This window comes from Eubalaena glacialis, chromosome 19 (assembly GCF_028564815.1).
Source record: "Eubalaena glacialis isolate mEubGla1 chromosome 19, mEubGla1.1.hap2.+ XY, whole genome shotgun sequence".
In the NCBI taxonomy this organism is placed as follows: Eukaryota; Metazoa; Chordata; class Mammalia; order Artiodactyla; family Balaenidae; genus Eubalaena; species Eubalaena glacialis.
This window is the reverse complement of record NC_083734.1, coordinates 55,345,732-55,471,829: the sequence shown is the minus strand read 5'-3', so window position 1 is coordinate 55,471,829 and position 126,098 is coordinate 55,345,732. Positions and strand designations below refer to the sequence as shown.

The 126,098-nt window shown below is 51.4% G+C and overlaps 1 protein-coding gene across 2 annotated transcripts; it reads left to right on the top strand.

Moving 5' to 3' along the window:
* The first annotated feature begins 4,830 nt into the window (after nucleotides 1-4,830).
* Nucleotides 4,831-70,935, top strand: MGAT5B (alpha-1,6-mannosylglycoprotein 6-beta-N-acetylglucosaminyltransferase B). Of its 2 annotated transcripts, XM_061175612.1 has the most exons (18): nucleotides 4,831-4,898; nucleotides 8,720-8,832; nucleotides 17,651-17,798; nucleotides 29,223-29,338; nucleotides 29,870-29,943; nucleotides 30,969-31,139; nucleotides 32,002-32,166; nucleotides 32,874-33,043; nucleotides 49,149-49,280; nucleotides 50,661-50,794; nucleotides 55,100-55,230; nucleotides 55,699-55,704; nucleotides 62,677-62,832; nucleotides 63,903-64,049; nucleotides 64,237-64,353; nucleotides 69,454-69,528; nucleotides 69,925-70,181; nucleotides 70,712-70,935. In XM_061175612.1, the coding sequence occupies exons 1-18, from the start codon at nucleotides 4,831-4,833 to the stop codon at nucleotides 70,908-70,910; spliced, it is 2,379 nt and encodes a 792-aa protein (XP_061031595.1). In that variant the 3' UTR covers nucleotides 70,911-70,935. The 2 variants fall into 2 exon arrangements, with proteins under 2 accessions (XP_061031595.1, XP_061031594.1); XM_061175611.1 differs by lacking the exon at nucleotides 55,699-55,704.
* Nucleotides 70,936-126,098: the final 55,163 nt, after the last annotated feature.

Sequence of the window (126,098 nt, the reverse complement as noted above, 5' to 3'; positions counted from 1 at the left end):
TGGGCAGGTGGGTGTGTACTCAAAGCTGTGATGCCCCAGGAGACTCCAGGGGGGCCCTCGAGGGGGCAGGGAGGTCCCCAGGGAGCCCCTAGAACCACTAGGAGTCTTGACCTTCCTGGGGGCAGCACTGTGTCTTTGCTGCGGGGAGGGGGATCTGGCCTCAGGGAAGCTGGACTTGCTGCGTGGGCAGGGCTGGTGGGCTCCCTGCTCTGCCCTTGGGTGACATCTGCAGGAGGACCCAGATGGCAGACCTCCAACGGATTTTATCGGTCTTGCACAATGTTCTAAAAATATTGTCTGCATTTTAAAATTGTGTGGCCACACGTGAGAAGCCCAGTTTTCTGACTCCCTTGAAATAACTGGGCCCAGAGTCATACAAAGCAATGGCGGCACGTCCCCTCAGGGACCTCCAGTCTTTGGCGTTCTCTGATCACTCCAGCCCCTTTCTACCAGGTCCCTGAAGTAGGTTGAACAGTGCCTGCCCCCCCCCCAATTCATGTCCATCTGGAACCTGAGAACATAACCTTATTTGGAAACAAAGTCTTTGTGGATGTAATTAGTTAAGATGAGGTCATTCGGGATTAGTGTGAACCCGAATCCAATGACTGGGGTCCTTATAAGAAGAGGAGAGGACACAGAGAGACACACACAGAGAAGGTCACACGGAGACGGGGGCAGAGACTGGAGAGATGCAGTTACAGGCCGAGGATGCCAAGGAGTGCTGGGCCCCGCCCGAAGCCAGCAGAGGAGCACGTGACAGTCTCCCTCAGGGCTTCTAGAAGGAACTGACTCTACCAGCACCTTGATTTAGGACTTCTGGCTTCCAGAACTGTGAGAGAAAAAATTTCTTTTTCTTTTTTTGCCACATTGCACGGCATGCCGGATCTTAGCTCCCCAACCAGTGATCGAACCCAGGCCCCCTGCAGTGGAAGCGCTGAGTCCTAAACACTGGACCGCCAGGGAAGTCCTGATAATACATTTCTATGGTTTGAAGCCCCCCCAGTCTGTGGTCGCTTGTGACAGCATCCCTAGGAGACTACTATAGCTCCCCTCCCTTCTTTGCATGGCCCACCATCTAGGTATTTTGAGTACGACACCCCTGAGCAGTAGTACATCACCCACTTTCCCCAAATTCCTTCCCTGGGGTCCTGCTCCCCTTTCGGACAGAGGCCCTCCCCTGCCTGGCCAGGGCCTCCTGCTGGTGCTGAGCTTCTCCTGACCCCTCTAGCCAGACCATCAGGTCATGCAGAGGGCAGTGGGGGAGAGCCAGGAAGTGCCACATTTAGAGCACCCAGGCTGATGCAGGGTCTGCACCCGACCCCCACGTTGGGCTAGCTTGTGGTTCTGTTTATAGCCTCAAAAGACAAAAACAGTAGAAAGGGGAGGGTTTGGGAATCTGGTGTGACCCGGCATCCTGGGTCCTTGGATGTGCCCCCCAGCAGAAGTGGCCCCTATTCTCCTCTCATTTGTTTAGGGTCACTCTGCTTCTTATCTGAAGGCTGTGGGTACGTATCTAGAACACGGGTGTTTCTCCAATGGTTCTCCACCCTGGCCAGCTATGTGGGCATAACCTGTGGCCTTAAAAAACAAATGTGACATTGTAAAGCAATTATACTCCAATAAAGATGTTAAAAAACAAAACAAAACAAAACAACCCAGAAAAACCCCCCCAAATGTGCCAGGAATTCCCTGGCGGTCCAGTGGTTAGGACTCTGTGCTTTCACTGCCGAGGGCCCGGGTTCAATCCCTGGTCGGGGAACTAAGATTCTATAAGCCGCACAACATGGCCAAAAAAAAAAAATGCCCAGGGCCCATCTTAGGTACCGAATCAAAATAAGGACTGCATTCTGCAGGTGATTCTGCTGTGAGTCAGGGCTGAGAACCACTGGCCTATAGGCCAGGGTCTTGGTTTGGGTTCCCCAGAAATAGATTCTGAGACAAGGGGTCAAGTGCCAGTAGTTTATTTGGGAGGTGGCCTCAGGAACATGGATGGAGGAGTGGGGGATGAGGCAGGGAAGGAAGGAAGCCAACATGGGGTACATGACAGAGCCTGTTCCCACTGTGGGCAGAGGGAGCTCAGGGGACTCTGGGAACCGAGTATCCCACCTGAGGGAGAGGGAGCCCTTGAGGGCTGCTTCCAGGGCATGAACTCCCTGATACTCCTATCTTGCCCCTGCACGTTCGAGCATATTCTCACAGCCAGGAAAAAAAGGCTCAGGCAGCGTTGCATGTATTCTCCGTGGCCTGCCTTCTGGCATGTAGAGGTGAATGCCCGGGGAGTAGGACGAGGCACCAGCAGCGGCTGCTACAGGTGGATGATAACAAGAAAAATCATAACCACCTGCTGGGAGGGCTCCAAGGTGCCAGGCAATTCATGACCGGCAATTCACAAGTTCTCTCCTAATGTCTGCAGCACAGCGGAGAGCAAGCAGGGCCACATACACTGAATTTCGCCCCAGACAAGAGGCTGACAAAGGGGAAATGGACTCTGAAAGGAAGAGGCAGCAGGGTGGTCTGGTTCAGTGTCTTCCACTGTCTGCCCCAAGCCTCCCTGCCTGGCTCGAGCCTGCAATGGGGTACCCTCTCCCACCTTCTGAAATCTGGCTTCTGGCCGAGAGAAGGCCGCCACACCAGACATGGCTGTGCCTTTGGGGAGACCCCCATCTTCTCCCTTCCCTTTTGGCCTAAATGCCAACCAGGAGCAAATGTGACCCCCTGAACTTACGGGAGAGGTGCACACAATGGGAAGGGGCATTTCATGCCCGAGTGTAGATGTGGCTTTTGCCCTGACATCCAAGGCTTCAGTTATTGCCTGAGTGTGTAGCAGATGTAGGTGCCCAGGGACAAGTGGGACCCCAGCAGAGACCCGCCCCGCCCTCAGAGATCTCCTTGGCCAGCCTGCCGTGATGCCCAAATTACCCGTCACCATTTGTCACTCTTCGGCACGAAGGCCTGGTCAGCGTGTCCTTGTTCAATGTAAATTGGCTACCTAGCTGGAGTTAACATATTAATCTGCCAACACCCATTCATCATCGGTTTTCATATCAGCAGAGAGCAAGGCGATGAGGTAATGGAACATGGGACAGGTGAATTTTGATGAGGAACGAGCAGGAAAAGCCGAACAAGAGTCACAGCTGGTGAGAAATGGCTCAGAAGGGGCTGGGAGGTGGGCTAGGTGGGCAGCAAAGGGGCTGGGGGCCGGGGGCCTAGTTGGACCAGGCAAGGACCGGATGGACCAGAAGAAAGCTTTTGTCTTGTGGAAAGACCCTCAGGGTCATCCATGTCATTTTACACGTGGCCTGAGGCCTTGGGCTCTTCCCAGCCTGGGCCTTCCGTCTGTGCCTGGCCAAGCTGGTCTGGCAAGTGCTCTTCCTGACTGAGCAGCATCCTCAGATACAGGCCTGGCTCTGGGAGCTGCCCTGCCTCGGGTGCTCACAGGGGCCGCTGACCCCTCTCTGCAGTGGCAAACACCTCTCCAGAGTCAAGAAGTGGAGGGAGGGTGGGGTGGGGGTGAAGGGGGGACGTGCATGCTTTATAGAGTTGGAAGGAGCATTAGTGAACCTCGGATCACTCTCATTTCATAGCAGAGAGACCGAGGCCCGGGAGTCCCCCTGACTCTCAGGCATCACCCACTGGTCAATGGAGGGTCTGAAACTAGAACCCAGACCCACAGAGCGCGCCACTGCTTCTGGGATCAGTGGAAGAGCCTCAGTGTCACAGGCCGAGTTTGAAATCAGAAAGCAAAGGGGAGCTGCTGCAGTTTCTGTTCAGAGAGGGCCAGAGGATGGGCGAAGGTTGCAAACCGAAATCACTGTGGGTGTGAAGGGGCCATTGCAGAAGCCCACTGCGGCGGCAGAGGCAGCGGCGGCGACCGGAGGGAGGGCCCTGGCACCGGGCGGAAGGGGGGATCTCCTCCCAGGGCCGACCTCCTCTGTGCTCTGCAGGAGCCGAAGCAGCCCTCGGCCCTCAGAGCTGGTGGCACCCGGGATGCTTCCGAAATCCAGCCCGGGGAAGTTGCACAGCTGGAGGGAGGCTCAAGGACCCCCGCCCGCCGCGCCGCCCGCCCACCGCCCCCGGTGCCCCGCCCCGGGCCGGGAGAGCGCGCTGCTGGGCCGCAGCCACGAGGTGGCGCCTGCGCGCCGAGGAAGCGCGGCGGCCGCTCCTGGGCCGCCCCAGCCGCTGCTTGGCCGCTTCCTCCGAGGAAACAATGCGGCGCCTCCGGGCGTAACGCGGCGCGGAGCCGGACGCCGGACACCCGAGCGCGGGCAGAGGAGCGAGCGGGAGGCAGGGCGGGCGCGGGGCGCCTTTGCCCGGAGCCATGGGCGCGGCGCGGCGCGGGGCCCGGGAGCGGCGCGGCCCGGAGGCGCGGGGGGCCGGGGCACGGGCCCGGGTCCGCCTCTAGCCGGCACCGAGGGCGCGGGCCCGGGGATGAGGGCGACCGCGGCGGGGAGCCCGTCTGCGCGCCGCGGCGCCGTCCCGCCCAGAGAGCGAGCCCGAGCAGGCAGACGCGTGGCCGGCGGTCTGGGGGCGCGCCGCCTCCCGGCCCCCAGAATGTGAAGCAGGGAGGGCGGAGACGCAGAGACGGCCCGGCCGGGCGCCCTCGCCACCCTCCGGCAGCCGCGCCGCGCCCCCCTTCCCCTGCCCGCCGAGGCCGCGCCGACCCCGCGGGCCGCGGCCCGGGCAGCGAAGCCGCCAAGCCCCCGCGTCCCCCGCGTCGCTCGGACCCGGCTTCGGCCCGCAGCGGGTTCGTGGCCCGGACGTGGTAGGAGCAGGGCCCGGGACGGTGCGTCCGGCCTCGCCCGCGGCTCCTCGCCCAGACAAGTTTGAACAATGATCACAGTCAACCCCGATGGGAAGATAATGGTCAGAAGATGCCTGGTCACCCTGAGACCCTTTCGGTAAAGTTGTTTCCCGGTTGGCGCGGGGAGGTCTTTTTCTCCAAGGGGGCGTGGGTTGGGCTGGGCGAGGTCAGCCCCGGCCAGAGTGTCTGTCCCAAGGCTGCCTGTCCCGTTAGCAGAGGGGACGGTTTGTGCTTCAACCCTTGGTGGTGGCTAGTGGGGCTGGGAGAGGGATGGAGCTGGGGTTCCGGTTCGGGTGGGGAGGGTGTGTAATTCTGGGACGGGTACCGAGTTTGGTCTAGGTTGGAGAGGACTCGGGGTGCGAAGGTGGGAATGGGGGCAGAAGTCACCTATGTTGTGGTCCTGGGCCCTGAAGTCGCCCCAGCCAGGGTGCCCCTTCCCTGCCCCTCCGGTCCTTCCCCACCTCGCGGACGGCCCAACCCCCGCGGCAAAGTTAGCGCTCTGTGCGGGGCGGTACCCCCACCTGGCGGGCCAGTGGAGCCCTGAGTCGGCCCGCCCACCCCCTCTGCCTGTCCCACCCCCTCTGACCCCGCCTTCTGCGCGCCCTCCTTTCCGGGGGGTGCGGGCCTCTGTCCAACGGGAGGGTCCCCGAGATTGCGGCAAGGACCCCCTCTGATGGGAGTTCGATCCCCGATCGCGGACCTTGGAGAGGCTGGGGCAGGGGCGACGCTGTGGGGCGGAAGGGCGACGAGAGCGTGGAGGCGGGATGGAAGCGAAGACCGACCCCCCCACCCCAACCTCGGCGGTCAAGGCCAGGCAGGGCTACGGCCGTCGGGGTCTGCCTGGGCTCTGCTAGTCCCACCCCAGGGGCCCCCAGAGCCCGGCGGTTCCGGGGCAGCTCGCGCTCCTCCCAAGCGCCGTCGGAGCCGGGCCTGCAGCCGGGGTTGGGGAGGGGCGCTAAGCGATGGGTGCCCAGCGGAGTCAGGATGCCACCTCGCCCAGGGGCTGAGCGGCGGAGGGCGCCGTGGGGGCGGCGGGGCCCGGGGCGGGGGACGGGGGTGGGCCGCACTCGGGATGCGGCCACAGGTGGGGTCCGGGCGCGGGAGGGCAAGAGCTGTACAGGCAGAGGTGCCCGAAGTTTGGGGGGCGGGAGGGGCCAGATTTGAGGCCCTCCCCTCCAGACCTGAGGCGGAGACCCGGCCCCTCCCATGCCCCCCGCTGGTTTTCCTTCTGATGGAAAGACCGTGGCTCACGTGGCTGCCGCCCCGCCATTACTTCCAGCTATTGGATCCTCCTGCGTAGGGTGCAGAGTTGAGGAGACAACCTTTAGGACGGCAGGGGTCAAGCTGGACCACCAATGTCCAGAGGATTCGGGACGACCGTAGAGCTGGGGGTCCCCAGAATAGAGCCTTAGGCAGGTGATTGGGGGTGTCAGGAAGCCCCACGCCCTAAAGTTCCCATGGGAAGCAGGTGGGAAGCTAGCATCTCTGGAAAGGGCCTTGTTCCTCAGGGGAAATCCTCAAATCCCTAGCCAACCCAGACCGTCCTCAGCCCTGTCTCTCCCACCCAGTATTGACCCCTCCCTTCAGGCCGTGGGAAGCCCAGCCTCTGACCCCAGCTTGGCTGGACATTTCCCGGCACAACTGGAGGTAGCAGCTGGCTCCAGCACCATGGACAGCGCCAGCACCCTAGCGCTCCTTCCTTTTGGGTCCTGCCCCTGTGGCTCTTTCAGGCTCTTTTCTGAAAGCAGGATGCAGAGGTGGGGTTGCATAGGTTCCCCTCCCCACCCCCAGGTTATGTAACTTCCTCTCAGGGTATCCCTAGGCTTCCCAGAGACCCACAGCCACCAGTGAAGTCTTCAAGTCTCCTTCAGATTGGAGGGGGGGTGTTTACGACCTCCAACCATATCAGCCCTACTCCCAGCTGCCCTTGTTAATCCTCAAGGGCAGCTGGGAGCCCTATTCCCAATGGTTTTCCCAGAGCCTCTGGCAGGGTCCTTATTCCATAATTGCTTCTGGAATGTTGCTTGAATGGATGCATGGGTGGACGAAACCATTTTAACTTGAATCTACTGTAAATGGCCCCAGGATTGGGTCTGGCAGACAGAGACGCAGATGAGCTGTTTGGGGCTTCAGGTTCTGGGCTAAAGGCCTAGATATCTTTCGCGCAGCAGGTTTTTGGACCCTGGCAGCTCAGGTCCCCAGCTCTAAATACAAATACCCCATAGCTGGGGAAGGGGAGAGGGAGTGGGGACGAGAAACTTGGAGAGACCCATCCTTGTCCTCAGGCTGGGGGGACAAACTGCTGATTTCCCCCAGGATCTTCCTGGATGTGTGACCACCCTCCCCCTACACTGTCCTTCTGGCTACTAGCCTGAGACCAGCCTGACTTCATCTTGGGGATCCCAGGGCTAGAGTCCCACCCCCAGGCTTGGTGGAATTCAGTGAGGGGTCCCTGGGAGGTGAGGGAGCAGTGTTCCTTGTGCCATCTCCTGGGAGAAGCTCCCAGTGCCATCTCTGCTTTTGGGTTCTGCCCCCCTCTCTGATTTAATCTCTAACAGCTTCCTTTAAATATGGGTTGGGAATTTTGTTGTGCTTTTATTTTCTTCTACAATTATGTGTTTTCTTTAATGAATCAAATTTTAATTAAATACTGCTCTGCCAGTTTCAAATAATGAAGATTAAAATGCATAAACAAGTCTTGCATAGAGATACAAACAAATGTGGGGTTTGAGGATGGAGGTGGAGGTGGGAAGGCTGGAGGTCTCTGGCATGATTTGGGGGGCCCCCATGGTGAGCCTGGCTCCACCAGGGATGGGGTTCCTCACCCTGACCTGGGGGGGGGCTCCCCTTTCAGCTCTGCCAGTTCATCAAGTCCTCGGGTAGATTCAGAAGCCCAGAACAGCCGCCACCTCTGCTGCCCTAAGGCTGTGCTGGCCCAGAATCTAGTATGGAAGCAGCAGGAGCCTGGGGCCAGACTTGAGGGTGGGTTCCCTGCTGTCCCCCTGGGGATACCTTAGTTCTTGGCACTTGGGATGTAATCAAAAACTACGTGTTGAAGTATACACAGTCGTGTTTCGGCCAACTCCCCTGACCGCTGTGACGGCACACGCTTGTATGACACCCCACGCACAGGTGTTGGCTCACCCTGAGCCGTGGTGTAATCTACCGTGTGCCTGCCTGGTGAAGATGTGGATCGGGGGAGTCTGGACACAGAAGGCAGCCACAGGACCCTGCCCTTCTAGATCTTACCATCTGGTAGTGATGGGAGCCCTTCCCCACCCCCTGCCCTGAACATGACCAGGATGTGTTCAAGCTGGTTGCTGCAGCAAGGCCTGTGTACACAAGTGCTGATCAGGGCCCAGGTGATTGATGGGCTCCAGGTGGGTCTTGTCTGGACCAATTACTTGCCCTCTGGCTGGCATCAGGTCCTGCTGTTTCCATCTATACCAGTTGTTCTCAAACTTGAGTGTGTATCAGGGTTACCTGGAGAGCTTGTTAAAATGCATTGCTTATCCCACCCCCAGAGTGTGTGATTCTGTAATCCTGGGACTAGGGCCCAAGAATGAGCATTTCTGATATGTCCAAGGTGATGCTGATGCCGCTGGTCTGGGGACCACACGTTGAGGACCTCTGCTGTCAATGAGCCAGCTTCCGTCTGGAGGCTAGAACTTGCCCAACATTATACCTTAAGGATGCCTCACTGCCCTGCATGGTTTTGCGTGTGGCCACTTCCTTGTAGTCCAGCTCTCTTTATCCTGTGTGATGGGAGACGTACTGGTCTGGGAGCTCAACCCCCTGGTCTTTTATTCCTCAATCCATCCATCCATCCCTTCCTCACTCATTCATTCGTAGGGAGCCCTTACAGGATAGGGGTGCATGTGCTGACCTAACCCTGACCTGCCCTATTGCTCTCCGCAGGCTTTTTGTCCTGGGCATCGGCTTCTTCTCACTCTGCTTCCTGATGACGTCTCTGGGAGGCCAGTTCTCAGCCCGGCGCCCGGGGGACTCCCCCTTCACTGTCCGCACAGAAGGTATGTTGGTGGGGAAAGGGGAGTCAGAAAGGGGTGCAGGGGTTTGGGGGTCAGAGGAGAGGGAAGCCTTTGAACCTAACCCTGCAAGAGGCTTTCTGGGGCTCTGTCTTGGGCGTCTGGCCACCTCGTTGGTAGATGTGTGAATGGTGGGGGCCTTGCACACTGCTTTGGCTCTTGTCCTGGCTGTGGTAATCAGGCTTCCTCTGGCCTAGCCTCTCAGGCCAGGAAGGGCCTTTGAGCCAGGGTCTCCCAGGCATCAGAAGAGGCTGCCTGTGTTGCTTCTCTAGTGGGGTGGTTTGAGGTTTCTGGATATGACACCTGTCTCTCTGAGATACACATATTCTGTACCTTCGGCCCAGGCACAGGGGAGAGGGCAGGCCTGCCGTGGGCTCACGTGTCTTATCTCCAAGCTCTCTGGTCCTTCATTCTTGCCCACGTGATACTTACAAGGCAGTGGAATGGAGGTTCAGAGCATGGGCTGTGGGGACCAGATGGACCTGGTTTGTACCCTGGTTCATCATTTACTAGCTGTGTGCCATTGGCCACATCACTCAACTCACCTTCAGAGAAGGAAAGCAGTGACCGTTTTCAGGGGTTGGATTAAATGGGCTCACGTGGCATGGGGTGTGATGGGGTGGTGGCCTGGGAGACCTCCTCCTGAAGGTGGGTCCCGCTCCCCCCTCATCCAACTCAAGGAAGAATGGAGAACAGTTCAGAACTGCTCAGTGTGTCATGGGGGCTCTCCCAGTAACCTTGGGAAGGAGACACATAGTGGGGAAACTGGGGCAAAGGGGGTCTCTGGAACTGTTCAGGGGGCTGCTCTGTGGGCTTTCCTCTGCCCCTCTGGGGAAGTCTCCATTTGAAGTCCGCCTTCTCAGACCCCCAGGCCTCATCCGGCTCCCCTCTTCCCAGCAACGGATAAACCCTCCAGTAGGATGGGTTGTCATCTAGGGTCGGTGCTCCGAGGGGCACTTACTCTGCCATCTGGTGTCTCCTTAGATTCATGCCTTCGGTTTAACACGCACTTCTTTAAATTTGCAACAGCTCCCAGCAGGAATTTCACATTTATTAGACATTCTAGCCTGAATGTAAACGAATCTATTCCCTCTCTGACTCACAGAGATCCCTCGGTCTCTCGGAGCCTCCGTTTTCTCCTCTGGTAAACGGGGCTAACAATACCCTCTTCCCCAGGATTGTCATGAGGGGGTGTGAAGATAACGTATATGAAGGGTCTCGAGCAGCTTCTGGCAAATACTGTGAGCTCTGTAAACATTTACTGGATGTGGTGAGTCTGAGATGGGGGCATTGCCGGAAAGGATGTTTAGGGAAAAGAGGACCAAGGAGGTACCGGCGTCTCTACGTGGGAGACTCCTGAGGATGGGGGGGTGGCGGCTGTGAAGGTGCACTTGAGGGGTAGCTTGCGGAGGTGTGGAGGGAGGTGGAGAGTGGGGGAGGGGGTATAGGGAGCGATGCTCAGGCTACCTGGGTGCCATCCCTGGCAAGGGGGCGTGTCTGTCTGGGTGGGCTGCTGCAGGGGGCTTGGGCAAGCTGACCTTCAGCAAGGTCAGGGCCCCAGGAGGTGGGAATCAGGGACTGGGGGAGGAGGGGGGTATGGCTGGGCTCTGATTCTTCTGCTCATCTGCCTGGTGGGGGGGCGATGGGGGGCACCATCCTGGCAGGGGGTGGGCCCAGTGCCCAGAGGACCGGGGGCTTGTGGGGGTCCTGCCATGCTCTGCGCTGTGCAGTTTTGCCTGGCAGAGGGAGAAAGGGTCCAACTCCAATCTAGATGTTGTGTCTAAGGGGTGGGCAGAGCCACAGAGGGCAGAGGACTTGCCTAGGGTCATGCAGTTAGACTAGAGGCGTGTGTGTGTGTGTGTGTGTGTGTACGCGTGCGTGCACGTGGCTAAGCTTCCTGTCGGAGTATAGTATCCAGAAACTGAACCCATCCATGCACCAGCAACCTGGATCAAGAAACAGAGCGTGATCCATCCCCAGAAGTGCCCTCAGGCCTCCTTGCACTCACTACTTCCCCAAGGACTCCAGGACCCTGACTTCTAATAGCACAGAGGAATGTTGCCTGGTTCTCTGACTTTATGAGAATGGAATCATATGGCAGGTGTTCCATTGCGTGCCCCCCTTTCTCTCGATAGTACATTTGTGAGAGTCATCTGTCTCGTGGTGTGTGATTGCAGACGTTTGTTTTCACTGCTGCACAGCATCCATTGTGTAGATACGTCACAATATATTTATCCACTCTGCCCCAGGCGGACATTGGGCTATTTCCAGTTTGGGGCGTTTGTGAATTGTGCTGCTGTGAACATTCCAGCACATGTCTGTGGTGGACACATGTGGGCGTTTCTGTTGGGTACACCTGGGGATGGAGTTGCCGGGTCTCCTGTGTGTTGTGACATTAGTTCTCAGACCAAGTTTTTTCAAGTCTTTTCACACCTCCCAGGCCCCTGTGCTGGAAGCTTCGTGCCTGGAATATGGAAGTAAAGGCCAGGAGGAGGAGCTAGACAAGGAGGGAGCCTTCTGAGAACCCCTGGGAACTGACCCCAATTCGGTTCACATCCCAGGTCCCATTGTCCCCTTAATTTTTTTCATGCCCTTGGATTAAGTTGATTTGCTTGGACAGACCCAAAGCAGAGACTTGGAAAAGCCCTAAGTTGACTTTGTGGGTTTAGAATCCCGATCCTGTAAGAGATGACCCCTCAAATGAGAACCCCACCCCGGACCTGGGGTGGCCCTGCAGACAACCTAGGAGGTGCCAGCATTTCTACCTAGGAGCCGCCCAGGGAAGGATGGGGTTGGAAGTGGGGGACGGTTGTGAAGGGGTCTGCGGAGCGATACTGGAGGTCACAGTGGGGGTTGGATGTTGGATAATGTTTATTCTGGGGGGTCTGTGAAGCCCCAAGGCAGAACCAGGAGAAGGAAACCCACTAAGGGTTGGAAAAAAGATTTAGAAAGAAAAATCCTCCATTGGTCAATAAAACTGTCTGAGTACAAATAGGGAAATAACCTCTCCTCTCCTTGCCTGTCAAGCCTGTGAGGACGTGGAGGACATGGCTTGGTGGGGGGAGGGGCAGGGTGAAGGGTTTTCTCTAAAAAGCCGAGAGCCTTCCACAGCCTCTTTCGGACTGTGGTCTCCCTGGGGAGGCTCTGGTTTCCCCTGTGGGCCGGTTCCTATTTTGTGATAAAGTTCTCTAGTTTGGGGATAAAAATGTGACAGACATCTCATTCTATATTCTGCACACTCATCTTAAGATTCAGGAGAGCAGGAGGCTGGGCAGAGAATCATAAGTGGGAAGAGGGCTAACCTAATTCCCTCCTGCTGCAGTTGGGCCCAGCTTGGGCCTTGGGGGAGGATTTTTTTTTATTATATGCTCCCTCTCCGGTCCTCCCTCCCCACCCCAGTCCCTCCTCCTTGCCTCCTGCCTCTGCTTTCCTTCTGTTGTCCTAAGAGGAACTTGCTTCCCTCCTAATGAGAGGGGACTTGAACTTACGTCTGAGGCCTCTTTCCTGGGGTCGCCGCAGATCCCCCAGAGCCTGTGTGGCTGTTCCTGGCTCTCTGTCTTGTCTTGAAGTAGAGGTCAGAGGCTGTCTCCGGGGAGAGGGCTGCAGGACACAGGTCCTTGCTTCAGCGGCTTGTGTCCGCCCTGAGGTTCCCCCGTGGACTGGCCCTGCCGGGCATCCCGGACCCTGGCCAGCCTTGGAACCTGGGGAGTATCAGCGAGACGTAGTTCCTTGCTCTGTGGTTGGCTCTGGCCCTGGATCTCGGTGCTCAGGGGGCTTTTCTTCTCAGAGGCTGGCAGGGGATGGGTGAGCCAGGGCCTGGCCTTGTCTCCCACGCTGCCCAGAGCTCCCGTGGCCTCAGCTGGTTCCCGCGTTGGCCGTGTGCAGAGACAAGTGTGCACTCCTCCAGCTGTGCAAACACCGAGTCCCAGCCCCCTCTCAAGTGCCTGGGAGGTCTCTTCTGTCTGGCAAGGTGGGGGCTCCTTCAGTTTCCAGGAACCAGTGGGAACGGGTGGCGGGTGGGGACAAGAAAGGGGACAAGGGCAGACAGGAGAGAGAAACAGAGAGCACGTCTGGGGAGGGGATGGGGCCTCGGTGGGTGATAAAGCACCCCTGTCGATATATGTGAGGACCATTTGTATCTCTCAGCATCCCAGCTTTCCTTATTTATATGGAAATATGGAGGGAACCTGTGTGACTTCTGCGATGTGTCACTGGGGCCTCACGTTAAATACATTTCAGTTTAGCCGCCGCTGAGAGCGGTGCGGTGACTCAGGGCAAGGCACGTCAGGAGACTGCTCTGCTGGTGGTCCTGGCCGGCGGTGGCATCCAGGGAGCTCATCATGCGGCTGAGTGGCTGGTCTGGCTGTGTGCGGCCTGCTTCCCTCCCGGCACCCACCCGCTGCCTCGTCTAGGGCAGAAAATGTGCCTAGTGTCCTGGAGCTCCTCGGGAAGTGATGGGGGCGGGGGGTTGGTGGGGGGCTGTCTCCTGAGGTCTCAGGAGCTCCTGGAGTCCTGCACCATCTGCAGACAATGGGAGTGGCCCCCGAGCCCCAGGTGCTGGGAGGGTATCTTATGGTCTTCGTCCAGTCTGATGGAGGTGGCCTTACAGACCCATGTGAGATCTGTCTCCTTAGCCGCAGTCTATAAACCCTCTGGTCTTCTGGGGTCCCTCTTTCTGTTGACTTTTTTTTTTTCGTTTTGGCCGCACCATGTGGCATGCGGGATCTTAATTCCCTGACCAGAGATCAAACCCGTGCCCCCTGCAGTGGAAGCTCGGGGTCCTAACCACTGGACTGCCAGGGAAGTCCCTCTGTTGACATTCTTAAAGAATTGGCTTCATCCCTTGTATGAAGGGCAATCCAGAACCCCCAGATATCTCCAAATACTCTAAGGGGCTTATGTTTCCCTGGTCACCTCTTGCTCTGATCCCCTGCTTCTATTGAATTATCCTACTGGATGTCTCCCCTCCTGCCTCCTCTGTGTCCCCTACACTGACCTAGTGGGAAGGACACCCCTTCCTCCCTAAACCCTCCACAGGGGTGGGGGCTCGGACCACTGCTCAGCACAGCAAACACATGACAATTCTCTCTTTTACCCCTGCCTTTCACAGCCCACCCCCACCACGCTTCCCCACGGGTCATCCCTATGGCAGCGGAGCTTCCCCCATCCTGCTTAGCCCCTCTGGGTCGTTGTCCTGCCCCCTGCCCATGTCCGCAGGCCTTGTCCTCTCTCCTGGTCTCCCTAGGCTGGGCTGGGAAACTCCAGTCTTCCTAGCTGAATATGCAGCGTCATTTAGGTTTCTCTCTGTCTCATTGCTCCGGGCATCTAGATGATGCTCTGGCCCACCCAGGGGTTTAGCAAAACAAAACAGAGCTCTCTCCCTAAGGAGATTCTGACGGCTTTTATAGGAACACTTTTTTCCTTTTCTATTACCCTGATCTCTGGGGGCAATTAGGGGAAGAGCAGAAACCCGGAGTCCCCGGCTGTAGACCCTTGGGGCTCAGTGAGTCAAACCCTCGCATTTTACCGGATTTTACCGGAGGGGACGGGGGCGCTGAGGCCCAGAGAAGGAAAGTGACATGCCCCTTCCCCCATCTAGTGGGGGCAGAGCAGGTCTGGAGTCGAGGCTTCCTGACTCCCACTCCGGCCTCTCCTGGGCCACAGTGCTGCCCCCAGGCTCTGTCTGGCTCTTGGGGCCGCTGTAGCTCTAGGCCAGATCTTGCAGTTATTGGCTCCATCAGCTCTTTTGCAGTTTTTGAAATGGGGTGGGGGTGGGAGTGGGGGTGGGGTATGGTTGTCAGTGAGATCTTGGGAGGGGCGCGGACAGTGAGCTCAGAGGGGAAAAGGAGGCTTGGGATGAGCCCGGAGAGAACGCAGCCGTGTGTCAGGGCAGGTGCCAGGCCTGAGGCATTGTGGGAACGCAGCGCCGCCCCAGGAGCAGTGGTGTGGCTCAGCACTGCTGGAGTGCTGTGTCTCAAGTTCCAGCTGCCGCCCAGGCTCTGTGGTCCAGCTGGGCTTGAGTGCATGGCTGGGGGGCCTCTCAGGCTCTGGCCTGAGAATGTTCCCAGCCATGGCCTCACTCTCGTTTTTTCATCCCACTCCTTTGGGGAAGGGGCCACCCCAGCCTGAGCTATAAGCGATCAGGGCAGCCCAGTGAGGCCGGCCAGGCTGTGCACTGCACAACTCCAGGACATCCGTCAGGTGGCCCACAACATGAGCGGCTCCCCTGGGGCTGTGCAAAGTGCTGCCAGGCCAAATCATCTGATGGGCTCCTATTTTTCTAGCTGAAATGAAGGGAACTCCCCTCTTGTTTTACTCTGTGCTCCAAGCACTGGTTGAAAGCAAGGTATTGTGTTTGGATGACGGGCTTTGGGGGGTGTCCTCAGGATGAGAGTGATTTGAAAGAGTCAGCTGTTGTCCCCAGCTCTGTGGAGTTGAAAGAGAGAAGGAGCTATTTATATCTTGCTTTTTGATTGACTAACGGATTGAGGCCATGAGTGAGTCGGGAGGGGCCGAGTGGTGGGAGAGACCTCAGTTTTGCTTCATTTAACAGTATGGTGAAATTTCCTGATCCCAACTGAAAAATCCATCCAGTTTTCTGAGGGGAAAGTGGGAAGACCATTAGCTCTTTCAACTACTCGGGTGGGAGGGGTTGGAGACAGTTTCTTTCCTTCCTTCCTTCTGATGCCCAGTTTCTCCAGTACCCAACCCCACCCTGTGTCTCTCCTCCGCTTCCTCTGCTCTCCCCACCCTTGGCCCCTACCCCCACCCCCGCATTCATGCCCATTCTTTTCTTCGGAGCCAGGGATCCAGGCTCTTTGAGGAACCTGCAACTCCTCCCTGCTCTGGATTTGATGCCTGGCTGGGTCCCCGCCCCAGCTCCCCATGGCCTCCCATCTGACCTCAGGTGGGCTCAGCTGGCAGGGGAACCCAGCCGGGAGGTGACTTGGTGTGAGAAAGCGGTGGCAGTCACTGGAACGGGCCTGGTGCCAGGGGATATGGGGGACAAGCAAAGCAGAAAGGTCACAAGCAGCCCTGGTGACGTGCAGCCTCTCTAGGCCCCCCTCCTTGGCTCAGTCTCAAGCATGGAGCAGAGGAGACCGGCCCTCTCCTGCCCCCCTCCCCACTTCTCTCCCCCCCCGTCTCTGCCTCTGGCTCTCAGTGGCCAGCCGTGGTCTCTCCTGCCCCGCTCCTGGCACCTTGACATTGGGTTGCAGACAGGGCCTGGTGTTATTGCCTTGGGTTTGGGACACTGAGGCTGAGAGCAGTATGACGACTCCCTTGGCCATGTGGTCATGCAGGGGGTGCTGGCGGAGGCAGGTGAGAGGCCAGGTGTCCACTGTAGCCCCTCTCAGTCCGCTGGGCCCTGACCCTTTCCTTCCTGAGAAGCAGATGCTGTTGGTGTTCACGTCCTCAGCCCTCACGATTCCTGTCACGTGCTGGAGACGGCTCTGCCACCCCACGGCAGGTGGAAAGTACCAGAACATGGCCGTCCTTGGGAGCAGCCCTTAAGCAGTGACTGGCGGGAGGTGGTGTGCACATGCCTGGCTCCCTCGCCCCCCGGGGGAGAACTCTGAGGCCGGTTCTACACCTGCTGGTTTCCCCAGGTTGATGACATGCCCTCTCTGGGCGGCCTCCCCGTCCCTGGGTCGCCTCCCCACTTCCCTTCACCTCCCAAATAACGACTTGCCCTCAAACCCTTGTCTCAGGGTCTGATTCTGGGGAGCCCCACCCAAGGCACCCCCTGACACCCCCGCCCCTCCAGCAGCCTGGGGAGTCCCTGGGAGCATCTGTGTCCCCATGGATTCAGCTCATTTATTAAGAGTGGCTCAGAGCTTGGCCCCTGGGGTTTGCAGGCAGCCTGGTTGGGGATTGCAGTGCCTGGAACCGAGCACCTATGGATGGTTTGGAGGGGCTGCTTAAAACCTTCACAAAATTTAATTAAAAAGGAAGGCAAGGGCTGCTCTCCCACACTGGCACGTGCGGTGCTAATGATCGGGAGTGATTAGAAAGGAAATTGTGGAAAGTCTCGGGCTGGTTAATGGGATCTTGGTTGAAGCACCTCGTTTTCATTTAATTTTATTCTTCACAAGGTCTCCTGGCCCCTCAACCCTGGAGTTGATCTCTGGGAACCCAAAGACCGGGTTGAGAGTCAGGACAAATTCATAGTGGTTTTTCTAGGGTGGTGTCTGGGGGAGTGGGTGGGGATGGGAGGTGGCTGGGGCCCCAACCCCTTGAACACGGGCTCACAGCCTGTGCATCCGAGCCACGTGAAGAGCAAGCAGAGTGCAGGGTCCTGGGCCCCATGCCCTAGAGATCTGAATTGGCAGATCTAGACAGCAAGGGCCGAGGAATCTGGAGTTTAACAGCCTGGCCAGGAGATTCAGGTGCGGGTGGATGGTTGACCACACTTTTAGAAACCCTGATTTACAGGTTCTGTCTGGAAATTGCTGTTGGGGGGTTTTGGGGTTCCTGTCCCACTACTGGGCCTTCCCTGTCTTCTTACAGACCTGAGATTATGTCTAAAGCCAGATTTTGCTGGTGACAAAAACTGAGGCCCGGAGAGGTTAAAAGGTCATCCCAATGTCACACAGCTGGTAGGGAGCAGGGTGGGCCCAGGCCTCTCTGGATTCCTGTCCTGCAGGGGGGAGGGGTGGGGGGGGCTCACTATCCTGACCCCTCCCCTTCCCGAGAAGATGGGGGTGGGGCTGGGGTCTAAGCCACCCCGCCAGACACCAGGTGGTCTCAGATGGCCTCCGGGCTGCTTGGGCCGTGCCTGACTGCACCCACACTCTTCCTGCAGTGATGGGCGGGCCGGAGTCCCGCGGTGTCCTCCGCAAGATGAGTGACCTGTTGGAGCTGATGGTGAAGCGCATGGACACGCTGGCCAGACTGGAGAACAGCAGTGAGCTGCACCGGGCTGCCGGCGACAGGCACTTCCCTGTGGACAGGTGAGGGGGCCCCGGGAGGGAGAGGGGCACCCCACTGTGTGCTGGGCTGGGGATTCGGCCTCAAAGTGCATTTTATACACACACACACACACACACACACACACACACACAAAACGCATAGTGTGTGGTTTTTATAAATCTTCCCTAAGTGGCTTCCCATTGTACATATGTTGCCCCTGCTTTTTTCACTCACTGTGGTGATTTTGAGCTCTGTCCTTGTCGATGGGCATGTGTGGATATGCACGTGGTTGTGATGGCCATGGTGATCATCTGTCCTCCTCCCATGGACATGGGCCGTCTTTTATTTATTTATTTTTGGCTGCATTGGGTCTTTGTTGCTGCGCGCAGGCTTTTTCTCTAGTTGCAGTGAGCAGGGGCTACTCTTTGTCGTGGTGCGCGGGCTTCTCATTGCAGTGGCTTCTCTTGTCGTGGAGCACGGGCTCTAGGCACGTGGGCTTCAGTAGTTGTGGCACGTGGGCTCAGTAGTTGTGGCTTGCGGGCTCTAGAGCGCAGGCTCAGTAGTTGTGGTGCACGGGCTTAGTGGCTCCGCGGCATGTGAGATCTTCCCGGACCAGGGCTCGAACCCATGTCCCCTGCATTGGCAGGCAGATTCTTAACTACTGTGCCACCAGGGAAGCCCCGACATGGGCCATCTTTGCAAGAAGAATTTCCTGGTTTATTCATTCTAAATATTCCCCCACTGAGGCCAGAATGTGCAAAGTTCCCCAAGGTTTTGTGCTGCAGCCCCACGTGCCTCTGTGCAGCCCCAGGAACCCAGGTGGTGCATCTTAAGTGTCGGGTTCTCCTGAATCCCAGAGAATGAGGGGGCGTGAAGTCAGGGCCGTCCCAGCTGGGAGTCCTGGCCCCCAGACTAGGATGTGGAGGGAGGAGGCTTGGACCCCACCCATCCCAGGGAGGCACTCTGCACCTGACCTTTTAGATGTTGAGGTTCTTGATGAGGTGGAATTGCTCAGTGTGTTCTGTAACTGCTGAAAAATTAGTTTGAAACCCACAATTTGGGAAAAGCTATACCTCGGCCAGTGTGATTTGCTAAAAGTGTTTACTGCTGAAAAATATGTTTGAAACCCACACTTTTAGACAATTTGTGGGAAAGCTATACCTCAGCCAATGTGTGTGATGTAAAAGCCAAAGTTCCAGGCATTTCTGAAGTTCGGTGTTGGGCAAAATCAAAGAAAGTGATGGTGGTGAGTCCTGGTCATTGAGGGGCCCTGGCTGGGTGGAGCCTGAAGCACAGCCCACCTCTTTGGTCTAGTGGGGGATCCTTTGCCCCGTAGGCTGCCTGGGCTGAACTACTGGCCGTGGGTCCCAACTCAAACAGGCCTTGCTGATCGAATGTTCTGGATGCCCAGTCAGGTCAGCCGATGTCAGCATCCCTGTCCTCATAATGGGCGCCATTTACTGAAAGCTCACCTTATTGAGTTACCTCTGTGATCTTGTCAATCCCACAGCCACCTTATGGGGGGCTTTAATCCCCGTTGCGTAGAGGAGGAAACTGAGGCACAGAGATGTTCATGAACCTGCTCAAAGTTGCACAGCTGCTGAGGAGCTGGGGCCCAGGTCAGATGGCCCCAGAGCCCCACCTTTCTAACCAGTGTGCTCTTGATGGCCGTTCATTAAATATGCGGCTACGTAGGGGTTCATTTTTATCCCTTTGCAAGACTTTTCATATCAATTAATTCACAGCTCAGGGGAAACAAATCCTTTGTTAGACCTTTGCTCTGATTTTTTTGTTTTGGAAAATGTAGGCACTAAAATTACAATCCTGGAGCCTGGGATTAAATGCAGTTGTGGGTGTGAGGAGCCCACCTCAGTGCCTGGCTCCAGGTGGGAGCTCTTCACCCGCGGGAAGTCGGGGCCCCTGGGTGGGCTGTGCAGCTGTGTGCTGGGTCCCCGGTTAAATGCTCTCACCCTCCAGGGACTGAGCATCTGACAGAAGAAACTAAAGGGATCTGTCTGCTCATGAAATACGTCTTGGCACCTACTAAGCACCAGGCACTGCTCCCGGTGCTGGGGACACCGTGATGAGCCTTGTCCTCATTCCTGCGGGGAAGACAGACAGTAACTGAGAAAAAGAAAGAAATGAGATAAAGTCAGATACTGAGCCATGTTCTAAGGATGAGGCAGTGGGTGACTGGGAAAGGGGCTATTCAAACAGGGCGGTCTGGCAAGGCCCTTGGGAGTTGGTGATATTTGAGCTCAATTCTGCACGATGGGAAGGAGCCAGCCACGTGAGGAGCTGGGGGGCAGAGAATTTGAGGTAGAGAGAGCAGCAAGTGCAAAGGCCCTGGGGTAGGAGCAAGCTTGGTGTGTTGGAGGAAAGGAACCAGTGTGAAGGCCAACCTGGCGGAGCGTGGTGGGGTCTGGGAGGGGTCAGCTGTGGTGAGTAGCATTGGGACACTATTCTTAGAGCTGTGGGGAGTCTCTGGATTAGCGGGGTGGGAAGAGGGGAAGCAGAGGGGCCAGTGGCAGAGACAGGAGACAGAGGCAAAGCTCCTGGGCTCCCCTGGACGCCCCCACGGAGGCATGAGACTGCTTCTTCTCCATGTGCACAGGGCGATTCTCTCCCATGCTGCTATGTCCCCTCTGATTCAGCCCCTCGCCCCCCTCTCATCCTTTCCACTTTCCCGGCTGCCCCAGCTGTGCTCCCACCTGTCTGGGCTGCGGATCCAGCCTCTGTCCACAGGTCTGTTCATCAGGGTGAGGGCAGAGGGTCCGGGCCTGCCTCCTTGGGCTGGGAGTGCTCCTGCCAGCACATTCAGTGTCTCTGGTTTCTTCCAGTCCTGGCCTTCCCTCCCTCCCATGCTCTGCCCTTCATCTCCACCCCCTCCAGCTCCATCCCAGGAAATAGCAACAATCTATCATGACCAGCAGGGCCCATCAAACCCCAAGGGCAGAGCCATAAATTTCAGGGACACTGTTGCTTCTGGTTTCAGGGCGAGAAGCAGTGGGTGTGTCCAGGGCACGCTGAGGCTGCTTGCTCCCACTTCCCATGTGCACAAACACCGGAGCCCCCTCCCCACCTTATCCCCCTCCGGGCTGTCAACATGGAGCTGGCGGGCGAGAATCCTGCAGACACGTACCCTGCTGTGTTTCTAGCAAACTCTCAGTGACCTGCACTTGGATTTCTCACTTTACAATTATCTGTGGCTTAAAAAAGAACAACCTCCACTGCCCTCCTTCTGCCCTTTGGAAGCTTCTGGGCTGTGCCTCCCACTCATGGCTGGTTTATCCTCAGGGAAAACAAATTTGCCTTTTTTAGCCTAGGAAAACAAAATTTGGGATTATTTGCAGATTTGTTGCAAATGGCATCATATTATGTATCCTAAAACCAAATAGTAGTGATCTCTGAATTTTCCATAAGGCTTCTCTGCAGCGGCAAATACGGCCGGGATTTGAGGCTGTCTGCATTCAAGCCAGTCCGTATTTGTTGAGTGCCTACTGTGTGCGGGGTCTGGGCTGGAGCGTCAGGAATGAGTGGAGAAGACCCAGGAGACAGAAGTCAGAGAGCTCTGTCCTCAAAGAGTGTCCGAGCCTCTTAGGGAGAGGGAGCCAGCACCCTGTCCCCGTGCAGAGGAGACGGCAGGAAGGAAGATACATCAAAATTCCTGTCTGTGGGTAAGGAGTTGAGGTTTTTTTCCCAATTTTTTTTAAGCTTTATTTAAAAACTCAAAAACGCTTCTAGACATTCCTGGCCATCTCTGTGCTGGCGGGGCCAGGTGCCGGGGAACGTAGCTTCCCTGGGGTTCTGTGTGTGAGGGTGGGGAGACGCTACCGGTTAAGATGACTTCGGGCTCAATTTTAAAAGATATGCCTCACTTCTCTCAGGCCCTGTGCTGGGCCCAGCCTCTGGATTTGCCCCTTCCTAACAGGACAGATCTGGGAGCGTGTCTGGCTCCTGGGTTGGGGAGAGGCCAGACTGGTGGGGGTGGGGGGTGGTTGTTGGCTGGGTGAGAAGGTCACTCCAGGGCAGACGCCTATCAAATGTGACATAAGTGTGAAGGGTTAAACATCCCTAACAAAGACAGAGGTTCTCAACATCCAATTATATGCCATTTGTAAGACAGGCCTAAAAACAAATGACTCAGAAACTAAGAATAAAAGGAAATGTATCCAGGACACACAAACGGAAAGAAAGTTTAGATGGCAATGTTTATAGCAAACAAAGCAGAATTTGAGGCAGAAGAACATTCAACAGGACAAAGAATTCAGCCTCACTAATAATGAAAATCCCACCCTTAAGAAATGGTTTAACTTATCAAACTGACAAGTATGTTTTAATTATAAGACTTTTATCCTTGAGGGTACAGCCAAATAGACACATGTACTTTGAAGAGACTTAAAAGTACTACTATTAAGAAGACAAGGTGAAAAGGGCCAGTACAGTAGGGATATCCGTGATGGAATAAAATGTAACCACTAAAAAATATGTTTTAAAAAATATTTACTGACTGGCAATGTATTTATTCATACAGTCTAAGTAAAAGAGGCAAGATACAAGGCGTATGTAGCAGGATCTCAATGTGTCTTAAATAGAATAAACATATGAGATGTTAAAAAGGAAAATCCTCCAGGGGAAGTCTGGGCCCTGGGGTGTGAGTGGGGGACGTAGTCCAGCTTTGCCCCGCCCATGGGGTACCACTACCTTCCCCAAGTGATGAAACCACACGCAGTCCAACTCCAGCTCTCTTCCTATCAATAGTGGGAAGACATCTATCTATCTACATCTATCTATCTAATATAAATATATGTGTGTACACGTAGGTGTATATATATTTCTTGGTGCAGGAGAGAAGGAGTCCTCTCTGCTCTTAACTTGGGGAGGGGCAGGCAGGTCCCTTAGTCATCTCTTGGGAGCATTCACAGCATCAGGACCTCTGACGGGAATGAGGAAGGGGCAGAAGCAGAGGAGGAGAACAGTAAAAATGCAGGGAAGGCTGGACACCAGGCTGGGGGTTTCCTGTATCCTGTGGTGTGCGTGAGAGGTAGACAGATAGACAGACAGACAGACAAACCCAGAAAGAACACATGTCCTGTCTGTGGTGCTTGTGTTTCTGGCTGTAGTGTTTGTGTCTTGGTACGTGTGTCTGCGGGCACCTGTGAGCCCGAGTCTCTGTGTTTTAAAAGGAAAGCGATCAGTTTCATAATAAAATAACAACTCCCAGCAAACATGCTGGTTGGGTGCGCAGAAATCAATATCTCATTAATTGAATGCAACCCTCATAAATCACGGGAGGAACTCGAAATTAAACCTCCTTCCTGCGGCTTCCTGGAGAGTTCGCGCTCAGGGCCAGGGGACTGAGGGCTGGAATCAGCGATGGCCTCGTGGGGCTGGGAGGAGGGGGCCGAGCCTCAAGGGGGCCTTTTGGGGGCCTGGCCTGATGGGAGGTGATGCCTGGAGCTGGTGTCCTGGGGGGAGGTGGCCACTGGCTACCAGCTGGAGCCAGAGCTCCCGGCTTGGCTCTGGCCCCTGGCACCTGGCCCTGGGTGGTGGAGGGAGCAGAGTCTCCTGAGGCCACTGGGTGGCCTGTGGTGTTGGTTGCTTCTTCAGGGGACCCTGGGCCAGTGCTCCGAGGCTGGCTGCACCTTGGAGGCCGGCTGGCTCCAGGAAGCCACTTACGCCCTAGCAGGAGGGGCTGGTGGCCAGTCTGTCAGCGTGAGTGAGGGATGCTCAGGCAGGTGTTTGAGGCTTTAGAGAACCATGAATGCTTCGAATACCCCAGCGGGGCTCCCTGGGGCTGAGGAGTGGGGTGGGCGGGTGACCAAGGGCCTGTCTTGGCCTTATTTTACTTTCCAAGTAAGAATTGATCATTTTGGTAGAATGCCTGGTACTTAGTATGTATGCACAGAGGCCCAGGGCTCACACTCTGAGCATGTTTAGTTATTTTGCAAATACAGTGGGAGGGAGCAGGGCTGGCACAGAGCACCAGTGTCTGAGCCTCCGCCCCATCCCCAGCCTGCAGTGCAACCCTGGGAAATCATTTTACCTTCTCTGGGCCAGTTTCAGAGCTAGCTGAAGTAGCAGTAATAATGATTAATGATGAGAATAATAGAAGCGGCTACCCCCTACTGGGTACATATTATGAACTTTGACCTTGGCCAGCGGTCCAATGAGGAAGATCCTATTCAGGTCTGCATTTGACAGATCTGAGGGAACTGGGCTCAGACAGGAAGAGGACTGGCCCAGGTCTTAGGGCTGGAGGGGTCCGAGCCTGCCTGCCTTGTCTGCACTGCCCGTGGTGCTGAGAGCCGTGCAACCACGTGACTATCACATTGGTAGGGGAGGGGTGCGAAGTGGAATCTTCGCCTGGCTGAGAGGATGGCGGGACCCTTAGGGCTGGCGTGATGATGCAGAATGTCCCCAGCTTTTCTGCCCCTGCCTGGCACCTACAGATTACAGGTTGGGGCCAGAGAACCTCACTTCTCTTGCTGGGGTGCTCGTGGGGCCCCTCCCACACTGGCTCAGGAAGAACCTTTTGCTATGGAGGAAGTGCAAGGCCTGGGCCAAACCCGCCTCAGCCTGGAGCCCAGGCACCTACAGAGTCCCGGGCCTGGCGGGGGACAGCGCAAGGCTGATCCCCTGGGCAAACTTGGGTGGGGCCGGGGGGACACAGTTTAACCAATAGCAAAATAATATTTTATGACTGCATTGGCATAAAGATGCATACAGTAACATTACATATTAAAACCTTTTCTTTGACCTACAATTGTTTCCCGATGTTTAAAGAAATGGAAACACTTTCGCAGACCCCTAAAAGCACTATGGGCCCTGGTACTGAACTGCCTGGGCCTGATGGAGAAGCCACCCCTGCCACCACCCTGACCCCATGGTGACAACACTGTTAGCTGCAGGCAGCTGCACACCATCTCCCCAATCCATCCCCCCTTTTCCTTTTCCACGGAAGCATTTCCCAAGTCATAGATGTGCTGCGGTTTGAGGTCTCGAGACATCTACTTTGATTGTCATTTTAAAAAAAGCTTCCCAGGGAGAGAAGCCTAATCCTATATTATTTGAAAATAGAAAGTGCTGTGCAAATGCTAAGTCCAGTATAATAATAGTGACGCCAAGTAATTCTGTTTTGAACAAGTTGAACTTGTTAAATCAGACAGATGCCATCTGCAGTGTTTTAAAGCCGGGGCTGGTGATATGTTTTATGCAAAAAATGCTTATCAGATGAAAATTGCTGAATCTCCCCAAAAGTAAATTGCTTTGCTCCGTAGTTAGACTTATGAGACTTCCTCTCAGGGATGGGGTGACCACTATAGGTAGGGAGTGAAAGCATCTCAAGCATTTATTGAGCACTTACTGTATGCTGAGCACTTGACAGTCAGCCTCATGTTTAATCCTTGCAATTAATCACTCTGTGAGGTAGTTGAGGTGATTCAGATTTTATATGAGCTAACCGTCATATAAAGGGTTATAAATCAAAGGGGTTCAGAGAGGTTAGATAACTTGCCCAAGGTCACACAGCTCTCCAGTGGAACCAGGATTTGAATCCAGTACCTCAGACTCTGGGGCCCTTTCTTGGTCCAATAAGTCTCCGAATAATGTGGAGAGTCACGGACCTAGAAGTGTGAGGAGTCAAGGGCTCCCCCGCCCCCCGTTGCTCTTCATCTCCCATGAAAGGAACAGCAGGATGGAGGCTGGACTTCTGCAAGAGGAGGATGGGTGGGAGATAAGACGTTCCTGACAGCAGGGTGGCGGGAGAACCTGGGCTCTTTTTCTGTAATGGATTAAAAACCGTTTTCCCTCAATTCTGCAGATGGTGATTGTGTTCGTTTCCTAGGGCTGCCATAAAAACTGACCACAAACCAGGAGTCTTAAAACAACAGAGATTTATTTTCTCTCCATTCTGGAGGCTGGAAGTCCACAATCTAGGTATCAGTAGGGCCTCACTCCTTCTGAAGTCTCCGGGGGAGGATCCTTCCTTGCCTCTTCCAGCTTCTGGTGGCTTCACGTGTCCCTGGCTTGTAGACCCGTCACTCCAGTCTCTGCTTCCATCGTCACGTGGCCTCCTTCTCCCTGGGTGTCTCCACACGGCCTTCTTATAAGGGCACCAGTAACTGAACTTAGGGCCACCCTCCTCCAGTGTGACCTCATCTTAACTAATTACCTCTGCAGTGACCCTGTTTCCAAATAAGGTCACATCCTGCGGTTCCAGGTAGATGTGAATTTCGGGGGGACACTATTCAACCCAGCACAGTGATGGAGCTCTGGGCATGTGGCCCGTGTGGGGCAGTACCAGGCTCCACTTATGAAAGCAAATCCCTGTTCTTGAAGGCGCAGGACTCCTTTGAGGGTTTTAAACCAGCCACTCATAACCACCCCCAGGCATGGGGGTGCTCAGAGAGGTGGATGGAGCAGAGCCTGGACGGAGAGGTGCCTTCAGGAAGGCTTGAAGTGAGGTGGGGTCTCTTGCAAAGTTTCCAGGGACCTGGCAGGAACCCCCTGGTCCCAGACAGGGGTTACTTGTGCCCTAAGGTCTCTGGTTAGAAGCTGGAGGGCACGCAGTCCTTCTCCACCTGGGAGCCCCTCCTGTTGGGCCTCGGCCGCCCGTGCTCTGGGCCAGCCCTGACCCAGCAGCTGTCAGGTCTGGCCTTCTGCCCTGTGGCCGCCTCCCTCCATCACCAAAATGCTCCTTCTGGGCGGTGCCGTGTCCATCCTGTCCCTGGAGGTCAGTGGGGAAAGCATTCCACGACCCTCATTCAGAAATTATTTCAGAGCCCAATGGTCATCGCGGTCATCACGTTCCTTCTCTGCTGTAGCCCAGGCATTGTCAATGGGTGCGTATCACCCCCTAAAGGGTGAAAATTGGCTCTTGTAATTTTAGCTACTACAATGGTTTGTGGCCCTCCACAGGCTATAGTGTGTAAACAGATCTGCAGAATATCCGTGGAGTTGACATTTCAAGGGGGGAGGCTGAGAAGGGGAAACAATGTCTAAAAAGGCTCCTTAAGGGGGTGATAATGAGAAAAGGTTGAGAAACAATGGTCCAGCCCAAATCCCTTCTGCTGCAGCTCCAACCCCACCTCCACAATAATGATCGCTAACACAGACAGGGCTGCTTTCACGCAGGCACTGCTGTTCTGTGTGCCTTACACCTTTCCTCACTGAGTCCCCCAGTGCTATGAGGGAGGTGCCACTACCTCCTCCATTTTATTTGATTTTTTATTTATTTTTAAATTTTTATTTATTTTTTATTTTGGCCGTGTGCACAGCTTGCAGGATCTTAGTTCCCTGACCAGAGATCGAACCCGGGCCCCCAGCAGTGAAAGTGCGGAGTCCTAACCACTGGACCACCAGGGAAGTTCCTTTCTCCTCCATTTTAAAAGATGAGAGCCGGAGGCACAGAGAGGCTAAGTGACTTGCCCAGGGTCACACAGCTCATAAGAGGCAGAGCTTCAGCTCATCTCCTTGTGTGTTACTGTAAATTGGAGATGAGCTGATTGTCCTCTTCCCTACAGTATTCCTTGACTATCTGAAGACCAAGGAGAAATATTGCTACTTCCTGCCCAAGGACTTTCTTGAGCAAAAGAAACATCGTCTTATATGTCTTTGCTCATTCTTATTTGTAATTTCATAGAAGGTTGTTGAAGGTTGAATTGTGTCTTCCAGAGGGATATGTTGACTTTCTGACCCCCAGTACCTATGAATGTGATCTTATTTGGAAATAGGGTCTTGGCAGATGTAATCAAATTAAGAGGAGGTCATACTGGATCAGGGTAGGCCCTGATCCAATGACTGGTGTCCCTATAAGAAGAGGAAATTCGGATACACACAGAGGAAGGCCAAGTGAAGACAGTGAAGACAGAGGCGGAGACTGGAGTAATGCATCTACTAGCCCAGGAACACGGAGGACCGCTGGTCCCGGCCAGAAGCTGGGACAGATGCTCCCTCAGAGCCTCCAGGAGGAACCAACCCTGTCGACACCTTGATTTCAGACTTCTGGCATCCAGAAGTGTGAGAGAAGACATTTGTGTTGCTTTAAGCCCCCCCAGTATGTGGTCATTTGTTACAGCAGGAAGTGAATAAAAGGCAAGGCCATTTTCCATTAGAGTTTGGAGAGGGTGGACTGGACTGTGTGTGCACATGTGTGTGCACATGTGTGTATATGTGTGTGCACATGTGTATATGTGTGCACAGGTGTGTGCATGTGTGTATGTACATGTGTGTGCATGTGTGTATATGCACGTGCACGTGTGTATATGTGTGTGCACATGTGTGTATATGTGTGTGGAGGGCTCGTCTGTCACCCCCTTCCTGTCACCTCTGCCTTCTGTCCCCACCCCCACCTCCCATACCAGTTGCCTTTCTCTGTGGCTGGGGCCACGCCCTTCCTCTCCTTAACAGAAAGTAGAGGTTGGGGGGGGGCGGAGGGCGGCCCGAGGGGCCAGGTGGCCAAGGAGGGGCACCACTGTGCCTCCTCTGGTGAGAGGTGGGGTTTACAGACCCCAGAGGAGCCCAGGTTGGAAAAATCCTCCTTCGTATAATTCTCATTATGTGCGGCAATAAAGACCTTACAATAAAGTCCTTGTAAAGGGATAAATGGAGCTTAAACGGGGCCTGCGAAGCCAGAGGAGGTGGTGAAAATCAAAGGAAATGGAATTATTGTCTTCATAAAAAGTAAGCAGCTTCCCGGAGAAGGGCCTCCAGAGCCTTCCTTGCTCTGAGACCCACGTGCCAGCCGAGTGGGATCTGTCTCAACAGAAGTTTTTGCAATGAGATAAATACTGCATCTGATGTCTAATAAACTTCTCTGAGAGGGGAGTAGTAATCAACACCAGGAAATAAATTCTCCAAAAATAAAGGCAGCACGAGTATTGATGATGGGGTGGAGGGCTGTGAAGTTTATGGCACTAAACTCATTTAAGATCCTGGGAAGAATTCATTCTTGGGAACCCAACAATAATTTACTAGAGGTTTAATAGTTGGCAAGTCCCCAGGCTGCTCTGGGTGGAATTTACTTTGGCAAGATACAACTCCTCTGGGAGAAAATAGAGAAACAGACTCAGGGCAGCCGGCTGTGCTCAGGAAAAGGGCCTCCATCACCTGGAGATCCCTAGACAGATCTCATCCAGGCTCTTGAATGGAATTCCTCTGCCCATGTCAGCCTCAGGCACTGCCCTTCACACGTGTGCAGACATGCCTGGCACCTGCAGATATGGGCTTTCCCAGATGCATGCCACGTGGGTACGTTGATGGTTAGCGAGCCCCTCCAGCCCGGGCTGGGGCAGCAGCGGCTCCATTTCCTGGCCTGACTTTACCCATCGCTACATTTCCGTTTGGTGCAGGGCGGTGTCTGGGTGCCGGGGGCCCTGCAGTCCCGCTGCCTTTGCTGGCAGGCTGAAGCCTGCCCTGCCCGGGAAGGAGATCGCGGCAGGCTCACCCTGGCTTCTCGCACTTAGGCTACCCCCCGGGGCCGGCCTCATGGAGCGGATCCAGGCCATAGCCCAGAACGTCTCAGACATCGCCGTGAAGGTGGACCAGATCCTGCGCCACAGCCTGCTCCTGCACAGCAAGGGTGGGGGCCGGGGGCACCCCTCTACTCCCAGGAGGCCAGAGTACAGGGTGGGACGTCCGGGGTGGGGCCCTGATTTCTCCCCATGGCAGCTGCCCTGGCTCCCGGGGGCCCTGCGTTGGGCTCTCAGCGGGGTACCTCAGGATTCACTCCACTGTCCCTGGGTGGCCCCTTCCATTCCTCTTGATATGGGGGCATCAGGCTGGGAGGCCCTACCTCTGCCCCCGTCAAAAAGTCAGGAGTACATTTGGGTGGATGCCCGAGGTCTGCCCGTCCAGAGAGCTGGTTCATAGCCATTCAGACCAGCTCTGCACTGGTTCTGCACCCCCTAAAGAGGGTGGGAGTGTTGGAAGAGGGGACACCCCAGGCACAGGGACCCCCTGGTGGTGGCCTTTCAGGGGAGAAAACTCAGGCCAAGGGCAGAGTGGGCTCCTGCACTGCCCCACCCTAGACCAGCCCACCTGCCTCACGCTTTCTCTACTGCACTCCTCCTTGGACCCAGGTCCTCAGCAAGGTGACCTTCTCTCCCTGCAGTGTCTGAAGGCCGGCGGGACCAGTGTGAGGCACCCAGCGACCCCAAGTTCCCTGACTGCTCAGGGAAAGTAGAGGTGAGGCCTGGGCCTGAGGGTGGGGATGACCAGGGGCCCCTCCTCCACGGGGGCCATACCCCAGATTAGCTCTGGGATTCTGCTCCTGGCAGGGATATCCACCATCAAGGGCCTCTCTGCCTGACCTCTGGACCCTGAACCTGGCACTAGCTGGCAGAGGCCCACCTCAGGGAAACCACTTCTCTGCTTGGGCCATCTGCCTGGGGCACCAACCCAAATGTCCCAGGATGGGTCATGTTGCAGGGTTTTCAGTACTTTCTTACAGCAGACGAACTATTAAGTATACGTATGGCACCACCAGCAGCCTGATTCCCAACAAATTCAGACAAGGTGTGGACCTCATTCTCTCTCCCCCTCCCTCCCGGCCCAGCTGACCAGCTGGATGGAGAGAGCCCCTCCCTGTCCCCACCTCCAGGGTCCCACCTCTGGCTGCATGAAGTCTGTCCATCCGGGGAGCCAGTCCACAGGCATAAAAGCCAGCCCCCTCACTGGTGCTGAAATCCCTAAGAGCGTGGGGTGTTGGCATTGCAGACCCCTTCCTTAGGGACCAGGTGGGGGTCACTGTGGATGAGTCCTGTCCTGGCCGCAGCCCTGGCCCCCCTCAGAGGCTGCTCACTGACCTTGGCTTCAGCTGAACCCTGCTCTTGGTTACGGGTGGAGGACAAAGGAAGAGGGACCAGCCAGGCCCTGAGCTGCTGCACCTCCACTGTTGCCCCTGGAACCTTGGCCGCATGTGTCCTGGACTGGCCTCATTCCCCCAAGGTCCTTCTCTTTCTGGGCCTGGGGGATGGTGGTCCTGTCTGGCCTTCCCTGAGGTTCTCAGCAGCCAGGACACAGGGCTGGGTCCTAGGGCCCTGGTCCAGTCTCTCTTCTCTGCTTCTAGCCTTGCTGCATCTTTAGGGTGGGCCCCAGAGACCCTGTCCTGGGGGACCTTGGGGTCCCCAGGGACATGCATGCAGGGGGCTCACCGAGGGTGCACATGGGGCTGGCGCTGGCTCCTTGGCCCAGGCTGGCCCTCTCCACAGTGGATGCGTGCCCGCTGGACCTCTGACCCCTGCTACGCCTTCTTCGGGGTGGACGGCACCGAGTGCTCTTTCCTCATCTACCTCAGTGAGGTCGAGTGGTTCTGCCCTCTGCTGCCCTGGAGGAACCAGACGGCCACCCAGAGAGCCCGCAAGCCCCTCCCCAAAGTCCAGGTAGGTGTGGGAGGTGAGTGGGCCGGCACGGGGCTGCCAGCCAGCTCTGCCAGGTGGGTGGGCTGGTCCCAGCCCGCCAGCCTGTGGGTGCCCGTCCCAACTTCTGCAGGATGCTGCAAAACTGAGGCTGCTTAAGGGGCAGGCTGGGGCCCTGGAGGTGCCCCCTTAATGGACTGGAATAATAGTAATAATAGCTGTCACTCATTGAGGGCTTCCTGTGTGCCAGACACTTTATTTGTACTTAAATCTCCCAGCAGTCCTTATGCAATCGCATTTAATAGATGATGGATCTGAGATCCGGAGAGCTGAGTTAACTTCTTCAAGGCATATAGTTACTCTGGCTCCACTGAAAGGCGGCCTGGCTTCCCTGCCCTTGGAGCCCCGGCTCCGACCACTACCTACTGCTTCCTTGTCGCAGCTGGGATCCTGGGAACTGTCATAGCTGACCCCCTCACGAAGGGCTTGGGACAGGTGGCTGATTGGAGCTGGACCGGGACAGACCAATGTGGCTGGGGAGTGAGTGTTGCGGGGAGGAGACCTGGGCTCCCTGACTGTGGGAACTGGTGGGCGTCTTAGAAAAAGTGGGAGGGACTTCCCTGGCGGTCCAGTGGTTAAGACTCCGCGCTTCCAACGCAGGGGGTGCGGGTTCGATCCCTGGTCAGGGAACTAAGATCCCACATGCCGGGCGGTCGCAGCCAAAAAATAAAAACAAAAAACAAGAAAACAGAAAAAGTTGGAGAAGCTAGAACAGGCCCAGCCTCACGGGGAAGGTGCCAGCCCCTGTGCCCAGGGCAGTGGGTGATGGCGGTGTCGTGGCTGCTGGGTGGAGGATTAGAGAACTGAGGTCTGGACCCTCCTCCAGGCAGTTTTCCGGAGCAATCTATCCCACCTCCTGGAGCTGATGGGCAGCGGGAAGGAGTCTCTAATCTTCATGAAGAAGCGTACCAAGCGGCTCACGGCCCAGTGGGCACTGGCTGCCCAGCGCCTGGCGCAGAAGCTGGGGGGTGTCCGGAGGGACCAGAAGCAGGTACCTTATCCTCTATGTTCATTGAAGCAGCTGAGCTCAGAGCTTAGGAAGGGAGCTCAGGGCCTCAGGCTGCCAAGTGGACACGGGGTCTACCCTTGCAAAAGTTTTATTGCATTTATTTGAATTTGAGCCGGGGGCAGGGGGAGGCAGAGTCTGGATAGATGCACGTGGTAGCCCTGGCCCTTTTCATGTTTGGGGCAGAGTGACACCCCCTCCGCCTTAGGAGTCCTGCATTCTGTAGACATCTTGTTCTTGTCAGGCAGAAGAGTCATGGCATTTGCCTGGAATGTTGGGAATAATGTAGCCTGTTTGGGGGAAGTTCCTTGGTTCATTGGTTCGTCCATCTGTCTGTCCATCCATCCGTCCATGCAATAAATATTTACCTGACTCTCTCATTACCCTGTTTATTTCTTTCAGAGTCCTTATCATTTCATGAAATTATCTCTTGTCTGTGTTTACTGTTGTCTACCTCTTCCATCTGGAACCTAAGCGCCTAGAGGGCAGGATGTGACTGTCTTGTTCACCCGTGTCTCCAGCGAGGTCACTCTGCCTCTTGGTCCCTCCGCTGTGCTCTGGTGCCAGAAAGCGCCCTTCCAGGCACAGCCTGGAGACAGTGTCTTCTGCTGGCCGGGTCTCCCTGGGGGTGGCAGGGCTGAGGGCTGCCGCTCCTCTGTGCCGACCCTCTGTGTCCCCCCCTCCACCCCCAGATCCTTGTCCACATCGGCTTCCTGACGGAGGAGTCTGGGGATGTGTTCAGCCCGCGGGTGCTGAAGGGCGGGCCTCTGGGGGAGATGGTGCAGTGGGCAGACATCCTGGCTGCTCTCTACGTCCTGGGCCACGGCCTCCGGATCACAGTGTCCCTGAAGGAGCTGCAGAGGTGAGTGCCGGGGGAGGGGAGGGGAGGAAGGGAAGTCCCTCGTCACCCAGGAGCTCTGCGCTCCTGCTGTTGTCAGATGGTGACATTCCTAATTCCCTCCTCCAGCCTCTCAGTCTGCCTCCTGCCCTTCCGTCCTCAACGCTGATGCCTAGTCATTTTGTGGGATGCACCAAGGGCGTGTATTTGCATAGTGCTGTGCAAACAGGGTCCTGTTCTCCATCTCGGGGCTGACAGGGGTCCTAGTGTCTGTGCTCAGGGACTGACCAGTACTGGCTTGTGGAGTTGAGCCATGTCATGCAGATGGGGTCCCCTCTGCCTGCTGTCCTGGTGGACTTCGTGCAGCCTCAGGGGGTCCTCTTCTGGAACGGGGCTCCTTCCTGGGCCTGTTCTGGGGGTTGGGGGCCAGGAAGACCTGGAGGGTGGTGAGGTGGGCCAGCGATGCCTACCCCTTCCAGTGCTTGCTTTCCAGGGTCCCTCTGATATTGTTGGAGGTGGGAGACTAGTGATTAGACTGGGTAGGATTTTGTGTGTGTGTGTGTGTGTGTGTGTGTGTGTGTATGATGAGGTTTATTTTAACCACTGTATCTGTGGGATGTAGAAATATGTAAGATTTTTCTTCTTTTATTTATTAATATTTATTCTATGATATTTGATACATACAAAAATATATGTACCGTATGTCATGAAGTACAAGAATGGAGTGATCGCCCAAAATTCTGCCATCTACCTTTAGAATGAGAATATTACCAGGGCTCTCATGTTCGCCTGGGGACGCCTCTTGCCCATGCCTCTGTCCTGCCCTCCGCCCCCCACCCCACCGCCCCGGCCCTGGAGGAAACCTGGAACTTGGATTTTGTGTTTATCATTCTTTTGCTTTTTATTATTTATTTATTTATTTATTTTGGCTGGCCGTGCGGCATGTGGGATCTCAGTTCCCTGACCAGGGATCAAACCCCTGCCCCTCGCAGTGGAAGCTCGGAGTCCTAACCACTGGACAGCCAGGGAAGTCCCTCTTTTGCTTTTTTTAAAAAAAATTAGTTTTTTTTTTTACAAATTCATGTATCAATAAACAATATATTGTTTAGTTTTATTTTCGTTTGGTTTGAGCTCTGTAAAAATGACATCTGCTGTCTGTAGCCTCTAAGACTTGTTTTCTCCACCCATTATTAGGTTTTAAAGATTTCTCCACATTGCTGCCTGTAGCTCTATTTCATTCATGTTCAGTGCTGTATGATATTCCATTGTGCGAATGTACCATAATTATTTATCATTTTCCTGTGTGGACATTTTCCCCTGTTTTTACAAGTTATTATTTTTTTTAATTTTATTTATTTTTTTGGCTGCATTGGGTCTTTTGTTGTGCGGTCTTTCTCTAGTTGTGGCGAGCGGGGGCTACTCTTCATTGTGGTGCGCGGGCTTCTCACTACGGTGGCTTCTCTTGTTGCGGAGCACAGGCTCTAGGCATGTGGGGTTCAGTAGCTGCAGCACACGGGCTCAGTAGTTGCAGCATGCGGGCTCTAGAGCGCAGGCTCAGTAGTTGTGGCGCACGGGCTTAGTTGCTCCGCTTCATGTGGGATCTTCCCAGACCAGGGATCGAACCCGTGTCCCCTGCATTGGCAGGAGGATTCTTAACCACTGCACCACCAGGGGAGTCCTTTACAAGTTATTTTGAATGATGCTGTGGTGGACATTTTGTACATGTCACCTAGTGTCCCTGGGTCAGAGTTTCTCTTGGGTATAGACTGAGTTTCTTCTTTGGTATAGACTTTGGTGCACAGTTGCTGGGACTTAGGGTGTCTGAAAATTCAGCTTGACAAGAAAATGCCAACTGTTTTCCTAAGTGACTGTACCAGTCCAGTCCTACCGTGTGTAGGTTCCCAGTAGGATACATTCTTTCCCGCATTTAGTGTCATCGGACTTTCTCATTAGGGGTGTGGAGTGGTATTGTAATATCTTGTTATGGTCTTAACTTGTATTCCCTGACAACTGATGAGGCTGAGCAGTTTGTTATATTTTTGGCCCTCCTTCTTTCCTCTTGATGAAATGCCACTTCATGTCATTTGCTCACTTTTCTGCCGTGTTGTTTATCTTTTCCATATTGAGTTGGAGAAGTTCTTTATATAAGATGGGTATAAATCCTGTGTATATTATATGTGTTTTAAAATCTTCTAAGGCTAATTTGTGGCTTGTCTTTGTAATTTCTTTATGGTCTTTTGTTTTGTTTTAAGGAACAGAAGGTCTTAATTTTAATGTCATCAAAGTTATCAAGTATTTTCTTTACGGCTTGCGATTTTGTGCTTGGTGAATTCCTATTCCTTTCACTGGCATTGGGATAAGATTGTCTTAACTTTGTGCCAGGGCATAACTAAGGAAGGCCTCTGAGTTGTTTGCCTGCAAATTAACTTTTCTCCATCAGCCCGTTAACTTACTCTCAGGTGGTTTTTCAAGCTAGAATGTGATTCCTCTCCAGAGCCCTCCCACCAGCTGGATGGTCTGTTTGTTCTAGAAGTCGTTCTCTTTTTCTGATTGGCATTTTGTCCCGACCATGAGTGCTGATGCCGTGTAGCGTGGACGTGTTGGAGAGAGGAGGATGCTGATGGGGACAGAGCCATTGACAATCCTAGGTCGACAGGGCCCAGGGAGCACTGGCCTCGGGCAGCTAATCAACCTCTGCAGTTTTCCCCTGCGGCTTAAAGTCTGCCAGTGACTCAGGTAGAACTTCTTGTGACCTCAGTCGGAGAGAGAGTAGGGGGAGAAGGAGGCTGAGACTGGGGTGTGCTTTGAAGGTTTACATCCCCATGGCTTGAAATTCACCCCTCTGGAGTCATCCTTTTAAGTTGATGCGCTTGTCTCCAGTAGGCCTAGTAAAGACGGAAAGTGTCTTCAGAGGGGAACGGAACATGTAAGTGTAGATGTGGAAGAGGGTCTGCTTTGAAGGGGGAGAAGGCGACAGGGACTGACGAAGGGGCTGCATGGTTGTGGCAGCGTTGCGAAGCCCATCCCAGCTGGGGGGGGCAGCAGGTTCTGGGGGAGGAGGTGCCACCTTGAAATAGCACCTCTGCCCCATCTGTTTGAATGTCACCAGAGTGGGAAGGAACTAGGCTGGGAGCTGTCCCCGTATGCCGGTGCTGAACCGTCAAACTAGCTACCCGGTGCTGGGAGAGGGAACCGGCACGTCCCTCACGCTGGCTCTCACCCTGTGGCATTTTGTTGTCAGACAAGCTGTTCCCATTGTGCGGGCCACTTCAGAGCGGGGTGCCCCCTCGCTGCCCACCAGCACGCACTGCTGCTCACTGAGCTGTGCCCGCCCCTGCCCCCTCTGAACAGAGAGCTCAGGAGATGTGTCCACACTGTGTGTGGAGCAGAACACTGCAGAGGCAGCTAACATTTGCAAATAATGAAAAGAGGTGTCTCGCCCCGGCCTCAAAGCTTCCTACGGGAAACTCAGATGGGGTGGGGTGGGGGAGGAGGAGGGAGGAGAAAAGGTACCCGAGGTGTGGGAAGCCAAAGAAGTCTTAGGCAACTTAGGATGGCACAGCCAGTGCTGTGGGAAGACAGACCTGCCTCAGGCAGAAGAGCAGGCAAGGGTCGGGGGACCCTTGTCCCCTGGGTCACCAGAGACCCCAAGATGCAGTGGGAAGAATCCTGGGGGTGGGGACTGTCCAGAGCCCTCATCCCAGGCTCTGCCACATACAAGTTCTCTGTCAGTGTGAAGCATCCTTCTATCAACACCACGGACCTAGCTCCACCTCAAGGGTTAGATGAATTCACGTTTATCAAACAGCGCTGAGCTGGATTCCTCCCTTCTGACCGTGCATCTTCTGGGGCCAGAGAGGTGAGAACTTCCTTCCTTTACTGCTCCCTCAGGGAATGGGAAGGCTCCCATGCATTTGTGACAGCCCAGCATCACACGTAGAGAACCGTCCTTCCGTGAGAGAGCAGGTTATGACAAGTCTCCCTAAGAGGCAGGAATTTAACTCAGTTGTTCTGTTTCTCAGCCCGTGCTGGGGCGTCTCCTCTTCCAACCTGGACCCTGAGTCCTTACCTGCCCAGAGTACTTCCTCTTCCTCTGGCCACTCTGGGCCTGGCTGGAGCTGAGCCTGTGGTCAGTGAGGTTGCTTTTGCCCATCACAGGGCCAGAGCAGTGAAGATGGGGGTCACTGCACTTAGGAGGCCCTGAAAGTGAGGCCCTGGTGAAAAGTGCCAGAATCTGAAATATGCCCCTGCTGCCATTTCTTTCACTCCACTCATGCACCCACATGCGTGCATGCACGCCCCTGTGCACAACCACACATGCAAACACTTGTATGTGCACACCCCATGCATGCACACACATGCACACCCCTGCACACAGGTGCACGCCTCCACACACACGCAAACACACACCCTTGCACGTGGACATGCACATACCCCTGTGCATGACATGCAGCCCATGGCACACTCATGCACACACATGCACACAGGCACACCCCCAATGCACACACGCACACACCCCCCACAGAGGATCCATATCTTTCCACCAATGTGTCACTTCCTGCCAAGCCTGTATGGATCTGAAATTCCCAGAAGCAGGGGCTCTAGGGAGAGGTCGCCCCACCTCCGCTTTGCAGTGTGTTAAAGGGGCAGGCCCAAGGCTGTGCCCAGACAGCTCTGCCCTTGGCTCCCTGTGGGGTGTAGGTGCAAGCAAAGACTCTTGCTCAGACAGGGCAGAACTGTGTAAACAACTCAGCCACCTCAGGAAACAGTCTCAGGAAGGCTCTTTCTAAATCTGTTAGCAGGTACAATTTAAAACAACTAAACGAATAAAAATTTAAAAAAAGAAAACCACCTTCCCCAGGAGACATAGCACACTTATATCTATAAAATTAACAGCACCCGCTGTGTTGAAATTCGTTTCAGGTGGGAATTCTTAACCCTGGCTGTAGCCAAACTTCCTTAGAAATATACCGATCTTTGGGCCCCACTCTTGGCGTCTCTGATTTAATTGATCTGGGGTGGCGCCGGGTATCAAGTCTTCAAAGCTCCCCCAGGCAATCTATGATCTAATGAGCAGTGACCGTTGGGAAGTAGAAAAGTTGAGGCTGTGGCTTTTCAACAACCCCCCCCCGCCCCCGCCCAGTCTGGGTAGCAGGATAGCTGTGGGGTTAGGACATTGCAGAATGTGTGCACGGGTCCCAAGGAGCAGGATTAGGGCCTGGGGTGAGGGCTCAGCGCCTTAAAGATGTGTGGATTCCTCCCGAGCCTGCATTTGCACACTCAAAAGCACCAGTGTTACCCTTGGTTGCAGGGTCGGGGTCAAGTGGAGGGGCAGGCCAGGCAGGCACTCCTTGGAGGTGGCCCAGGTAGCGGGGCCTCTCGCAGCCCACCCAGGACATCCGTTGGAACCTCTGCCCTGGAATGTACTTCCTGCCACGCCCTTTCCTGGATGTACTTTTTCCTGGTGACAGCTGTCGGCTGGGGCTATGAGCTCCTCAAACATTGTTTGCTGGGACCACCCAGACGCTGCATAAATGCAGGCCTCTCCTTGAGTGGAGATTAAAATACAGATGTGATTTAGTTTGCTAAAGTTGCCATAACAAAGTACCACAGACTGGGGGGGTTTAAACAGCAGAAGTGTATTGTCTCCTAGTTCTGGAGGCCGGAAGTCCGAGATCAAGGTGTTGGCAGGGTTGGTTGGTTCTGAGGGTGTGAAGGAGGATCTGTCTCAGGCCTCTCCCATAGCTTCTGGCGGTTGTTGGTGATCTTTGGCGTTGGTTGGCTTGTGGAAGCATCACCTCCATCTTCGCCTTTGTCTGCACATGGCATTCTCTCTGTGTATGTGTCTGGGTCCAATTTTCCCCTTCTTATAAGGACACCAGTCATATCAGATCAGGACCTACACTAATGACCTTATTTCAACTTGGTCACCTTTGTAAAAGCTCTACCTCCAAATAAGGTCACATTCTGAGGTTTTGGGGGGTTAGGACTCCAAAATATGATTGGCGGGGGGTGCACAATGCAGCCCATAACAAGATGGTGACCATTTGAGCCTCGAAAGGGGTTGTGGGCAGAGATGCCATTGAATACAGGCATGGCGCTGCCATGGGTTCTGCGGGAGGTGGGATCATCCGGGGGCCCCCTCTCTCAGCCTTGTGAAGCTGTTCCATGCAGGTGGCACCAGGGTAACGTGAAAACAGGTCAACGGGATGTGAAGATAATCCGAATTCTGAGAGTCGCAGCTTGGCTCCTGCCGTAGAACGTCTCCCTGGGCTGGCAAAATGCCCCGCGTGGGGAAGACAGCAGGACAAAGACGCCGCCTGTACATTTGTTGTAGTTTATTCACAGATGTTCACGGCAGATGTCTTGGCCACTGACTCAACAACGAGGCTGGACGGATGAGCCACTTTTCTCTGCTCCTCGTGTTTTGGTGTTTTAATTAACCGACTCACTGGAGTGATGTTTGGGGCAATGCACAGAATCTACATCTGGCTTTGCTGCTGCAAGTTGCTTCCGGGGTGAGAGCGGTGGCGTGCAGGGACAATGGGCCCTGATCAGACTGCAGCTCGGGCATGTCAGACAGTCCCGCCCGTGCCCTGCGCGTGAGACGGGAGGAGAGATGAAGCCGGAGCTCCCGTCAGCTGCATCTGAGACATCCTCATGGATGCCCGGATCCACGGTGGGCATTTTAAAGTAAAGCCTTTCCCTTCCTGCCTGCCCAGAATCGGCTGTGCTCATCCATTTTATTTGCATAATTTCAAGCATCATTAATAGTACATTGGCATGAGGAAAAATTACCAAGCTCTTCCTCCCTCCATGAGTGAAATTGGGTTTAGGAGAAAATTAGTTGACTTAACTGGAAAATAATGAAAGTTTGAGAAGAGAATGTTTAAATAAGGAGGACGAGGAGGGGAAGCTCGGCCCCGGCCCCTGTGGAAATCGGTCTCCTGGCCTTTTTGTCTGTTCAGTGTTTGTTCAAGGGAAATACTGGGGAGGGTCCCCGGAGAATGACCAAGGCAGGGACCACATCCTGTCCCTCGTGCTCAGCCCAGCTTGACCAAGCTGCAGCCAGTAAACCCTCTGAGGAGCCAGTCCAGGCAGGCCTCAGGGTTTGAACCCATTCAGATCTGTCCGTGACTGGCTCAAACTGGCCTGAACTAGCCAGCTTAAGGCAGCCACTGGGGGGATGGTGCTGCCATTCTCTGGAGTGGGGGGAGGGGAGAGAAGAGAAAAGCACTGATTTTGGGGGGCATACGGGGAAGACCTTGAATTTGGGTTTAGACACGTTGAATTAGAGGTGCCCACGTGGAGGCAGCTGAGTGATGGGCTGCGGGGGCTCAGAATGGAGACAGCATCTCGGCAGCCGCTGGTAACTGAACACAAGCATGAATAAAATTGCCAAGTGATAGGGGAAGAGGCCTGAGAGCAAAGCCTTCAGAAACAGCAACACTGAAAGGCTTCTTGGGGAGAGAGGTGCTGGCAGAGGGGACTGAGAAGGAGTGGGCACCCATGGAGAAGATGCTTCTAGAAGGAGGGTGTGGCCAATGATGTCACATGCTCACAAAAACTAAGAAGGAGACTGAAAAATGTCCAAAGCATTTGGTCACATGGGCGTCACTGTTGACCCTAGAAAGAGCCATTTTGGTTGAGTTGTGGGTACAGAAGCCAGAAATTTGTGGGTTGTGGAATGAGGCGGCTGCTGAGGAAACCAGCAGTGAGTTAGGTTCTTCTCCAAGGAGTTCAGCTGTGAGCGGGAAGAGAGAGAAAGAGAAGTGGGGGGACGGTGGAGTCGTAGATGGTGTGTGAGTTTCTTGGGGCTGCTGAAACAAAGCACCACAAACTGGGGGATTATTGTCTTCCAGTTCTGGAGGCCAGAAGTCCAAAATCAAGGTGTCAGCAGGGTTGGTTCCTCCTGAGGCTGGTGGAAGACTGTTCCATGCCTCTTCTAGATGCTGGGAGCCTCAGGCTTTCCTCGGCTTGTAGATGTCTGTCTTCTCCCAGGGTCTTCACACCATCTTCCTTCTATTGTGTCTGTCTCTGTGTCCAATTTCCTCTTCTTGTGAGGGCACTAATGACTTCACCTTAACTTGACCATCTGCAAAGACCATTTCCAAATGAGTCACATCCCAGATACTGGGGTTAGGACTTCAACATCTTTTGGGGAGAATACAATTCAACCCATAACAGAGGTTTGCATGTTTATTTTTCAAGATGGGAGAGTTGGAAGCGTGTTTAAATGCTGGTGTGAAGGAACCAGAAAAAGGAGGAGTTGAAGCCACAGGAGGGAAGATAGTATCATGCATGGTGGCCCGAGAGGATGGCCCCCAGGAGGAAGGAGAAGAGGGCGGGATGTGGTGGGGGTACCGATGGGGCTACAGGGATGGAGGCAGGGGTTGGAGCATGCCCACTGATGCTTTTTATTTTATCTTTGATGTAGGAGGGATGAACATCTGCTGGGAGTGAGGTGGAGGGGGCGGGAGGTGTGAGGAGAGTGGACGAGACCAGAACACCCTGTAGGCCGCCCTGGATTTGTGATGTGTTAGCCCTTAACAAAGAGGTTTGAACCAAATATGGCAAAATCTTATGACTTGACAAGGCTGGGAAGTGGGAGCACAGGTATTCATTATATCATTGTATTATTTTCTGTAACTTTCTGGATACTCGAAATACTTTGTTGTTCAATTCGAACAGGGGAGGAAGAGCCGCATCCAGCATCTGCTTGGCACTTAGCAAACCCTGTACTCAGTGGTTCTTTCTCCCCCACCTATTCCCAGAGGAGGCATGAGAGGCAAATGACTAATTTACGCTAAAACACTGCATCCCCTCTCCCTTCTGGTTTGTTTGTTTGTTTGTTTGGCTGTGCCACGTGGCTTGCAGGATCTTAGTTCCCCAACCAGGGATCGAACCCGTGCCTCCTGCAATGGAAGCATGAAGTCCTAACCACTGGACCGCCAGGGAATTCCCGCCTCTCCCTTCTTTTGCCTTCTTCCTCCTTGGGTTCCAAGGAGGCATTTAAATCCGCGTAGCGGGATCATGTTCGGAGTAGCTGAACACCGAGGAACATGAGGGCCTCTGCTGCGCTGGGGGCCCAGAGCCTCGCTGGTCCCTGCCCTTCATCCTTCCCCGGGATCCAGGAGGGATGATTCCCTGCACCTCCCACTCCATGCTGCTCTGAGCCACAAAGAGTGGGAGTCTGTCTCTTGCAAATCAAGGCCCCTAAGCCTTGACCTTGGCCCATAAGTGTGACCTCACGGATGTAGTGGCCTAGGCGCCTTTTCCAGCTCTGGCCTGGTCCACATTGGGGCTGGGAGGTTGCAAAGGAAGAGCGATTTAAAAGAAATCACAAGCCCTCAGGAAAGGTCCGTGCAACCCAAGTGGGGTGGGGAGAACTTGGGGGGAGTCAGAGAAGAAATGAAGAGGAGGGCTGGCTTCTGAAGGCTTTTGAAGGAAGGGTAAGGAGGTGGGATTCCTTCCGGGGGGCGGCGGGAGGGATGCATCAGTACATCTTCAAATCTCAGGAGCCATGGGTTCTTGTAAACAGAGGTGGGGTCCTGAGCAAGAGGAGGTCTTGTCCCGTGGCGGCTGGAGAGGAGGAAGGCAGACAGTGGGATGAACTTCCTGGAGACTGAAGTGCCCTCCACAGGAAGGATAAAACTCCATTGCTCTGGGCTCAGAGCAGGGGCAGGGCCGGCCTGGGACTCTTTTTATTCCTAGTGAAGCTGGCAGAAGCATAGGATGGTACCAATAACCCCTAGCACTCCTTCTGACTTCCCTGAAATCATAAAAGGGCTCTGGTCAAGAGAGGATTTATCTTGGGAGCCAGACTGTTCTTTCCTCGGCTGTTCTGAAACGGACCCAGATTACCCTACGGTTCTTGGCGGCACTCCAGGGCTGTGTCTTTCCTTTAACCCAAGTCCCCCACAGGGCTTGTTCCAGTGGGATTGAGAGCAGAGTCTCACCCATCTTTGTTTCCTCCACGGTTTGGTTCCTCACAAAGGTTTGTGGAACTGGATAGAACAGCGAGAGCCCCTAGGACCTGAGAATCCCCGGAAAAACTGAAAACCAACATCCCAGTGGCAGAGCGAAGAGGTGGCACCTCTGGGACCGACCTGGCCATCAAGAGCCAACACGGGCTTCAGTGACCCTAACCTGCACCCGGGCCTGAGAGCCACCTTCACTGAAATCCTGGCTTGGATGAGAGAAGCCTTGATTCGTGCTCAGCATTCACTGAGTGAATTCACGAATGCAGCATTCGTGCATTGTTACTTAAATGGGGGAAGGAGGCAGGGGACAGCCAGAGGGATGTGTTCCTGGCCCCGGCGGCCCCCAGGAAGAATGAGTCTGTCGTTTCATCCAGCTCTCCTGGGAGCAGAAGCCATATTTTTAGCCCTGAGTTTGCTTACTAGGAGGGAACGCTGGGGAAGAAAGTGTCGGCTTTGGACCACAGGCCCGATGCAGGCCGCCCAGTTCCATTTCCGAATCCTCCTGCCTGTGTTTCCTTTGGGCTTTGGCTAAGGAGTGGCTTTTCCTTTGAACTCCCTTTTTCTCTGAGCCCTGACTCCACTGGGGACCTGACCGTTCTCTTTAGCTGTGATCCCTGACCCTCCGAGGGCACTGGGACACCTGCATTTTCAGGAGACGGAAGCTGCGGGTGAGCCCACCATGAGGACTTCGTAAGGCTGCTTTCGTTGGCTCAGGAAGGTCAGCTCATGCTGGGCAAGAGAAGGAAACCCTGCAGGAGAATTTAATTCCTTCCTTGTTAGTGATCCTAACCTACCTGCTAAAGCAGCTCGTTAGAAGCCCAGTTAACTTTCTGGGTTTATTTCTCTGTGGTCCTCACGCTCTGGGGAAGGGGCGGCAGCCGCTCTAACAATGGCCGTGAGAGAGAGACGGGGGCAGTGCCTTAGTGCTCAGGGGGTGGGCACCGGACAGGGTCCGAGGGCTGGCAGGCCCCAGAGGAGACAAAGGTCCTGGGCTGCCCAGGCGGGGTGCTCCCAGTAATGAGATGGATCCAGGGAAGCCGAAGTTCCCCATGGGCACTTAGCGCCTGGAGGCAAAGATCTTTGAGCGCTTGGTAAGGATTCTTTTTAATTAGGTCCATCCCACACAGAGAAGACAGAGAGGGAGAGAGAATAGTTTGTTCCAGAATTTGAGCACTGCCTGGAGAGATTATTTCTAGCCACAGACCAAAGGCACAGGGAGAAATAAAACCGGAGAGTTTTTAGCCTAGAACCGTGGAGATTTGTCCATGTATCATGGAATGGGAGTAGAGGTGGACACCAGAGCGATTCTGTGTCTGTGCAAGGTCGCCAGCAAGTTTGTGCTGGAGCTGATGCCCAGGGATGCTCTTCACCGTGTAGAACTCAGCATTTTGATTCCTAGCTGAGGTTTTTTTTTTTTCTTTTGGGCGTAGATTATATTTTTTCTCTGCCTTGTCCCATTTACCCATTCACCTTTTGATCTTTTAGCAAAGAGTAACAGCCATCCTGCTCTGGCTATTTGCTGAGCCCCTACATTGTGGGGGGCCCTGGAGAAGATGGGGACATGGGTGCCTTTGGGAGACAGAGTGCTGGGCGTGCACTTGTGCGTCTGGGCACAGACACCGTGAGTGTGGACAGTTTGGTTTTGGCTCTTTAAAAAAAATTGTAGTAAAGTACATACAACGTAAAATTTACCATCTTAACCGTGTGCGGTTCAGTGACGTTGGGTACATTCACATGGTTGTACAACCATCCCCACCATCCATCTCCAGAGCCTTTTCCTCTTCCCAAACTGAAATGGTCCCCATTAAACCCTAAGTCCCCATCCCCCACTCCCCCGACAGGTTGGCTTTCAAGGGTGGATTAATCTGGGTTGGGCACCAGGACCAGATGACCAGGTGACCTGTAGAAAGGCTCTTTTGCCCTTTTTCACCCCTTCCCACACCCCCTTCATCTGTATTTAGACTCCCACTCAGGTGGCCTGGGGACATTTGGAAATTCATTCCAACCACCCAATTTGGCAATTCCACGGAAACTTCCCAAGCGTTGGGGGTGGTAGTGGGCGGGCAGGGGAGGCTAAGTGGGTGCATCTGAAGTCCCCTCATGCTGAGAGGCTGCTTGTTCCCTTCTCACCAGGGCCATGGGGGTGGGGAGGCTCTGTGAGCCCCTCCCGACACAGCTCTGGGCTAAGAGGGAAGAGAAGTGAACTTGACATTGGAATTAGGAAAATGTCTGGACAGGGGCCTTTTGAGGAGTCAGCACGGAAGGTGGAATTGTACAGCTGAGCCTCCCTGGGCACCTTTGTCTGAAGGTTGTCAGGAGACAGCATTTTTCAATTCATGTCACTGCTCCAACCAACCACTTAGAGTAAAATTGCCCATAAAAGTGAACTTAAATTACAAGTGATAAAACCACAACCTCCTCTCCCCTCGGCTGACCCTCTGCTCTCCTCGGGACGAGCTCAGATTCCTTGTGACAAGAGTAATGAGGAAGCTTCAGACGCATTTCCAGTGCAGTCACTGTAAATTGAAAATCTTTGTTTTCTAGGGCTGGGGGGACCGTGGGTCTCCTCTTTAACTCCTCCTGGGAAGGGGACCTGCTGTCTCAGGACCAATTTGTCTCTCCTCCTTTTCTTCCTGCTGTGATGTCCTTTTGGGACCCGTGGGGCCACTTGTGTCCAGTCCAGACCAGGAGGCTACTCAGCTAATAACCCTCGGCGACGCCTATCAGCCCTGGGCCCCTCTCACTCACCCACCCCCTCTCTCCTAACATGCTTTTCTTGACCATATTTTCAACCTTTAAACCAGTTCTTCCAGGGGTGGGGGGAGGGCGGGTCCCCCTGGTTCATTACCTTGTTAATTCGTTCATGAACACAACAATACTTATTGGGTCAGATCCTGTCCCAGCTCTGGGCTTTCACAGATAACCTGGCCCTGCCCTGGAGGGGCCCCGGTTGTGAGGAGGTGACTCAGGGCAGTGCAGAGGGATGGTAGGGAGGGGAGTGGGATGCTGGGGCAGGGGGATCGAGGGAGAAGGGCGTCTCACTCTGACCAGAGGTCCAAGGAGGGCTTCCTGGAGGAGGAGGCAGGGTTTGAGTCCAGGAGCAGGAGATGAGAAGTCTCTGGAAAGGATCAGATGGAGCCAGGGATGACTGACCAGGTTGACATCGTGGAAAAATCTCTCTAGAAAAGAGTCAGGCAAGACAGGAGGGAGGCAGAATGGAGAGGAAATTATCTCAAGATTCTAGCTGAAAAATGACCGGGACCTTAAGTGAGGGGTGTGTGTGTTGGGGGTGGGGATGGGGTAAGGAGTTGCCAGACTCAGAAATTCAGAAGGTGAACCTGATGACTAAAGTAATAATAATCAACGGAACTTTCACTCTCCTTGCCTCACTTGATCCTACCAGGAACCCCGTGAGGTAGGCATTTTTATTTGTCTTTTGCCGATGAGAAAAATGAAATCCCTAGAGGCTTATGGCCCCTCCAAAGTTAGCAACAAAACTGGGACTGGGGCCCAATCTCTGCTGGCAGCCCGGGGCTCCAAGTTCAGGATGTCACTGTGGTCCAGTGACCCACCATTGTGCTGTCTGATGCCCGGTGGCCCTGGGGAGGAAGGGGAGCTCAGTGGGTGGGAGTGTGGGCGCTGGAGCCCACTGCCTGGGTTCCAATCCCAGCTCCACGCCTTCCTGGCTATATGATCCTGGGTAAATGAATAAACCTCTCTGTTTCCTAATCTGTAAAGAGGGGAGCAGGATGGGAATGGGTCTGATCTCATAGGGTAGTTGCCCAGATGAAAGGAATTGAAGAATTGATGAGTTGAAAGCACGTAGAATGGTGCCTGTGTTCAAAATGGTAGCCATGAAGGTGAGGGAGATGATGACACAGGCTCTAGGAAGTCAGTGTGGGGTCGTTTTCCCAGGAGAGGGCTGTGACTTGCTCATCTGGCCTCTCAGTGGCCCTGGTGTCTGGGGCTGGGGCCAGGGGTGTAGTCAGGGTTGAGGCAACCAAAGGAAGCCCCCATGACTTTGTTGGCACCACCCATGGCCACAGAGGGACAACATGTTGCCTGGTAACCAGCTGGAAAAGCAGTGTGGGAAAATCAAGCATGTGACTGGTGCAGGTAGCAGCAACTAGACCCACCTACGGTTTATATTTTCAGAATCGTCTTAATTTTCCCAGACCCAGATTCCATGAGGGAGGAGCAGCCACCCCCTTCCTCACTTCTGCAAGAGGCATCATCACTTTGTCTTTCTATTTGTGGTTCTCAATTGAGTGGAGGAAGTGGGGAGGGGGACCAGGGTCTGTCCTAAACCCGGAGCTTTATAGCCCAGGACAAAAATGATACTCCATCTGACTGGAGGACTTTGGGGTGTGAGAGACAGCCACACTGGAAAGAAAACAGGGATCCTACAGAGGAGAATGTAAAACCTGCTCGACACTTAAAAATACCACCAAATATTTCATGAAGTCTCCAGGTTGTGGGAACTGTTTCCTGTGATGGCTCCAGACCCCTGGGGTCCTGGGCTTATTCCCCTTTGCTTTCTGAGTAATTCAGTAAAAAAGCTGAAGAAGCACGCCATGCCTTAGAAACCCTGGGTTTGAGAATCCTGTGTGGCCGTCTGGTTGGAAAGAGGGACTCATTGGAGGGTTGGACGGGTGGAGACGGGGGTGGGGAGGGTGCTTGGCCATTTTTAAGTTTATAGATAAGAAATGGGGAGAAAATGGTTATAAGATTTTTGCACTCCTCTCTCCCCACTTAGCAGCAAAGGTTCTACCACTGGGGGAGCCAGCGTGGGGAAGCTGAGTGAGGCTGGGTGCACTGGCTGGGGGAGGGCATGCCCTTCTCTTCCGGCCACAGACCAACTCCTGATGCCTTGATCCCCGTCGCCCGAAGCTCCCCTTGACATCTTTCCATCATGGCCTTGTCATCAGGTTATTATAAACATCGCTGAAAAGGCCGCGTTAGGGCAGTTTGCTCAGGGTACAGTGTTTACCGAGCCTCTATGGGTGTCTTGCTGAATGTGAGCAAGATAGTGCAGAGGCGTCCAGGTGTTCCTTTTCCACATGGCTTGAATTGTCTCAAAGAGCCGGAGATGCGACCCAGGGAACTGATGATAACTGTGGCCTTTTGCCATGTGGATCCCTGAAGGGGCTCACTGGGAGGTCTCATGGATGCCTTCCAGCATCTGGACCACGAATCCAAGGGAGGTGGGAATGGGGGAGGTGGGCAGCTGCTGAGGGGCTTCCCTGGGGGTCGACACTACTCCCTGCCTGGCTCAGCCGCTCAGTACAGACTTACTGAGTCATTGATCTAAAAGCCTCATCATCTCTGCAGAGAGTGTGTAGTCAGGCTTAGCAAAGGCTCCCGGATGGTGGGCAGGGGCATCCAGGACAAAGTTCACGCTGGCACTGTGGGGACCAGGCAGGGGGCTTTGAGCCTGTCTCCCTGGAGGTGGACTGGGCAGATGGGAGGCCGTGTCCTTCAGGCTCCAGTGAGATGATCCAAAGTCTCCACCCTGGGTCACCAGTGGCAGCCCTGTTCCCATATGAAAGCCTGCGAGTAAGTGACCCAGCAGGCAGGGTCTGCCTGTGGGGCAGGGCTAGGCATCTCCGTGGGCCAGGAGCCAGTCAGCAGAGCAGGATTATATCTTCTGGGGCACAGGTTTGGGGACCCGTCAGCTCCTAACAAATGCTGAAGCTGTGCTGAGGACCTCGGCGGGTGTTTATGGCACTTTGTGAACATTGGGTAGAGGTGTCCCCTCTGGGTGGACACGGCCCTGCAGGGATCAAGTTTGTGCAAATTAACAGAAGGTGCTCCTTCCTTCTGGCAGGTAGCCCAGGCCAGGTACAGTCTTGGCAAGCTAGCCGGGGCTGGATCTCAGTCCCAGTTGCCCCTCGTTGGAGTCTCTTGTGCAGTGAAAAACCTATACAACCGTACATGGCTGCCCTGTTTGCTTCCTCTCCAAGAGTTCGCCAGGATTCATGCACTGACCTCACTTTCCTTTACAGTGTTCTCCCTGCCACTTATTCTGGGCTATAGGAACCAGGGTGGGCTCCAGGTCCCCCCAACGCAAGCCTGTTTGGGAAGAGGGGTTTTTGCTGTCTGTGGGTCCCTCTTGGGGCTCAGACTCTGAAGGGTTCTTCTCTCAGTAACTTAGGGGTGCCGCCAGGCCGGGGGAACTGCCCGCTCACCATGCCCCTGCCTTTCGACCTCATCTACACTGACTACCACGGACTGCAGCAGATGAAGCAGCACATGGGACTCTCCTTCAAGAAGTACCGGTGAGAGGGCAGCGGGACGGTGGTGATGGCCCATGGCAGCCCCTGGGGTCTGGCTGCCGGCTGGTCCCCAAGGTGGGGGATTGCACTTTCCCAGGTTCCGCGGTGGAGAGAAGGCTCCCCCTCCCCCACTGCCTTCCTTCTCTGACAGCTCTGCCTCCTGACTAAGGCTGACTCAGATGACAATTAATAAACCACAGCCAGGCGATCCAGGCCCCTCTGCTGCTGGACAGGCTGGGGGGCAGGGTCAGAGCTGACCCAGATGGAGCGGGCAGAGGAATTGCAGGGAGTGCTGGAGGGGAACAAGGCAGGTAATGGGGCGTGGCCTCTGTGTGTGGGGACCCAGCAGCCCCCTCCCCACTCCCTCCTCCACCCCACCCCCTCCAGGGCAGGAGGAAAGACAATGCCATAGCTCTGTCTCTCTGCAGCCAGCCTGGTACGGGGTTTAATTTAGCAGAGAGCCCTGCTATTTATTACGTTTGCTCTAGTCTCATTGACTATCCCACATGATTTTATTAGGAAAAAAAAAAGTGACAGGCAGCGTTGTTACTTTTATTATTAATGCATGTTCTCCATGCACTGGGGGCCTCTTCCTGCCATCCCCGCCTCTTCCGGGGGAGGAGTGCCGACCTCAGCAGTCTGGACAATTCTGGGTCACCGGCAAGGACTCTGGGTGAGGGAACTCCTTGTAGGGGCGTCTGAGTCTCAGTGGTTTTCTTCAGGTGCCCACTCCGGGGTGGCCCAGATGGAGGGAGAGGTTCTGGGCTTTGGCCCATTGACAGCAGCCTCAGTGGGCCAAAGGGTGGGACAGAGCCTCCACTGGCTGGGAGGCCCACCTGAAGTGGCCACACTTGCAGGAGACTTTGAGGCACGATGGGCACGATGGGCCCGTGGCAGTGGCTGGTCCCCCTGGGGCCCTGCTTTTCTGCGTCTCAGCCCAGATAACCCAGGCACATCCTGCGGGTGTCAGGCTCCTGGGCAGAGGGACTGTGGACTCCCTGCCCAGGAAAGTAGAAATCGTACAAGTGACCCCTGGGGCAGTGGGGAGGGATCCCATTCCAGGCTGGGCCTCCCCTTCTAGGCTCCCTTGGGGCAGCTGTAAAAACTAACAGTTTCTGAGTTAATGGTCCCTGGTTCAGGTGTATCACTAAGACCCTGAGACAGTTATCCCCATTTGACTGATGGGGAAGCTGACCCAGAGAGGTTAAGGCACTTGCCCGTGGTCACACAGCCAGCTAGTGTCTGAGCCCAAGCCCTGACCACACATCACACTATCCTGACCAGCCACCTTCGGGTTACAGAGCCCACGGCTTGCACAATCCCAGCCCAGGGAGACACAGGGAGGTTGGTGACCCTGGTTCCTGATCCCGGGGGGGTGGACAGGTGCCGCATCCGGGTCATCGACACCTTCGGGACAGAACCTGCGTACAACCACGAGGAGTATGCCACGCTGCACGGCTACCGGACAAACTGGGGCTACTGGAACCTCAACCCTAAGCAGTTCATGACCATGTTCCGTGAGTGTCCGGCCGCTGGGCGGCGGTGGGGGCCTCTCCGAGGTGGCCCGGGAGGAGGCAGGTCCCATTCCTTCCTCTCCTCCCTTTTGGGGCCTGTGCGGGGAGGGGAACACACCCCCTTGGCGTGTCCCCTTGGACGGGAAAGCCTTGTTCCCCTCTCTGCAAATGTGTGAGCCACAGAGGAAGCCTCTGGTGGTGTGTAGGGAGGGGGCAGCCTGGGTGCGGGGGGAAGCATGGTGACCTTTCCAACACCCGGAGGACGCAGCCTTTGTCCTCCTGGAGCACACGTTGCTCTCTTGTTCTCGAGAGTGGCTCAGCACAGGGTTCCAGAACAAAGAGGGTTCCTTGGCCTTTGAGAAAGAGAGACATTCCAACGTGGAGGGAGACTTAAGTGAGTGGTGAGGGGGCAGCATAGGGAGGCTTTCTAAGCAGAGGGAACAGACGTAGTGAAGATGGATATGGAAAGAACGGAAGGTTCTGGAAATGCAAATGCTCTGGGAGGCTCCAGCGTTGGGGATAATGGGAAGTAAGGCTGGGGGTGGGGTGGCTGCAGCCCCTGTGGGTGACGGGCTTCGGGCAAGGGATGCCATTTGAGCTGAGCTTTCGCGATTTTTAAAAAAATTTATTTATTTAATTTATTTATTTTTGGCTGCTTTGGGTCTTCGTTGCTGCGCGCGGGCTTTCTCTAGTTGCGGTGAGCGGGGGCTACTCTCGTGTGCGGGCTTCTCATTGCGGTGGCTTCTCTTGTTGCGGAGCACGGGCTCTAGGCGCGCGGCCTTCAGTAGTTGTGGCCCGTGGGCTCAGTAGTTGTGGCTCGCGGGCTCTAGAGCGCAGGCTCAGTAGTTGTGGTGCACGGGCTTAGTTGCTCCGCGGCATGTGGGATCTTCCCGGACCAGGGCTCGAACCCGTGTGCCCTGCATTGGCAGGTGGATTCTTAACCACTGGGCCACCAGGGAAGCCTGCTTTCACGATTTTTAATGAGACTTTAAAATATATACACACTGACCTCCCCTCTTACATGCAGTGTGCTGAAAATAATTTAACCTTTTCTTGACAACTCAGGGTCAATGCTCTATCTCTCTGGTGTGGGGCCTGCCCTGCAGGGCCGGCAGAGGTGTGCAGAGCCGCGTCCCCTGCTGAGTGGCCCCTTCTCCTGTCGCTGTTTGGTATGGCGCCTTTTCTCCTACTTGGGAGACTGTCAGCTGTCACTTTTAATCGTCGTCAAGCTATCTGCATCCAGCAGCATCTTGGACGTCTAATTGGCGGCTCTTTGAAGGCTGTGGGTCAGAAAGCCGGATAAGCGCCCTCGTTAGGATTGTCTCTAAATTAAGAGTGAGCTTGGTTCCAAGCAGGGTCCCGAGGAACTTGCTCGTAAGTAAAGTAGCTGATCTCTGCTGAGCCTGTCAAATGAATGCATCCCTTTTGGGTGCTTAGGGACTGCTTTTGTATTACTCTTCAGGTTCTAGGCTGTATTAGAGGCAGACAAGATTTCTGAATAATACATGAGTAACGGCTTGATTGGATCGCAGAAGGTTGGGAAGGTGGGAAGTTTCCTTGGAGCCCAGATGAGGAAACTGAGGCCCAGAAAGGTGGAATGTCCTGTCTGAGGCCACATGGCTCTGTGGGGACCAGACTCCCTCCCCATAGCCCGTTGCAAGGTTGTACGAGGCTTCTCCAAGAGAAGAGTGACTGTCCTAACGGGTCATCTGGTGGCATTGTGCTCCCAGCAGAGTGATTGGAGTGGGATGGGTCTTGAGGAGATTTCTGGAGGGAAAGGAAGTGGGGGTGGGGAGTGGTGGTGATGCTCTAGGCTGTGTAAACAGCATACGTGATAGCAGAGCAGAAAAAATACCATCGAGGATCTGGGAGCAGAGTGGTGGGGTCTTTTAGCAAAGATTCCTGAGTTCACATTGGATATGGTAATTCGAGGTTCACTGTAGGTTCTTGAGCTAGGGAATATCGTGGAGAAATTTTTTTTTTTTTTTTTTTTGGTCACACCGGGCGGCTTGCGGGATCTTAGTTCCCTGACCAGAGATTGAACCCAGGCCCTCGGCAGTGAAAGCACGGAGTCCTAACCACTGGACCTCCAGGGAATTCCCCCCCCAAATTTTTTGAGATACATTATTCTGGCAGACCACAGATGGCCAAAGGGACAGTGGTAGAGGACGGGGAAGCAGGAGATGGGTTAAGAGCCCTCTGCGATAATCTACACCGAGAAAATGAGGACTTGCCCTGGGGTAAAACCCACTGGATCTAGAGTTCCAAACCTGGCAAACTCCTACTCATCCTCCAAAACCCCATGTCAAATGTCTCTTCTTTTTACTGTCACTTTCACTGATCCCCTTATCTATTCCAGGCAGAATGTTTTTATAACTCTTAAACCTAATTCTGTTAAAGCATATATTGAAATAGAGTTATTTGCTTATACATTTATTTCCACTGATAGATTATGTATGAATCACTCAAAAAGGAGCCACTGACTGATTTATCTTTATTTCCCTGGAGCCTATCGAGGTCCTCAGGAAAATGTTAATTGACTGAATCAATTAAAGAAAGAGAGAACAAAAAACAGGCTTGCCTGTCTTAATGATATACCAAGTCCAGGAAGGAATTCATGAGCAGACCTCTTTCCCCATCTATTGATAGCTGGTTGATTTCCCCAAAGAGCTAACTGGGAGGCTGGCTGCCTCTCCCTGCCTTGCCCTGCCCCCAGGAGCTCTTTGCTTAATGGTCCCTGTTATTTTAGTTGGTTGCAATACTTCGCTGTCCCACGCCCACTAGTTTAGCTAATTGTTCTAAACCTGTCCCTTCTGGTGGAGGGACTTCATCTCTGAGAATAGGGAGGAAATGGTGAACGAGAGAGAGACTTGGGTGCAGCCCCAGCTAGAGCCAGGGGGTAGGGACAGAGGCCAGGATGGGGCTGGGCAGGCAAACTGGGTCAGGGAGGGTCTGGTCTGCCCTCCTGGGGCCTCTCCCTGGCCTGGCAGAGCCTCCTGAGACAGGAGAGCTGCCTGAGCTCTGACCATCACAGAAACAACTCCAGGCCTCCAGGGTCCCCCTTATGCCTCTGAAGCCCTAGAGGAGAGATCATTTTGTTCTGCAGCCCGTCCTTATAGTGGTCGGATTGTCAGACTTAAGAATCCGTGAGTTTTCTGGGGCACTTCGACAGAAAACCACCACCTCTTCTAAGATGCACCAGATATTGATTATAAATTTTGTGGGTATTGAGACGGATGGATAGACATATTGTGTTAAATCTACACATTTGATTAAAGTATGCATCCCAATTTCAGAAATGCTAAAATGTGAAAAAACGTGCATCTGAAATGAAGAAATAGGGTATTTGGCATCAGGGCTGTTCTGGGAAATCAAGGGTGTATGGCTGTAACCAACCTACTCCCCGCAGCCTCTCCCACCTGGGAAGGTAGAGTAGGTATAATTGGGTTCCATAAGCATTCTATTCAAGGTCCTCTACGTTGAAGGGAGGGATCATGTGACTTGCAAATGGATGGCACTTGTGCCTACACCTCTACCCTGCCACGGCAGACAGAGCTAATCAGCGACATTCCTGCAGCGTGGCCGAGGAATTGGAGCCCTAGCTGAAACGCATTCCTTGCCCCTGGTGTGCTCGGTTCTGGGAGGTGAGGCAGGGTGCGATCCGCACTTTGCCGGAGACCTAACCGCAGTGGATGGGGCCACAAGGGAGGGCACGTGGGCCCCAGAGAAGGCTTCTGGGAGGAGAGGAGGTGACGTGTGAGTGGGACCCTGAAGCGGAATAGGATTTTCTCATCCTAGAAAAGGGTGGTGGGCGCTCCAGGCAGAGGGAAGGGCAGGGCAGAAGCTGGCAGGTGTGAAAGGGAAGATGTTCCGTGCATTTGTGAGCCAGCTGGCCGTGTGCCGGGAACACAGACAGAGCTTTTGCTCTCATGGGGCTTAGATTCTGATGATAATACACAACCAAATCAATATATACTATCGCATCTGGTCATTGAGTGCTGGGACAAAAAATAAAGCAGGGAAAGGAGACAGAGTGGGATTGGGGTCAGGAAAGACCTCTCAGCAGGGCCTTGTGAGCAAAGAGCTGCGTGGAGAGAGGGCTGGGGAGGTGGTAAGAGATGCCGTGGAAGGGGGCCAGGGCACTGATGGGTGGATGCTCTCCCCGCCCCAAACCGGACCCCTTACCTCCCAGCCCCTTCCCCATCCTTGCCAAACAGGGAGCCCTCTGATGGGGCTGGGCCGGGTAGACCCAGGGTGTGCCCTTGGCTGTCTGGTAACCCTCTTCCTGACCTCATGGTCTGGCTGCAGCTCACACCCCGGACAACTCCTTCATGGGCTTCGTGTCCGAGGAGCTCAACGAGACGGAGAAGCAGCTCATTAAAGGCGGCAAGGCCAGCAACATGGCCGTGGTGTACGGCAAGGAGGCGAGTATCTGGAAGGTGAGCCCCGCTGACCTCAAGCGCCAGCCCTCGGCCCCCAGGGGCTCCCAGCCCCAGGATTCGGCTCGCATCCACCGCCCCCAGCACTGGGTGACGGTGGAAAACAGCCCCCACTAATGGGTCAGAAAAGAGGCCTCTAACTGCCTTTGGAAATACCAGCCCGGGGGCTCATGCCTCACCCCTCTCCCTGCTCCCACGCTTTGCAACAAATTCAAATGGCTTAACCTTCCACCCTCCCTCAGGATGGATCAACAGACACTCTAACCCCGCAAAGGGGGTTTAGGTTAGACGTGGGGATTCTGTGGGATGGGAGGCAGTGGAGAAGCAGGAGAGGACTAGGAACTGGAACCCCATCTTCAGGGCGGGGGTCCCACGAGAAGCCCCACCCGCTCGGGAGGGTACCCACTCGCCCGGCCACTGACTTGTTCTCTCTCCTCTTTTCTCTCTGCCCCCCTGGCAACGAGGCAGCTCCAGGTATGCCGCGTGTTCCCTTCGCCTCCTGCCCCCCTCCGCTCTCTATAGGGTCTCCCCTGGGGGTGCTCCCGAGGCGGGCTTTCCGGGGTTTGTGGCTCCTGTGGATGGACCAGACCAAGGTGGGAGGAGGGTGATGGGGACAGCGGGGTCTCAGGCTCTTCCCGGGGCCCTCTGAGGGGAGGCAGGCCCTGGAGGTCAGGGTCCAGCTCCGCGTCGCGCCGGGCAGCTCCTAGGATGGGCTGTTGACCTAAGGCAGGCAGCATGAGGCTAAAGGTTAATAATAAAGATGCCGATCGTGGGGAACATTGAGCAGCCCCCGTACCCCATGTCGAGCCTGTCACATGACCATCTTAGTTAATGATTCTCATGCTGTGTTGATTAGGATTAAGTCCAGCTGTCACAGAAAAGCCCTGAATAATAGTGATTGAGGCAAGATGGAAGTATGTCTTCTTTTCTGTTGACAAACTCTGGAGTTGTCAGTCCTGGCCTGACACCTGGGGCTCTTCTCCCCTGGTTGACCCGCCCTGTTTAGTTCCCCCCCTGGTCTTGCCTCATCGTTTAAGATGACCACAAACAGTGCACAGTCATTACATCTGCCCTCCAGCTGGGAGGGGGTGGGGGAGGAGGAGGAGGAGGGGGAAGAAGAAGGGGCAGGGGAAGGTCAGGTTTAGGGACATCTCCTGACCATTACGCGCATCTCTTCCCCATATGGCCCTGTGGCTAGGTCTCGGTCCCATGGCCATGCCCAGTCTCAGGGGATGCTGGAAGTGGCTGTGCCCCCGGCAACCAGGTGCCCAGCTCAGCCCTGGAGTTCTGTGACTGAGGAAGGGGGAGGAAAGCGATATTATGGGACATCTCATGGTCTGTGCCACAACAACCCTATGAGGTCATAGCCATGGCTAATACTGGTCCATCCAGAGCTTACTATTGCCAGGTGCTCGCATATATTTTCTCACTTGACCATCAACTATGAGGTTAGAGTGACAAGCTAGTTAAGTGGTGGGGCTGGGATTTGAACCCACATCTAACTCTAAGAGCCAGAACACTTAACTCTGACTCTACATAGCCTCCTCGGTTATGACGCCTTGGATAGAGGCAGAGAGAAGCTGTGGATTAAGCTGGACTACGGGTCCAAGCCCTGGCTGAGACATCGGTGGCCACTGCCAGGTGTGGGGAGAGGGGCGAGGAGTCATCCTCATTTGATGCCAAACGAGCTGGCTGCCAGGATGCCCGGGGTGCTGGGCAAGGGAGCGAGCACAGACGGTGTCTGCTTGTACCAGAAGATACTGTTAAGAAACTGCCCCAAGAGAATGAGAGGTTATGAGGACTGGGAAGAGAACAGTTGTATCTCTAGCTCAGGAGCTTCTGGGATAGCCAGGAGCAACGCTGTACAGCAAGAGACCTCAAAGCAGCTGCTTCCAAAAAAAGACATCTTTGCTCTGGTCTTTGTGACCCAAGGAAGGCAGAGGTGGCCAGATGAAGAAAGGAATGACAGCAGCATCCTGGGACAAATGCCATCTAGAGTTCAGGGGACCAGGTGGCGAGAAGCGGAGGAGGGAGGAGGGTATGAGGTCGTCACATCCTTAGGGGAGCGGCAGCCAGAATTAGGAAGAGGGTTTTGGTGAATGTTGTGCCGAGGAGGCTTGTCTTATCCTGGGTCCCCAGAGCTGGAGGCTAAGGCTTAGATGCTGCTGTTTTAGGAGAGCCTGTCCCAGGGAGCAGGAGTGAGGGATGGGAGAGAGGCTGCTTATCCGGACACAGCAAACCCAGCCTTGCTGTTGGAGGAAACATTCCAGACATCAGAAGTGCTTCTGGGGGAGCTAAGGTGGACTTTTCAAACTGCAACTTGGCTCTGGTTGTTTTTTTTTTTTTTTTTTTCTCCTCAGGTTTACTGAGGTATAATTGACAAAGAGAAATTGTATGTATTTAAGGTGTACAACAACATGATGGCTTGATAAACATTTATATTGTGAAAAGAGTGCCACAATCAAGCTAATTAACACATCCACCACCTCAGTTATCGTGTGTGTGGTGAGAACATTTAAGATTGACTCTCTTAGCAAATTTCAAGTATACAATATAGGTTTATTAACTATAATCACCATGCTGGACATTAAATCCCTGAATTTATTTATCTTAAAACTGAAAGTTTGTCCCCTTTGACCCATATGTCCCCACCCCCGCCACCCAGCCCTTGACACACACCATTCTACTGTTTCTATGAGTTTGACTCTTTTCAATTCTGCATATTAGTGAGATCATGCAGTATTTGTCTTTTTTTAACTCAGAGTCTTGATTAGCCTTTTAAATGAAGCAGAATAACATAGAAACAATAGAATAAAAGGATATCAGAGGACTTTATGTGTATTAAGAGTAATTATTGTTTTGTAAAACTTTAAGTTTTCATACATAAATACGCACATGTGTATGATTAGGTGAAAAAAAGTTGCTCAACGGTGCATGTAACGTGAACCCATTTATGCATATATGTGTGTGTTTTAAAGAAAATGTACATCTGCTTATAATGCATAAAAGGTCTGAGGAAGGCACGCAAGAAACTGTTAATAATAGCTGCTCTGGTAATAGGATCAGGAAGTTGAATGGGGGCTTTGGAGACATTTTCTAAACACTTTATGTCCTTGATTTGATTTTTTTCTAGGGCCATAATTCAGTTTTATAATAAGTAGTCCTTTTAAAATTTTGGTGTGATTACTGATATTATTTGGCTTTGAATCTGCCATTTTATTAGTTGGTTTCTTTTTTTTTTTTTAACCTGTTCTATGTTCCTTTTCCGCTCATTTCTTATCGTTTTACATTGATATATTTTAAAAAATCCACCTTCCTTTAGCTAATTGTACTTTCATATTCGTTTGGTTCTGATCTTCTTAATATTTTTATACTCTTTAGGCTACCCTAAAGGTTATAGCACGCACCTTTGACTTATCAAAGTCTAAGCCAATACTTTTACGTTTCGTTGGGTTATAAAAGAACTTTAAAATGTTTTATTTCTATCCGGCCCCAACTTATATGTTTTATGGTATTTTAATACTCTCCAAATATTTTATACCCCTCGATATATTATTATTATTGTTGTTGTTGTTGCTACTGTTGTTTTGCAAAGTCAATATTCATTTACATTTACCCACATTTACCCTTTGTATTGTTCTGTGTTCCTTCTGACATCTCTGAGATTCCATTTGGAATCATTGTCTGTTTCCAGAAGAAACCAACTTAGTCTGGGACTGCTGTTTTTGATTTTCTAAAAACGTCTCAGAGAATATATTCATTATGTACAAATTCTAGCTTGTCCTCTACCTTCTGTCATTTCTGTTGAGAAGTCACTATAGGTCTGATTGTTCCTTTAAAGGTAATTTCTTTTTTGTGTTTTCCTTTGCCTGCTTTTAAGGCTTCCATTTGGTTTTCAGAAGTTTTACTATGATAAGCCTCAGTGTGGTTTTTTGCTTGTTTGTTTGTTTTGTTTTGTTTTGTTTTTATCCTACATGGAGTTTGTAGATCTCTTTGGATCTGTGGTTTGATCTTTCACTAATTTTAGAAAATTCTCAGCTACTCTCTCTTTAAATGTTGCTTCTGCCCCAATCTCTCTCCTGTACTTCGGGGACTCTATTTACACAGACATTAAATCTTCATTATATCCCCTTGTCTCCAGCATTCTTTTCTGCAGTTTCCATCCATTAGTTTCTCTGTGCTTCATTCTGGATGTTTTCTTTTGTTCTTTCAGTAAGTGAAGTTTCTCTTCAGCTGTGTTTAATCTGCTGTTAAATCCATCCATTTAGTTTTTAGTTTCTGCCACTGTGGGTTTTTTTTTTCCATTTGGTTTCAAATTTTATCTTCCATCTCCTAGATTATATTCAGCATATTTATCTTAAAGTCTGTGCCTGGTAACTCCAGCATATAGATCTCCTATGAATCTGTTTTTATTGTCGTGTCTCTTGGGTGTTGATCATATAGTCTTGTCTCTTTATGTACGTGATATTTTTTAAAAATCAAGGTATTTAAATTTTTAAATTTAAAAATCTATTTTAATAGCTCTATTGGGGAAAATTGACATGCAATACACTAACCTTGTTTAAAGTGTACAATTTTATGGCTTTTGACTTATGTGAAACCATCACCACAATCATGAGAGAGAATAGATCCACCACCCCTGAAATTTCCTTCTTCCCTTTGGCATCTCTTCCTCCCATCTCTCCTCTCCTCCTCATCTCCAGGCAACCAGTGATCTGCTTTCTGTCACTATGGATTAGTTTTCATTTTCTATTAATATAATTTTATATAAATGGAATCATATGGTATATACTCATTTTTGTCTGGATTTTCTCCCTGAGTATAATTATTTTGAGAGTCCTTCATCCTGTTGCATGTAACGATAGTTCATTCCTTTTTATTGCTGGGTAGTATTCCATTGCATGGATGGACTACACTTCGTTTATCCATTCACCTGTTAGTGGACATTTGGGTTGTTTCCAGTATTTGGCTATTACAAATAAAGCTGTTATGAACATTCACGTACAAATCTTTGTACACACATATGCTTTCATTCCTTGTGGGTAAATACCTAGGAGTGGATGGCTGGGTCATATTGTAGAACTATGTTTAACGTTTTAAGAAAAGTGGTTTTGCCATTTTACAATCCTGCCAGCAGTGTATGAGAGTTCCAGTTCCTTTACAAATTCATCAATACTTTGCATGGTCAGTCTTTCTAATTTTAGCCATTTTAACAGGTGTGTGGTAGTATCTTATTGTGGGTTTAATTTGTAATTCTGTAATGACTAAGGATGTTGAAGATGTTTTTGTGTGCTTGTCTTCCATTTATCTTTTTTGGTGAAATACCTTCAAAAATGTTGCCCATTTAAAAGATTGGGTTGTTTATTTTCTTATTATTGAGTGGTTAGAGTTCTTTACATATTCTGGATATAGGTTCTTTAACAAATAGACGCTTTGCAAAAATTTTCTCCCAGGCTGTGGCTTGTCTTTCTCTTAACAGCATCTTTCAAAGAGCAAAAGTTTTTAATTTTAATGAAGTCCAGTATTTTCTTTTATGGATTGTGCTTTTGGTGTATCCAAGAAATCTGTCTAACCCCAGGTCACAAAGATTTTTCTCCTATGAGTTTTATAGTTTTAGGTTCACATTTAAGTCTGTGATCCATTTTGAATTAACTTTTATATATGATATGAAGTATGGGTTGAAGTCCTTTTTTCCCTTCCCTTTCCTTTTTTTTTTTTGCATATAGAGTGATCCATGACTGTTTGTTGAAAAGATTATCCTTCCTCTACTGAAATGTCTTTGCATCTTGTCAGGATTCAATTGACCCTACATGTGTAGGTCTATTTCTGGACTGTCTGTTCTGTTCTGTTGATCTGTCTCTCTCGATGCCAGTATCACACTGTCTTGATTACTGTAGCTTTATAATAAGTCTTGAAATCAGGTGATATAAGTCTGCCCAATTTCTTCTTCCTTTTCAAAGTTATTTTGTCTCTTCTAGGTCCTTGCATTTCCAAATGAGTTTTAGAATTAGCTTGTCAATTCCTATTTTAAAAAGCCTGCTGGGATTTTGATTGGGATTTTATTGGTTCCTTTTTCTTTTCTTTTCTTTTTTTTTCTTTTTGAGAAAAACTACCTCTAGGTAGTTCTGGAAAGTGAATATGAAAAACTGTAGAAATAATTTGAGGTCAAGGATGATGCTCTCTTCTTCCAGAGAGGATTTACTTTTATTCTTGGATTGCAGCTGGGGCCCTAGCAATCCCAGATCACCTCAACCAATGATAGTGATTGAGACAATTTTAAAAGGATTCAGCCCCTGCAAGAGCTGCTCTAGTTCTGGTCCGCCCTTTCTTCCAGGATGTAACTCCTCAGAGTTCCAACCCAAAGTGTGGATTTCCATCAGGGCTCCCCATCTTTGGCAGGCCCCGAACTCTGACTTTTGTCTCCCAGGTCTGCTTAGCTGCCTAGATGCTGCCCCTGGAATCAGCAGGTGCCCCCAGGAGGAAAACCAACCCCAACACTGGCCTCAGCAATCTCTTTTCCTCCTTCTCCCAGGTCTTGGCCTTGTAATTCTTCATTCTTTGTTAGATTTTTCAGGGCCTTCATAGATGTTTTTTACATTTTCCCATTTTTCCTGGTCATTCTCAGAGGCAGGGCTGATCTGCATTACCCAAAGTGGAAGCCCTCCTTGTGAAAAATGTATACAGTTTGAGTTTCAAAATGTGAATTGTTAACAATTATTCTGATGTCCATTGATAATATTCTTCAAGAGCTGTGGTTTATAAAGTAAACCTGGGCTGGAGCTCCTGGTGGTCTGATCTCATGCTGGCCGGTGGGACGTGGGGAGCCATGAGTTCTTTTCCTCTGACCCATTGGCCTCTTGGGAACTAATCCTTCCTGAAGAGAGCCCCACGCCCCACCCTTCTCCTTGATCTCGAAGCTACTTTCCCCTCCCTCTCTTCTGCAAGTCTCAGAAAAGCTCTAAAAAATAGAACCCAGCAGCCGATCCCATGCTTATTCCTGTCGAGGTCCTACACTGACCGCAGCTCCCAGCTCAGGGCCCTGGCCGTAGGGTCAGATGGGTGCCCAGATGCTGAGGTGTTATCTATTCACCTATGCTCCATGCCTCCTCAGAGGTCCTTGGAGGTCATCAGGGATTCAGGGGAGGCCAAGTAGCTCCAGCTGGATACAATTAAATGTTAGTCTCTATAGGAGACCTTTGGAAAGAAAACAGGTCCATGGCTAAAAATAGTCCGGAGGCCTCTGGTCTAATCCAACCTCTGTAACTCATAGATAAAGAAATTGAGGACCAGAGAGGGCAGGGGCCTCCTCAGGGTCACACAGCTGGTTAGGGGCCGACCTGAGACTGGCCCCATGTTTTCCGACTTCCTGACCAAGGGTGTCTCTTCAGCTGGCTCTGCCGTCTGAGGTTGGAGCAAGGCTCCCATCCCCTCCTCCTCCTCTTCCAGGGGAAGGAGAAGTTCCTGAGCATCCTGAACAAGTACATGGAGATCCACGGCACCGTGTACTACGAGAGCCAGCGGCCCCCCGAAGTCCCGGCCTTCGTGAAGAACCACGGCCTCTTGCCGCAGCCTGAGTTCCAGCAGCTGCTGCGCAAGGCCAAAGTGAGCCCCACCCCGTCCTCCATCCTCACCTCAGCCCGGCCATAGATGTCCAGGAGGTGCCCATACGTGCCTGCCACGCCTGCCACCATCACTTGTGGCCTCCTCTACGTGTGGACATGCCCAGCACACTCTGCTGCCCTGAGCCTCGTGTCCGGGCCTCTTAGGGGCTGGTCAGATCTGGGGGCAGAGATGGGGATGGCCCATCAGGTAGGGGAGGCCCCACAGTGAAAGGGACCTGAGTGGGGCTCAGTGATGGTGAAGACGAGTTGGGCTGCCCACCTGCCCACCCCCCCTGCTTAACACCAGTCCAGACCAGCTGACTCCTGGACCTGGCTTTCAGAGCCACTGAGAGGGTGGAAAGGCAGGCTGGGGGCAAAGGGACGGGGAGCAGCCTGGCTGGAGTTCCATCGGGCCACTAGTTCTGACGGACTGCTTCTGGAATTCCCTGAGCTGTGTCCCTGGAGCGTGATCCTGCTGTTGGGCCCTGAAGAGTCAGCTAAGGCTGGAGGGTCTCTAGCCAGCTGCCAGGTCCTCTCCTGTTCTCACCATAACTTATTTCTTCAGGCCTCTTGGATGTGTGTGTGTGTGTGTGTGTGTGTGTGTGTGTGTGTGTGTGTGTCGGGGTGGAGAGAGGGTATCTTTGTGCAGTGAACAACCTGAACAACCCTACATGGCAACCCCAGATTCAGAATCACTTATTGATCACCCTTCAGGGGCCAACCCTATGAGCACTCCTAGTACAAGTCAGGTACTGAATGAATGTTTTTTGGGTGAATGAGTAAAGGTCCTTTGAGGTCAGCTGTAGGAGTGGCCTGAAGCCTTCTAAGCTTGGGAACCCTTGTTCTTTTCCCCTCCAGAATCATAGCCTTTAGAGCAGGAGGAGGCCATTGATATGACCTAACTAGACATCCTGATTTTACAATGGCTGAGGCACACAGCTGCTCTGGGCTCTCTGCTGCCCCAGCTGCCTCCTGTGAATGTCCCAACCCCAGCCTCGCCCCCAGCTTCCTGGGGCTCCTGGGCTGTGATACCCAACCTTCCCTGACCATCGTGCCGCCTCGGTTCTGCAGCTCTTCATAGGGTTTGGCTTCCCCTATGAGGGCCCTGCCCCGCTGGAGGCCATCGCCAACGGCTGCGTCTTCCTGCAGTCTCGCTTCAGCCCGCCCCACAGCTCGCTCAACCATGAGTTCTTCCGGGGCAAACCCACCTCCAGAGAGGTGAGTGGGAAGGGCCTGGTCCCACATCGGGAGGGTCCGAGATGGGACCCCTGCAGTTCCTGGAAGGGGGAGACTGAGACATGGGGTGAAGGGAGAGATGGGACAGGTGGGTGGGGGGCTCCTGCTCTTCACGCAGCCCGGCTTGGCAGGCAGAGGGAGAAGCCTCCCGTCTCTGTGCCCTGGCTAGGTGTTCTCCCAGCATCCCTACGCAGAGAACTTCATTGGCAAGCCCCACGTGTGGACCGTCGACTACAACAACTCAGAGGCGCTTGAAGCGGCCATCAAGGCCATCATGAGAACCCAGGTGAGACTCGGATCCATTCGGGACCACCAATATCCTAAACTTTGGGTCTTTGCTATAATTAGAAAAAAGATGCTCCTCTCGGTGAATTCAGACTTGCCGGCCTGGGTTGGCAACTTGGATGCGTGTGTGTTTGTTGAGGGAGTGGGGGGAAAACCTGCCTCTGTGCTGTGAGCAACCTGCACGACCTTACACGGCAGCCCTGGATCCAGAATCATTTATCGCGTGTCTCTGGGGGCCGGGTCCTGTGAGCACTCCCAGCACAGGTTAAGTGCTGAGTAAATATTTTCAGGATGAATGCGTGAAGGTTCTTTGAACTCTGCTGTCTCTGTGTTCTTTTAGCAGCACATCTCAGACAATAATGTGCATACAGATCACCTGGGGATCTTGTTAAAGCTCAGGTTCAGAGTCAGCAAGTTGGGTGGGGCTGAAGCCCTGCATTTCAAACCAGGTCTGGGTGGTGCCACCTTTGCATAGCAAGTGGATAGAGCGTTCTGCGTTTCCTCCAGCAAGTGTGTAAGTGTTGGTGGGTGTGGGCGGAGGGCAAGGAGGGGCTTGTGCAGCTCCTCTCCTCGGTGGGCACCTCTGTGGCTTCTGATGGCTCCCTGTCAGCGTGCGCTCTCGTGGGGCCTTCATTCTGAGAAGCGGTCGGACTGTGTGAGCACGGGGAGGGGCAGCTCTGCTTGCCGTGATCACTCTGGACCCATTTCTTGCTGTAGCTCGGACACCAGGCTGAGCAAAAAATCCCACTCCTGCCAGGTCCCCTTCTCTGCCCATCACCAAGGTCACGCGCGTGCCCTCCCTGGCGGGGGGCTAGGGGTGGTTGTGCTGGGCGGACTTGTGGCAGAATCAGAGAGCATTAGGCTGCTGGGGCAGGGGCCACCACAAGGGAGAGCCTGGCCCAGGAGGACACACAGCTGTCTGGGGAGCTGGGGACACTGCCGGGCTCGGGGCAGAGGCCAGCGCGCATCGATGCCCCATACGGTCTTCAGGGCTTAGCTCTGGGTCCAGAGCCCTGCCTGGTTGTCCTGACCGTGAGGCAGGGTTACATATTTTTTTAAATATTTTTTTGGCCGTGCCATGCAACTTGCAGGATCTTAGTTTCCTGATCAGGGATTGAATCCAGGCCTCGGCAGTGAAAATGCCAAGTCCTAACCACTGGACCGCCAGTTTTTCTTTTTTTAAAATTTTACTTATTTATTTATTTGGTTGCACCAGGTCTTAGTTGCGGCAGGCGGGGTCCTTAGTTGCGGCTCGCCGACTCCTTAGTTGTGGCATGCGAACTCTTAGTTGCGGCATGTGGGATCTAGTTCCCTGACCAGGGACTGAGCCCGGGCCCCCTGCACTGGGAGCTCAGAGTCTTAACCACTGCGCCACCAGGGAAGTCCCTGCATTTTTTTTTCTTTTTAACACCCTCCTGCATCCCGTGGATCAGTCCCTCCCATTCAGCACTCCCAGCCTTAGCCCACCCCCTCAGCAAATGACCCCAGAAAATCCCTGCCCACCCTGCCCACTCCCTTCCTCTACCCACCCCACCCTCGTCCTTCCCTCCTGTCTGGGTGTGAGTGTTTCTCTAGTGAAAGTACCAAGGAAACTGCTGTGTCACAGCCTAGGTGCATCTCTGGTTGTGGCAGATGTGGCCAGGTTGACCCGCGAAGTGGCTGAACCCGTGGACCTCCACCCGTGGTGCAGGGAGAGCCCTCCACCCCGTCTTAAGCATCCGCTTAAACAAATCCTCCTCTGCTGGAAGTTCCTCCAGGTCCCGGACTGAGATTGGGTTCTTCCCGGAGCTGACCCCAGGCAGGGATTTGAGCACAAGTAGTTTATTTGGGGGGTGATCCCAGGAAGGAAGGTCCTGGGGTGCCAGTGAGTCAGGGTGTGTTATCAAGAAGGTTACCCCTGCCTTCAGGCACCTGGTGCTCAGTGCCAGCGGGGACCTCCGAGAGGTGGGGTACTCGCATCCCGGATTGTCCTGAGAAATGAGGAAACCGGGGTGTTTTTCCCCCAACTCCATCCATCGCTGGCTGAGGCTGAACCGGGGGCGGGGGGCGGGTGTCAGCTCTTAACACTGGGCTGAGCAAGCTAGAGAAAGCCCCCCATCCCCTGACAGACGGTATGGGGGAGGGCGCTGTGGGAAGCTGCCCTGGAGGGGACCCCCATCCTGCACTCTCTTCCTGCTCCCTCTCCCCACCCGTTGCAAAAGCAGCCCTCTGGGGCTTCCACCCCAGGGGGGCAGGGGCGGGGTGGGAAGGGGACCAGGAAGGCTTTTGTCCAACCCCAGGCCTCAGGTCTGGCTCCACCTTCAAGATCCCTTGTGACTGAGTGAGCGAGATCCCAGCCCTGTGGAGAGCCACGTTCCCAGCTGCAGACCTAAACAGGGGTGTATGTTGGGGGGCGTCTGTGCGTGTGAGCATGATCATCTAGTCACGCGTTATTTCTGGTTGGACACACAAGAAATTGATAACAGTGCCTGCCCTGGGGAAGGGGCTAGGTGTCTGGGGTCAGAGGAGAACTTACTTTGCCTTGTTTTCTCTTGATTTTTTAAAACGTGAACATCTGTTTAATTGTTAGTTAATTAAAAATCAATAACAAAAGGGTCCAGGAACCAAGGTATTGCATATTCGTCAGGCTGACTTGCAGCTGGACCCCAAACCAGCCCGTGGCCCCCCTGCCTTTAGCCATCCCCCGCCCCCCCGACCCTGACTCTTGGGCAGTTAACCCTTTACCCAAGAATTGCCTGGGAGGTGTTTAAAATGCAGATTCCTGGGCCTATCCCCAGCTTCTGATTTAAAAGGACCGGTGCGGCCTTGGAGTTTGCGTTTTAAACAAGCACCGTGGGTAACTCTGATCATCCTGTTTTAGAAAACTGACTTAGAGACAGCTGGCAGGAACTGAGAGAGCGAATGAGGGCCAGCATCAGGGGACGCAGCTGCTGCAAGTCATGGGGCCTTTTGCAGGGTGAGGGAGGAGGAGGGGGTGAGAGAGACCTGAGGCACCAGCCCAGCTGTCCCCCACCCAGCAAGCAGCGAGGAGGCTCCAGGTGGGGATGGGTTTGCCCTCCGTCTAGGGTGAGGCCATTCGAGGTGAGAGGAAGGAGGTGGGGGGGGGAGGGATGCCAGCACCTGCTCCCGCCCCCTTCCGCTCTCATTATCACAGGCCAGCAATCCCGGCAGGACCAGCACCTGCCGTTCTGTTGAGACGGATCACCGTGCACACCTGTAATTAGACCTAATGGGGGTAATTTCCAGGCAGACTGGCTCCTCTAGTGGGAGAGCCACGGCAGGTGGCTGCTGCGAATGGTCCCCTCCCTCGCACGGGTGGAGGGGGGCTTAGAATCACCATGTGACGGGCTTCAGACCACGTGGGGGATAACTCGGTGGTTGCCGCCAGGAGCAGGCAGAGTGATATTTGGAGGGGAAATCTCTTCTCTGGGGGGTTTATTTATAACCAGGACTTGAAGTCTTGGACCCGAGGCGGCTGGGGATCCCCTGGGGCAGCAGCCGGCGGCCGGGGCCTCGGTGCCCATCAGCTGGGGTTGGGATCGGCTGTGTGGAGCTCAGGGCTGGAAAGGCTGTGCTGGTTGATGGGCTGTGAAGTGGTGGCTGGATGTGGACCTGGGGATTCTCTGGGACCCCGGAACTGCCCCAGGATTAAGGACACCTGCTCACAGTACAGGTGAAGTCAGAACCGGGGCAAAGTCAGATGGGTGGGGCCTTGTCCCGAGAATCAGTCCTGGTGGCAGCTGCTGCTTCCCTGAGACCCTCCTCAGCTTGAAGTCGGGGATGTCCCCTTGGCCAGAGGGCCCAGGATGGGCCTCCAGCCCTTCGAGGTGGGGTCTACAGGAGGCAGGACCCAGCGCAGCCTGATTGGGTTCTGACACACCCATCTCTGATGAGGAGAAAGGACTTGGGCAGACCAGCAAGATTTCACTACCTGGGCTGAAACTGCCTGATTTCTGGAGCTGCTGGCAGGGAAATGGCATTAACAGGAGGCGGCTGGGCTGGGTATGGTGCCAACACACATGTTGGGGAGTGGGGGGTGGGGTCAAAGCTAAAACAGACCTTCCTCTGAGTCTGAGATGGACCATCTCCCATGTCACCGTGATCTCACCTCCCGCCCACCTGGCCGACAGTTTCCTCCAAGGAGGCTGTGTGCTGGGCCACCGAGGGTTGCTGTAAACAGGGAGCGGGTGGCCAGGTAAGAAGAGTGGAGAGGAGGTGGGGGTACCCGCGCTGGGGAGGCGGCCTCCTCATCGCCTCTTCCGTCCCCCTTGCTCCTTGCGCCCCAGCTACCAAATCCATCAGCTCCCGTCGGCCCCAGTGTGCGCTGTTCTATAGCTTTGATATTTAGACTGACGGTATGTGGCCTCCGTTTGGGGGCACCTAGTTCATGTAGCTCCCGGGTGCCTGGTCTGGGCAGGAAGCTTTACAAATGTCATCTCATTCTATCAGGCTGGGAGATGCCCTGTGTTGCTTTGCGTGAAACTTCCACATCTTGGGCAGAACACAGGCAGAGCTGGGGATGCTTTTTCATTCCATGACTAGTTCCTTAGTGACCACTGTGTACCAGGCATTGTGCCAGGCACCAGGGATTCAATGGTGAACAAGTCGTAGTCCCACAGCCCATGGGGCTTATGACCTGAGGGAGACAAGGGATAAATCAGAAATGATGACACAGGCACTAATTCTCTACTGGGAAAGTCTGGGGTGGGTGCAAAGGAAAGTGGTCCTTTAACAGGAGTGGGGGTGGAGCTCTGGGTCTGCTTCCTGGAGGAGGTGACGTCTAAGAGGGGAGGGTGCATCCGGTGGTTGGCTGGGGAAGAGCAGGCATCACAGCCGAGGAGGGGATGGAATGCTGAGCTTTACGGAAAGAGGAGAAGCTCCGTGGAACTGGGAGGGGGCCAGGGAGGGAATGAGCTATCGTGAGCCCCCCCGAGGGCCACTGAAGGGCGCACCGGGGAGCGGGCATCTGCGTGGATAGGCTGGTCGGCTCCCGGGTGCAGGCCGTGAGAGCCCCCAGATCTCTGCGCTCAGGCCCGAGCAGCCAGGTCTGGGGAGGCCCAGGGCTTCTCCTGCCCCATGTGTCTGCCTGTCTCTCGCACAGGTGGACCCCTACCTGCCCTACGAGTACACGTGTGAGGGGATGCTGGAGCGGGTCCATGCCTACATCCAGCACCAGGTAGGTGGGTCCCCCGCTCTCTGTCTCCAGGGGCCGAGCTGGCTCCAGTGTCTGAGGACCCATCTCTGCCCAGGATGCAGCGTGCTTTAACCTCCAGGTCCTTCTCCAGTCTGTTTCCTTCCCCGCGGGGTTGGAGATGGGCGGGGCCAAGCAGTACTGCTCAGAGACCAGGTCTGGGGCGCCCCTGCCCTGGGCCCCCAGCTCGAGTCCCAACCCCCATATCACAGCACAGAAACGCAAAGACTCATTTTTCATTTTTATTACAAAGTTGTTTAGAAGTTTAGTAATGAGTGAGTGGGGAGTAGGGAAGACCCTCCCCCTGCAACCCCTACCCACAGGATGAGTTGGGAGTGAGGTATTCCATTTCCCCTCTTGACACTGCTTTCCTCTGGGCAGGACTTCTGTGCAGCCCCAGGCCCTGCCCCCGCAGGGGCCCAAGCCCCGGAGAGCCCCTTCATCCTGGCCCCCAACGCCACTCACCTCAAGTGGGCCCGCAACGCCAGCTTGGCCCCCGGGGCCTGGCCCCCAGCGCACTCTCTCCGGGCCTGGCTGGCCGCCGCTGGGAGGGCCTGCACGGATGCCTGCCTGGACCACGGGCTGATCTGCGAGCCCTCCTTCTTCCCCTTCCTCAACAGCCAGGACGCCTTCCAGACGTGAGTGAGCCCCGGCCCGACCCGGCCCAGCTGACCTCACCTGTAGCTCCTTTGCTCCCGTGGCCGCCTTGCCCCCGGCCCTGCCAGCGGTGGGGGCATGCAGTGCTTTCTAGTGAGTCAGGAAGGATCCAGAAGGGACCTTCCGGGCAGGTATCCACAGCACAGCTGCCCACTCTTGGCAAAGCCTCTGCCCCAGACCACTAGGGGAAGCTCCCTGCCCAGTCCCTGACCTCCTCATCCCTCCCTCAGCCCCCTGCCCAGCCTGTCTGGGCATCTTCTAGGTCCAGGCCACAGAAGCTGCCCCAGGTTCTGCCTGATGGGTGAGCCTGGGGCCCCTGCCCTCCTGCCCACTCTCCTCTCTCACAGCAGCGGGGAGAAGGAGCTGCAGCCCAGCGTTTGTCCTGGCGCCTCCTAGAGACATCTCCCTGGGTCTGGAATGGGATGGGCCAGGGAGAGGGAGTGGGCAGTGCCAGGCTGGGGCGGCCCCCGTCCCTCACGCTGAGTGACCACCTCCGTTGGTGCCTACCCAGGCTGCAGGTGCCCTGTGATGGCACCGAGTCGGAGATGAACCACCTGTACCCGGCCTTTGCCCAGCCGGGCCAGGAGTGCTTCCTACAGAAAGAGCCTCTGCTCTTCAGCTGCGCCGGCTCCAGCACCAAGTACCGCCGGCTCTGCCCCTGCCGAGACTTCCGCAAGGGCCAGGTGGCCTTGTGCCAGGACTGTCTGTGAGGGCGCCCACCCGGCTGGCCCTCCCCGCCGCAGGAGAAAGCACCAGCAGATTCCGAGCTCCAGTGACCCGCCCTACCTGCTCAACGCCCCCAGGCTGGAGCCTCCTTTCTTGGCCGGGATGTGGGCCGAGCTGATGATAGGTGCGCAGGTCTGGGGAGGGAGGCAACTCTGCCGAGTCCCTGGTGCCCGCCCTAGGCAGGCTCCTCGTTCTCACCCCGAGGGCTCGTGGCAGCGTTGTGGCCAAGCAGCTGGGGGTTGGTTAGAGGGTCCCACTGGCCCGGGAGCAGGTGGTCGGAGGCCCCTTGCTTTGTGCAAGACCAGATCTGGACCAGATGGAGTGAGGGCCTTTGTCCTTCTTGGGCTCAAGGATGGGGCCTCTGGGCGTACGATAGAGGAAGCAGGGTGATGCTTGCCCAGTGGCCCACTGGAGGGTCCACAGAGTGGGGAGTGATGCGTGAGGGGTCAGCCTTGTCCCTGTGGAGTTGTTTGGGGTGTGGACAGAAAGGGCCGGGGACTGGGGGAAGGCCAGGCTGGGGGACCCTGTTCATGCCTCCTCCTTAGCCCCACCCCTCCTGCTTTCCCAAATTCCCCCTCCTTTCCACACTTGGGCACCACAGTTAGGGTTGCAGGGACCACTTAGACCCTGGGTTGAATTGTTTCCCTCTTGCTTATTCCAACTTTCTTCACTTTGGGCATTTCCTGAAACCTATCCCAGCATGACTGCGATTCCAGACCGTGGATTTGTTTCCAAAGCCTCAGTCCCCACCCCAGCCTCTGAGAACAGGCTCTAGAATCTACCCTGCCCCCACCTCCTAAGCATCTTTTGTAGGCTTGGGATGAAGCTTCAGCCCCATGGCACACGTGGCCCAGTTCCTGGATGCCCAGTCCTGCTACCCCCATGTAGCCACCCCTGCCCCATCAATGCTGCGTCCGTGTCCCTAACCTCCAGCTTCCTCCAGCCTCAAACCGCCTCTGGATCCAGCTGTCCATCCATGTGGCATGCCTTCCCCTTCACCCTGAGCGCTGCCTGAGGAAACAGATCGGGCTGTCAGAAACACTGCCACCCCACCCCCGTTTTAAATCCCACTCCCTTCTAGGCAACCCGCCCCACCCACCTAGGCCTGCCCCTCCTCCCTTCCAGGGAGGCAGCCGCAGGGCCCTGAGTCCAGAGGGCGGGGCCTGAAGGTGGATACCTCCCATCAGAGAGCCCTCTCGGCCTGGGCAGCTCCTGTGGCCACAGAAACTCAACAGTCACCAAGGACCTGACCTGTCGGGGGAAAGCAATAGAGATACTCTTTTCTCTCTCTTTTTTTTTAAAGATTTCTTGAAATAATAAATATTTTATTGGGATGTGAGGTGCAGAGGAGGAGCTATGCTATTTCTCGTCTTTTCCTGGGATGCCCAGGCCTGGAGGAGTGAGGGGGTGTGAACACCCTGGGTGGGGGGATGAATATCTGGGGCCCCTGTGCCCCTCCTCCACATTGTCATTCCATCTACAAAGTTGGTGCTGTGTCAGGCTGCCTAAAGGAAGTCACTGCGGGTGCCAGAAGTCCACGGCCCCTCCTGCCACTCCGGCACTGTGACTCCAGGGACCCTGCTTGACCAGCAGGGCTGGATCCAGTTCTGTTCGCCTGGGGCTGGCCTCTGCTGGCTGTGGTTGCTGTGAGGTCGGAGAACATAAACGCATTCTGATGAGAGCCTGAGCCAGGTCGTCATAAGAAGACTGACTAGGGGAGGGAGATCAAGATGGCAGAGTAGGGACTTCCCTGATGGCACAGTGGTTAAGAATCCGCCTGCCAATGCAGGGGACATGGGTTTGAGCCCTGGTCTGGGAAGATCCCACATGCCACGGAGCAACTAATCCCGTGCGCCACAACTACTGAGCCTGCGCTCTAGAGCCCGCGAGCCACGACTACTGAGCCCGCGTGCCACAACTACTGAAGCCCGCGCACCTAGAGCCCATGCTCTGCAACAAGAGAAGCCACCACAATGAGAAGCCCGCACGCCGCAACGAAGAGTAGGCCCCGCTCGCCACAACTAGAGAAAGCCCACGCGCAGCAACAAAGACCCAATGCAGCCAAAAATTTAAAAAAAAAAAGATGGAGTAGAAGGACACAGAGCTCACCTCCCCCCACAAACATCAAAAATACATCTATATGTGGAACAGTTCTCCCAGAAAACCAACTGAAAGCTGGCAGAAGATCTTTCACAACCAAAGCTGTAAGAAAGATCTCTTTGTAACCAGGTAGGACAGAAGAAAAAAAAAAACAAAGCAGGATGGAAACTGGGCCCCTGGGAGGGAGCTCTGAAAGAGGAAAGGTTCCCTTGTCTTGGGATCCCCCTTCGCCATTTGGGAGGCCCGCTGGGGCAGACAGGGAGCTGGAGTGGCCTGGACTTTGCTCAGAAGGTGTGTGTGGGTGCTGACTTGCTGCCAGGCAGGGTAGAGAGAGACCAGCACCGACAGCTGCCACGTCTCCACACTTCTCAGCCTGAAACATGCTCCTGCTAGTATGCACAGTGGCTGGGGCTTCAGCGGACAGACCCAGGGAGAAGACTTGATTTAGCTGTGTGGAAACAGCCCAAAGGGCCTGGAATGTGGTCTGGGCACCAGTTAACACGTGTGAGACGGGGCGCGAGTCTGCCATATAAGACCCCTGCTGTCAGCGTGCTCAGGTGGGGCGTGGCCATGGGCTCTGTGAGTGCATACACTGCGGGGCAGGGCTGACATCTGAGCCTATTATCAGCACTCCCTCAGCAGGGGCAGGTCCAGGGGCAGGTCCAGCAGCAGCCGACTTTGTTGGTAGGCACACTGGGTGGTGGGCGGCATCACAGAATTGCATGTTCCCTGTGGGCAACCCCTGGGGAGGAATTCACAAGGGTTCTTTTCCCAGCGGGAGTGCTCCAGTCCCATCTACCTGCCCCCAACATAGCTGTGACAACCACAGAGCGAAGAGGAGGACCCACCCAACATCCAGTGCAGGCTCTGGTCACCACAACACCAAACACACCCCCTATCAAAGGGACAACAGCTAGCACACCCTGAGGAAAGACGTGGCTGACATCCGTACCAAAAACAGCCCTCACACCAAAAATATTGGACTCACACAGTCTATACCAGGTCACTCCCACGTAAAAACAGCCCTTAGAGACCACAGTAGAAAACTGTTTCTCCTAAATTCAGAGACAGAGAATTTAAGTAAAATGAAAAAGTGGAGGAACTACTCCCAATTAAAAGAACAAGAGAAATCCCCTGAAAAAACAAACAATGAAACAGACCTCTTCAGTTGACCAGACCCCAAATTCGAAAAGGAGGTAATAAAAATGTTAAAGGAATGAAGAAAGATTATTGATAGAAATATAAATCACTGTAACAAGGGACTAGAAACTATAAAGAGGAACCAGTCAAAATTAGACAACTCAATTGCCAAGATAAAAACTGAGCTAAAGGCAATGAATAGCAGACTAAATAATGCAGAAGAACAAATAAGTGATCTGGAAGATAGAATAATGGAAATCACCCAATCAGAACAGCAGACAGAAAGACAAATAAAAAAAAAAATGAAGTCAATATACGAGATCTATGGAATAATATAAAATGTGCCAACCTACACATAATAGGGGTTCAAGAAGGAGAAGAAAAGGGGATTTAAAATGTATTTGAAGAACTTATGGCTGAAAACTTCCCAAACCTAGAGAAGGAAACAGTTATCCAGGTACAGGAAGCACAGAGGGTCCCAAACAGATGAACCCAAACAAACCCACACCAAGACATGTCATAATTAAAATGGTAGAAGTTAAAGATAGAGGATTCTAAAGGCAGCAAGAGAAAAAGTGTCAGTTACAAACGAACCCTCATACGGCTATCAGCTGATTTCTCTACAGAAACCTTGCAGGCCAGCAGGGATAATATATTCAAAGTTCTGAAAAGGAAAAATCTGCAACCTAGGATACTCTACCCAGCAAGATTATCATTTAGAATAGAAGGAGACACTAAGAATTTCTCAGACAAGCAAAAACTAAAAGAATACAGCAATACTAAACCTAACCTAAAAGAAATATTGAAAGACCTTCTCTAAATAGAAAAGAAGGATCAATAGGAAAGGGAAAAACACAATAGGAAAGGCAAATATATCAAAGGACTGAAGATCACTTAAATAAGCCAGTACATAGATTAAAAAACAATCAAAATATTTTTGTAAAAGTGATTATAACTATAATTAATAGCAAAGGATAAACATGTGGATGTAAAATAGGACGTCAAAATCACAAAATGTGGGGGAGAGGAGTAAAAAAATGTAGATCTTGTAGAATGTATTTGAACTCATACGACTATAAGTCTACAGCAAGCATATATAGTTATGGGTTAACATACTTGAAAACCAGGGTAACCACAGATCAAAAACATACAATAGAATCACAAAAAACCAAAAAGAAAGGAACTCAAGCACAATACAAAAGAAAACCATCAGAACACTAAAGGAAAAACAAAAGAAGAAAACAACAAAGAAGAACTGCAAAATCAACTGGAAAACAAGGTTTAAAATGGCAATAAATACATCCTTGTCAATAATTACTTTAAATATCAATGGACTAAATGCTCTGATCAAAAGACATGGAGTGGCAGGGCTTCCCTGGTGGCGCAGTGGTTGAGAATCTGCCTGCCGATGCAGGGGACACGGGTTCGAGCCCTGGTCTGGGAAGATCCCACATGCCGCGGAGCAACTAGGCCCGTGAGCCACAACTACTGAGCCTGCGCGTCTGGAGCTTGTGCTCCGCAACAAGAGAGACCACGACAGTGAGAGGCCCGTGCACCGCGATGAAGAGTGGCCCCCGCTCGCCGCAACTAGAGAAAGCCCTCGCACAGAAACGAAGACCCAACACAGCCAAAAATAAATAAATTAAAAAAAAAAAAAAGACATGGAGTGGCAGATTGAATAAAAAAACAAGAACCTACAATATGCTGCCTACAAGAGATTCACTTTAGGGTGAAAGACACACATAGACAGAAAGTGAGGGGATGGAATAAGATATTTCATGCAAATGGAAATGACAAGAAAGCAGGGGTAACAATAATCATATCAGATAAAATAGACTTTAAAACAAAGTCCATAAAGAAAGACAAAGAAGGACACTATTTAACAATAAAGGGATCAATACAAGAAGAGGATATTGCACTCGTTAACATAGGCACCCAATATAGGAGCATCTAAATATACGAAACAAATACTAACAGACATAAAGGGAGAAATTTACAGGAATACAACAATATTAGGAGACCTTAATACCCCACTGACATTAATGGACAGATCTTCCAGACAGAAAATCAATAAGGCAACAGAGGTCCTAAATGACACAATACAACAGTTGGACTTAATTGATATCTACAGGACACTATATATTAAAAAAAATACACATTTTTTTTTTCAAGTGCACATGGAACATTCTCTAGGATAGACCACAAAATAGGATAAAAAATAAGCCTCAACAAATTTAAGAGGATAGAAATTATTTCAAGCATCTTTTCTGACCACAGCCCTATGATTATAGGCCAATATCTTTGATGAATATAGATGCAAAACTCAACAAAATATTAGCAGACCATTCCAACAGTATATAAAAAGGATCATACACCATGATCAAGTTGGATTCATTCCAGAGTCACCAGGATGATTCAACATATGCAAATCAATGTGATACGCCACATCAACAAAATACACAAACCACATTATCTCAATAGAGGCAGAAAAAGCATTTGATAAAATTCAACATCCATTCATGATAAAAACTCTTATCAAAGTGGGTATAGAGGGAACATATCTCAACATAATAAAAGCCATTTGTGACAAACCCACAGCCAACATAATACTCAACAGTGAAAAGCTGAAAGCCTTCCCACTAAATTCTGGAACAAGACAAGGATGCCTACACTCACCACTTTTATTCAACATAATATCCAAAGTCCTAACCACAGCAATCAGACAAGAAATAAAACATATCCAGATTGGAAGGGAAGAGGTAAAATTGTCATTATATGCAGATGGCATGATATACTCTATATAGAAAACCCTGAAGACTCTACACAAAAACTATTAGACCTAATAAATGAATTCAGCAAGGTAGCAGGATACAAGATTAACATACAGAAATCTGTTGCATTTCTTTTGTCTTAAACATTTATTTATTTATTTGGCTGCATTGGGTCTTTGTTGCGGCATGCGGGATCTTCATTGCAGCATGCAGGATCTTCATTGTGGCACTCGTTGCAGCGCACAGGCTCTTTGCTGTGGTGCACAGGCTTCTCTCTAGTTGTGGTGTGCAGGTTTTCTCTTCTCTAGTTGTGGCGCGGGCTCCAGAGCACATAGGCTCTGTAGTTTGTGGCACGTGGGCTCTCTAGCTGAGGCGCGCGAGCTCAGTAGTCGTGGCACATGGGCTTAGTTGCCCTGTGGCATGTGGGATCTTAGTTCTCTGACCATGGATTGAATCCACATCCCCTGCATTGGAAGGCAGAATATTTTTTTTAATTAATTAATTTATTTTATATTTTGGCTGCGCCATTAGTTGTGGCACGTGGGATCTCCGTTGTGGCATGCAGGATCTTTCTTTGCAGTGCATGGGCTCTTCTTTGCAACATGCGGGCTTCTCTCTAGTTGTGGCGCGTGGGCTCCAGGGCACATGGGCTCTGTAGTCATGGTGTGCAGGCTCCAGAGTGCATGGGCTCTGTAGTTTGCAGCATGTGGGCTCTCTAGTTGAGGCACGTGAGCCCAGTAATCGTGGCCTGCGGGCTTAGTTGCCCCGCAGCATGTGGGATCTTAGTTCCCTGACTAGGGATCGAACCCACATCCCCTGCATTGGAAGGCGGATTCTTTACCACTGGACCACCAGGGAAGTCCCAGTTGCATTTCTTTACACTAAAAATGAAATATGAGAAACTTAAAAAAAAAATCCCATTTAAAATCACATTAAAAAAAAAAAAAAGTACCCAGGAATAAACCTAACCAAGGAGGTGAAAAATCTATATGCTGAGAACTATAAAACATTGATAAAGGAAATTGAAGATGATTCAAAGAAATGGAATGATATCCCATGCTCTTGGATTGGAAGAATTAATATTGTTAAAATGGCCTTACTACCCAAAGCAATCTACAGATTTAATGTGATCCCTATCAAATCACCCATGACATTTTTCAAAGAACTAGAATAAATAATCCTAAAATTTGTATGGAACCACAAAAGACCCAAAACTGCCAGAGCAATCCTGAGGAAAAAGAACAAAGCTGGAGACATAACCCTCCCAGATTTCAGACAATACTACAAAGCTACAGTAATCAAAACAGCATGGTATTGGCATAAAAACAGACATACGGATCAATGGAACAGAATAGAGAGCCCAGAAGTAAACTCACACACCTACAATTAATCTTTGACAAAGGAGGAAAAACTATACAATGGAGAAAAGACAGTCTCTTTGGCAAATGGTGTTGGGAAAGCTGACAGCCTCATGTAAATCAATGAAGTTAGAAGACTCCCTCACACCATACACAAACTGAAAATGGTTTGACCTAAATATAATACATGATACCATAAAAGTCCTAGAAGAGAACATAGCAAAACATTCTGACATAAATCGTAGCAATATTTCTTAGATCAGTTTCCCAAGGCAAAATAAATAAAAGCAAAAATAAACAAATGGGACCTAATCAAACTTAAAAGATTTTGCACGGCAAAGGAAACCATAAACAAAATGAAAAAACCTATGGACTGGGAGAAAAAAATTGCAAACAGTGCAACCGACAGGGGGTTAATTTCCAAAATATGCAAACAGCTCATACAACTCTATATCAAAGAAACAACCTAGTCAAAAAATGGGTAGTAGACCTACATAGACATTTCTGCAAAGAAGACATACAGATGGCCAACAGGCACATGAAAAGATGCTCAACATTGCTAATTATTAGAGAAATGCAAATTAAAACTACAATGAGGTACCAGCTCATACCAGTCAGAATGGCCATCATCAAAAAGTCTACAAATAATAAATGCTGGAGAGGGTGTGGAGAAAAGGGAACCCTCCTACACTGCTGGTGAGAATGTAAATTGGTGCAGCCACTATGGAAAACAGTATGGAGGTTCCTTAAAAAAGTAAAAATAGAGTTGCCATATGATCCAGCAATCCCACTCTGGGCATATATCCAGAAAAGATGAAAACTCTAATTCGAAATGATACATGCACCGCAATGTTCATAGCAGCATTATTTACAATAGCCAAGACACGGAAACAACCCAAGTACCCATCAATAGACAACTGGCTTAAGAAGAGGTATATTGGAATAATACCTTGCCATTTGGAGCAACATGGATGGACGTAGAAATTATCATACTAAGTGAAGTAAGTCAGACAAAAAAAGACAAATATTATATCACTTATGTGTGGAATCTAAAATATAACAAGTGAATTTATTTACAAAACAGAAACAGACTCACAGACATAGAAAACGAACTTATGGTTACCAAGGGGAAAGGCAGAAGAGGGAAAATTAGGAGTATGGGATTAACAGATACACACTACTATACATAAAATAGATAAGCAATAAGGATTTACTGTGTAGCACAGAGATTATATTTAATATCTGTAATAACCTATAATGGAAAAGAATCTGAAAAATATACATATATATAACTGAATCACTTTTCTGTACACCTGAAATTAATACACTATCGTAAATCAACTATACTTCAATTAAAAAAAAAAAAGACATATTTCCTGAGCATTTACTGTACTTCAGACACCGAGCTGAGAGTTTGATACACCACGATTTGTCATTTTATGTGCTTAGCCATCCTAACAGGTAGGTACTATTCTATCCCCATTTTACAGTTGAGAAAACTGAGGCACAAAGTTTAAGTAACTTGTCCAAGGTCACACAGCTTATAAGCAGTGAGATGGGATTTGCTATAAAGTGAGGATCAAATGACCCAACAGAGGGACAGCCCAGCATGGTGCCCAAGCCACAGGATGTGTTCATGGTTTTACATAATCCTGTGTTTGAGACGCTCCCCTAGCCAGGGGTTCTCCACGGGGGCAGTTAGCTCCCCAGAGGACACCTGGCACTCTCTGGAGATGTTTGACTGTCACGACAGGGGCAGGGGAGTAGCCTACTCCTGGCAATCAGTGGGTAGAGGCCAGGGATGTGGGTCAACCTCCCACAGTGCACGGGACGGCCCCCACCAACATGAACGATCCGGCCCAAAGCATCAGCAGTGCCGAGGGGGAGACACCCTGTTCTAGGCCAGCGGTTCTCAAACTTTGGAGGGCATCAGAATCACCTGAGCCTGAGCTTATTAAAACCCAGGCTGCTCTCACCCCCAGAGTTTCTGATTCAGTCGGTCTGGGGTGGGCGCTGGGAATTTGAGTTCTTACCAAGGCAACGCTGCTGCTGCTGCAGGCCCAAGGCCCACACGTTGCACACCACTTGTCTAGATCAAGTGGGTACCAGTAGCTATTTTACTTATTTTTAATAGAATTTTAGTTTGCAATTCCCTGATGACATGGGCTGTGGAGCATCTTTTCATATGCCCACTGGACAGCTGTATATCTTCTCTGTGAGGTGTCTGTTCAGGTCTTTTGCCCATTTTTAAATCGAGTTGTTTTCTTATTGTTGAGTTTTGAGACTTCTTTGTATAGGAGACTACATTTGAATTCTCTTAAAATGTTAATGAGGTGGATGGGTGGGCTGCGGGGGGGCAGGTGAAGCTGGGGGGGCAGGTGAAGCTGGGGGGGCAGGTGAAGCTGGAGGGGCAGGTGAAACCGGAGGGGCAGGCAAGAGAAAGAAGTCAGGCCCTGGGAGGAAACTGCAGCCCGGATACAAGACCATATGCTGGTGCCAGGAGGCCCTTCCTCCCTAAAACCGAAGCTGGCCATCCCCTGCTTCACCCCTACCACTGTTGAAATAGGCACGGACCGGCCTCATCACCACCCTGCAAGGCGACTCCATTCTCCCCACTTACAGGTGAGGAAGCAGGTGTGATGAGGCCCCGCCCTAGCCTTTGCAGTCACCTGGGGAGCGTTAGCCATCCCCATGTCCAAGGCTAATTAAACTGAAATCTCTGGGCGGGGGCCAGGCATCAGAATTAAAAAAACAAAACAACCAAAAAACACTCCGGTGTTTCTAATGTGCGTCCAGCGTGAACCACCGGTTTCCCCATCATGCCTGGATGGCTCCTCCCTGCTCCCTCACCTCCCAGCTTTGTTCTCATAGACTGTGATCAGGTCGAGGGCGCTGGAGGAGGCCTCCTTTGAAGGCTTGGCCCACCCCAATCCCCACCTGCAGCCCTCAGGCCAAACGCAGCTCCTCCCTCCAGCCCAGGGCTCGGGAGGCGGCCAAGCCTGGGAATGAAGAGGGAAGAGGCTGGGTCCGGCCTGGCCCTGGAGCCAAGAGTGCACACAGGCTCCAAGACAGAATCCTGAGATCAAGGGCAGGAGAGGGAGTGCAGGGAGGCTGTTGACCAGCTTGCTTGCCCAGAACCAGGGAGGTGGGAGGGCTGCCGAGGGGCAGGGTCTCCTCCAGTCTCTGCAGAACGCTGAAAGGCATTCCCAACTCCAGTTTCTTCTCCCGGTCACCAAGGACCCTCTTAGCTGGGGCTGGGCCTGGCAGATATGCCTCCCCCATGTCCTGGCACCGCAGCTGCAGCCCCTCCCTTTAGCTGACTCAAAGTCCCCTGAAACCTCATGTGTTCCTCCTGCCATGTCTGGGGGAATGAGCCCAGGGCAGGGGTGAGGTCTCAAGAAAAAAGGCCCACCCACACCCCCTGCACCGGGAGCACAGAATCTTAACCACTGGACCACCAGGGAAGTCCCAGTGGCCCACGGGGGTCACGCTGGTTCCTCCAGTATCTTATCCTAGTAACCTTTAAAGTGGTCACAACATTTCCTTAATTGGGAGGGGTCTTTTCAGGATGGTGCTAGGGAGAGGCTCCCCCTGCCCCCAGCTCGGAAGGGCAGACAGGCGTGGAAGCCCCTGTTCCAGCTCTTACAAGAGCTGAGTCAGGCCCAGGCTGGCATCCGGGCACCCAACCTGCTGCCGTGGGGCTCACCTTATTTTGCCCTTTTTTTCCTCCTGTGTGAAACGAGGAAAATGATCCCAGCACACACGGGGGTTGAAGATGAAACGAGGTCAGGCAGGTACAAGCCGGGTTGCGATGTGTGGGATGAGGCGGGTGTTGAGTAAGTGGGCTGTGAAGGCTCAGGGCTGCCTCCAGGTGCCTCCAGGTAGGAGGGGCTGACCGCCCCTTCCTGGCAGGTGAGGCCAGTAAGCCTTGCGGGAAATGCTGCTCCCAGCCTGCTGCTGCACCAGATATTCTGAACCCCCAACCTGGAGGGCCTTCTCCTAGCCACAGCTGCTGGGGGTGGGGGATGGCTGTCCTTGGGCAGAACGAGATGGAAGGTGTCGTGATTGAATTGAGCACCGCTCCCCATCCCCCCCCCCCAAAGCTGTGTTGAAGTCCTAACCCCAGTGCCTGTGAATGTGACTTATTTGGAAAGAGTCTTCATAGGCGTAGTTAAGACGAGGTCGTACTGGATTAGGATGGGCCCTGAGTCCTTATAACAGAGGGAAATTTGGGCACATACATACACAGGGGAGAAGGCGATTTGGAGACGGAGCAGAGATTAGAGCGATGTAGCTACAAACCAAGGAACGCCCAGGACTGCCTCCAACACCGGAAGCTGGAAGAGGCAAGGGAAGATTCTTCCCTCGAGGCTTCAGAGCGAATGCGGCCCTGCCAACACCTTGATCTCAGACTACTAACCTCCAGGATTATGAGAGAATACGTTTCTGTTGTTAAAGCCATGCAGTTTGTGATCACTGATTACAGCAGCCATAGGAAACTAATACAGACGGGGTCAGATTTCCGCTGCTTTTAAAGATAATAGCAGGAGAGAGGTAACCAGGCTGAGTGCCCTCAGTCATGAGCCCAATGGCCCCCTGGCCAGGCTGTCAGCCCCAGCACACAGCTCAGTCCATCTTTTCTCATAAAAGCGTGGTGCTGGCTCAATAAAAGCCCCCAAAGGAAAAACAGCGCTTGTGCCCAGGGATATAGGCAGGCTGTGGATCATGCCCGTTCTCCTCCCCGCCAGAACCCCCAAATACGGGCTCTCAGGGCACCTGGGAGCAGCATTCGGGCACTTCCAGCAGGAGGGGGGCGGTCCCTCCAGCCTGACTTCCCAGGTTGGCTCTGCTCAATTCAGCCTTAGATCATCACCCCCTGGCTCTGCTAAATATAGCCCAGCCTCGACTTCTGCATATATTTGAATACTGGGCTCAAGAGATGCGTGATTCTGGAGAAACGGTGCAGCTGAGTCCCCTGAGTTGGGTGTGAAACGAATGGAATAGAGGCTCTTTGTTCTTCCAATTCAACTCTCAGCTACCTCCTCTGTCCCTGGCTTCCCAGGCTTGACCATCGGCCACCTCTTCCTATCAAGACCCTTTCGGGGGCGTCTTCTCCAGCGGGGATCCCCAGGGCTTGGGTGGGGTTGGGCATTTGGCTTTTGGAGTTTCAGGCTGGGGGCTAGGTCATGTGAGGGCGCCTTCGACCCCATGTGAGATATCCCTGGATGCTTGATACCCTTTCCCTAGCCCCCCTCGGTCCCCCAGGACCCCTCTCAGTCCACCCCATTCTGGGGTCCTAAGAAGGTGGGGATGGAGGGGTGGGTAGAGATTGTGAATTCCCAGCCTTGTCTAAAGCTGGCATCCTCATTTCCCATCACTCATTCATCCAACAAACATTGGCCCAGCACAAGTGCTTGTTGCAGCGTTTGGCCCAGAAGATACAAAGTCTCCTATCTAGTGCTCGTGTTTTGGGCACCAGCATCCAAGGCCTGGGGTAATGGGACTCACCGGGCTTCCTGAATCTGATGACGCTTGGTTTTCATCCATTCTGGAAAGTGCTCAGCCAGCATCTCCTCGTATTTCGCCTCTTCCACGAAAAAAGACCAGCCTCCTCATCTCCCTGCACTGGGACAGTTATTTTCTGCTCTACCCTTTCACTGAAGCTGTGGTCCTTAAGAGGTTGCTTTTCCCCACCTCAATCCCCAGGCCACGTCTCCCGCCTCCAAGGAGGGGTTGACATCCAAGCCCCTTGGTGCAGGGTTTGGAAACGCCTCTCAGCCTCATAGGCTTAAAGGCCAGGCTCATACACTGACCACCTGGTAGTTTTCAACTCCAGCTTCATTTGGGCCACACCTACCCCGCGGAGGGGGCGGGTTCCCTCCTTCCAGCAAGCTCAGCTGTGCCTTCACCTGGACGTTGCTCTTTGTGGTGTTTTATTTTCTGGTGTTTGCTAAAGAAAACTTTCCAGTTACCTAGGCTGAAATAGGACTAAGTTGGTAACATTCCTAAGGGCGTTTACATTTAAAGAATGGCTTTTCTCATGAGACAGAACAAAGAACTTGGCCCTTGGAATCAGACAGCCCTAGGCTTAAACCCCATTGACGCTCATCACTATGGCAACCTGGGCAGCCTGCTTCTCTGAGTTTTAGGCTCATCATCTAGTTAACTGCGGACAATACATATTGGTATTAGTTTCCAATGGCTGCTGTAACAGATGACCACAAACTTAGTGGCATAAAACAATACAAATTTATTAGTTTACAGTTCTGGAGGTCAAAGTCCGAGATGGGTCTCATAGCTAAAATCGAGGTGTCAGCAAAGCTGTGCTCCTTCTAGAGACTCTGGGGAAGAATCTGTGTCCTTGACTTTTCCTCCTTCTAGAGGCTGCCCACATTCCTTGCTTTGTGGCCCCATTACATGGCTGGCCAGGTCTGTCACATCTCATCACTTGGACACTGACCCTCCTGCCCGCTCTTGTGATCCCACAGTGCCCTTGTGGATTATCCAGGACAATCTCCCTATTTCAAAGTCAGCTGATTAACAACCCTAATTCCATCTGCAACCTTAATTCTCCCGTTTTCTCCCTTGCCATGTGTATTAGTCAGGGTTCTCCAGAGAAACAGATGTGTATGTATGTGTATATACAGGATATGTACATATATAGGAAGAGATTTATTTTAAGAAATTGGCTCATGTGATTATGGAGCTGGGATAGTACAAAATCTGAAGAGTGGACCATCTGGCTGGAGACCCAGGGAAGAGCTGATGCTGCAGTTCAAGTCTGAAGACAGAATTTTCTCTTAGGGGAGCTCAGTCTTTTGTTCCATTCAGGCCTTCAACTGATTGGATAAGGCCTACCCACCTTAGGGAGGGCAATCTGCTTTACTCAAAGTCCACCTATTTATTTATTTTATTTTTATTTTTGTGTGCGTTGGGTCTTTGTTGCTGCGCGTGGGCTTTTCTCTAGTTGCGGGGGGCTACTCTTCATTGTGGTGCGCGGGCTTCTCATTGCGGTGGCTTCTCTTGTTGCGGAGCACAGGCCCTAGGCGCACGGGCTTCAGAAGTTGCAGCACGTGGGCTCAGTAGTTGTGGCTCGTGGGCTCTAGAGCACAGGCTCAGTAGTTGTGGTGCACGGGCTTAGTTGCTCCGCGGCATGTGGGATCTTCCTGGACCAGGGCTCGAACCCGTGTCCCCTGCATTGGCAGGCGGATTCTTAACCACTGCGCCACCAGGGAAGCCCAAAGTCCACCTATTTAAATGGTAAGCTCATCCAAAAATAATGTTTGACCGCATCTGGGCACTGTGGCCCCGTGAAGTTGACACATAAAATTAAGCAACACATGATGTAATATAACATATTCATAGGTTCCGGGGATTAGAACATGGACATCTTTGGGTAGGTGGGGGGCATTATTCTGGTGACCACAACTACCCTTGTATTAGGGTTCTCCAGGGAAACAGAACCAACAGGAGATTATCTATCTATATGTAAAATGGAGGCTGGCAACTCTCACCATCTTCATCTGGCAAGCTGGAGACCCAGGAGGGCTAATAGTGTAATTCTAGTCTGAGTCCAAAGCCTAAGAATCTGGTGAGCCAATAGAGTATGTTCCAGTCCAAAAATCAGAGGCTCAAGACCCAGAAGAACCAGTGTTTCAGTCTGAGTCCAAAGGCAGGAAAAAAAATCAATGTCCCAGCTCAAGACAGTCAGGCCTTACTCAGGGAAGCATCAGTCTTTTTGTCCTATTCTGGTCCTCAACTGATTAGACAAGGCCCATCCACACTGGGGAGGGCAATCTGTTTTATTCAGTCTACTCACTCAAAAGTTAATCTCATCCAAAACACCCTCAAAGACACAAGCAGGTTAATGTTTGACCAAATATCTGGGTACACATGGCCTAGTCAAGTTGACACGTGAAATTAACTAACCATGACACCTTCTTGCAGGGAAGTTTTGAATACCATCACACACACCGTGGTGCTGGGGCTGGCTCCCACTAACATGCAGAAATGGTTATTAAATTTTCAGGAATTTTACAAGCCAAGTGTTAACTTGTTGGTATGTTGAAACTGGCCGTGGTGGGAGTGTTTACACCTTGGAAATTGGCATGTGCTACAGATCAGGGCTTTGAAGGTCTTGTTTGCATTTTGTTTTCAGAAAGTAGGCTTATCCCAGGTGTACCGCGCCTCCGTCATTGTTCAGTAAGTGGGGATTCTCTTCTCCTTCCTGCTGTGCTGAAGATAAAAGTCCTCACTACCCCATGGAGGGGATCTCCAGAGGCGAGGTCTCTCCCGGGTGGAAGGGGTGTTTTTGCCAGTACAGCCCTCTCCCTCTCCCCTGTCTTCTTTCCTCCCAAAGTTTGGAGTTCCCAGCTCTGGCTCCGGCGCCACTCAGGCTGCTCCTTTGCCCACCCTGGGCCCAGGCGAGCCTGATGGAGCCGACAGGGCAGCTGCTCAGAGCCCTACTCATCCAAGGGTTTGACAGCTGCCATGCGGCTGTGGGCTGAGCAGGGCCCTGCCTCCCCCTTGCCACTGCTCAAGAAAATAATGAATAATAATTAACGAAGGAACTGTTTATTGAGAGCCGTTTACCACAAAAGCCTCAGGGTACGTTGCACTCAAACATAATTAAAAGTGGCATCTTTTTAAACTTTGATTTGCCATGGAAAGCTTGGCTCTGTTGCCCAGCATGAGTGCCACCACACCTCTCTGTGATCCCAACTTTGCAGATGGGGCCTGAGCAGGCGGGAGTGAGGGGCCTGGTCATGGGGATAAAGGTGCAGCCAGAAAGCATGGGAAGGGCCCTGGGGAGTGGGGCCCCAAAGATCAGGGTGTGCCCTCAAGTCTATGAGGGCTGGTGCAGCTGTGGCCACCAGTGGGGAGGGAAGCAGATGGCCTAGAAGCAGGTGGCCGCCCTCCATGAAAGGGCAAGACACAGCCTGTGTGCCAAGCTTGGACCACATGGCCTCTGTGCCAGCTGAGCCCAAAGTTAAGACTTTCTCTTTTTAGACCCAACACCCTGTGCTCCTTCCCTAGCCAGCAACTGTGATTCACTCCTTCAGTCAGCAAGTGTTTCTTGAGAACCTACTATGTGTTAAGTACTGTTCAGGAGATCTGTGCACAAAAGATGCCTGTTCTCATCGAGCATATGTTGCAGCTGGTGGAAGATAGACAATAAACAAAAATGAGAAAATTACAGCAAGAAGGAGAGGGAATATGGAAGGTGGGAAGGTGGCTATTGGTTTATAAGAAGACACTTGCTGAGATGGCATTTGGCCAGGAAGCTGGAGGAAGTGAGTTAAAAGGAAGAGCATCCCAGGCAGAGGGAACAGCCTGTGCAAAGGCCCTGAGGCAGGTGCAAGGCGGAAAAAAGAGGCTAGTGTGGGTGGAGCAAAGACAGGGATGGGGAGAGTGGTGATCAGACTTTACAGAGAGTCCTAAACTCCAGTTCTGTGCCTGGCCCTGGGCTAGACCCTCGAGGTACTGTGGTTGAACCCCCAAATGGAGAGGCATTTAGATGGCAGTGAAAAATATAGCAATAGAACCCTAACCTGCCAGGGCTTGTGATGATCAGCCAGGTGGGGGACCCCACCCTAAGGGCCCGGGCATCCCAGCCTTGAACAAGGACGGGTGGAGCCTGGGAGGTAGCTTCCCCTGGGGATTGCCTCCCACTCAGCTTTCCATCTCGCTCCAGCCGGGTCCTCTCCTGGCTTCCCTGGCCGCATCAGCCTTATTCTTTTCCTGTGGAGACCCCCTTGGGAAAACCCCCTCCAGGAGGCCATGAGTCACTGCTGACTCTGGATGATGATTGTGTCCTTCCCCTTCTCCTGGGGAAAGAACGGAATTAACAGGACGCATCAGGGTGCCAGGGCCCCTCCCAGAGATCAGCGGTCACATGAACGTTTCTCTCTGCAGTTGCCCTGCCCGCTTGCTCTTTATGTTTCTCTAAAATCAGAGATGCTTATCCCTCTGTATCCCAAGTAAGGCTGATGGGAACTGCACTGAGGTGACACCGAGGACCCCCGATTCCTGCCAGGAGTGGGAGAAGAGTAAAAGGTATTAGAAGGGTGTCCATGCCTGCTAGAGTGGTCACCTGGCTGTCCCCAAAGGGGGCCATGCTGAGGGCTGCAGACCAAAGCTTTCTGCTCTCCCCTCATCAGTAAGCACACTCCAGGCCCAGGATGGTGCCAATGCTTTAAAAATCCTGCCTCTAGGAGAAGGCTGGAAGCAGGTCACATCTAGAATGTGAGGTGGGCTGGCATCGGATAGGGCAGAAAGGAAAAGCAAAATTTTTTGGCCAGGTTCTCAGCCCCTTGGTGTCCTGCAATTTCCATTTCATTTTTTAAAAAATATTTATTTATTTATTCGGCTGCACCGGGTCTTAGTTGCAGCACACAGGGTCTTCGTTGCTGCGTATGGGATTTTTAGTTGCGGCATATGGAATCTAGTTCCCTGACCAGGGATTGAACCCGGGCCCCCTGCATTGGGAGTGTGGAGTCTTAGCCACTGGACCACCAGGGGAGTCCCTCCATTTCATTTTGATAAAAGAAACAAAATTGGTTTTAGCTCAGAAAGTAAGGAGAATCATCCCTAATTTTGGAAGCTTCTATACAGCTGGCTTGATGATTGACCTTTGGGGTCCTTGTTTCCATCCATCCATCCGTTAATTAAAAAGCAATGTCCAGGTGCGCTGTCTGAGCCAAGCACTGTGTTTTAAGCTCTCCAGACATAGATTTGTTCTATCCATCCCTGGAGAAGGCGGGCTCACTCAAATGTTTCAGACTGCGGTGGAATTATAATTATAAAAAGCACACACACTGCAATTCAGGTTTAGGTTGAAAGTACTAATTTTCTGGTTTCAATTATTCAATAGAAATGAATGAAAATGCAAAAGGAATCTCAAAGGAGCCGCTCTCACCAGCTGTGGTGGGTGTGAGCGAAGAAAGTTGCATAAAGAGGAGTCTAGGAAAGTAGGGTGAACCCAAAGGCCAAGGACTCCAGCATCTACCCCCAACCCCACCAGCCTAGGAGCTCCCCGAGGGTGGGGAGCCTCCTGCACCGACCCAACACTTGGAGTTTGCACCTTCATTTGGGGGCGCGCACGGGGAATGTGCTGGCTCCATCTGTGCCGGAGCTGGGGAGACAAATAAGACAGCCCTGCCCTCAGGGACCTCACAGCCCATCAGGAAGATGGACCGGTGACTTCCCCATCCCATCACTGTGGGATCAGAGCTGCAGCCACGGTGTTATGGCAACACAGGGGGTGGGGGGCGGGAGGGGTGCGGCTCAGCCGGCAAGGGATGGCTGGGAGGTGGGGAAAGGAAAGGCTTCCCGGAGGCGGAGGCGGTAACTCCTGGCAGAATTCCAGAACTCAGAAAACCCCCCTTTGAACAAAGGCACCATTCTGGGCTCCTGGTGACCACTTGAGGCAGGATAATTTCCCATGTGGCATGTCTAATTTGTCCTTCCTGTAAAAGAATCCGACTTCAGAGAGCTCTTTTTTCTTGTCCACCCCAAAAGAACAAGATGGGGTGGGCTTTGAGTCCAGATGACTGAATTACTGGGGGCGGACAGTTCTGGGGCTTTCAGAATGGGGACACTGGCTGGGAGGTGGCTTCCCCAGGAAGGAAGAAGATCAGAGCTTTGAGGATGGATGATTCTGAGGGTGGGGAAACCTGTGTCCCAGGCCCATGAGGATCCTTACTAGGAGACAGGTCTTCAGAAGGGATGATGCACAGATGTAGACAGATCCCAAGAGCTCTGGCCTCGGGAGCCTTGGCAAAGGAGTCCCCAAACCCAAGTTTGCCCCAGGGATGGAGCTGCCCATCTTTGAATGGACCGCCAGCATCTTGGATGAGGAGCATCTCCACGGGAACCATGCAGGGATAAAGATGGGGGCTTCCCCATTCTTGTATGACCTTTGAGAGGGTGGAGTGGGGGGCAGAAAACATGACTGACTCCAAACTTCTTGCCTCTCTCAGAAACAGGATTTGGAGTAAGATTTAACTGGAGTTAGCCAAGTGTTATCTATTTCAAGAGAATGAGAAGACAAGCCACAGACTGGGAGAAAATATTTGCAAAATACACATCTGATAAAGGACTGTTACCCAAAATATACAAAAAATTCTTAAAACTCAACAGTAAGAAAATGAGCAACTCCAGATAGCTGGCTCACTCTCCTTTGCTCTGACGGTTCCTCTCTCAGAGACCCTTGGATTTCAAGATTTCCTTTTAAAGTTTTTTCTGTGTTTACAGACAGGTGACCTCCAGGATCTTGTACATGCAGCTGGGGAAGGAGGCCACACACACAGCAATTAGTGATGCAAATGGGCCAAAGGGTGTTGATGCAGAGAAGGACCCAAGTTCAGAGGAGGGAGAGGGCTCCGTGCACTGTGCTGGGCAGGGCAGGTGGGAACGCAGATGTACCTGAGGGTCAGGAGACACCAAGTTCACCGCACACCAAGGCAAAGGGACACAGAGGGGAAGAGCCTGGGCTTTGAAGAGAGCAGACCCTGAGTTTGAATCCCACAAATGACTGACCTTCTGTGTGCCTCAGTGTCCCCAGCTGGAAACGTGGATGTTTCCATGGCATCCATGGCACCCATGTCCTGGGGTTGTTGATTGGATGCTGGTGTTTTTCTGGTGATCCGGTAACCAAGCCTTGTTTTGTTTTTTAAAATTAATTAATTAATTAATTAATTTTTGGCTGTGTTGGGTCTCCGTTGCTGCGGGCGGGCTTTCTCTAGTTGTGGCGAGCGGGGTCTACTCTTTGTTGTGGTGCGCGGGCTTCTCATTGCGGTGGCTTCTCTTGTTGCGGAGCACGGGCTCTAGGCGCGTGGGCTTCAGTAGTTGTGGCTCGTGGACCCTAGAGCGCAGGTTAAGTACTTGTGGTGCACAGGCTTAGTTGCTCCGTGGCATGTGGGATCTTCCCGGACCAGGGCTCGAACTCATGTCCCCTGCATTGGCAGGCGGATTCTTAACCACTGAGCCACAAGGGAAGTCCCCCAAGCCTCGTTTGTATGGTATCAGCACTCTGGTTTTCCTTGGGGGAATAGTCACCTCTCTCCCTTGGTGGCACATGACCCAAGGCAGATCAACAGGACCCCATCCTCCCCCAGGACCTTATCTCCAAGAGCGACGCAGGGCAGAAACGGGTTGCATCAGGCATGGGGCTGGAGCCACTCCGGTTCCTGTCCTCCCTGGCCTGGCTCTCCACATATGTTCTGAGCTCCCAAGGCAATAAACTCCTGATTCTGCTTAAACCAGTCAGAACTGGCTATCTTGTGTAATCAGTGAGTATCAGCTGATGTTGATTGCCACTGATGGCAGGTCCGAGGTGTCAGGCACTGGGGTTATTGAGAGACTCAATATACAAATGGATAACGGCCAGACTGTATATAAAAATAGAACACTGACCCACAACCTGCAGCAACCAGCCCAGGAAACAAACCCATTATCTACAGTAACCAGTCCAGGAAGCCGGCCTGCTGGCTGTAAGTCAGACTTGGAGGAATTCAGACCACTATCTCTAGCAAACATCCTGGAAGCCTAACAACCAGCCCTGTAACAACTGGCCCCAAACAGCTAGGACTTGATTCATAACCGGCAGCATCCCTAATTTTTGTCCCCACTTCCAACTTAGGACCAACCAGAGAGTGCCAGATATGCGCCCCTAACCAGTGGGATGCCCTGCTGCTAGCAGACCCCCACCAGCTTGCCCAGGCCGCCAGCCACCAATCGGCACACACCTGAGGTCTCCTCTTTGCACCCCTAGAAAGCCTTCCCACTCCCTTGCCTGCCTGTGAGTTTCTGCTGAAAGAAAAGTGATGGGGGCTACAGCAACCTTGAATAAATGGTCTTTGCCTATTCTCATTTGGTTGGCCTTCATTTATGTATCAATATTTCCACATTATTTTTTACAAAAACTTGTATAGCACTTACTATATACTGGTCACTGTGTGTAGTGATTCATTTATGCTGAAAAAGACCCTGACACGGGCAAAAAACCCAAACCTCTTACTGTGGATCCTGTCTCACACACCTTTGGGGTTATCTCCACTTTTTGTTGTCTTTGAGCTACAACTCTAAGTTGTAGAAAACTGATAATAATACACGTAATTTTTGTCCATAGGAATGCATAGGAGCTGAGTTGATGGAATGCAATTGATTATCGTCCTGGGGCCAGGTTTGCATCGCTTCGTAAATTTATTTCAGCATTCCCAGTTACCCACATGTGTGTGTTCTTTGAATTCTCCTTTGAACCGGTTGTAACATCTTGGTTCCCTCAGGAATTAATGAGTTCAAGAAAATCTTTGATACATGTTCATTTTCCATTTGAGCCATGATTTTACCCTCATAAAAAGTATCCCTTAGCTATGTCTCACGGTCCTTGACATGGGTACTGTTGTCATCCCTCATGTTACAGAGGAAGACCTTGAGGCACAGAGAGGTAAAGTAGTTTGCCCAAGGTCACACAGCTAAGTGGAGCTGGGATTTGGACCCAGGAATCTGGCTCTAGAGTCTGCGTGCCTCTGAGAGTCCTCGAGCTTTTTTATCTGAGTAAATCCCTCATTAACCCCACAAAATAGGTACATTATTTGTGGAATGAGAACAGGAAAGCACAGGAGATTAAGTAACATATCCAAGCTCCCGCTCCTTTAGTGAATGGCTGATTCTCTCAATACAATATGGCAGCTGTCCACAGCAGGGGTGGTCTGATGTTGGTGCTGATAGAATACTGCATTGATACAAATCGTGGCTAACATTTATGAAATGCTTTCTAAGTTCCAGACACTGTGCCAAGGGCTATACCCAGACCATCTCATTTACCCCTCACAGTGGCCCTACAAGGCAGATAATCGTATTATCGCATTTTACAGATAGGGGGACTCCAGGCACCCAGAGAGCGAGCAATGAGTCTTCATCTCTTGGTTTATCTGGGGCTGAGGTCCCTCCACCAGGGCCCCATCGGGGGTCTCCCTTAAGATCTGGTGTGTGTGTCCCTGCGCTCCCCGACCCCACCTCCCCACCTCCACCTCGAAGTCTAAATCCTTGGACTTCTGAGAGGCATGGTAACAGGTCCAGCCTGACCTGCGCAGCAGACCTCTCCAGCTGGGCCTGGCTTTGGGGTACCAGCCTTGAAAATCCACTAATTACCACTGGAGGCGAGAGCCCCAGCTCCCTGGGCTTCAGCCAGGGCCGGGGCGGGCGGGGTGGTGGGTGGTCAGGGACCGAAGGTGCCCCGTATGCTTAATGGGGCCTCGTCAAGCTAATTGAAATGTGCCAGCTACCTGCCTGGGGACCAGCGAGCTGAGCAGCCCTGGGCTCCTGGGTCGACCGCTGAGTTGATTAGGTTTTAAAGAGGAAAAGACACGGGAGCAGTGGCTTCATTTGCAAGGGAAATGACAGGGGCCCTTCATCTGCAATCTCTGCCCAGAAGTTTTGATTAACTGCGGAGGAAAAGGTTCCTCCTGCTTTATGTACGAGGAGCTGCGCCTGGGGACGCCGAGGAGCCCAGCGGCCGGCAGCTCCCTCACCCTTTCCTTCTCTGCCTCCCGGATGGGGAAGGAGGAGAGGGGTCAGGGCGAGGGTTCCCGGAGGGCAGGATCGATTGCCAAAGCCCAAGGCCAGCCCTTGAGGGTGAGAATGGAAATTTCCCGAGGCAAGCCTCTCCCTCCTCATCTGTGAGACCTTGTCCTGAGGCTGCGGGGTGGTGGTGGGGGTGGGTGAGGGGGGGTGCGGGAATTTAAGGAGCTCAGCATGCGGGCGCCTGGCACGAAGCAGGAGCTTCTTTCTGTCCTGCTACCCCACCTGCCAGGGGGCTCAGGGTGAGCCCTCCCCACCCAGAAGGCTGCTGCCCCCAGGCCCCCTCCATTCCCGCCAGCCCCTCCGGTGCCTACTCTGAGCCAAGACACCAGCCCCCCCACCGCGGGCCCTGGTACCGACTGCTGGGAAAGTGGAGGGGGCGGGGACTGAACCAGATGCTTTTCAAAAGGTTTCTCTCCAGCTACCAATTTGGGGGACAGTTCCCCTTTAAAAGTTAGATTTCACTTCCGATTCCTTTCCTTTCCTTCCCATCACACCCCCTTCACCGCGTGCTTCCTTGGGTTTTTTCCACCTTCTGTAAGGGCTGCCACCTCCTGCTCTGCACAGGTGATGAAAGGCGGAATCAAGTTCTGCAAGGCTTGAAGGCTGTGGGCGGCCGAGCAGGGTCGGGTGGTCAGCAAGGCCACGCAGGCGAGGGAGGACTGATCCAGAATCTTGACCAACAACAATGTGGCTGTTTCTACAGGACCATGGGGAGGGGGGCGCCCAGAATTCAGCCTCCAAAATTCCCAACCCAGTGGCTTTGGGAACACCCAGGCCAGGGGCCTCTTGGGGTCAGCCTTTGGGGCTTGACTGCTCCTTCGGGCCACTCCAGGCTGTGGCAGAGGTGGGAATCCTGTCACCATGTACGGGGCACACGGCCGTGAGTAACTTTCAGACATAGGTTAATGTCTATGCCACTTACCAGCTGCTGCTCTTCGACAAGTTTCTTAACCTCCGAGCCTCAGCTTCCTCATCAGAAGAATGGGGATGGTCATCCCTACCTGAAAGGGATAGTGGAAAATTAGAGATGATGTACCTAATGCACGTGACTGTGGGAGGCCTTCAATAGATGGTAGCTATTACTCTGAAACTCCTCAGGTGGTGTTACCCGCAGACCAGGTGGGGGATGATGGGGAACAGCTCTGCCTTAGGCTCAGATGCTTGAAGAAAATGAAACATTCCTTCCAAGTTACAAGGAAAAATTATTTCCAACCTAGAATTCTATATCTAGCTAAACTATCCATCAATAAACCTCAGGGAAGAATTAAAGACATTTCACACATGGAAGGACACAGTTTATCTTTAACACACCCTTTCTCTAAAAATTGCTGGAGGATATCAGAGAAGTCAGGAAATAAACAAAGAAAGAGGATGATATAGTATCCAGAAAGCTGGATTCAACCTAGGAGTCAATGGAAGTTTCAGGATCGAGTGACCAACTCATTCTGGGTTGCCAGGATGTTTTATTTTTTTAGCACTAATAGGCTTATTTATGTGCTGGGAAATCAGGATGGTTGTTCACCCCAGGTCTCGAGACCAACCAGTCAAGAGTGGAGCAGGAGGAATAAAGATTCTAAGAGCAAGGTTTGCTGGGGGCAGGGATATCTATAGAATTTACAGTATGATAGACATATGATTAAAGTCAAACTATGGATAAAGCAGACAAGACTTGGTTGTAGTTCAGAGACAGATTATAGATGTTAAGAACTTTGACGACGTAAAGATTCAAATGTTGTTGTCAGAAGGAGTGGAAAAGACTGTTAGGGAAAAGGATGGGCGTGCATATATCCTTGTTACAAAGTCGGAGTCAGGAGATACTGTCAAAAGTTGATGGCAACATGAAATAGAGGTTCATATGTTAGAGTTAAAAGGTACTCAAGAGAACAAAATAACAACTTTCAAACTTTGAGAGGCAGAGAGGGGAAGAGAAAGAAGTGAGCTAAATCCTCAAGCTTACAGCAGGGAGCCAATAAAGTTTTTAAAAAGTCATGCGACAGACTTGGAGAAAACATTTGTGAAGCACATAGCTGATAAAAAACTTTTATCCAGAATATATGTGAAGAACTCTCATAACTTAATATGAAAACAAACAATTGGCCAATAAAAAACGGGCAAAACATTTGAACAGACACTTCACAGAAGAAGAGAGGCAGATGGCCAATAAGTACATGAAAAGATGTTCAACATCATAAGTCTTCACAGAAATTCAAATTAAAGTCACAACTAGATACCATTACACACCTATTAGAATGGCTAAAGCTTAGGGGAAAAAAAAAACTGACAATACCCAGTTTTGGCGAGGATACAGAGCAACAGGAACTTTTGTACACTGTTGTTAGGAATGCAAAATGGGACAGCAGCTCTGGAAAATGTCTGGCAGTTTCTTACAAAGTTAAGCAAACCCAGCATTCCACTCCTAGAGTAAACAAGCAGGACCCTATGAGGCCTTCCCAGGACAGAACACCCCTTCCCGTGTCCTCTGCCTGCGTTGGGCTACTCTTCATTGCGGTGTGCAGGCTTCTCATTGTGGTGGCTTCTCTTTGTGGAGAACGGGCTCTAGGCACGCGGGTTTCAGTAGTTGCGGTGCACGAGCTCAGTAGTTGTGGCTCGCAGGCTCTAGAGCACAGGCTCAATAGTTGTGGTGCACGGGCTTAGTTGCTCCACGGCATGTGGGATCTTCCCGGACCAGGGCTCGAACTGAATTGGCAGGCGGATTCTTAACCACTGCGCCACCAGGGAAGCCCCTACCTTGCTATTTTTTAATTTAACGTTAAATCTCAGAGATTCTTCCATATAAATACATCCACAGTTGCCTCATCCTTTGTACGAGCTGTACAACATGCCTTTGTGTCTATGCACCATAATTAATTTAACCTGTTCCTTACTGATTGACATTAGTTTCCAATACTTTTCTTACAAGAAACAATGCCACAAATGCTTTTATTTGTATATGTGCTAGGGGTCAAAGTTTTATTTTCAAGAAGTGAAAAGCATGATTCTTGCACCACTATAAAGTGACTGTGTGTCAAAGACCTTGAACTCATTAAGGGAGGAACCAGCAGGATGGCAAAATTGGTTCAAAGAGAATTCAAGAGGCTGGATACATATAGGCACTGAAAGAAATCTGGAATAAGGCAGCTGTGTTACACAGAAAACTGGTTCATGTATAAACTCCAGGGCAGTAAAACTGTAACCTTTGGGATTAGTACTTCTACAGGATAGAAATTATTTGCATCTCTTCCAGACAAAATTCATTTGAATTGTTATTAGACAAGCACCATTTGCATAGCTAACAGTTTTCTACAAGCTGACATCTGCCCTTCAGCGCTGTAAAATACCCTAACCCATAGCAAAAAGTAGGTCAAACCAAGGTGCAAATGTCTATAAAATGAGATGATCCTCATGTGGGTCTGGTAGACAATACCGTCACAGGACACTGAAAGGACAAGCAGCCACCAGTTTAGGATGATTTTTCTTAACATGGGACAGCTGTGGGATACGTTCCCAGTAGACTTGTTGGGTCCAAGGGTATATGCATTTGTAATCTCCATGGATACGGCCATGTAGTGGTACCAATATGGTGGCTTCCGAACCTGCTACTCATTGTGATAACTGCATCCATTGGGATGCTGACGGTTAGGTGTTGCCACGTGGCCTCTGTTGTTTCGGGGAGGGGAGGAGGTAGAGAGTGGGGTGGGGTCCTCTTCCTCCCACTGCTCTCAGCTCTGCCCTTTGGGCAACTCTACCTCCCACCATCAGCCTGGGCTTACAGAGGAGGCACCGGTGCACCGTCTAGCGATGCTGGCGCCCTCTCCCCAGCACATTCCGTACGCTTTGGTAAATGGTGTGTCCTCTGGGACTTCCCGTGGTGCCTGCTCATCTGGTGGCTTTCTGGCCTTACCTGGTAGATCTCCTTGAACCCACCCACTTCTCTGGCCTTTTGACCCCATGGAATTCGGGCATTTCTACCTCTCTTGGTGTGGGCCATCACCTTCCTATGCTGCTGGGGGCTGTCCTAACAGGGTGTTCGCACCACCTCCAGGGGTCCCTGCCCAGAAGAGTGCTCCCCCGGCCGGCGCCGTGTTCCACCTACTTGGTCAAGCACGTCTGGTCCCGGTTCCGTGCGGACTCGTCTGCCTTCTGCAGGAACCAGCCGGCTGCTTCCCAAGCTCCTCTGCAGTGTGGTCTTCTTCCTCTTCCATCAGGCCCAGAGTGTCTCCAGCTGAGTTATGTTGCCAACTTGCCCTGGCCGCCAGGGGGGAGGAGGGAGCAGTTTCTGAAAAGGATGCGTGTTGTTTTGCAGGGGAGAGGCCTCCAGGTGGTCATCAAGCAGGAGGGTGCTACATGTAGTCATGGGCCTCTCTGCAGACAATGTAAAGCTGAGAGTTGGAGAAATCTTGAGATTCAAGATTTGGGGGATATCAACCCGTAAGTTCCTATCCCACGTATCAGGGTCCCATTCTTCCCAACCAGGACCCTGACCTTGGCGTGGCAGATCTTCCTGGATTAGGAGTTTAGCCTTCTATGGAGTTCTGCTACTCTTGGGGTCAGGTCTTGGGCCAAAACTGGGGTCTTATCCCAAGACATGAGAGTCTCTTATGTTTTTCCCAGGAAGGCCCTCCATCTTTCACACTTGGCCTTTAATTGCCCATTAATCACTCTCAGCCTTACATTATCTTTTCCCAAAGCATCACCGTCCTCCTTTGATAAGTGTTTCCTCCGTATTTATCGAATGCCAGATATACCACGCCAGCTGGTGCATTCTCCTCCCCGAAAATGCCAGGTCACCATGGGGAAAATTTTCACAATGTTTGCTACCTGTGTGAAGATCTATGCTCCCCTGACCACTGCTGGCGTCCTCGTTGCCAACCAGATGCTAGATGACCCAGCTCCAAAATCCAACTCCATGTGGGTGTTTTGGACCCTTCTGACACCCCAGGCTGGATTTTCCAGGGGGCAGACCCTGAGTCAGAGATTAGCATCACAAGGTTGATCGGGGTGCTCTTGGAATCATGCCTGTGGAAGGGAAGGGAAGGAAACAGATTGGGCTGGGGGAAAAGCTGGGATGTGATGTAGTCTCAACAGAGGCCCCGGCTGACCCCACAGGGATTTGCGAAGATGGGTGACCCCCAGAGCCATCCCAAGGTGGGAGGAGAGGCCCGGACTTTAAATCCCTGTGTTGATTAGTCCTTTGACACGGGTCACCCTGAGAAGGGGGTGTCATCCAAGCAAGGCAGCTGTCTTCAGCTGAGGCAGTCCCCAAAAGGAGCTGCCAGCTGAGGGCTGAGTGTCGGTGAATCAGGCCCCGAGTCCTTCCTTGCTGAGTAGGGATCTGGGCAGCTCCAGCACCCACCACACAGGTGCTCAATAAATACTTGTCAAGCAAGCAAAACACAGAAGAGGCCCAGAGGGAGGAGTGAGGATGGGACAGGTCATCAGGGGCAGTCACAGTGACAGCTGCCATGTATTGACACTGGACAGTCCATTTGTACCCGTTGTCTCATTGGATCCTCCGAGACACAGCAGGTTCTCTCATCTGCCCCATTTTACAGATGCAGACACAGTGGTTCAGAGAGGTTAAGTAACTTGCCTGAGGTCACCCAGCTAGGAGGTGCCTACGTGGTGACACCCCTCGTGAGCTGGGTAGCAGCCCCCCTCTAGAGGGGTCACATGCTCTCCAGTTTTCCACAGGTTGCACCATGCGCTACGGTGTTCCCTGACAATTTCCATCACCTGACTGGCTCTGTAGCCGTATGAGTCTGTGAACTCAGATCTGGTGGTTTCTTCAGGCTTTTCTGGTACTGATGTTTTCTATGGCTAATCATGCCACTTGGGAGGGATTAAGAGATAGCCCTACCAGACTAGTGTCATTCACATTTATAATAATGTTCTGGCTGGCTTACTCCCAAGGTCTGTCCCCAACCTGTGCAGGGTCTGCCGCTTGGCCCGTTGGGAGCCTGGACTCCCTGACCTTAGAGCCACTCCTCAGAGCTGGGGTGAAAACACATGCTACACAGATTCCAGCCTGCTGTCCCCTGGGAAAGGCAAGAGGCCATCTAAGGAACACCCTGGCAGGGACCTGGGTGCCTTGACTAATCCCCATGTGCATTTTCTCCAGCTGGAAGCAGGCCCGAGAGGAACGCAACCCTGGGCAGTTTTGTCATGATGCAAGTAGAAGGAGCATAAAATATCTCTGGGGAATTGGGCTGCCAAGGACGAGATTGGGACAAGAAAGGGTCGTTGAGTGAGGGCCCTACAAGCTGGGAGATTGGGACGGGCTATGGAAAGAGTCAGGGTGAACTGTCCATAACCAACGTCCTTTGCACTGGTTCTGAGCCCCTGACCCTGAGTGGTGCCACCCACGGCCTGCCCAGACATCCCCTCCCTGATGCCATGCCAGGGCTCTTGGTGACATCTACTGACTCCTGCTACGTGCAAGGCCCATGCTGGGCACCTCACATCTGCTGACCCAGTGGCAATTCTAAGGTTGGGGCACTGAGGGTCAGGGAAGTTAAGAAGGTGACACATTTGGAAGAAGAATCTAGGTGCATCGATGCCTCAGTGATTTCTACCTCACGATGTGGTCCCACCCCAAGGGCCCCACCCTCTCCCAATTCATACATCCCCTCACCAGGAGGGCAGGAGGCAGCCCCCTTGTACCAAGTCCTGCAGCATCAAATCTCTGATCCTGTTGCCATAGAAACAGCTTTAGACCTCACCAGTGTCTCCTAGGCTGACTAGGGAGGTACTGGAGGGCATCATCTACCATTTGCTGGCAAAGTAAGGGAACTGGGGGATCGTGCTAGGCAGAAAGGCAGTGATGGGGGGGCGGGGAGGCAGCTTGGTGTAATTTCAGCGTCTCTCCCTGTTCAGGATGGGGAGATACAGCAGCCTCCCACCGCTTAGAGACCCCTCCCTGTCGGGGAGGCTGGGCATCAGGAGGGAAAGGCTCCGAGGCTGACCCCAAGGAGTTCGGCCTCCTGGGATCATCCTCACTCAACCAATAGTCATTCCGCTGCTTCTCTGCGCCAGGAGTTCTTCTGGAGATGTGGGAATGGACGTGTATGACACGGATTCCTGCCCTGGAGGCGCTTACATCCTCGTGGGGGAACCAGACAAGCTACCACAGACACAGCACATACATAATAAATAGTGCTGGCAGATGTTATGCAAAAAGAAACAGTAGCTCTGTGTACTGGCAATTGGGAAAAACATGGGTTTGCTTTGAAGTAATAATGCAGCTCCATCTTGGAGGGGGGTATCAAGGTGCCCATAAACAGGGTCCTACTTGCCTATTTCCGGGCTGACATGGGACCCAGAAAGGTGCTTGTTTTGTGCAAAGGCAAGAATTACAGGATTCCAGATGAATCATAGGGTCCAAGAGTGGGTCAGCAGGTCCCCCACCCCACCCCGGCCCCAAATTTCACAGCCCAGAGTTCCTAAGCTTGAACGTTAAAGGCTTCCTGTGTTGAAACCTCTCCTGTTATCAACTGGACATGTGGGGAGGTTCTGCTCATAGAGCACGTCGTGGGGTGGTTAGCGGCTCTTGGGAAGCAGGCATAGATCCTGGGTGGGGCAAAGACAAAATTGCTTGGAACTGAGCCGTCCAGCTGACCCTGGGAAGAGGCATTGCCACCCTCACCAGGCCATCGGGATGGAGGGAAGGCAGCAGAATAGAGCAGAAAAGCAGAGGTGAGTCTGCTTCTGATTGGCAAGGACCTGGGATTTTGAATTTCAAAAGTCAGCTTTGAAGGACTTAGGACATAAAGTTGATGGATTGGTGTGAAAAGATGAAGAGCCAGCCACCGTGTCCCACCCACTCCCAAGACAAAATGTATAAAGTACTGTTGGCATGAGATAATAAGGCAAATAACCCAATTTTTTTTAATGGACAAAAGATTTGAACATACACGTCACCGAAGAAGGTATGCAGATGGCAAAGAAGCTCATGAAGAGATGCTCACCATCGTTAACCATCAGGGAAATGCAAGTAAATTAAAACCATCATGAGATAGCACCGCCTGCCTTTCAAAATAACTGTTGGAGAAGATGTGAAGGAACCAGAACGCTCAGATGCTGCTGGTGGGAATGAAAAATGGAACCACCACTTCGGAAAACACCTGGTTCGTTTCTTAAAAAGTGAAACGTACTCCTACCATGTGACCCATCATTCCATTCCCCAATGAAAATGTGTTTACTCAAGAAAGACTTGCACAGAAATAGTCATAGCAGCTTCATCTGTAATAGCCCTGACACTGAGAATAGAGATGAGGGAGTGCCAAGGGGAGCGCCAGGGCTCTGCTAAACCATCACATGGGGTCACCTGGGGTCACAGGCAAAAGGCCACTTCCACAGAGTAGCCAACTGGTTCCCTTGACCTGAGGCTTTAGGGCTCAAAGTCCTTGCAGCTCCTTCTCCGCGGAAGTGCAACAAGAGCCAAGTTCTCACTACGTCCATGCCCTGCGAACCGCCTGTTGCCCTAGAATATTCAGCTGGACCATTACTGACAAGCTCCTGTAGCCACCCAGCCCTTTCCGTCATGGACACTCTTCCCAGATCTAAACACGGAAGTCAAAAATCAGTTTTACCAAAAAGGGATAGAATAGATAGGGCTGATGTGCCTTATAATAATTTTTTTTTTACTGTGCCTAAAGCTTCCCTTTCAAATAGCAAGCACACCTGGGGCACTGGAAATAGAATTCAACTCACAAAATCCTGACTCCCTCCCAGGTTTCAGGGACCCCACCTACTGGCCTGGTGAAGTGGAGCTGGACTCCAAAGATGATTTGTGGTGAGTGGGGGTTACGGCGGAAGATGTTTGCATCTTACCCATGAGACGGCACCCTGGGGCAGGGTCCCCAAGATGGCAGACGTCATTCTTCCCCGGTTTCCAAAAACCCTTGCAATTTCACTGTATTAACGGCTATATATTTTTGCAGGATTTTCTATTTCTGCTCACGAGATTTTATTGTTTTCCATAAAAGAGAGTTGTTCAATGTATAACAGAATGTGACTTAATGTTTATGGCTGTTTTGTCGATACTCCAGATGCACTGTGGTTACCTGGAGTCATGGGGTTATTGGAAGGAATGACGTGCAGGGGAACCAGGAATAGCTGAAGCTCCGGGCTGGGGAGAGCTGGAATGGGGCTGCCCACAGGGAACAGAACTGGCTATCGTCATCTTTTTTATTGAAATGCATTCTCGAGGTGAAGTGGGGGGGAATCCAGGCATAATTTTTGGCTCAGAAAATATAGAAGTTCTTTAGTTTATTTTTCCTGCCTGTTCTCTGCCTTCCCGAGATGGACTTGCCTTCTCTTTATAGCCGCCCCAGCAGGGAACAAATCAGTCCTGCCCATCTGGGACCCAAGGTACTAATGCCCCTGAGGGCTCTGACTCTCCCTTAGTTAACTGGTCACCGCAGGACGGGCCCTCTTTCCCTGCCTCCTCAGCAAGGTCTTGGCTGTTTACGAAAGCCTGCCTGGTGCTTCTTTAACATGAGCTGTTCAAGAAAAAAACCTTTTCTGACCGCTTGGCTGTGAGCACACGTCAAAGTTTACATGCATAAGGGCTGTTGCCTCCCCGACCCAAGTTGAGAATCACCCTCTGAAGGGGGTCTGGCTTCCCCGGCTGTCCTCTGAGCAGTGGCTTCTCTCCCAGCTCGGGCTGGCTTCTCCCCAGTGGACACGGGTGGGTGTTTGCTCCAGCCCCTGCACCCCACCCAGCCCGTGGGTGTGACCACATTCCCTGCTCACCGGGAACACACACCCGTGTATACCATGTGACACGCGTTCTGGGGACCCAGAGAGTCTGCTCAGAGGGAGTCCCACCTGCTGTGTGCTCTCAGGCAGTCTCTGCGTGTCTGGGATTCTTTGCACAGGATGGAGGCCAAACCCTCCTCCTGGGAACCTTCTTGCCTTTCATCCGCCTTCATCCTGAGAGCGGCCCCCCTCCCACTCCTGTGGGCTGATGCCGTCTCTTAGTTCAGGCTGCTGTAACCAATTACCATAGACTGAGGGGATTCTCAACAACAGACGTGCATTTCTCATGGTTCTGGAGGCTGGAACTCAGAGATCAGGTGCCCATCTACTCTCCTACAAACTGTGGCTCCGTTCTTTCCTTGTCTTACTTCTCTTTCTTTGAAGGGACTGGAGCTTTAGCTGAGATCCTCAAGAGCCTCCAGAAGTGTGCCCTGTGTCTGAGTTTCCTGCTGTCACTGTAACAAATGACCACAGACTGAGTGGGTTAACACAGCAGGTGTTTATCCTCTGACGGTTCTGTGGGTTAGAAGTCCAACATGGGTCTTACTGGACTCGATCAGGTGTCAGCGGGGCTGAGTTCCTTCTGGAGGCTCTGGGGTGGGGGGCAGTCTGTGTCTTTCCCTTTTCCAGCTTCTAGAGGCCACTCCCATCCCTTGGCTCGCGGGCCCCCCCCCCTCCACCACCAAAGCCAGCAATGGCCAGTCGAGTCCTTCTCTCTGCTTCCAATTTCAGCCTCCCTCTTCCTCATTTTAAGAGCCCTGTGGGGGACTTCCCTGGTGGCGCAGTGGTTAAGAATCTGCCTGCCAATGCAGGGGACACGGGTTCGAGCCCTGGTCCGCGAAGATCCCACATGCCGCGGAGCAACTAAGCCCGTGCGCCACAACTACTGAGCCTGAGCTCTAGAGCCCGCGAGCCACAACTACTGAGCCCATGCGCCACAACTACTGAAGCCCGTGTGCCTAGAGCCCGTGCTCCACAACAAGAGAAGCCACCGCAATGAGAAGCCAGCGCACCGCAATGAAAAGTAGCCCCTGCTCGCCGCAACTAGAGAAAGCCCACACGCAGCAACGAAGACCTACACAGCGGAAAATAAATAAATTAAATAAATAAATTAAAAAAAAAGAAAGAAAGAAAAGAGCCCTGTGATTAGGTTAGGCCCACCTGCATAATCCACAATAATCTCCCCATCTCAAGGTCTTCAATCACATCTGCAAAGTCTTTTTTGTCATGTGAAGGGAAAACTTTTTTTCTCTTCTCTCTCAATACTTCTGATACCAGATGTGTGTGTGTGGAGCGGGGAGGTGTTTTCCACATCAAGAAATCCTCCAGGGCTTCCCTGGTGGTGCAGTGGTTAAGAATCCGCCTGCCAATGCAGGGGACACGGGTTCGAGCCCTGGTCCGGGAAGATCCCACATGCCGCGGAGCGGCTGGGCCCGTGAGCCACAATTACTGAGCCTGCGCGTCTGGAGCCTGTGCTCCGCAACGAGAGAGGCCGCGATGGTGAGAGGCCCGCGCACTGCGATGAAGAGTGGCCCCCACTTGCCACAACTGGAGAAAGCCCTCGCACAGAAACGATAGACCCAACACAGCCATAAATAAATAAATAAAATTTAAAAGAGATAAAAGAAAATCAATAATTAAAAAAAAAAAAAAAAAAGAAATCCTCCAGTTCTCAGCAGACACCAGCTGGCTGTCCTATAACTCAACTCAGTTCTGACGCTATCTACCTGGAGATAGCCTCTGACCCCACGGGTTAAGGGTTCAGTCCCACCGGACTCATCGCAACACACAGATTGTCACCAGTACTTCTGACCTACTGGCTATAAATCAGGATTCCCACCACCACCTCCTCAGGTTTGATCATTTGCTAGAATGGCTCACAAAGCTCAGGGAAACATTTACTGACGTTTACCAGTTGATTATAAAGGATACAGATGAACGGCCAGATGAGGAAGTCCCCACAGGGCCAGGTCCAGAAGTGACCTGAGAGTAGGAGCTTCTGTCCCTGTGGGATGAGCCAACCTCACCAACCGGAAGCTCATCAAATCTTCTTCAAGAGTTTTCACTGAGCTGAATCTCCAGGCCCTCTCCTTCCCTGGAGGCCAGTGGGTGAGGCTAAAAGTTCCAACTCTCCAATCACTTGGTCTTTTTGGAGACCAGCCCCATCCAGAGGCCATCTTGGGGGGGGCACCCTAAGTCACCTCATCAGCATAAACTCAGGTGAGATCAAAAAGTGCTTCTTATGGGGGGAGGGATAAATTAGGAATTTGGGGTTAACAGATACATATTACTATACATAAAATAGATAAACAGCAAGGACCTACTGTATAGCACAGGGAACTATATTCAAGATCTTGTAATGGAAAAGAATCTGAAAAAGAATATATATATATCTGAATCTGCTGTACACTTGAAACATTGTAAATCAGCTGTATTTCAATTTTAAAAAAGGCAGGGCTCCTTATGAATGACAGAGGCCACTCCTGACACTCAGGAAATTCCAAGGGTCTTAGGAGCTCTGTGCCTAGGACCTGGGACAAAAATGAAATATATATTTTATTATTCCACACCATGTAAGGTAATATATTCACAGGCTCCCTGGATTAGGGTGTGGATGACTCTGCGAGCCATTATTCTGCTGAGGATACTCTGTGACTGGCTCTCAGGCCTTTCCTGAATTGGGAGTGAAATCTGATTCAAATTTTGAGTGCAGTATTGCTGGTATAGTGGTGAGCATAGCTGCCTTCCAAATTTTGTGGGCTCTGTGGATGGAGGGCACGCCATGCACCCCCAGTCTTGCTGGAAGGCTGAGCCCCGAGCTCCAGGACCTAGGATGGGGAGGGCTAGAGAGGTGAAGGCCATTTGGGTACGATGACCACAGTCCTGCATCAGGACCAGCAGAGGTGGGGTCCTTCCCAGCCTTCCTCAGCAGTTTCCCTTTTTGCTTTGCCTCATCCTCAGATAAAAGGAAACTCAGCACAAGTTCTGCCTGACTGTGAAGGCAGCTCATGATACCAGGAAATCCCTCCCATCTCACCCTCCTTCCAGCCCTTGCCTTGAGAAGCTGCTTCTCCCAATTTGTTCTTTGGGGTGATGGATGTTTATTTGTTCAAATGCACAGCCTACACTTGTGCACCACCTCCCAGGAGAGCTGGACGGGGATGCATCGTGCAAACACATTAGGAAAGAACTGTGAGCAGAAACATCGCCATCCAGGGCCCCCAGAGATCTTAGGCAATTTTCTTATCGTGCGCTTGCGCTAACCCTGTGGGTCCATTTCTCCCTCTCCTGGAGATGATGGAGAAGAACTCAGGAGACAATGGTCATTTCAAGCTCAGACTTCCTGCTGAGGGTCAGCGACTTCCTCATGGTTCCTCTGCAAATTAATAGAGTGGCCCACCCCCAGTCACTATAGCAACCGCCTTCCTCCCCCCACCCAGGGCCTTTGTCACCGAGAAATGGAATTCATTGGACCTGCCATTCAGTGCACTCTTCTCCAGACAAAGAGATGGAAGAGAGAAATTACCGGAAGTCCAGCACCTCCAAACGGGTCTTTGTTTCCAGGAGAACAGTTCAATTGGCTGATGAGAGACCCAGAAACCACTGCGGAAAAGGACATCTATTAATTAAGGAGTGTTCGGGAAGTTGCCCTGGCCACGGTGGAGAAGCGTGCTTTGCAGATCCCCTGGCACCGCAATTAACCCAAAGCCCTCCTGAAATTTCAAAGACAATGGGGTCTTATTTTTCTCCTGCTCTCCCACTATCTTGAGTTTGACTCCAATATTCCCACTTCATATTGCCTTAACCGGGTTCCCATCTCTTTGAGGGAGGGTGTGTGCAGAACAAATTCAACTCAAAAGCAGAAATCCAGGAGCCTCAAACCGTTAGCCGCCTTGCGGGGTTCATGGAGGTTCCTGCAGGCAGGCAGGCAGGATGGTAGGTGAGCTTTGCCAGTTTATAATAACACTCCAGGACCCCGTTGTGAAGAAAAGTTTCCTCTCCTGGTTTCTGTGGATTCCTTAAACGTTCCCTGCCTGTCTCTGGGGTACCTGTGACCCCAGGTGTGCTCGTCAAATTCTGAATGGCCCCATGTGACTCCTTCCTCTGACTGCACAGCCATCAGGAGCCCCTGCAGCATCCTGCTGGGCACCGCCCCTAACCCCATCAGACGGCCCCATTGGACAGGTCCCCGCATGGCCCCTGGCAGATTCTCTCTCTGGTCCACAAAGAGCATCTCATCTCCTTGCTCGCACTGAAACACCTGGGCCTGTGGGCTGTCCTTTCATCTCCCAAGCCCTCTCCTGGCTCTGCCATCTGAACAGCCGAAGCCCATTTCCCTGCTGTGTTGTCTCTGGGGGTGCAGACCCCGTCCCTATTCATGCAAGCTTCTTCGGGCTGGGCTGGGTGTCTGTCCTTTGCATTTCTCAACTGTAGGGGACACATTTCAAGGCTCTCTTAGGGGCCGTAAGAGAGACCATGCAGCCCACAGTCTAAAATATTTACTATGGGGCCCTTTACAGAAGAAGTCTGTCATCCTCTGCGATGGAGGATTAGATCCCCCTGCTTTCTGAACTCAGGGGTGTCCAGGTGATCCGCTCCAACCAATGAAATGTCAGCAGAGTGACTGGGTCACTTTTGTGTGGAAGCTTTGAGAACCAGCTCATACTTTGTGCCTTGCTTTCTTTTGCTTCCAGGAAAACCTCCAGTGGTCTGGGTAGAAGCTGCTCGGTCAGCCTGGGTCCCGGAGTGAAGATATAACTTTTATCAGTTTCTTATGGTTGCTATAACAAAGTACCACGAACTTGAAACAACAGAAAAGGATTCTCTCAGGGTTCTGGAGGGCAAAGGTCAGAAATCATGGTGTCATAGGACTGTGCTCCATCCCAAGCCTCTAGGGGAGAATTTGCCCTGGCCCCCTCTGGCTTCTGGCGGCCGCCAGTGTTCCTGGACTTGTGGCTACGTCACTCCAACCTCTGCCTCTGTCGTCACTGGGGGCAGGGCCATAGATGACCCACAAAGGACACTATTCACAGGGAGCCCCTGAGACTCGGGGCTCGTTTGCCTTTGCACCGCGGTACCACGTGGCCTGTGCTGAGTGATGCTAAACATTAGGTAACACCAGGCGAGGAGGTCATGGGCCTCGAAGCATGGACGGCAGGTGTGGCCAGTGACCAGGCTGATTTGGACACTGATGGGAGGCACACCCTACCGAGTGTCAGGCTTTTAGAAAGCTTTGCTTCGTAATATCTGAAGCTACTTAATTTTCTTCCATCTGTGTTCTTTTATTTTTTTCAAGTGCATCAATTACAATGTTAAGAATTGAAAGTAAGCTATCGGTTGGGGCTCTCCGGGACAAAGCAGAGAACTTTTGACATGGTTTTGGGACATGGACCACCCCCCCTCCCCTGGTCCCTGCCCAGACAGTAACCCCTCATGCTGGCAGTTGCAGCTCTGACCAGAAACCTGCTGCCAGCCTGTTTTATCTTTGCTTGCGACCTGGCTGGAGACCAAAAGTGTTGCACCAGGAAGACTGCAGATTGTCTGAATTTACATATAGATTTCCCTGGGCAGGTAGGTTCCAGCTTTTTCCCTGGGAGGGGAGTTTGTTCTCCATTTTCTGATTACTCAGAGGTCGGGTTGATGGTGCAGCCTTTTGCGGAAAGGTTTTGGGGGTGGCGTGGGGTGGGAATTTAACAGTGGAAGTTGGTGATCTTGGAGGGGGCCTGGCCAGTCAGATGCACGGACTGGGGATTCTTTTCAGAAGTCTGTGCCGCAGAGTCAAAACATTCCTTGCAAGGAGCAGGGAAGAAAACAAACCTCCACCTCCTTCCCTTTCATGTTCCAGAGTCACCACCTGGAAGACAAGCTTCCTCTACACGACTTCCCTCCAGTGTCTTACTTCTTCCATCCTCCAGCTAATTCTACATCCCTCTTCCAAGGCTGGGCTGGTCGGCTTAATGAACCTCACTGATTTGCCCCCAGATGAATAATGGACCATTAGCTGTCATTTAACGACTGTATTTCTTCCTCCCGGTGAGGGCTCAGTATCTCTCCCATGAAATATGGCTTGAAGAGCCTCCATCCCAGACTTGAAGTTCCAAGCAATTACTCAGCAGTGATTCTGGAGTTGTGGCCGCTTGATGACAGCTGCCCCTTCTGTCTCCTCTGCTTGATTGGAGATCAGAAATGAGCAGGCTTCTATTTTATGAGAGATTGATGCCTCTTCCCCAGCATTTTTTTGGCTCTCTGTGAAGCTTTCCCTCCAGTGTCTTCTTTCCGTCCTGCATGCTAGAGCCACGGGTCTCAGGGCGCTCAAGGGCTGAGATGGTCTGCAGGCTGGACCTCTGCTAGAGGGAGGTGGCTGACCTGGCCGGACCATGGCCCTGACCTAGGGCAACCATGGGGTTAATTCCCACGAGGTCATGTTACCATTGAAAAGGTAGAAGAGTGAGACACAGGACATCTACTCTGGAGGACTCTTTCCAACCACCCTACCGAGTTGCCTATTTAAATAGGCCCATCCCTGACCCCAAACCAGGTCTCCCCAAATCCATCCCTGTAGAGACTGGCCCTGTGGTCACTCAGGTCATGCATCCCTCCATTATTATTTATCCTCCTCTCCCTTGCTGGTCCATGTCCCTCCCTGCTACCTCCTCTATCTAAGGGCCTTTGGAAACATGTCTGTGTCTATGTTAAAAGCAGGTGGAGGGCAGGTGAATGGAAGGAGAGAAGGGCTTCTAGCAACATGGCAGACCAAGTGGATGGGGGCTTTTCTCTCCTCTCTTCTAGCACAAGGATAAGCAGAACAGAATATAATGCCACTACCAAAAGGTTTTTTAAATGAGTATTCATACTCAAAAGGGAGAGAGAAAAATTCCCAGGGTGGAAAATAGATCATTAAAGGCTGGGGCAGGATAGCAGAGGCTGACCCCAACACTCCCCAGGTTTTGGGATGGGGGCTGAGGTTCTAATGTGTCAAGAAGAGGTGACGTTTGGATCTTACTTGAGGTGATGTAGCTGGAATGGAAGCCCAGTTTGAAGCCTAGAGTCTTTAAGAGCTGCCCATTACTGCCCTGAAGCTGGTGCGAAGGGGGCTAGAAAAACTCCACCTATTGGGCCAGTTACTTAGGGACCTAGATAGAAAAAAAAAAAAAAATTCCACCTGTCAGAAATCAAAACCCCAGGCCTCTGCCAAAAATGGGGGAAAGTTATAATTTTATGAAATCTGAGAAGTGGAGGAAACCTAAGTCATGAGAATAACATAAAAACTGGTCCAGAACCATTTAAACACTTGCACCCTGGCAGAAACAAATATGAAACTTCTCTTCAAGGACAATTTCACAACCCAGAGCGTACTGGACTCCCACGGGGCAGGGGCAAACACTCTTAATATGGACCCACAATAGAAAAATTACAAAACTTGTATGTAAACAAACCACCATAAGAAAGAGACATTAGAAATAATAAAAGGAGGGCTTCCCGAGTGGCACAGAGGTTAAGAATCTGCCTGCCGAGCTTCCCTGGTGGTGCAGTGGTTGAGAATCTGCCTGCCAATGCAGGGGACATGGGTTTGAGCCCTGGTCTGGGAAGATCCCACATGCCATGGAACAACTAGGCCCGTGAGCCACAATTACTGAGCCTGCGCATCTGGAGCCTGTGCTCCGCAGCAAGAGAGGCCGCAATAATGAGAGGCCTGCGCACCTCTATGAAGAGTGGCCCCCACTTGCTGCAACTAGAGAAAGCCCTCGCACAGAAAACGAAGACCCAACACAGCCATAAATAAATAAATAAATAAATAAACAAACAAAACGTTTAAAAAAAAAAAAAGAGTGAACCCTAATGTTAGTTATAAAAAAAAAAAAAAAAAATCTGCCTGCCAATGCAGGGGACATGGGTTTGATCCCTGGTCCGGGCAGATCCCACATGCCATGGAGCAACTAAGCCCACGAGCCACAACTACTGAGCCTGTGTGCAACAACTGCTGAAGCCCGTGTGCCTAGAGCCTGTGTTCTGCAACGAGAGAAGCTACCGCAATGAGAAGCCTGTGCACCGCAACGAAGAGTAGCCCCACCCCCCCGCTCCTAGCATCTAGAGAAAGCCCGCATGCAGCAACGAAGACCCAATGCAGCCAAAAAATGAAAAATAAAATAAAAATAAAGTAAAAAAAAAAAAGAAATAATAAAAGGAGAATTAGCTCCCCTATAACTAAACTTAATAGAACATCTGAACATCTGAAATACATTTAAAGTATATTTTAAATGACATGGGAAGTAAAAGAAGGAATCAGAGCCATAAAGAAAGAATAGGACATTTTGAAAAGAGAATAAGCAGATATGAAAAAAATCAAACAGACCTAAATTTAAAAAAAAATTCATTGAAAGTATAAATTAAATTTGTGAGATTAATAGCAAAGTTTACAATGCTAAAGAAAGAATTAGAGAAGTAGAAGATAAATAGAAAGAAATCATCCCAAATGCAATATGAGATATAAAGAGATCAAAAATATGAAAACACAATACATAAATGTGGAAGATGGAATGAGTATGTTGAAGACACATCTTATAGATGGTCTAGAAGAAGAGAATAAAGACAATGGGGGGAGGGAAATTTAAAATGAAAAAATGAAAAAATTATAGGGTTTTTCCATAATTGAAAGAATGAGTCATCAGAGTGAAGAGTCACATTATTCAAACAGGACAAATAAAAATAAATAGGCATCTAGACACATGGTGGAGAAACAAGAGAGCATCAAAGACATAGCGATCTCAAAAGCAACCAAAGAGATAAGATTCACTACCTAAAAAGAAATGACAATTTGATCAACAGAATTCTCAGCATCAACAATAGATGTCAGAAGACAAAGCTGTGTTTGCAAAGTAGTGAGAGAATGTATCTGTTAACTAGAATTTTATGCCCAGCTAAACTATCATCCAAAAGTAAGGATTGCAATAGAGACATTTTCAGACAGAGACAAAAAGAGTTTGCTATTCATGGATCCTCACTGAATGAACTACTAAGAGGTTTGGAGTGGAAATTAAATCCAGAATGATTTAAATGATAATCAACCCAATGCTCATTGACTATAATTAACCATAATATTAATAAAAATAATGATGAATCAAGGGGGTTAAAAACAAACTGAAACTAAAATGCTAGCCGAAAATAACATGCAAGATAGGAGGGAAAAATTAAGGTAGAGACATGATAAATAAGATAACAGATGTAAATCCAAATATACCCATAATTACAATAGTAGTAAATGTATTGCACTTACCTGTTAATTGACTCAGACTAACCGGATGAAAAAAATCCAGACTAACTGGATTGGATGAAAAGAAATCTACCTGTACAAAATGTTTTAAGATACAACTGACCCCAAACAACACAGAAAGGTTGAAAACAAATAAAGGTTGAAAAAAATATGTATACAAAAGAAAGCTGGTATAGCAGTACTACTGCCACACAAAGGAGTCATTAAGACAGAAAGCAAGTCTTTACTCAATAATGAAAGACATAATTCTTCAAGAAAATATGCCACACCTGAGCCTCTGTGCCTCTAACTATTTAGAAAGGAAAACTGGGAATTCCCTGGTGGTCCAGTGGTTAGGATTTGGTGCTTTCATTGTCGTGGCCCCGGGTTCAATCCCTGTTCGGGGAACTAAGATCCTGCAAGCCACTCGGCGTGGTAAAAAAAAAGCAAAACTTCAGGAGAAACCCATCACAGTGGAAAATTTTAACATATCTCTGTCAGAAAAATTATAGCTTAATTAGTAAGACTATAGAAGATCTGAACCACATAATTAATAAAAGCTTGATGTAGACATACACAGGAACTAAATATTCTTTTCAAACATGCATCTGACACTTAACAAATTTAATCAGATATTAGGCTCAAAAAGGAAGTTTGAACAAATACCAGAGAATTGATATCATCTAGATCACTTCCTGACACTAAATAAAGAAATGAGAAATCACAAGTGTTTGGAAACTGAAAAGCATACTTCTAAATCATTCAAAAGATAAAGCATAATAAAAAGTATCAAATATTTAGAACTGAATGTCAATGAAAGGACTACATTTCCAAACAGGGGAGATAGCTGAAGCAGTAATGAGTAATTTTAAAAACTCATTAACGAGTAAGAGTGAAAATTAATTAAGCATTCAACAGAAGAAATTAAAATACCAGAGAAATTTTTAAAAGAATGGGAGGAAGGAAATAATAAAGATAAGTACAGAAATTAGTGAAATAAAATCTGCAAAAGAAATAATTAACCAATGCGAAATTGATTCTTCAAGGAGACAAAGTAGATAAACTCTTAGAAGTAAAGATCATGAAAGAAAAAAAGGGAAATCACGAATGAATATTATCAGGAATGCAAAGGAAGACATAACTACACAGTAGAGTTCTTTAGAAAAATAAAGAGAGCATTCCCTAGTGCAACTTTATGTCAAAATGTTTAAAAACAGATGAAACAGACAAATGCATAGAAAAAGTAGAAATAATCAAAACTATCTCAAAAAGTAATAGAAACCCTGTAAACATTAAGACTATTAAACCAATAGTCACAAATCTATTTGCAAAAAAAATAAAGCACCAAACTGGACAGTATTACCAAGTAAGTTTTGTACTTGTAAGTTTTGCGTAGTAACACCAAGACAAGTTTTACCAAACCTTCAAGGAGCATTTAACCCTTATCAGATACAAATTGTTCCATACAAATTTCCTGGGATGGGGGCAGGAGGAACGGACCCCCCCCACAACTCCTTTTATAAGGGTAGCAGAACTTTGATCCCAAAAGTAGACAAGAACAGTACCTACAAGAAAAATAGGAACACAGATGCACAAATCCTGTATCAAAATTAGCAAACCAAATCCAGCAATCTATATATAAATACTTTATCACGAGCACAGAGTCTTTAACTCGGGAATATAAAGACAACTTAACACTAAAATATCTGTTAAAGTCATTCACCACATTAAAAGATTAAAGGAGGGCTTCCCTGGTGGTGCAGTGGTTAAGAGTCCACCTGCCAATGCAGGGGACACAGGTTCGAGCCCTGGTCCAGGAAGATCACACATGCCACGGAGCAACTAAGCCCGTGTGCCACAACTACTGAGCCTGCGCTCTAGAGCCCGCGAGCCACAACTACTGAGCCCGCATGCCACAACTACTGAAGCCCGCGCGCCTAGAGCCCGTGCTCCGCAACAAGAACTGAAGAAGCCACCACAATGAGAAGCCCGCGCACTGCAGGGAAGAGTAGCCCCCGCTCGTCGCAACTAGAGAAAGCCTGCGCACAGCAACGAAGACCCAAAGCGGCCAAAAATAAATAAATAAATAAATTTATTTATTTAAAAAAAAAGATTAAAGGAGAAAGTCCATATATAATCATCTTCTTAGACGCAGGGAAGGCATTCAGTAAAATGTAATATACACTCATAATTCTTTAAAGAAAATTCTCAGCAAACAGAATAGATGGAAGTTTTCTTAAACCAGTAAGAAACATCTACCAAAAAAGCATCATACTCAATGGTAAAACATTAGAATTATTTTCTCTAAAGCCAAGAACAAGGTAAGGTTGCCTGCTCCACCATTTCGATTCAGTATTTTACCAGGATCTTCAGCTAAGTTAATAAATAAGAAAAATATTATTACTTAAGATAAATATTTGCCTGCACTTAATTGATATCCATGCAAATTGATAGTGACTTAAGCAAAATGGGTATTTCTTCCTCACATGAGTATCTGGATGTGGTCCAGGGCTGATGTTTGTGGTTCATGAGGTTGTCCAGGAACCCAGACTCCATCTATCTTGTTGTTTTACCATCCTTAGCACAGTGTCTTCATCCCAAGGTCCACCACACCTGCCACCATGTCCATGTGTAAAAGTCCAACAATCGCCAAGACAATTTTGAAGCAGAAGGATAAGAGATTTGTCCTTTCAGATGTAAATACTTACTATAAAGTGATATGTAGAAATAAAACAGCGTAGGGAGGGTGGGAGGGAGCTGCAAGAGGGAGGGGATATGGGGATATATGTATACGTAGAGCTGATTCACTTTGTTATACAGCAGCAACTAACACAACAATGTAAAGCAATTATACTCCAATAAAGATGTTAAAAAAAAAGAAATAAAACAGTGTGGTTTGGATCTAAGACAAATAAACCAATGAGATAGAATAGGGAAATCAGAAGCTGATGATCAGTTTGTGGAAATTTGGCAAATGACAGAGATATCAGTACAAGTCAGTGGTGGGAAGACTGAGTCATATAATAAATGGTATTAGGACACCTGGCTATCCGTAAAGAAAAACATAAAATTTGTGATTACCATATGCTATGCATGAAAATCAATTCCAGATGAATTAAAGTCTTATATGTGAAAAAGAAAACTTTAAATCTTTTAGGAGAAAATATAGAACATCTTTTCTTTTTTAACAAAGAGAAGAGCTTCTTAGGATCCAAAAAGCACAAGTTATACAGAATAAGATAATTATATTTGACTGCAGTAAAAATGAAAGCTCTTAAACTAAAAAGACAATGTAACAAAGTAAAAAGACAAGTTCCATTCTGGGAGATGTTTTAAAACCACCATATTGCTCAATAAATACTGGATGGATGGATGGACGGACGGATGGATGAAAGGATGAGTGGGTGAAAAGAGAAGCACTCATTTATTAGTTCTTCTGCCTATTCTGGAAATGGGTAAGAAGCCTGAATGTTTGTTACTGTTTAAAATAGAGTGTAGGGCTTCCCTGGTGGCACAGTGGTTAAGAATCTGCCTGCCAATGCAGGGGACATGGGTTCGAGCCCTGGTCCGGGAAGATCCCATATGCCACAGAGCAACTAAGCCTGTGTGCCACAACTACTGAGCTTGCGCTCTAGAGCCCGTGAGCCACAACTACTGAGCCTGTGTGTCATAACTACTGAAGCCCGCGCACCTAGAGCCTGTGCTCCACAACAGGAGAAGCCACTGCCTGTGCACCGCAACGAAGAGTAGCCCCCAATCGCCGCAACCAGAGGAAGCCCGCGTGCAGCAACGAAGACCCAACGCAGCCAAAAATAAATAAAAATAAAATAGAGTGTAATTTCATTGCAGCACTATTTACAATAGCCAGAACATGGAAGCAACCTAAATGTCCATCACCAGAGGAATGGATAGAGAAGATGTGGTACATATATGCAGTGGAATATTATCCATAAAAAAGAACAAAATAATGCCATTTGCAGCAACATGAATGGACTTAGAGATTGTCATACTGAGTGAAGTAAGTCTGAGAAAGACAAATACCATATGATATCGCTTATATGTGGAATCTAAAAAGGGGTACAAATGAACTTATTTACAAAGCAGAAACAGAGCCACAGATGTAGAAAACAAACTTATGGTTACTGGGGGTGAGAGGGGGAGGGATAAATTGGGAGATTGGGATTGACATATACACACTACTGTATAGAAAATAGATAACTAATAAGGACCTACTGTATAGCACAGGGAAATCTCAGTACTCTGTAATGGCCTATACAGGAAAATAATCTAAAAAAGAGTGGATATATGTATATGTATAACTGATTCACTTTGCTGTACACTTGAAACCAACACAACATTGTAAATAAACTATACTCCAATAAAAATTTTAAAAAAAGAAATAATAATCATCCTTCAAGTAAACCTCTGAGGGCTGATCTTGGACTGTGAAAAAATAAAAATTAAAAATAAAATTAAAAAATAAGAGTGTATTAATAGAAAATCAGGTATGGTAAGGACAAGAGATCAGGAGATGACTGACACTGAAAAGATAGTTAATTACTCACGGTTCCCAAGAGAGCAGTACACAGTATTCCCCAGGAGTCACGTGGGGAAGCAGCAGGGTCAGTCAGGAGGCAGATCCAGAGGAGGGAACTGTGAACAAGAGTCTTTATTGTGGTTTCCACGGAGAGGAGGGGGCGAGGCAGGGTGAGCAGGCTTAGGATTGGCTACTTTGAGTAATTTCAGCTGGGCCTGGGGCATAGGGGCTGGCGCTGGGGTGATTAGGGCCAGGAGCGTTGAGAGCCTGATAAGGAAGGTGTTTGGGATGTGGACTCTTGGACGGGTTGGTTTGAATTGGAGAAGCGTGGCCCTCAGGGAGGAGGACTCCCTGCGATTTGGGGGGAGGTGCAGGGTGGAGAGTAAGAAGGGGGGTGGGGTGGAAGCAGGTGAGGGAGCAGGGCGCCAAGGTAACGTGATCCGGGCATACTGTTGAGTTGTCCAGAACCAGATGGGTCCAGCATATGCATGTGAAGACACGGAGTTTACAGAAACTAGAAACATGGTTAATACAGTTACACGCTGGTAGCTGCTCCCGTCCCCGAATCTTCTTTATTACCCTGCTCTGAATTTTCTTTCCTGCTAAACAGCTGCTCAGTCTGGAGCTTCAGGAGGAAAGGATGAAATTAAAGTGCCAAACTTAAGAATTTATTCCTGTGTGTACCTTATTGTTGGCACCTGGCACACAAGGCCCAGCAGAGCACAGGTTTATTACCTTCACCTGCTTTGCCTGAAAAAAAAAGACCCTCCCCATCTGCCGAAGGAAGGGACAAACAGCTGCCCCTTCTATTTGGATCTGCTCCATTTCTTGCCCACACGCCCACCCCAGTTTGCTCCCCAAATATTTTCCTGCCAAGCGCTCTACATAAGCAAAGACACATTTCATTTGCATGCATGAAAATCTACCCTAGACTAAACTCCTAGCAGCGATTTTAGGACATTTAAATGCCAACCCAGCTGTTAAGTTCTTCCCCAGGAGTGAACTTCAGAAGCAGAGACTCACTCGCAGCCCATGAAATGCAGCCCCCCCCAGATCAGCTAATGGGTTGTGCCGCCCGCCAGCAGCCACTGGGAGAGGCGCTGACCTGCAGCTAGAATTGGGGTTCTTCTCGGGCCCCGAATGCGGGGAGAGCGCTGGCTCTGGGCCCACCTGACCAGTCTGCTGGTCACATGCTGCTGCTTAGAAACCTTATCTATCCAACCACACTTATAGGTCCCTCTTAGAGAGCAGGTCCTTTCTGGGGACGCAGGTGTCAATAAAACAGACTGAGAGGGTTATGCGTCTGTAGTCCAGAAGAAGAGACAGACAAGACAGAAATTTCCGATATAGAAGCAGCAGGGCCAGCTACATAATTTCTGGCCCCCCGTGCAAAATCAAAATGTGGGGCTCCTTGTTCAAAAATTATTAAGCATTTCAAGTTGGTGACAGTAGAGCATCCAACCCAGCACAGGGTCCTCCCATGAAGCTGGCCTGGGAAGGAGGCTGGGTTGGGGTGCCGTTGGCCGGCTGGACTGAGGGTAAGCACTGGCCAAGGGGAGATCGAACCATCCAGAAGCCAGGTAGCTGATGTTTAGAGCAAGGGGTCCATGTCATCAGATTCACCAGGCCTGGTCTATTCTAGCAACTGGGTTATCAGGTTGCTCAGAAAACCCCCAAAGACCTTTTCTGACCTTCATATTGTTCCTCCTGGCCCCAGGCTCCCTCCCTGGGACCATACTTACCTACCCCACCAACAGTGGCATTTAGGTACTTTATCGGGGTCTGTTCTGTCCTAGCTAGTGGTCTTTACTCCTTGATGGGGGGAGGGGGACCCTCAGGTGTTCTGATGGCAGAGGCCCCAGCCAGCTGCTTAGTCCCCATTAATTATTTCCTGCCCATCACTGACTGCTTGTCTTCAAGCGCCCATATGCCAGGTGATGGGCTGGAGTAGGCTACGTCCAAAGAAGCTGAGGTGACGTACTGTGCAGAAGTAACTGTGAAAATGTGCGCTGATTAAATCAGAGCGCTTTGTATTATGAAGCTATTGTATGCCAATGTTTGTCCAGAAATCCGGTTTGCCATTTCTCATTGGAACTGTTTTCTCGGCACTAACTGGTGAACACAGACCCAGGCCAGTCTTTGCCTGGGGCGTTGCATGTCCTGCTGTCATTGGGTGTATTCTTCCAGAATCAATGTTCTGAGCAGTGGCCTCAGAAAGGCCCCTGAATAAAAGCATTCACCCAAACTTGGGCTACAGCTAAACCAATTCTGGAATTTTAGCATCTTGGAAGGAGGTACAGAGATCAAAAATCAAAATATGCAGACCGAGTCCACAAACAGAAATTTAGATAAAATAATGTGTATTCTGCTTTTATTTACATGCCAGGAATGTGCACCTACTGATCTCACTAATTTTTAACATATACAAATGCACATAAATCAAAATTGCAAGAATCTGGAGTGCTTTAAATCATGTTGAAATCAGTGCTGATTAAGTTCCTACATTTCTTAATGAAAATGTATGGAAAGATGTACCCAGGGGCAGGAGCGTCACAGGCCAATAAAGATCTGAGACAGCTCTCATTTTTACTGGATCTCAAAACAGAAATCCTTTCCGCAGGAACTGAGGCCCTGTAGGGGGACAGAATCCTGCATTCTGCCTGTATGTGGGTGGCTCCCAGATCTACAGCTCTCGCTGACCCCTCTTCCAGAATCAAGTCTCATCTCCAATGGCTCTCAAGACTGGTACCTGAGCTTAGGAGAGCGATGTCCAGAGGGCAGAGACTCTGCATGGCCAGGGAAACAAGCCATCTCTGCCAGCACCCAGGGGAGGCCTCCTGTCCCCACCCCAGCGCACCCTACTCCACTCCACAGATGCCCTGTACTCTGAGCTGAGAGTCCAGTTTGCCCTGGATGGGCTCATCCTTCAGAGCAGAGTGTCCATAGGACAAGCAGACCCCTCTTGTAGCCAACACTGCTGGCGAAAGCTTCACGCTGTGACATACGATACGGATAAGGAGGCTGTATTCATTTCCTGGGGCTGCCGTAACAGAGCGCCATGAACTGGGGGGCTTAACACAGTAGAAATCTACTCTCTCACAGTTCTGGAGGCCAGAGGTCTGACATCAAGGCGTCATCAGAGTTGGTTCCTTTGGGGGCTGGTGGAGAATCTGCCCCATTCCTCTCCTAGCTTCTGGTGGCTGCCGGCACTTCTTGGCATCCTTGGCTTGTGGCAGCATCACTCCAATCTCTGCCTCTGTTGTCACATGACCTTCTACCTCTGTCTGTCTGTCTGTGCCCTCTCCTCTTGTTATAAAGACATCAGTCATATTGGATTAGGGCCCACTTTAATCCAGGTGAGCCTCATCTGAAACTTAATTACATCTGCAAAGACTCTGTTTCCAAATAAGATCACTGTATTAGTCAGCTCGGGGTGCCATAACAGAATACCATAGGCTGGGTGGCTTAAACCACAGAAATTTATATTCTCGCATTTCTGGAGGACGGAAGTCTGAGATCAAGGTGCCACCAGGGTTGGTTTCTGGTGAGACCTCTCTTCCTGGCCCATAGACGGCTGCCTTCTAGCTGTGTCCTGACGTGACTTTTCCTCTGTGCGTGCAGAGAGTACTCTGATGTATCCTCCTCTTCTTAAAGGACACTAATTCTAATAGATCAGGCCCCACCTTTATGACCTCATTTAACCTTAATTACCTGCCTAAATGCCCCATCTCCAAAACAGTCACATTGGGGGTTATGGCCCCAACATAGGAATTTCAAGGGGATGCAATTCATTTCATAACAGTCACTTTCTGAGGCTCCGAGTGAACACAAATTTTAGGGGGATGCTCACTATTCAACCCTCTACAGGGGTGAAGGGGACCAAGGACCCTGTCTTCCACCCCCTCCCCGTTCCCAAGTCCAGCCTCTGCCTGAGGCCCCCAGCTCTGCCTGACCAGTGCCCAGGCTTGAAATCTGGATGTAATTGTCCCAGCGAGTCCCCAGGGCACCGCTCTGACTTTATGTCCCTTTATCACCTTCGGCTCCCAGATCTGAACCCTTTATCCTTCAAACTGCCCCTCAACCCTCCATGTCCTTCTAGTTCTGTCTTCCTGACTTTGCCCAGCCTTCAAGGCCAACTCAAGTTCCCCCTTCCTGGGAGCTGCCCTCTTCTGAGCTTCTACAGCCTCTGCCTTTCCCACCCCATTCGTTTCTTAAATATTATCTTACCTTAGTCTCTGGAAACATAATGCTTGTCCCAAGCTGAACACATGAGCGGAAGCTTCTGGGGAGCGAAGAGCACTCCCTGTTTCTTCTGAGCCCCTGTGGGCCCAGCACAGTCCGTTGACACGGCGTTGGGGGTGAGGGAGCAGAGCATGGGTCCAGCCCTGCCCCTGCTGCATTCCAGCTGTGTCACCTTGGGATGATTGCTTCCTTTCTAAGTCTCATTTTCCCCATCTGTAAAATGGGATCATTTGCTTGTCTGCCTCCCCAGGTCAGTACGAAGTAAGATAGTGCTCAAACCCTTGACATTCCAGGTGATGGGTGTTCCTCAGGACCCCGAAATGCAGCCAAGACTCAGAGGCTCCCACACTAAGGACAGGCCAGGGCCAGCAAGGCCTCCAACCTTGACCTTTTCGCGCTTCTACTTCTGAGCCCCAGGGCCTGCAGGCTCTCCCCTCCTTGCCCTTAAACTGGACTCCCAGGAAGGGCCTGAACACGCTCCCCACCCACACGACTCAGAGTCTGAGCAGCTTCGCCTGCCCAGAGCATTCCCATCCACCCAGGACAAGGGTCTGCAGGAAACCTGGGACTTCAGCGAGCTCGGTGGGGGAGGGATTTGGGAGCAAGGGACCCCCACGAGGACTGCCACTTGTTGGGGATTTGGGGGATTCTGATGGATGTTGGCTCCCCTGCTCTCCATGGAGGGAAGATTCTGCAAGGCAGTTACAGCGCTGAATACCAAAAGGAGGGCGGCTAATCTTCCCGACACCGTCAAGTGTTTCTGCCATCAACGCCTGCCCAGCGGGGCTGCTCCAGAAGTGTGCCTGTGGATAACTTTCCCAGCTGCATCTCTGGAACCAGGAGCCGAGGACAGACTCCAGGAGCTGGGCCGGGCCAGCCTCCCTGTGACCGTGTTCCTTCCCAGGGTTTCCATGCCCCGCAAGCAGCCCAGATGGGGCCTAGGACATCTTGGAGTCCCACAGGTGGGCTGGGAGGCGCCCAGGCGCTGGGCTGGGTGCCATCTGTCAGAGGGAAGCTCCCTCCTGCTGCCACTTGCCAGGAATGTGTCAGATGCACTGAGAGGCCTCCTGCCAAAACCCAGGAGGTGCTGGGTGTGTGGCTGCAGGGGTCTGGGGGCCTAACAAGGTGGACGCACCAAGGATCAGATCCTCCTCTGCCATCTGCCGGCTGTGAAACCTGGGCTGTCACTTAACCTCAACCAGGCCTGGCATTCTCCAGGGATCAGGATGGGGCAGATGGAATGGGTCTGGAGTGGCCTTGATCGTGCTCCCCGGACAGGAGCCACATCCACCCTGTTCATCCTCGTGTCCCCAGTATTGAAGTCACGCTCAGGGCCTGTGGGATGAATGAAGAAGAATAACTGAATGAATAATAAGAGAAAAAGTAATAACGAAAGAATGGGGTCATAATAGATAAATGATGACTGAATGAATGTAATTTAACAAACATGTAGGGGGAGCTTCCTCTGGGCAGGACACAGCTCTTAGAAGTTTATAATTTTTAATTCAGGAAATGCTCACAACTACCTTGTCTCCATTTTACAGATGGGGAAACTGAGGCACGGGGCAGAGGCCAGGACTAGAAGCAGGCTGCTGATTGGTGCTCTCAAGCACCACTTTCCTCTGCCCAATGAGCCCGAAGATTGCTGCAGCTTCCCGCCCCCTGGAGCGGGGATAGGAAATGCAGGGGCAGGCAGTAGGCAGGAGGGGTGGAGGGGGAAGGGTGCTCAGACTGGGGACTGATCCAGTCACAGACCACCAACCCAGGAGGCAAGGTCCAAACCGCCAACACCTTTACATCCCTGTACCTGGAATCGTGGCTGGCAGAAATTTGTAAAAGGAATGAAAACAATTCATTAAGCCTTAGGAACAGCCATTTATCTGGAGAAACTGGTGCTTTGCACGGAGTTGTAGCATCCACACTTGGAGGGAGGTTGACATCACCCCACGTGTTCCCCAGATAGTCTCCGAGGAGAGAACAGGGACAGCAGGTGGTCCCTATAGGTGGCTGCTGGCTTCCGTCCTCCAAAACCAGCTCTAATTTAGACTAACTGGGGTCAAGCTCTGTCTTACTATGGGAAAAGACTGAATTATAGATTTTTGGATGATTTTTCAGGAACTTCTAAAATACGCACAGCAACATAACTCACAAAATAGAATTTGCCTAGTCAAATTTCTTGCTGGAGTGAATGGGAAGAGACAATTTGCAATCAGCATTTCCATCATGTATGAGAGAAGGATGGAAAGTTAATTCTGCTTCCACTCGGTGGTACCCTATGCACCAGCCCAAACCCTGCAGAGTGCTTTCACAGGAAACAGCCTTGCGGTTTCCACCAGGCACCTTCCAGATCCAAACACCTATTCCCATATCTTCCTATCCCTCTGTTGGAGGCTATTTCTCCCTCCTGTGAACTCCCTCATAACTCATTTATTTCACTTTTTTGCCAATGACTTCTTGCTGTCTTGTAGGATTAATAACAACTCCTGTTTATTGAGCACTTACTACGTACCAGGCACTCTGAACACATTATCCGTTTTAATCCTCACACCACCTCTGTACAGAGGGTTATGACTCTGATTTTACACATGGAGATTAGAAAGGTTAAGTCATTTATTATGGACAGTGCTAAAGGAGCCTGTCTAGACTTCTCTTATTTCCTCCAAATTCCAAACGAGTGATGAATGAATCAAAGAGGGCACATTTATTTGGGAAAGGGGAAGAGCAGATTATTTGCCTACTGCAGGCTGTATTATGTTAATTTTCTATACAACAAACTCTATACATTTATAACATTTATTCTGGAGGTGTCGGACGGTGTGCCCACAGAGGAGTCATGGGAGTGACCAACACTGTTTGGGGGGGATCATCAGTCATATGTGAGCTGGGTTTTGAAGGATGAGTAGGAGTTTTCTGGTAGGCAAGGGGAAAAGGTAAAGGGAAAATGGAGTGGGTGAGTCAAGGGGTGAGGGTGGTGGACGGTGAGTTGTGTTTCTTGGGCATGATGCCCACAGAGGGAGAGGGGGTGCTGGTAGGTAGATGGGCACCTGGACCCATACTGAGGAATAGTAGAAATGAACTATTGACTACCAATGCCCCATGAAGCAGGCAACTTCCAACTGTATTGAAATCTACTTATCAAAATATTAAAAAAACAGTAGAAAGCTATGTACTTTTTTTTACTAGCACATTAAAGCTTGAGCCAGAGGAAGTCCTAATAACCACTGTAATTTTTAATAGTGATAAGTGTAAGTTATATTTCAAGATCTCTGCAATAGCTGTGATGGGATAGGAAAATATTGGTAAACATTTGTCCAAACCCATAGAATGTACAACACCAAAAGTGAACCGTAATGTGAACGATGGACTCTGGGTGATTATGGTGTGTCAGTGGAAGTTCATTCATTGTCATAAATGTGCCACTCTGATGGGGGAGGTTGATAATGGGGGAGGCTGTGCGTGAGTCAAGGCAGAGCATTTATGGGAAATATCTGGACCTTCTGCTCTATTTTGCTGTGAACCTAAAACTACTCTAAAAAATAAAGTATTTCTTTTAACGGTTAATTTTTTTTGGTCGTGCCGTATGGCTTGCGGGATCCTAGTTCCCCGACCAGGGATCGAACCTGTGCCCCATACAGTGGAAGCGTGGAGTCCTAACCACTGGACAACCAGGGAGTCCCTTTAATGGTTAATTTTATGTCATGTGAATTTTACCTCAATTGTGTAAAAAAAAAAAGCTACACCAGGATACTATTTTGTACCCATCAGACTGGCAAGAGGAACAGGGTTGATGGCAGCCCGTGTCAGTCAGCCAGGCTGTGGGGAATCAGGCCCCCTCGTACATTGTTCACAGAAGTATAAATGGGAACACCTCCAAGAAAGCGACTTGGTGACCAGACAACATATATCACAGGCTCATGGCCTTTGACCCAGCAATTCCACAACAGGCATTTATCCTATAAACACACTGGCACGCACCAGGAACGACACAAGTACATGAATATTTGTTGCAGCATCATGTGCCATGGCAAAATATTGGAAACAACATAAACATCCAGAGGACTGTTTAAATAAATGGCAGCAATTCACACAGTGGAATATAGCAAGGAGTCAGGCAGCTCTTCATGGCCTGGCTAAGTGAAGAAAGCGGGGAGCAGAACAACAGGTTTATGTGCTTCATTTGTTTATATATATATATATTTGTATATATATGTGTGTGTATATATGTATACATATATATTTACATATATAAACACTTGTGTGTTTATATATATACATACATATATATATACACACACACAGCTGTACATATATAGAGTATGCCGAGAGACAGATACCAGAATAAGGGGACTTCCCTGGTGGTCCAGTGGGTAAGACTCTGCTCCCAATGCAGGGCCCCGGGTTCGATCCCTGGTCAGGGAACTAGATCC

Excerpts from the sequence above, each read along its gene's own strand:
- MGAT5B (XM_061175612.1), top strand. The coding sequence starts at position 4,831 with ATGATCACAGTCAACCCCGATGGGAAGATAATGGTCAGAAGATGCCTG. Across the intron at positions 17,799-29,222 it reads AGGCACTTCCCTGTGGACAG|GCTACCCCCCGGGGCCGGCC; the intron begins GTGAGGGGGCCC and ends TCTCGCACTTAG. Across the intron at positions 33,044-49,148 it reads TCCCTGAAGGAGCTGCAGAG|TAACTTAGGGGTGCCGCCAG; the intron begins GTGAGTGCCGGG and ends TTCTTCTCTCAG.